This window comes from Podarcis cretensis, assembly GCF_951804945.1.
Source record: "Podarcis cretensis genome assembly, chromosome: Z".
In the NCBI taxonomy this organism is placed as follows: Eukaryota; Metazoa; Chordata; class Lepidosauria; order Squamata; family Lacertidae; genus Podarcis; species Podarcis cretensis.
In genome coordinates this window covers 48111482-48255332 of record NC_137184.1, presented here as the reverse complement: position 1 = coordinate 48255332, position 143851 = coordinate 48111482, and the positions used below count along the sequence as shown (strand labels likewise).

General features: G+C 45.6%; 4 protein-coding genes across 7 annotated transcripts; 1 reads left to right on the top strand and 3 right to left on the bottom strand.

The window, feature by feature from the left end:
* Positions 1–1314: 1314 nt before the first annotated feature.
* On the bottom strand, positions 1315–7392 carry LOC307208229 (uncharacterized protein). The gene is made up of 4 exons (XM_079962822.1): positions 7352–7392; positions 6104–6207; positions 5518–5584; positions 1315–4458 (listed from the first exon to the last, which is right to left on the bottom strand). Exons 3-4 carry the CDS (start codon positions 5532–5534, stop codon positions 2937–2939), a joined length of 1539 nt encoding a protein of 512 aa, XP_079818948.1. The 5' UTR covers positions 5535–5584; positions 6104–6207; positions 7352–7392; the 3' UTR covers positions 1315–2936.
* Positions 7393–23821: 16429 nt separating this feature from the next.
* AGTR2 (angiotensin II receptor type 2) lies at positions 23822–26707 on the bottom strand. Its single transcript, XM_079962880.1, has 2 exons — positions 26472–26707; positions 23822–25573 (listed from the first exon to the last, which is right to left on the bottom strand). Exon 2 carries the CDS (start codon positions 25486–25488, stop codon positions 24424–24426), a length of 1065 nt encoding a protein of 354 aa, XP_079819006.1. The 5' UTR covers positions 25489–25573; positions 26472–26707; the 3' UTR covers positions 23822–24423.
* Positions 26708–37212: 10505 nt separating this feature from the next.
* LOC307207390 (uncharacterized protein) lies at positions 37213–40534 on the top strand. The gene is made up of 2 exons (XM_079961163.1): positions 37213–38477; positions 39788–40534. The coding sequence occupies exons 1-2, from the start codon at positions 37631–37633 to the stop codon at positions 40252–40254; spliced, it is 1314 nt and encodes a 437-aa protein (XP_079817289.1). The 5' UTR covers positions 37213–37630; the 3' UTR covers positions 40255–40534.
* Positions 40535–44612: 4078 nt separating this feature from the next.
* Positions 44613–110010, bottom strand: PLS3 (plastin 3). 4 transcript variants are annotated; one of them, XM_079962798.1, is made up of 18 exons: positions 109874–109932; positions 87295–87395; positions 72145–72247; positions 66122–66210; positions 64294–64457; positions 63259–63388; positions 61495–61627; positions 58797–58878; positions 56803–56968; positions 55582–55724; positions 54476–54571; positions 53762–53957; positions 53242–53320; positions 51509–51623; positions 50586–50719; positions 49885–50008; positions 47912–48036; positions 44613–46755 (listed from the first exon to the last, which is right to left on the bottom strand). In XM_079962798.1, exons 4-18 carry the CDS (start codon positions 66192–66194, stop codon positions 46623–46625), a joined length of 1893 nt encoding a protein of 630 aa, XP_079818924.1. In that variant the 5' UTR covers positions 66195–66210; positions 72145–72247; positions 87295–87395; positions 109874–109932; the 3' UTR covers positions 44613–46622. The 4 variants fall into 4 exon arrangements, with proteins under 4 accessions (XP_079818924.1, XP_079818923.1, XP_079818926.1 ...); XM_079962797.1 differs by lacking the exon at positions 87295–87395 and having other exon boundaries at positions 109874–110010; XM_079962800.1 differs by lacking the exons at positions 87295–87395; positions 109874–109932 and adding an exon at positions 108535–108553.
* Between the last annotated feature and the right edge of the window lie 33841 nt (positions 110011–143851).

Below are 143851 nucleotides of genomic sequence, written 5' to 3'. Positions count from 1 at the left end.
TCCGCAGAGGTGCCTGAAAGATGTGACCACCTGGCCTCCTGCAACAGAGCTGTTTCCCTTCTGCTTCCTTCTAGGACTGGAAATGTGCCTCCTTCCTGTCCCACCCCCTCCCTGAGGCTCACCATGACTGCGTGCATCGGTTCATCCGCAGCGAGGATCTGTGGGAACACCTGATCTACCCTTTGGCCCTTGTTGTAGGTAATGTTGTGGATGTATCAGGCCAGGCTGCAGCCACTGCCCGTGAGGATGGCCAGAGCCAGAAAGTAGCCCCGCCACTTGTAGGTGTCAGCTCATGGCTTGCTGTAGTGGTGGTCCACAGGGCCTTTGGATGCCTGCAGCCCGCTGAGAGCTTGGGGAAGCCAGAAGGTGGAACAGGCAGGGAGGCAGTGGCTTTGCCTGGTGCTTCAAGCAAGCCAAAGTCTGCCCCTCTGAGCCACCCTCCCTCCTGCCCAGAGGAAAGCTAGACTCTTGATTTGATATCTGTATCAATCAATCCGCAGTAGATGTACTATCCTGCTAGCTAGCAGGTAAGACCTTGCCAGTTATTAAATCTGCCAATAGATGAGGACTCCAGTCCCTGCGGAGGTGATCTGACCCCATCCCCACTTCCACATAAATCAGACCCAACAGCATCAGACCCTCCAAGTTCCCCTTTTTTCCAGGGAGATTCTCAGATTTACAGAAGCCATTCGAGTTCTTGATTTGATTCTGGAAAGTCCCACTTTTCCTTAAAGGTAAAGGGAACCCTGACTGTTAGGTCCAGTTGTGACCGACTCTGGGGTTGTGGCACTCATCTCGCTTTATTGGCCGAGGGAGCCAGTGTACAGCTTCCAGGTCATGTGGCCAGCATGACTAAGGCGCTTCTGGCGAACCAGAGCAGTGCACAGAAACACCGTTTACCTTCCCCCTGGAGCAGGACCTATTTATCTACTTGCACTTTGACGTGCTTTCAAACTACTAGGTTGGCAGGAGCAGGTACCGAGCAACGGGAGCTCACCCCATTGCGGGGATTCGAACCGCTGACCTTCTGATCAGCAAGCCCTAGACTCGTGGTTTAGACCACAGTGACTATTTTCATCATAGAAACATTGGAGGGCATGGAGTTATGTGACCCCCAATCCAAAGAGATAAGTAGTCTTTAGAAGACATCTGTATAGGGAAGTTTTTAAATGTGTAATGTTTTATTATGTTTTTATGCATGTTGGAAGCTATGATAATAAATAATTATTTATATAATTAATAATAATTATTAATTAATTAATAATAATAATACATTGGTACCTTGGGTTACAGATGCTTCGGGTTACAGATGCTTCAGTTTACAGATGCTTCGGGTTACAGACTCCGCTAACCCAGAAATAGTACCTCAGGTTAAGAACTTTGCTTCAGGATGAGAACAGAAATTGTGCTCTGGCGGCGGGAGGCCCCATTAGCTAAAGTGGTACCTCAGGTTAAGAACAGTTTCAGGTTAAGAATGGACCTCCAAAATGAATTAAGTTCTTAACCCGAGGTACCACTGTAATAATTGTAGAATAGGACGTCCCTATTTTCATTGGAGAAATGTTGGAGAAGGTATGCAGCATTGTGACTAAGATCCAGGGAACTGGGTTCAAATGTCTCCTCTCTCCATGTTTTATTCTCAATACTGCCATTTTGGGATTGGCTCCTTCAGCGCAGAAGCCAATAAAGCTCCTTGGGGAAAATCATGGGATAGAAATGCAATAAATAAAATAAATAATAACATTTGAGTCCTCCTGGCTCCCCTTAGGCCATGTTGCTAAGCATGTCTGCCCATCTTTACTCAAGCTTTGATCTCCTGGCGCTTTCTCTTTAGACACATGAAGCCCCACAGCACTCCCCTCTGCACCCATATGTTCCCATGTACACCCATGTACACCCCCACATAACCCATGTACATGTACACTCACATGCACTCATGTATACACACATACACACATGCCCGTGTACACCCTGTGCACTCATGTACACCAATGTGCACCCCACCCCTTCTCCCCCCCTCTCCCCCCTCAACCTTATACTGTGTACAACACTAATGTCTCACACTGAACGTAACTGACCTGTAGAAAAGACTCTGGGACCTGAAAGAAGATAAAATGCACATACTTTTGTAAACGAAGAAAATCTTTATTGAATTTTTTTTTAAAGGTAAAAAATAATGGATAGAAACAAACACATTGATACAGAGGTTTTTGAATGTTAATATCCAACTAAAAGCAGAACTTCTTACTGGGACTAATGGATATACAATTAGAAAAAGAGTATAGAAAATTATTTCAATATATGATTACAGCAGCAAGATTGTTATATGCACAAAGACAGAAGAGCTTATCATTACTATGGAAGAATGGTTATTGAAATTAATAGATTTGCATGTTTAATTAGAGTAAAATTATTGCTGACATTTTTAAGGATTTAAACTACTTATGGACTATTTGCACAAAAAGAAAAATAAGCTTGTGATATCTGGGTTTGAAGGTTGATTTATAGAAAGTAGGATATTACTACAGAGCAAGGATTTTGCATAAATCAATAAAGTTGATAGAAAAGCAGAAGCATTTCTTTTCTTCTTTCTTTTGGTTTTCGTGTCATAAAGGCTTTGGAATTTGATGTTAACTGTTGTATATTGCTTTTTCTTTGCTCATTTCAAGGTTTAATAATAAAATACTTTTTTAAAAAAAGGCAGAAGCATATTGGAATTCTATAATAGGCATTTAAGAGTTGCAAGATCCTCTCTACTTTTTTTTAAGCTTATGCATAAGATTCTACCAAAAAACTCTGCAGGCACTGCCATCATTATTCTGAATACTTTCTCTTAGATTACACCCCCTCAGCAGGAGGATCAGCACGGGGGCGGCCTCTCCCCCATCTGAAGGCTGTGGGCCAGTCTCCCCTCTTGCTCTCTCTTCCTCTCTTTGTCATCTCTTTATTTTTGGCTTCACAACAGGAGGATCAACACTGGGGCCGGCTGCTCCCCAACCCAAAGGTTCCAGCCCAGTCTCCCCTCTTCCTCTCCCTTCCTCTTCTTGTTTTCTCTTCATTTGTGGCCTCCCAGCAGGAGGATCAGTGGCAAAGATTCCCAGCATGTAGTGGAAAACTGGAGCTCTTCTGAAGTACTTGACTGCTTCATGACGAAGTTTATTCCAAGGAATGCTAGGTAAAGCTCCACCACCAGCATTTTCTTCACGATCACGGTCTTCTCCTTCTGGTTGATTTAAGCCCATAAATGATGATACATTTTTGGCAAAATCATCTGCATCGAATTTGGTGCTCTCTGAGGGCAACTGGCTCACTTTCTCCTTTCCTGGACGTGATGCCAATGTTGGGGGCAGAGTTTCCATGTCAGCCTGGGACATGCCTGCAAGCTGTTCAACTGCATCTTCATAAGATTCTTCCATTTCTTCAAACATTGCCTGAGCTTTTTCTTCCAGAGATGAACTCTCTTCCTTATCTTGTGCCCTCTCAACAGGAGGCTCAGCACTTCGGCCAGCTGCTCCTGCATCCAAAGGCTGTGGGCCAGCCTCCCCTCTTCCTCTTCCTCCCTCTTCTTCTTGCCTCTCAACAGGAGGATCAGCGGCAAAAGTTTCCGACATACAGTGGGAAACTGCAGCTCTTTTGAAGTACTTCATTGCTTCCTGGCCACGTTTATTCCAAGCAGTGCTAGTTGAACATTCACCAGCAGCCTCCCCCTCTTCCCTATCATGTTCTTCATCTTCCAGTTGAGTTAAGTCCATAAATGATGATAAAGCATCAACAAATTCATCTGTGTCAAATTCGGTCTGCTCCTCTGGATCCTCTTGCCCCTCTGGATCCTCTTGCCCCTCTGGATCCTCTTGCCCCTCTTGCCCCTCCTGATCCTCTTGCCCCTCTGGTTCCTCTTGCCCCTCCGGATCCTCTTGCCCCTCTTGCCCCTCCTGATCCTCTTGCCCCTCTTGCCCCTCCGGATCCTCCTGATCCTCTTGCCCCTCCTGATCCTCCTGATCCTCTTGCCCCTCCTGATCCTCTTGCCCCTCCTGATCCTCCTGATCCTCTTGCCCCTCCTGATCCTCCTGATCCTCTTGCCCCTCCTGATCCTCTTGCCCCTCCTGATCCTCCTGATCCTCTTGCCCCTCCTGATCCTCCTGATCCTCTTGCCCCTCCTGATCCTCTTGCCCCTCCTGATCCTCCTGATCCTCTTGCCCCTCCTGATCCTCCTGATCCTCTTGCTCGCTTCCTAGAGTTGCTGCCAACATTGGGAACAGAGCATCCATATCATCCTCCCTTGCCAGGGATAGGTCTACAAACTGATCATCTCCATCTTCATACAATTCTTCAATTTCTTCAAGCACATCGAACACTGCCAGGGCTTCTTCTTCCCCCTCAACAGGAGAGTCAATACTGGTGCCAGCTGCTCCCCCATCCGAAGGCTGTGGGCCAGTCTCTGCTTTTCCTTCCTCTTTACTGTGAAATAAAAGTAATAGCAATAAGGATAATTATATTAATTAATAATAATAATTTATTATTTATACCCCATCCATCTGGTGCATCTGGTAATTAAGATATGTATGTAAAATAGAAGGCCCTCTAAAAGAACTGCTATAAGCATGGGGAGGGGGTAATTAAAAAGCAATTAAACATTGAGAAAATTAGAACTATATATAGAATCTCGTGGGTGCCAGTTAAAGTATTTCATTTTAATTGCTCAAACTATATAAAAAGGGGGCTAGCTGACAATTGAGAAGTGCTGAAACACTGATTATAGGAGAAGCCAATCTACTAAAATGACTATTTTCTATATGTTATAAAACATTAATCAACATTTTATTCACTTCTTTTAAGCAAACCCCTGTGGATGGTGGGAATCAAACTGGCAAATAGAGGAGGAAAGCTGGTCAAAGAGACCATACAAGTCTTCATTGGCTTTGACAAAGGAACGTCCTCTCAAGTCAGCCATGGCTGGTGCTTGACCCTCAGGCCGCTGTCCTTCAGAAAACCAACTCCTGTATGCTAGAGGGGCTGTGAAGGCCTTGGTATGTCCAAAAACAAGTGGTGGGACTACCCCAACAAAGCAACTTTTTGGAAACAGTGCTATTAGAAGAATTATCCCACAAACTGAAAGTTGCAAGAGGTCAAAGTAATCATGGCAATTTCTATGCAATTTGATATTTTTGCTTATTTATTTATTTTATTTATTTCATAAAATGAATATACTACTAGAGGGTGGGGTGGGGGGACTCAAAGCAGTTTACAAAAAAACATCAACCCCACAAAGTCATAAAAACATCATTAAACATTTTACAACCATAGTGTAAAACATACAGAAAGTTAATGAGGTTCAGGTAATGGGGTACATAACAAAGGAGTTATCTCAGTTTATAATATAATTGAGCTTTCATAAATAAATACTTATTTTCAGGCTGGCATACACACTATCCAAACTCTATAGCAAAGAAAGTAACATTTTTCCGAAATAAATAAATAACAGCTATTTTCAAAAAAAATGTGTGAATCATAACAAACCTGTTTTCATTCATCATGTTTTTGGTAATGTTAATAATTGTGATTCTTTTCTTCTCCTTTCTATTTTCTGTTGAAGATTCAATAAAAATAAAAATAAAAGATAAAATTAAAACATGTCCATTTAGGCAATCCTATCAAGATATGTAGAATATTGAAATGTTTTTTGGCTCATCATTGATTTTAATGATTATTCTTTGAATGTTTAAATACTTGTTTTTAGCAGTTTTCACATCTAAAGTCATTGTTTTATTCCACCCCGCCCCCCTGTAAATCGCTTTGAAATGATATTTTTATACAGTCAAGCAGTGCTTAAACTTTAAGGAAAATAAAATAAATAAAATAATTCTTGTGGAGTACCATACGGGGATGGTTTCTTTCAATGGTATTTAATGCATTCATTGGGAATATTTCTATACCGCCACTCCTGGTATCTGGTTCCCGAATGGTTTGCACAATTTCAACAGACAGGTTCCATCAATAGGAGCCTGAGCTAAGTGACTCTTGGGGTTCCCTCCAGCTCTGAGATTCAACCATTCACTTTTATCCTGCCTGGACGAGCCTAAGATTACAATAAGCAAAACTCTACCTCTGTTCTCGTCGCCAAACTGCACTGGTCCACAAAAACGAAACTTTTTGCCAATTTGCTGCCCGCTCCAGAGGCTTTGCAGAACAACTTTCACCAGCCTCCACCTAAAACATTTGGAGAACAAATGTTTTTCAGATTTGCAAATAAGGGATCAGCAGCCTCACCTGTTCCGGGGACAGTCTACGGGATATCTAACAATCCGGGATAGCAGCGGGAAACGGCGCTGGAATAAGGGAATTTCCCGCAAAAAAAAAGGGAAGGTTGACAACTATGAGGGGAATAAGGAGGCTCAACTACAGGCAAACGGCAACCGGGCAAACCACGCATAAGCGAAAGGCTGGTCCCCAAAACAAAAAGACTCCTATGAAGGGCAGCGGTTGCTGCCAGCTCATTTGCAGCACATTCGAGAAGCTAAGAAACTGCGAAGGACGCCCCAAACTTGCATGTATGCACACTCACCCTCCCCACGAAAATAAATATTTTGTGGCGCTTTTTCCGAGTTTAATTTGCTTTGCTGTGGCGTGGGGAGATGATCCGTGTTCAAGTCTCCTTGCAAGGAGAGAGGGGAAGACTCAACAGAAGGTTTCTTCTAAACCTAATTGGGGACAGCTGAGGATCGGAAAGTTAAATCTTCCAACACCAAACCACCACCACCCCAAAATCACCCCTTCCTTGTTGCAAAACAGAAGTCCTCTTCCAAGTCGCCATGCAAGCGCAGAGAGCGGGTGCTACGGGGACCAGGGCAGGCGACGCACAGCTAACTCGAATATTAGGGCACAAGGAAGCCCGACCCCAGCGTTTTGTTCCCGGTCCCCCATGCATGCGTATCCTTTCAAGTTCTTAGGCGCATAAACTTTTGCAATTGTTTAAGTTGGAGCAGGTGCCGATTCCCACCACAGTCGCTCCACGCGCGCACGCGTACATCCCTTCGGAACAGCATCCCGGCGCATACGCATCTTTGGATGCTCATCTTTAGGACCTGAAAAATTGGGGCTTCAGTTGAAATGCTATCCCTACCACATAGAAAAACCTATGTGTTTCCATGCCCCCCGGACCGTTTGCTCCGCTTCGATGACAAATGGTCTCGGAGTCTTCCGTTTGGCGCCAAGGGGCAGTGGGAGCAGCTGGGGCGCTTTCCTGCAAGGTGGGAGCCCCCCTCCAAATGCACTTCTGGAAGTCCCTGCGGAGGATTCTGAGCGCGAGTCAGCCCGGGTGAACCGAGGAGGCTCCTGGAGCTCTCAGTCTTACCTTTTTCTCTCCTCAAAATCCGAATCTCCGTCCGCAGAAGCTGCTTCTCCCGCTCGCTACCGAGTCAGTTCAGCTGCTGAACTGTCCTGGGCGAGGCTCCTCAAACCACCTGAAACAAAGCCTGTCTTGTCATTGGTCCAAAGGCTCCACCAATAGAAATTCAGCAGACACCTTCAGCGTTCACCTAAAAGAAAAACTTGCGGGAAACTTTATTGTATACCACTAGCTTCTGCCCGCAATTAAGGATACATCTTCCCAGAAGAGGGGTTTTCTTATTGCAACGTTCTTAGAATCATAGAGTTGGGCGGTACAACCAGAATCTATGACAGATAACAACCCAACCTCTGCTGAAAAACTTCCCAGGAAGTGGATTCTCTTTCTTTGGAGGTTTTTACGCAGAAGTTGGTCATCTGTCACGGATGCTTTAGTTTGGATTTCTGCATTGCGGGGGGTTGGGCTAGATGACCCTCGGGACCCTTTTCCAGCTCTACAGTTCTAGGACTCTAAGGGCGTGAGAAGCCTCCCCTCTCCCAACTAGCTAAACCAGTGGTTCTCAAACTGTTTTCTCTGGGCCACACTTTCAGAATAAAAATTTGCTCACGCCATACCATTTTTTTATTGATAAAAAAATACACTGAAAAACAAAAAGAAACAACGCTTAGCTGTGCTTAATTTATAACACAGAACACAGCTGCTATATAATATGATCACGAAGCATCCAGAAAGTGTGAAACAATGAAGCTACATAACAACATGAATTATTCCCAAAATAAAATTAAAAACAAGCCTCTTACATATGTACCTTAAGTATATATACAAACTGAATGGGAGGTGTGAAGTTGCTTTTGTCAGGTAATGTCATGTATAAGACAAAATTTGAGACAAACTCTCATCTCCCCAACAACACAATTCCCCCCCCCCTTCTGATCTTTCGTATTTGTCAGAGTTGAAAATCTCTGTTGACAACAATATGTAATGGAGAACTGTATAATAGCCTATGTTTTTGAAGAGAGGCGTGGACACTGTTTTTGGTTATGTACATGGGGGGATACTTTGCTATGCCATGCCATGCTGCACTGACATCTTTACATGTTACATGTTTACATGTTACTTTGAATCTTTATTATTATTATTATTATTATTATTATTAATTAAATTTGTATACCGCCCCATCCCGCAGGTCTCAGGACAGTTCACAACATAAAATTACCATTTAAAAAGCACAAAATACGTAATAACAATTAAAAACCTACAAAGACAACCCAATAATCCCCCTTCCTACAACACATTTTAAAATGGCAGGGGATATCAAACAGCCAAAGACCTGGTTTTTGTCTGCGCCCAAACCTCCCTGGGGAGAGCATTCCACAGACGGGGAGCCACTGCAGAAAAGACCCGTTCCCCTGTCGCCACCCTCCGCACCTCTCAAGGAGGAGGCGCACGAAGAAGGGCCTGATGAACGCAGGGCCCAGATTGGTTCATACGAAGAATCATAGAATCATAGAGTTGGAAGAGACCACAAGGGCCATCGAGTCCAACCCCCTGCCAAGCAGGAAGAGAGACGGTATTTGAGGAATTGCGGTCCTGAGCCATTTATAGGTCAAAACCAGCACTTCGAATTGGCCTGGAAGGCAGCTGAGTCTACAACGCTATGCACCCTTACTCGTGAGGAAACCCAACTGAAAATAGTGCGACTGAGTTCTGAGTAAGCATGGATAGGTACCTGCTGTGAATCTGAAAGACTGGCTGACGCAACGGAGCAGAGCAACCGTAGAAAGGAAAAATAAAAAATTAGTCCCAAGGAACCAGAAATATATATATATATTTATGAAATCAAAATGTCTATGCCGCAGTAACTCTCCCACGATTTCCCCTCTTCAAATTAAGGAAAACTGCTTGCGCCATCACCAGCATCAAGTACGAGGCACGAAAAAAAATAGAATAACGTACATTCATAGAGCTTTAACATACATTAGCTTAGAAATCCTGGTAGCAGTCGTACATAGGTTGGTATGGTGTTTATTATTCCCATACAAATTGGTGGACTGACTGCTTAGGGGTGAAAAGAGGGGAGGGAAAAGTTAGCAAGGAAAAGTTTCCTCCCTCATGCTATCGTTCCCTCCCCTCTTTCCCCCTTTAAACCCCCCCCCCCCAATATGGCATTTACTTTACTTGCACACTGCAGCACGTCATTGCCAAATTCTTGGTTGTGTGTCTCTGTGTTAGAATCAAAGAATCGTAGAGTTAGAAGCGATCGGGGACCTCGAGGGTCATCTAGTGCAACCTTCTTTCAACCAACATGGGACCCGAACCCGCTACCCTGCATCTCATGTTCTATGGAATGAGCCATGCCAGCCATGTTGCAGTGCAAGGCTATCCAGAAGTAATCGCCGCTGTGATCATCTAGGACTGCGGACAGTGCACATTTTAAAATGCATGCTTTTTACAGTACAGTGGTACCTCGGGTTAAGTACTTAATTCGTCCCAGAGGTCCGTTCTTAACCTGAAACTGTTCTTATCCTGAAGCACCACTTTAGCTAATGGGGCCTCCTGCTGCCGCCGTGCCACTGCTGCACAATTTCTGTTCTCATCCTGAAGCAAAGTTCTTAACCTGAAGCACTATTTCTGGGTTAGCGGAGTCTGTAACCGGAAGCGTATGTAACCTGAGGTACCACTGTAGTTTGTTTATTTTTTTTTACAGTTTTCACCTTTTTTACAGTTTTGCCTTTCTAAGCTAAAGAGCCAGATCGCTCCGCCCCAGCTTGCCAACCCCTTTTCTGCTCTTAGGCTGAACGGGGTTAATTCAGAGGGCTAATTCGGCGGAAGACAGGGATAAGTGAGGGGCATGGAGGAACACATTTTCCCTGGAGGAAGTCCCTTTGCAGTCGGTGGGGCCTACTTCAGTGCGTGAGCCTGAGTCGTTAGCTGTGCTTGTCAGTGAGGACCGCAAGATGGGCTTTCCTTCCTCCGCCAAGGAGAGAGAGCTTTTGTGAGGAACTGACGGACCCTGCCCCATGTGCTGTTCCCCCTTCTATGGGTAAAAGGTTTGCCAACTGGAAGGCACAGACAGCAGACCCGCCGGCTTCTGCTTCTGAAACTCCGGAGCAGCCCCAAGGTCTTCTTCCTCCTGCAAAGCTGCAGGGCGCTCAGAGCAAAGAACGCGCAGCGGGGCTGTTGGAGCGGATAGCAAGGCGAGACCTTGATGCTGATCACAGAAACGCGTTGCTAGCCAGGTGTTGATACGAAGCTTAATCGGAGTGCAGTGACGACCTAACGAGGCTGCCGAAAGTATATGAAAAAAAGAGAGAGAGAAAAGCAGAGCGCAGCTGTTCTCCTTATTTCTGCCAGAAACTGTAATAGAAGGGAGTGGCCGCGGTTTGACGGTCTGCTTATGAAAGGTCATGTAGGGTTTTAAAAATGTGCAACGTGACTCTAGATCTGAAATACAAACAGGCAATCAGAAATCAGGAAGACCAAAATTTTGATAAGGAATGGGGGAAATTTCTAATTTATCTTAAAAATAATTGTAAACAGTTAACATCGTTAGTAGGATTGGAATAACACTTGTAGTTTAATTTTGGATATAATGGAGGTGCAAAAGATTTGGATTATTAAAAAAGATGTAGGAGGAAATGACTAACAATAGGCCCCACAAAGGGGAGGAGGGAAGTTCAGGAGATTCTTTGGAATCTTGTTTTTATGATGTATGTTGGATATGTGATTGCAAAACTTTAATTTGGAAAACGGGGGGCCAACTTTAATAAAATATTGGGGGGGGCTGGTAAGCTCCACCCCAAATAATTGATCACAAGATGCAATGCTTGCACACTGTTTGAATGAGGACCCCCCTCAAATATTTTGTGGGGGGGGCCAAAGGGTGTGTTTTCTTGTAAGAGCCTTTTCTACTCACTAAAACTCCATGTGTTGCATTTTTAGTTTAAAATTTTCTTTTGCCTATAGAGGGCAACCAAGTCCTTATCGTTTTATCTCTGGGAGACTGATTACAACAGGTAGAATCCATAGCTTGATAACTTTAAAGCAAACTTATAAGAAATGTACATCTGAACTATTATTATTCTGAGTGGTTATCACAAACCATTGTTTCCTTGCCTTTGCCATAACCATACTCGTATGCATGACTCGTATGGTATCATTTACTCTGTTTGGTTCATCCACTACACTCTTTCCTGGAAACGCACTAATTTTTCACCTCTGAAATACTGGGGAAATTAATGCTCCCCATGCAGTAGCATCAAAAAACTAATAATGCAGAATAAATTCACCACAAATGTACTAAGATTATGTCAAGTGCAGAATACACCCACAATAAAATGCCAGTCTGGAGGGGCCTAAAGAATAAAACAAATACCCCTGACTAAAATTAACAACACCCCATTATTGAAACAATGAAATAAATCAAGCATAATTCAAGACTCTAAAAGTGTGTTTAACAAACACCAGGGCTCACATACCCATTGAGACTAGCAATTGATGAAGCAGCAAGAGAATCAAAGTCTTGCTTTAAAAAATGAAAACCTTCAAATGTCAGAACACAGATAAAGAGGAAGATGAGCTAACTTCTTTGGGCAGGAAGCTCCCCAGGTGAGGTGATGCCACAGACAAACCCCTCCCATACATTCCCTTGGACTGTAACCCTCCTGCATGTGAAGCAAGCGCTCTGTGCCTCTTTGTAACAACCTTCTGCAACCTGCTGCCCTTCAGATATTTTGGACTACAACTCCCATCAGACACTCCCCCCCCCATCCTAGATGATGTTTATGATATTAATTCTTTACCCCTAGAGGAGCCACAGGAACCCCCTATTTGCCACAAAACCAGAGCAAACAGCAATCCACAGAAAACCCATTGGCTCCAATTCAGTGGTAAAGGTGGAGTTTTCCTGGGGAAAGCAGGGGGGTGGGTGGGAATGCTCAGACACAGACCTGGGAAGCCAAGACCTGTGCCTAGAAAGGCAGAGCAAAGGTAAGTGTGAATGAGCCCTAAGACTCAAGGAGGAGGAATTCCAAAGAGGAGGTGTCATGACACTAACTGCTCAATTCCTCTATTGGGGTCCTCTATTGGTGACCTCCTCAAGGAATCCCCTTATAGGTTGGTACCTGCAGGTGGCCCTCACCTGCAGAGTGCAGTGGTCAATTTGGTATAGAAGGGGTGAGATGCTCTTTTAGGTTTCCTGGTCTCAACTGGTATACACAACCAAAATCAGGACATCAGCATTGACTGCTTACTCAGGTTGTCAGTTGAGGAGCATCCCAGACTGGCAGTGTTCACTGGGCTGTTTGAGGGATGAGATGCTCCCTTTCAGTCATTTGTCTTAATAATAATTTTTTAAAAGCATCCTCTGCAAACCATCTGCAAACCTTCTGATATTGCCCCACTGTTTTTCAAAAGCAACGTGATTATCAGTCTGGTTTTGGACTACAATTCCTATCAGCCTGAGATAACTGAGCATGACATTTCAGTTCAAAACCTCTGAAGCACACCAGGTTGGCAAAGGCTCATTTTTATGATAAAAGTATACCTATAAATTGGAAGTTCTTTTTTCAGTCGCTTAATATTGCTGTGTCTATTTTACCTTTTTTTTTTTATTGACCCGGATTTGGTGTAAGAAGAATCCTTTATATTTGCAGTGGCGTAGCGTGGGTTGTCAGCACCCGGGGCAAGGCAAGTAATTTGCACCCCCTAACCCGTAGATTTGCGCCCCCTAACCCTAACCCCCAGATGTTGTGCCCGGTGCGGCCGGCCCCCCCTGCACCCCCCCACGCTACGCCACTGTATATTTGTTTGCTTTTACAAAAGAAAAGAAAGCAAGGATTCCAGCATTAACAGGGCACCCATTTCTTCCTGCATTGCAGGGGGGCTGGACTTGATGAGCCTCAGGGTCCCTTCCAACTCTACTGTTCTATGATTCTGAGAGTTCCCACACAGTGCATAATTGGCTTAAATTCCCTTTGTCCCAGGCATTGCATTGTTTTGCGTTTTCAGAGATACCAGCAATATATAAAACCGCTTCTTATCTTCTTTGTCTTCTTTTTCACATGAAAGAGTAAAAAGTTTCAGAGTTTCGCTAATTAATTTCTCAGACTCCCACTCACTGTGCCTTCTTCAAACTCCTCAGCAAATTTCTTGATAGCAAACTGATCAAGACCTGAGCAAAATGGAAAGTTAAGTTTAATAAGCAAGTTTGCAGCTTACCTCACCATATGAAGTGCTTTGCTTAGCCAGCTCTCTCTCTCTTTCTCTCTCTTTCTCTCTCTCTCTCTCTTTCTTGCACCAGTCTTTGAAGTGTGTTTCAAACTTTCTCTTTCTCTCCCTCTCTTTCTTCGTATTTATTGTATCAGCATACTGTGCTGGCAGAGTAGCAGCTAGGAAGCCAAATCATGTGCAATTCTGATTCTTTTCTTGAAATTAAAGTGATAAAATATTCAAAACCTTTTACATGCAGAACATATAGCTAAAGAAGGATATATGCAAAGTATTTACATTCACATGTTAATCCAAGCATGGGCTTAGTTTTTCCTTAGGTGAAGATTACAGCGTCTTCCTTAAACATTCAAACAAATGTGTCTTTCTCTCTTTCCAGTCCTTGCACTCCGCCTTCTGTCCGTGACCCAGCCAGGCCACACATATCCTTCATGAGAGGTTTCCACTTTCTCCTTCCAGCAGATAAGACTTACCACCCCAAAGTTAACACGCACGCATGCACGCACGCACGCACGCACACACGCGCACACACACACACACACACACACACACACACACACACAAACTAAACTGATTGTAAGCCATTTGTGTTCTAGTAAGCAGCATGCAATTATCGTAAATGGCTTGGATATTTTTAATGATATAGCAGTACGTAAATGTTTTCTATGACTCAATAAGGCCTTGGGAAACAGAATGGTCCAGCTGGCCGGAAAGAACCTCAAGGATGGTGCTGGGAGCTTCTCTAGCAGGATATTGCACAGCTGGATTGTCGTTGGGAAAAGGCCCTTGCCCTGGTGGGCGCCGGCTTCCCTTCATTTCTGTGAGCACTCAGAGCAGGTATTGCAGGGGGTTGGACTAGATGGTCCTCAGAATCCCTTCCAACTCTGCAATTCTAGGATTCTGAGAGTTCCCATACTGTGCATAAATAGCTAACATCCCCTTTGTCCAAAGCGTTGCTTTTTTGGGTTTTCAAAGATCTTGGCAATGTATAAAACCCTGTCTTATCTTCCTTTTTAAACACAGGAATGAGCAAATCGCTTCAGAATGTCTCTGAATAAATTCCAAAACTCCCAGATAAGGTTTGTTGGAGAAACCACACACCGTACTCCTTCAAAGTGGGGTGTGGGGGTGGGGGTGGGAATCCAGAGACTATTTCCTGGTAGCACAGTTACAATGATTGTTTGCAAATGTCTTTTTGTCATCCTTTTTAAATATAAAAAATAACAACTATCCTCTTATTCCACCTATCATTGAAAGGTTTCCTCATACACAAAATCCAAAATCCTTATTAAGGAAATAAGGATTCCCTAATTCAGGGGTCGGCAACCTAAGGCCCACAGGTCACAAGCGGCTCGTGGGGGTCGTTTAACCAGCCAATGGGCACCCGGCGCCCGGTTGGTTGGCTCCCATATGCTGCACTAAGCCAGCATGGAGCAGAGTGGGGACAGCCTTCCGTGATGCTAGCCGGCATCCCACTGGCTGCAGGAAACTCCTGCAGCCAATGGGAAGCTGCGCACACCTCCTTTGTGCCCGAAGGAGTGCAAGAAATAGCGTTTGCACTCCGGCCCACTGCGGTGTCTGCGAGACCGTGAACTGGCCCAAGCCACAAAAACTTTGCCAACCCCTGCTCTAATTGATTAAGCCCATGGACATGTGAAAAAATAGATGCAACCTTTGGAACTAATGGAATATAGTGCATATTAAGCTCACATCTCCATGTTTTTTGATTCTCGAAAAGCCTTGTTTGCAGCTCCATTATCCCAAAAAGCATGTGAGTAAAGTTTTTTGTTTTTTAAATGGGGCAGTATACCAGCATACAGCTCTTTCCTACTGTTTTCACTGTCCAATAACATTATTTGATGTACCACACCACACCCACTGGGTTGAATGAGATTCATTGCATTATTATTATTATTATTATTATTATTATTATTATTATTATTATTAGAATTTATATACCGTCCTATACCTGGAGGTCTATTGCTGATCAAATGCTGATCAAAAAGGCACAATTCCAAAATGCAAGAGGTACTGCAGTGTGAAAGGAACATTAGAAAATGGGACAGAAGCACTCACATTAGAATCAGGAAAACTAGCACAAAATTCTCCACATCCAAATGTGCCTTTTGTTCATAGAAAATAACCTTGTTTCTCTTTATTCCAGTTTTCCACCTATAGTACCAGGAACCTGTCTGCTTTGCCTATGAATGCAAAGAGACCTGGGTAAGAGACAAGTTTTTTGCTTCCAGAGACAGGATATCCACCACTGTCATGCACCTGGTTCCCAGCCTGTTGGTGCAACCTGAGTCCTGCATAGCCCCTAAAAGGACCTCGTGGGAATGTCAGCTAACTCTCCTGACATTCATCTTGAGACTGGGACCAGATGCAGAATCCATGGCTTCAATATCTGGCAACAGCGTGTCAAGCAAATGTTATCTCGCTTTCCAATGCATCTCCCCAGCACTTTACTTATCCCGAAAAGTACAATTCTGGTGAAGCAGGTTTCTCATGCAAAAGTTTTGAATCAGGTTTAATTGTGCAACATGAATTTGCCAATGTGTGATTGGATCCCACCAAGAATAGAGACTGTCTGGAAGAAAAGTGCAGCCAAAAACAATCAAGGGACTGGAGCATCATACCTATGAGGGGAGAGCTTTTGAGTTTTTTAAAAAGGTTAGTGTGGGTGGGTGGGGGCAGATGTGGAAGCACTTCCCTCCCTCCCTCCCTCCCTCCATCTCTCTCTCCCCCTCCCTCTCTCTCTCTCATAATACCAGAACTCATGGACTTCAATGAAGCTGAATGCTGGAAGTTTCAGGACAGATAAAAGAAAGCACTTACTCCCACAGAGTATAGTTAAACTATTGCCCTCAGCTGTAAAAGAGGATTAGGCAAATTCATGATGAGGATGTCAATGGCAGTCTTCTCCCTCCACTTGCTGCCTCTGAATAACATTTGCTGGGAATCACAAGCGGGGAGAGTGCTTCTCTTGAACTCAGGTCCTGCTGGTGGGCTTCCCTTTGGGGCATCTGTTGAGCCAATGTGATAACAGGATGCTAGATGGGCCTCTGACCTAGAATCATAGAATCATAGAATCATAGAGTTGGAAGAGACCACAAGGGCCATCGAGTCCAACCCCCTGCCAAGCAGGAAACACCATCAGAGCACTCCTGACATATGGTTGTCAAGCCTCTGCTTAAAGACCTCCAAAGAAGGAGACTCCACCACACTCCTTGGCAGCAAATTCCACTGTCAAACAGCTCTTACTGTCAGGAAGTTCTTCCTAATGTTTAGGTGGAATCTTCTTTCTTGTAGTTTGGAGCCATTGCTCCGTGTCCGCTTCTCTGGAGCAGCAGAAAACAACCTTTCTCCCTCCTCTATGTGACATCCTTTTATATATTTGAACATGGCTATCATATCACCCCTTAACCTCCTCTTCTCCAGGCTAAACATGCCCAGCTCCCTTAGCCGTTCCTCATAAGGGATCGTTTCCAGGCCTTTGACCATTTTGGTTGCCCTCCTCTGGACACGTTCGAGTTTGTCAGTGTCCTTCTTGAACTGTGGTGCCCAGAACTGGACACAGTACTCCAGGTGAGGTCTGACCAGAGCAGAATACAGTGGCACTATTACTTCCCTTGATCTAGATGCTATACTCCTATTGATGCAGCCCAGAATTGCATTGGCTTTTTTAGCTGCCGCGTCACACTGTTGGCTCATGTCAAGTTTGTGGTCAACCAAGACTCCTAGATCCTTTTCACATGTACTGCTCTCAAGCCAGGTGTCACCCATCTTGTATTTGTGCCTCTCATTTTTTTTGCCCAAGTGCAATACTTTACATTTCTCCCTGTTAAAATTCATCTTGTTTGTTTTGGCCCAGTTCTCTAATCTGTCAATGTCGTTTTGAAGTGTGATCCTGTCCTCTGGGGTGTTAGCCACCCCTCCCAGTTTGGTGTCATCTGCAAATTTGATCAGGATGCCCTGATTCAGCAGTAACTTCATTGGTTCTTAAGCTCCCTCAGAGTTCAGATTCACTATTTTGAGTAGCAAGACTGAAGGGGGAAATCCTCATTGCAGCGTCTGCCTGGGCACCATCAGGACAACTGCAACACTGCAACTCCTTTCTTCAAAGAGCAACTGCCTTCCTGGTATGAGACCTGGCTGCAGAGTCCTAAGAAGGGGCCTTGCCCAGGATCAGCTGTTTTAGGCCTGCTGTTTCCAATCCATCCTGGGGGCAACAACTGGTGGGGATGAGCATCATTATCAGCCTTCATTATCAGGATGAAGACAAAAAAGAGAGATTCTCAAGGGATGCTCTTTTGGGACCCGAGTCCAAACATGATTCATCCCACACTGAAGACAAGACTATAAATGATTGCTTCCTTCACTCACACCCCATCAACCCCAGTTTGGACAGCTGGATGGGTAAAATTCCTGAGAAAGGCTCTACTTATGCCATGATAAAAACAGAACAAGGGGAGCCAAAGCCCACTACAAGTCCTTTAGCAATCACTAATAATGGTTCGCTGGAGCTGGGCTTGCAGGGCAGGTTTTGCATTTTGATCTCTTGTGGCACACAGCCTCTGTAACCTTCCTAGATGCCTCAGTATCTCAAAATGTGTCTGATGGAGGAAGGGCACCTGTGACTATTTTCAGCTTAGGGAAATGGAAAAAAGGCATTGCTGTAACGTGAGCAATGGGTTAAATGACACAGTGCTGTCATGGTCCATGTCTTGAGTTAGCACATCCCCAATGCCTATAATAAGAGAGCAGGGGAATTGGTTTATCATAGCAACAGAACAGAGGGCGGGTGTATGACTTGCTGGGTCATCCCCCCTCCCATTGGTTCAGGAATGTAGATAGAGGTAGAACAGACCCTTGGGCACGGCTTTTCTTTTCTTTTTTTAAATAATATTTATTAAGTTTTTACAAAAAGAAGTTTACAAAACAAAAAACACACAAACAGACAAAGAGAAAAAACAAAAAAAAATTAAAAGAAAAAGTTTAAAAATCACTCTTTCAAATGTCATACCCTTCATTAACTTATTTTCATGACTTCCTCACATCTCCCTTTTTTGTATTCCATTTACAAATTTGTTCAGCAAATTCATACCCTCTTATTTTGCCCTTAATTATTTATCCTCACATATTGTAATCTAATCATATTGCTAGAACCACTTCGTTTCATTCCAACATCATTCACATTCGAAAATTTTGCAGTATTTCTGTAAATAAATTTTAAATTTCTTCCAATCTTCTTCCACCAACTCTTCTCCCTGGTCTCGGATTCTGCCAGTCATTTCCGCCATCTCCATGTACTCCATTAGTTGCATCTGCCAGTCTTCCATGGTGGGTACATCTTGTGTCTTCCAATGCTTTGCGATGAGAATTCTTGCTGCTGCTGTTGCGTACATAAAGAACGTTCTATCCTTCTTTGGCACCAATTGGCCGACTATGCCCAGGAGAAAAGCCTCTGGTTTCTTAGGGAAAGTGTATTTAAGTACCTTTTTTGGTTCATAATATATCATCTCCCAGAAAGCCTTAATCTTTGGGCACGTCCACCAGAGGTGAAAGAATGTACCTACAGTTTCTTTACATTTCCAACATTTATTGTCAGGCAAATGATAGATTTTTGCAAGCTTGACTGGGGTCATGTACCACCTATACATCATTTTCATAATATTCTCTCTTAAGGCATTACATGCCGTAAATTTAATCCCGGTGGTCCACAACTTCTCCCAGTCAGCAAACATAATGTTATATCCTATATCTTGTGCCCATTTTATCATTGCAGATTTTACCGTTTCTTCCTCAGTATTCCATTTCAACAGCAAATTATACATTCTTGACAATATCTTAGCATTGGGTTTTAACAATTCTGTCTCTAACTTTGATTTTTCCGCCTGGAAGCCCACTTTTTTATCTTGGTTATAAGCCTCTCTTATTTGAAAATAATGTAGCCAGTCTCGCACCTTATCTTTGATCTTCTCATAACTCTGCAATTTCAATTTATCACCTTCCTCTTCCAAAATTTCCCAATACTTTAGCCATTTAGTCTCCATGTTAAGTTTTTTCAAAGCTTTCGCTTCCATAGGTGAGAGCCACCTTGGGGTTTTACTTTCCAAAAGATCTTTATATCTCGACCAGCAGCGTAGCGTGGGTTGTCAGCACCCGGGGCAAGGCAAGTAATTTGCGCCCCATAACCCGGGGCAAGGCAAGTAATTTGCGCCCCTAACCCGGGGCAAGGCAAGTAATTTGCGCCCCTAACCCCTAACCTGCCGCCGCTGCCAGCTTCTTGCTGCTGCCTGGGCTGGGGTATTCACAGTTCTACAAATCTTTGGCGCTGGCTTGCTCCATTAGTTTAACTTGGGGGGGGGGGTGAGAGAGAGATTGCAATCGTGCTATGTGCACCGAGGGGGGGGGCACGGTTGCAACGCAGTGGGGGGGGAGAGAAGAAGAGAAACTAGCAGGAGAACCTTGATTTCCCTCTGCAGCTCTGTGGGGAAGGAGGGCGCAGACTGGGCTCCTTCCTCGCCACAAGATCCTGGCTGCGGGGCACAATTCGGGAGGCTCGGCTGGCCGGGCCCAGGCCCCGCGGGGCTCCTCCGCGCTCCCCTCCCCCGGCCAGGCGGCGCCTGCAAAGGCTGCGGGTTCCGCTGCACCTCCGTCTCTCTTTCCACTGGTAGCGAGAGCGGGTGGGAGGAGGCCACCCGGGAGCCGGAACCGGGCGCCAAATAAGGAGAGCGGGGCGGGCCCGGATCCTGGCCTTGTTTGGCGCTTCCCCTCGGCCGGCGGCCCAGCCAAGCCCGCGGCGGCGGCAAGGCGATGCCCGCGCAGGGGGGCGCCCACCCCTCGGCCCCCGCCCGGCGCTGCCGCCCCAGCACCTGCCCGCTCCTCCCAAGGGGCCTCCTCTCCCTCCTGCCTCTTCGCAGCAGTCCTCGCGGGGGGGACAGACTCGACTCTCCCCTCCCTCTTGCGCCCCGTCCTGCGCGCGATCCTGGCCAGGATCCGGCTCCGGACCTCCTTGCTGGCACCTGCTGCTCCCCCTGGTCGCCCAGCCCGACCCCTCCTCCCAAAGGAGCTGAGCCCCGAGGCTCTTCGGCGACTCTGGAGGCGGCGAGTGCGCCCCCCCAGATGTTGCGCCCGGTGCAGCCGGCACCCCCTGCACCCCCCACGCTACGCCACTGATCTCGACCATACATTGAACAATGCTTTCCTTACAATATGGTTTTTAAAAGCCTTATGTACTTTAACCTTGCCATACCACAAATATGCATGCCATCCAAATACATTATCATAACCTTCAAGATCTAAGATGTCTGTGTTTTCAAGAAGTAGCCATTCCTTCAACCAGCAAAAGGCTGCTGATTCATAATAAAGTTTCAAGTCTGGCAGGGCGAATCCCCCTCTCTATCTTTAGTATCCGTAAGTATCTTAAATTTTATTCTGGGCTTTTTGCTTGGGCATGGCTTTTCTTCTGTCCTGGAGCTGTCCTGTTTGCTGTCAGGATCTGACTCTGGATCTGTGAGAGTCAGGGGAAGAGGCTGTGGGTTTTACGCAGCAGCATTATAGAATCATAGAATCATAGAGTTGGAAGAGACCACAAGGGCCATTGAGTCCAACCCCCTGCCAAACAGGAAACACCATCAGAGCACTCCTGACATATGGTTGTCAAGCCTCTGCTTAAAGACCTCCAAAGAAGGAGACTCCACCACACTCCTTGGCAGCAAATTCCACTGTCGAACAGCTCTTACTGTCAGGAAGTTCTTCATTAGCTAGAATGCTGATTGTGTTAGCAGTTGTTCTGTACATATGGGATGTGTTACTAGACATTTCAAGGAGTAGAGAGTGATCAGTGAAGAGGCAAAGAGAGGCAGCAATTCCTTGTCTCCTTTCACAGGAGGACTATAGCCCTCTGTGGAGAAGACGTCTACTTGCAAGAAGTCTGCTCTAACCAACATTTGCTTACTAAACGCTGCTCACTCTGCATATGAAAGGGTTTCAATAGGCAATTGACCCATTTACACTTTAATGAAGATATTGCAATGCCAGTTACCAGATCTTTTTAACTGGAGAAGCCAGGGATTGAACCAGGGATCTTCTGCGTGAAGAGAGCTATAGTCCTCCAACACAGCTTCACAGAGAGGTAACTGTCTTAATCTCGTTCAGCAAAAGCAACGTAGTTATTTTCTAGCACCCAATAGGTGTTATGTATTGCAGCATAAGCTTCTGTGGACCAGAGCCCACATCACCAGAAGTTTCTTGTCCACAAAAGCTCTGGCCACAATCACAGTGCAATCCTAGAATATACATCTACTCAGAAGTAGGCCCCATTCCATGTTCTCCCTCCACTATCAGGAACAGTTTTGCCTTGGAATGGCAATTTCTTGTATGCAAGCAGGGAGATGCCCTGTTTGTAGGCATCCCATTAGGGTTCACCACTTTGAGATGCTGGGCTAAATAGGCCTTTGGCCTGATCCAGGTGCAGGGTTCCTATTGTCTTCTTAATAGGACTTACTTCTGAGTAACCATGTTTAAGATTGTGTTGCTAGTGTGTTTAGGACAGTAACCTAAGTCTTCAAAGTGCCAGCACCATCTCAGCAATTGAAATCACTGAGCTTAAGTGCATGCTGGATCATGTCCAAAGATGATGATGCTATGTGTGGCTGGTGCTAGTCCTAATGTTGCAGAAAGGCCTTTTGTAATGATCAGAAGGCTCTGTGTGTGTGTGTGTGTGTGTAAGCAGAGAAGAAGGAGCCAAAAGAGAGATGTGTCCAACTGGCTGGAGACATGTGGCAACAAAGCTGTGCATTCCTCTACAGATGCAGTAATAAATCACGTCTGCATGGATGAGTAGCCTGGATGGAGCCAATACTTTGCTGCTGCAATGTGTTCAGTGAGGAGGGGAGAACATGCTGTCCTCAGTGGTGTTTACTAGTTGTGCACACAGTAGATAAACAAGCAACTTTTCTGACTGTTTTAGAAAAAACAACCTCCCTCCTCTGAATGCAGGTCGTTAGACTTTCTTCTCATTAAAAGGTGCCACAGATAAATGCAGAGGCTGACATCATAACAGCTGCTCATTATGCTCCTCAGAGCAACTTCTTGATTCTGAGTGACAAAATTAATTCTCAGGGTCCAAAGAAGACACATCATTAAACACATCTTTGCACTTAATGTGCATGCCTTTTTAAAAAAATACACAAATGGCAACATGGGCATAGCCAGGATTTTTAGTTTGCTATGTATTTTTATCGATATTTGTTGATGGGGGGGCAGCTTCCCCTCCCTGGGCCCCCTTGGCTACGCCCATGAATAGCAGGCTGCTAGCAGTAGGGGCGTAGATAAATAGGTACCGCTCCAGTGGGAAGGCAAATGGCATTTCTGTGCGCTGCTCTGGTTCGCCAGAAGCGGCTTAGTCATGCTGGCCACATGACCTGGAAGCTGTACGCCGGCTCCCTCGGCCAATAAAGCGAGATGAGCGCTGCAACCCCAGAGTCGGCCACGACTGGACCTAATGGTCAGGGGTCCCTTTATCTTTACCTAGCAGTAGGGGCAGGGAGGGGGCTGATGATAATTGGGATTGCAGCAGATGGGGTGAAGAGTTAAACTTTAGCACTTTCTTCCTCTACTGTGGTCCGTGTTGGTTGCAAGGTAAAATAAAATAGTTATAAAGGAAAATCTCTGGATGCCAAAATCTAGGTTTAGGGCAAGTCCTCTTTGGTGAGAGAATCCCAGCAGAGATTTAATATCACAAAATATACAACATTAATTTCAAAGGATGGCTGTGTTTCAGCTCTTGCATTTCCCTCCCCCCAGAAAGTGTGAATTAGGGAGGTTTGCTTTTAAATAAGAACTTAACTGAATTTCTCCTCCCATTCCCGGAAGGTATGTATATCTATAACTCAGGATAACACCTCAAGCATCTGATGAAGTGGACTATATTCAGGGCCAGCTCTACCATGAGGCAGAGTGAGGCAGCTGCTTCAGTTGGCAGATGGGAACAGGGATTGCAGGGGTGAGGCCTGGCATCCTCACACCCCCAACAAACTTGCTGCCCCCAGGAAATGGGGGAGACACTGCCCCATTGTCAATGTGGGTAGTAAGATTCAGCAGCCAGTCTAGCTGGCTTCTGTAAATGGAATGGGGTGAGATGGAGAGCCATTTTATCCCTTGCCTCAGGCAGCAAAATGTATTGGACCAGCCCTGACTGGTCCAGGTAAGCTGAGGCCATAGTAGACCCAGTAGTTAGTCTTTAAGATTCCACAAGACTCTTTATTGTTTTAGCACATCCAAAGCAAGAGGGCTGTCTGTGCACTTGCTCTACACACTATAGCTGCCATACGTCCGGATTTTCCCAGACATTACCGGAATTTCAAAGGCAGAAATGACTACATACTTCTCTCTCTCTCTCTCTCTCTCTCTCTCTCTCTCTCTCTTCCTCCCTCCCTCTGGCATTTCCTGTAAGCCAGCTTTCCCCCCCCCCCGATGGCATCTAGAAGCCAGAAGGGCTGCCCTTTCGTCACAAACAGCTACTAGGTTTGTAATGTCACCCAAATGTTTACTGACAGTAAGTCAAACCCTGTCCCATCCCCCCCCCGCCCACAATGTATAAAAACAAAACACAGAGCAAGTAAAATGCATTAAGAAGTCAAAATTAGTTCAAGAAATTGAAAGCACAGTCATTGCTGGACAGTTTGTTCCAGGAGATGTGTAAAAAGCAGGCGAGGAAACTGAGCAAGGACGCAGCCTCCTCCTCCTCCTCCTAAAAGTTTCCAGATGCTGCTCCCTCACTCAGGGCGCCCACGGTGGGTGTGTCTGTGGCTTCGCATAGACTCTGCTTTGGTCTGTCCCCATCAGGGACTCTGTGATTTTGGGGGAGCAAGTTTTGCTGGAGCAAAGGTTTTCCTCTTGAACTGATAGAGCCTCAGCTTGAACAAATGTTGGAGTTTCTCCTGGAACTGGCTGCTGATGACATAGTACAACAAAGGATTGATGCAGCTGTTAGCGAACCCCATGGAGAGCCCAAACGGTAGGGCTGCGTCGATGACAGAGGTGACCCAGCAATTGCTGATCACATCCATCCAGGAAAGGGCATCCAGGAAGGTGAGGATGTGGAAGGGGAGCCAGCAGACCAAGAAAGCCACCACCACAGTGGCCACCAGCTTCAGGACTCTATCCCTCATCTGCTGGTTCTTCCCAAACCCTTGAGCTCTCATCAGGTGCACCCTGATCCAAAGGTAGCACGTGATAATGATGATGAGGGGGACCAGGAACCCAAGGATGTTCTTCATCAAGGCTGTTCCAGCTGACCAGCTGGAGTATTTCTCTGATGGGTAGGCCATGATGCAGGCTGTCACACCTAGCTCCACAATGTATTTGGTGTTGCGGAAGTAGAAAGTTGGCAGGGAAGTTAGGGCCGCCAGTCCCCAGACCAGAAGCGCAGTCTTGGACGCTTGCTGCAGTGTCCCTTGCTGGGACTGGAATGGGTGGGCAACTGCCTGGTAGCGGTTCAGGCTTAGGCAGGTGATGAAGAAGATGCTGGCAAACATGGTCAGGCAAAGGACCGAGCTGGTGATTTTGCACATCACTGGGCCAAAGAGCCAGTTGTACCCATACGTATAGTATGCAGCCCAAAAAGGAAGTGTGGTCAGGGCCAGCAAGTCCGCCACAGCCAGGTTGACGATGTAAATGCTGGAGACTTTCCTCGGGCTCCGCTGCCAACACAGCACTGCTACCACCATGCTGTTCCCCACCAGTCCAAGGATGAAGATGATGCAGTAGAGGACTGGGATGAGGACAAACTGGTAACTGGAGACAAAGATAGGGCAGTGGGAGGAGACGTTGGCTGGAGAGGAGTAAAGATCTTGCAAAGGCTGCTCAGTGGGGCTGGGGGTGGAGTCGTTGTCCCTGGAATGCATGCTGGTGCCCAGGATGGAGATTTGGGGTGCAGTGAACTCTTCTTGGGAACCGGAGTCTTGTGTGTCACATCATCCAATAGCTAGCCTATTTTTATTTTTTTTAAGAAAGAGAAAACACAACAGAATTACAAGCTGCATACGTGCAAACTACATACTTGCCCTTCCCAGTTTACTCATGAAGGAGATGAAACCAGGAAATGGCATTCTATGGAGTCAGAGCATCGTTCCCTCTAACATGGTATGTTGTCTTCATTGACAGGCAGTGGCTTTCCAGGTTTCAGGTAGGGGACATTCTGGAGGTGCCAGGGATTGAACCTGGGACCTTCTGTGTGCAGAGCAAATGCTCTACCACTAAGCTACAGCACTCCCCCAGGATGCAGGTGCATTCCAGGTCTACTATTGCTTAAGATCTGATCTGCTGGAAGAGATCAAAAGTCAGTCGAGTCCAGCATGCTGTCCCCTGAAGCAACCAGCTTTGTGCTTCCAAGATTGGAGGGTCTGAAGGCAATGTCTGCCTTCAACTTTTGTCCCAGGACTCTAGGGTCACAGCTGTGAAGGCAAAAGCTTCATTCTCTCCCTAAACCAGGCACCATCAGCCTAGAGCCTTCCTTTTAGCTCTCTGCTATCAACACTGACAGGCTTCAGCTCCCCAGAGGTCCAGACAATGGTCACTTTCCCAGTTCTATGTGGAGATGTCATGGTTGAAACCTGGGACGCTCTGTAAGCAAGCAGACACTGAGCCACAGCCCTTCAATTGAAAGGCTGCAGAAGGATGTTTATTTTAAAACAGAAATCACGAAGGAACCATACTGAGCATGGATGCAAAAGGTTGTGTGTGTGTTAAATACCCTTTAAATCTTCACTGTTATTATTCAGACATTTCTATACAGCAAACCTCCCCTCCATGCAAAGCAGTTTCTTCACACATTGCTAGATAACATAAAGCCTTATGGGAAACACAAAGAAGACAGGTGGTTACTTACTCTGGGAGTGCTTGAACTCAGGCTGGCTACACACCAAGTTGTGTCCACCCTCAGGCAGGAGCAAAACCTTCCAGGCAAAACCTTCTTCCCTTCTTTCTCTGGCTGCTTCGTGAGAGTTGGTTTCACATCACTCCAAGACTGAAACATGAACACCATCGAGAAAGTCTTTGCATAGCTTCCCGCTTTGTATGAGAGGAGCACTGGGCTGGTAGAGAGCATACATGCATCTCTCAGCCTCTACAACCAATAAGAGGCACAAGACTGAAGGAGGGAGGGTGTTTAAGCAATCCATTCCCAGTGCAGTTGTTTGGAGAGAGAATGCTCCCCCTCCCAGCTTACCCTTCATAAAGTTTGGCTAGAAAGTGTGCAGCTATTTCTTCCTGCAATCTGAGAAGAATGTGTGCGAAAGAGGGATGGAAAATAAGCAAAATAAACTAGCATCTTCAGTAAGGTGTAGCTTCCAGGAAAGTGTGCATGGAATTGTACAGATAATGCTGAAAGAGAAAAAAGCTTCAGAGCAGAAGTTTCATCTACACTTACTGTTTGCCCTGCGCATTCTATGTGCAGCTCCACACTGAATCTCAACAAAAGGCAATTCAGGTTTTCTGAAGGTTGCTGTTTGCTCCAAATCAGCAGTAAAGAGCACATTTTCCTGGAGAAAGTGTATGTGGGGAAGCAGTTGGACACGGAGCTTTAAAGTGCAGACCTGTGTCTAGAAACTCAACACAAAATGAAGTTTGAATGAGCCAAGAATCTCTGAGCAATGTTCTTTCTGATAAGCAAGCAAGGACTCAGCAGGTAAATGCAACCAGCTCTGTGCCAAAGCAATTGGCTGCGGTTCTTAACTTTCCCCCTTCCCCCACCCAGCAAGAAAGATAAATGCATGGAATTTGGGCTGCATGGAATTTGGAAATGCTGTTGGAAAGGCTGGCTCCCATCAAACTCAGAGGTCCGATTAGCAACATGTTAGAGGTCAAATGGTCCGTGTGCATGAGACTGTTCACCTGTTTGCATGCACAGGGTTGGCTGGATTCTGTGACTGGAACTATGCAGGGGTAGGGAGCAGCAGCATCTTTTCCTTGGCCTCAGGTAGAAAGACATCTTGAGTGAGCCCTGGTAAGCTCGATTTTCACTGAAAATTGATCCAACTGCAAGCTGAAGGAGAAGCACAGAGTGTTTATTCTCCAGGATGCCAAGTTCCTGGCTGCTTAACTTTCAGTGTCAACAGAGCTTCCTCACACATTAGCTTTGCTTCTGCCCATGGGTGCCAACCTGCAATGTTTTTCCACCCATTAGTCAGACGGTGCTCCTCCCCAGGCTCACTACAATCCAGAAAACTGTGGAGTGCAATTTTCTTTTCTACAGAATTTTATTTTCTAAATGGTGGCATTTTGTTATCTGGGATCACAATGTTATTGTATTCCTAAGCTCTCTTTCATAGTCAAAAGAATAGTCATAAGAATATCACAAAAAGAAAGAATGCTAGTAATTATGCCTATTTTTAAAATTTATCTAATTTTTATATTTTGTGATGTTTTGTGTTTTGTATTGTTGCAGACCTCCTGTTACCCTTACCATTCAACATTTTGCTGGCACGACAGTTTACAGTTCTGAAGCTGCCTTCTGCTGAGTCAGACCATTGGTCCAGCTAGCTCAGTTCTGTTGACACTGACAGGAAGCAGTTCTTCAGGAATCTTTCCTAGACCTCCCTGGAGATGCTAGGGATTGGACCTGAGAACTTCTGCATGCAATTCAGGTGCTCTGCCACTAGGCCACATCAATTCCCCTCTCTTTTCTCTACATCCATGTGAGGCTTTGCTTGCTTAAAATCCAGTGAAGTTGGTTTTCCTCATTATGTTTCAAATCATGTTTGCATGGTGTCATACACATCAAAATGGCTAGATGTGTTTCCAAATCACCTTCGGTCTGTCTGTCCACCCCAGTGGACATAGAAGGTGTGTGAATCTCTTCATGTGGCTTATGTTTTCAGTTCAGATAATAGCTTGTTGGAGGGAATACATCAAAATGCAGTATCCAAACATAGATGAACATCTGCTCCTTGATCTCAGGACCCATCATGTGAAATTTGGAAAAAAATCAGTGCAGTTTTAAAAGACTCAGTCCTCCATCTTGATTCAAAACAATTGTATCCAACCATAGATGAAAATCCATTTTTCAGTTTTGGGAACACACACAGAAAAAATTGGTATGGTATCTTAAGAGGTGTGCAAATGTATAATGAACAAATAACTTTCCAAAATCGAGAGTCTATTACATTGTATTTATATTCCACCATTCCTTCAATGAGCTCAGTGGTTCTGCCAGTTTACCCTCACAACTCTGTGTGGTAGGTTAGGCTAAGAGATGGTGTCTAGTTCAAGGTCACCCAATGAGCTCCAGGACTGAGTGGGTCTCCTAAGGTCCAGGTCCAACACTCTAACCACTATACAACACAGACTGCTTCCTAGCTGTTCGTATTTTGTATGGGTGGGAAAATTCAGCTGCAAAAGGCAAATTCAAGTTCTGCAATTGAAATCGGTTTACTCTTAAAAAAACAAAAACAAAAAAAAACTCCAGAATTTTTGCTGTAAGGAAAGTTATGGGGAAATGCACTGGAAAGTGTGGGGTGGCAGTGTCTTAATGTGACACTACGTAACCTGCCCACAAACAAATCAAAAGGAATGTTCAGTAAATAGCAGGCATTGTAGCACCTCCTGCAAAGTCAGGCTAAATGCTCAATAACCAGTTCATCTGGAAGTATCCCCAGCTTGTTAGTCTTTTAATGAGTGTCACAAGACGCTATTGTTATAAACAAGCTCTGCTCTCCGAGAGCCATTTTAATACATGTGTCATAACATAAAGTCAGAATGAGAAAATCACGAGGCTGAAGATGATAAAGTATGGGATAAAGCAATTTCATTCCCAGAGTAAATGAGTGGCCTGGATTTAACCCAGCCAAGACTGAAGGGACTTGCCTTCACAATTTCTGGCACATATCCAAGCCTAGCTGTGCCTTCAGGATGTACAGACATGAAGTGTTCCACTGACCTACATTATGTGCCGTAACTTGGAGAGGGGGCTTTTAAATGATGTCCCCTCCCAATTTCCTTTAAAACATGAAGATTAAGCTTGTAAATGCGCCTTATGTTTAAATTCCACATCAAGGACTTGGCATATCAAGGAGCTTCTGAGCTCCAGAGCATGATTTGACAGTCTCTCTAGAACATTTTGAAACACTGCATGTTTGGAATATTCCATGAAAGAGGAGATTCCTGCAGAAGCTTGGCTCTGTCTTCCCTTTTCAAGCATTTCTTGCTGATTTAGAAGCATCCAAATGAACTCCAGTATTCAGAGAGAGTCCAGTTTTAGAAAGCCTCCTTGCAGTTATTATGAGTTGCAAGCGCCTTTCAAGTACGGTATGTCTTTCGTGTAAAATAAACAGCTTTCTTAATTTGCCTAAAGTCATATCCAGGGTAGAGTATTCTCCAACAAATACTCCAACAAAGTATTCAGCTTCCGTTGATACATTTGAACTCCAGATGTGATTACTCTCCATCCCCTTGCTATTAACTAGTACACTGTGCCCCCTCATGGGGTTGTTTTGTGTTTTTCCTCCATACCCTGCTTTTAGAGTTGTTAAAATTGTACCTTTGCAAACCTGGATTTCTTCCTAACCCTTCTGAAACTTTTGTCTTTTGTGTGGGACTCTGTGCCATTATCTATCTATCTATCTATCTATCTATTTATTTATTTTTAAGTCATTCCTACACCACTTAATTATTTGCATTTCTTTCTTTTTAAGAATAATTTTATTAGTTTTTTTAACATATCATTTTCAACAATTATTAAACATACTTTTATAACTTATACAATTTTTTTTACTTCCATCAATCACATCTGACAATTTTCCAATCTTTTCACTTATTTTACATTTCTTACTTTCACTATTACATTTAAATCTCATAACTAATATCTCTCTTCTTTCTCTTCTTTGCAATGTTTCATATATTTCTCCTTACAAAACTTCTTCTAGCGTAATTTGTTGATTACAGTTGCTCTTCAAACAATTCATATACTTCTTCCAATCTTCTGTAAATCTCTGGTCCCACAGGTTTCGAAGCCTTCCTGTCATTTTATCCAATTCTGCGTAGTCCATTAATTTTGTCTGCCATTTTTCTTTTGTCAGTATTTCCTCCATTTCTGGGCCAACAATACTCTTGCCGCTGTTGTTGCATATAAAAACAAGTTAACATCCTGTCTATTAATATCCTGACTTATAATGCCAAGTAAAAATACTTCTGTTTTTTAATATATATATATATATATATATATATATATATATATATCAACATTTTTTTCATTTCATTATATATCATTTCCCAATTTTTTTTTTACTAATTATTTGCATTTCTAAGTGTTGTGCATAAAAGCAATCAGCAGAAAAACACAACAATAAAACATTTTTTTAAAAGTGTCATAAAACTGAACACTACCTTAAGCAGCTTCCAGAATAAGAAAGTCTTAGCCATGTGCCTGAAATTTAGCAAGGAGGGTGCCTGTGATCTCATCTGGAAGGAAATCGCTGCAGGGTTCTGTCCTGGGCCCATTAGATGAAGGAATTGAGGAGATGCTCATCAAATTTTCAGATGACACCAAACTGGGAGGGGTAGCTAATGCCACAGAAGACAGAATCAGAATTCAAAATGACCTGAATAGATTGGAGAACTGGGCGCAAGCTAACAAAATGAATCTCAATAGGCCCAAATGTAAGGTTCTGCACTTAGGCAGGAAGAACCAGATGCCCAAATATAGGGCAGGGGACCCCTGGCTTGCCAGTAGTACATGTGAAAAGGATCTAGGGGTCTTGGTGGACCACAACCTTAACATGAGTCAACAGTGTGATGCAGCAGCAAAAAAAGCATTGCTATTCTAGGTTGCATCAAGAGAAGTATAGTGTCCAAATCAAGGGAAGTAACAGTACCCTTCTATTCTGCCTCAGTCAGATCATACTTGGAATACTGTACTGATTTCTGGGCACCACAATTTAAGAAGGATGTTGACAAGCTGGGACGTGTGCAGAGGAAGGTAACCAAGATGCTCAAGGGTCTGGAAACAAAGCCTTATGAGGAACAGTTGAGGGAGCTGGGTATGTTTAGCCTGGAAAAGAGAAGATTAAGAGGAGATATGAGAGCCATCTTCAGTGATCTCAAGGGCTGTCCTATGCAAGATGGAGCAAGCTTTTCTCCTGCTCCAGAAAGTGGGACTTGAACCAATGGCTTCAAGTTACAAGAAAAGAGATTCTGGTTAAACATCAGAAAGAACTTTCTGACAATAAGAGCTGCTTGGCAGTGGAACAGACTCCCTTGGGAGGTTGTGGACTTTCATTCCTTGGAGGTTTTTAAGCAGAGATTGGCTGGCCACCTGTGATGGATACTTTAGCTGAGATGCCTGCATTGCAAAGGGTTGGACTAGATGATCCCTTGGGTCCCTTCCAACCCTATGATTCTGTGATTCTATTACTTGGTTCCATGTCACTGAATGCAGAGTTCCAGTAGTTATGACCTGTGCATCTGATCCATGGGGGACCACCAAGAGAGACTCGGTGATCATGCTGAAATATAATAGATTAGGTGGTCATTGAGGTACCCTGGACCCAATATGTTAAGAGCCTTGCAAATTAAGACAAGAACCCTGACACAGGCTTGGTTGCGAATGGACAGCCAGTGCAAGCTTTTAAGCACTAGCATTGTGTGCTGGCAGTAGTCTGTCCCCATCCACAGTGCCACCACAGTGCTTTGAACCACCTGGAGCTTCTGTGCCAGGCACAAGGGCAGACACACTTAGAGCATATTGCAATGATCAAGTTTTGGAAGTTATCAGTGTATGAATCATTGCAGCCAGATCGATCCTATCTAGGATTGGCTGTAGTTTGCACATTAGCTATAGATGGTCAAAGGCACCCATAGCCATCGAGGCTACCTGAGCCTCAAGTGATAAGGAATAGTCCAAGAACAACCCCCCCACACACACACAAACCCCCCCCCCCATGCACCTGTTCTTTCAGAGGCAGATACATAATGATGGGCACTCGCAGCTTGAAAATCAGGAAGTCAAAATGAAGACTACTGATTTCTTCATCTAGCAGTGCACCCACACAAAATTTAGCTCCTAACATTATTGTTGTGGAAGAAATACCTCCCACTCTAGGTGCAGGGAGTGGGATGTGGGACTGAACCTGAGAGAAGATGGAGGGAGAGGGAAAGCAGGCAGCCAGAGAGATTGAATCAGCCAGGGAAGAGGCTCCCTGGCCAGGGAATGAACAAAATCTTAGTTAAGGTGCTCTTGGTAGGAGAGACTGAAAAATAAACTAGAGAAATTCCACTGCAGAGGCCATTAAAATCTGTGCAAAGGTTATGTCTGTCTAGCTCAGCATCTTAAGCCAAATGAGGGTAAGCATTTGTGCTAATCCTTAGTTTGCCAGATATCTAGTAATCCAGCCCTTGGGGCTTGTTGTGTTCTTGCCAGGGCTCAGAAAAATTACAAGATGTCTGGAGTCCAATCACAGAGCAGTCCTGCAGTGCTTGAACCTCCTTCTTGGGTCAGAAGCAAAGGGCTCTCACAGCAAGCAACAAAGTGGCTTCCAGGGGTGCCAACTTTAATAAAATACTGGGGAGGCCCAGGTAAGCCCCATCCCACATAATCAATCACATGACATAGTGCACACACCATCTGAATGGCAATGCCCATCAGCTTTGGGAGGGGCAGTTCCCTTAAATATTTTATTGAGGGGCGAAGGGACCTTGGCCCTTAGAAGTTGGCTCCTACGGGGCTGCAGTCAGAAGGGGCTCAGAAGGAGACAACCCATGGAATAATTAGGCTCCTTCCCTCCAAGTTAGGCCCCATGTCCATTTAGATGAAAATTTGCCCCCCAAATTCCATAGTTTTCCAAACTCTCAAGGGTTGAATTCGACACAGGGCCAGTTTACCTGTGAGGTCATATTACCCCATCCATGCATAGGCTCAAACACACATTCAGCTGCTCCAGTCTACAGGACTGGCACCATGGCAGATGCCACAAAGCACTTGCCCTACATTCATAGGAAATCAAACTTAGTGTGTTAGCAGCCACACGTCAGGCAGGCACCCTCACCCTTTATGGTGCTGCTTAAAACCTTCGGGGCTAGACAAGCCTGTCCCGGCATGTTAGCATGTATTTTAAACTGATTTTTAGCTTAGCGTGGATTTTCTGATTTTTTTTTTACTGATAATTTCATTTTAAAAATTCTTTTTGTCAACTACTCTGAGGAGTGTATATACATTTCAAGAAACAAATAAATATAAATAAATCTGTCACCCAAAGGTGATTTGCACAATTCATAGAATCATAGAGATGGAACTGCAATTTGCTGATATCCTGAGAGTTATTTAACTGTGTACTATTATATTTTAAATGGATTATTGAATATTACTTTATTTTATGCATCATTTTTTTTACAGTCTTTTTTTTATTATGACTTATTTGTATTGGATTGTTTTGTTACTAGATGTGTGATCTTTGCAGTATATTTTGATGCTTCTTTGGCTTGTATGCTGCCTTGTGTATAGCAATCCAGGAAGGTGGCGCACAAACTAAAGGTGAAATGAAATGAAATGGAATCATATCTGACCAGACAACTCATGTATGTAGTAGCACTGGGTCCATCTGCACATGGGTGTAGCCAAGATTTATGGAGGAGCGGGGCAGAAACTCAGTTAAGGTTTTTTTTTATTTACTGGGGGGCAGTTGCCCCCCTGTGCCTCCTTGGCTACAGCCGTACATCTGCACACAAACATAGTAAGATGCATTATACAGAACCAAATCCTTGGTCCATCTGACTCAGGTCTCTGGGTTTCAGACTGGGAATGTCACCAGCCCTACTTGGAAACTCCCACGATTAAATCTCAGATCTTCTGCCTGCAAAACAGATGTTCTGCTGCCAGACCAAGGCCCATTGCTACACAGTGAACAATGGATGCTATGTGGTCTGTCTGCAGGAGGGTGTCCAAAGAGCTACCCTCTGTGCTGCCCACCAGCAAACATCAGCCACTGCAAAGTTCTCTCTTTATTTGCAGAGCCTGGGGATTCAGAAGGAGAGGGCAGCTAGCAGATTAGGTGGAAGGTTCCCCGTGAGGAGTGGCAGCTTGTGAAGATGGGCTGCTGACCAATAGCTTTTAGCTGTGTTCAATCAATGGAACCTCCAGATTCAGCTGCAGTATACCTCTGGATACCTGAAGGACAATCAGGAGGGCTCTCGCCTTAGGGCCTTTTCTGGGATTCTAGAATTCATTTGTTTGAGCCGTTGTGGGAAACACAATGTTTAACGGGGATCTGATCTGTCAGAGATTGACTTATGGCTTCTCCGTGTTCTGGTCTTCTGGTCAGAGTGTGTGTGCTCGTGCCCACGCACGCTAATGATGTGTAAATATGCAAATCTGAGCTGAGCCTTACAGAATTAGCATCAGATTAGAGCACGAGAAAAGCTGTTTTCTCTTGAGTGGAATGGAAGCGATTAGGCGCCTGATCGTTAAGCGAGTTGCTGCTCCGGAGGTCTTAAAGCTGCGGCAGGAATCGCCGTTTGGAAGCTCATAACGGCTGCTTCTCCTGTCCTTCGGCGGCCTGTGTGCGTGTGACGCTTTGAGTCTTTACGATGCCTTCTAGGGAGTAATGCAGACTCGGGGTGTATTCTTGGTTACCAAGGCTGCTCCGGCCAACTTATTTCATTATTTATTATTTACGGGTCCCTGACCCTAAGATCCCAAGGCGGGCTACAACAATTAAAAACACAATGTTGAAAACAGCTTAAAACAACTTTCAGAAACAATTGTGTGAGTCCTAAAAGTATACATCTCTGATATACACATCTTACAGTATGAATTTTACTTCGAATTAAAACGAACAAACAACACACACCCCACCCCACTCTCGCTTACAACACACTTTTAGAGAGACCATGGAAGCTGCTTTGTGGAGAAGATTTCAACCAAAGCTGGGTATGCATTGTGTTCAAAACATAGAATTGTAGATATGTAAGGGTCCACAAGGAGGATCACATAGTCCAACTCCCAGCAGTGCAGGAACATTTTGCTCCAAGCAGAGCTCGAACCCATGACCTTGAGATTAATAGTCTCCTGCTCTACTGACTGAGCTGTCCCTCACCCATCTGCTTTGGTTGGAATTGTGTGTGCATGGAATTTAATGAGCAAAAGGGGCCCTCTCCAAGCCCATGGTTTTCATCCCTCCAGCCCCCACTCCAGCCATATAAAAAACAAAAAACAAAACAAGGGTATCATATTAGCCTAGACTCTGTAAGAAAAAAACAGCACCCTGAAGTCCTTAGCTGGGTCCTTGGGTGGTATTGCTGCTGGATGTTGCCATGACAGGGTCTTCTCACTGGTGGCTCCTCAGTTCTGGAATACCCTCCATGGTGAGCTGTGTATGTTATTAACATTTCAGCATAATGGTTTTGTTTGTTTGTTTTGTAGAAATAGTCTGTTTCTGGCGTCTTTGAAATTTTGAGGATATTTGAGTGTTTTAAAACATTTTCAAAATCTTTGCATTGCTTTGATAGTTTTGTTGTTTGCTGCCCTGGGCCCCTTTGGATGGAAATACATGATAAAAGTTGAATAAATCAAATAACAAACACGGTATGTTTATTAAAAGTATTCATCACACAATATGTTGCACAGAGCGGGTGGTGGTTGGACATCTTACCTTTCATGCCAGATGAAGAGTGCTGCATAACTCAGAAGCCTGCCACATTCCTTATGATAAATGGCAAGTAAGAAATCTAAAGAATAAAAATAAATCCACATCCATTCAAGGAGGAGGAAGAGGAGGAAGAGGAGGAGAAGCAGCCTGTCACATTTCCAGCAACTCACCATACTGTCCCTGCTTAGCCAGACCCTCTTCGGGTAATGGAGTCTAGTTGGGGAGAAAAGTGTTGCATGGGAGCCCCGACCCCACTTTCTATGGGATTGCAGTAGATCCGGGCTTAACCACACAGATCCACGGCTGTTGTGTAGAATGACAAGGGATGCCCTGGTTGAGGCAGAATCCTCAAGTCACAGAAGGCATCAGAACAGATTCACATACTGAACTAGAAAGTTAAAGGGAGCAACAGCTACAACAAAATTCTCAAAAAGGCAGATCATAGGTGAAGAGCATCTAAGGATGTCGGGGGCCAGCAGACAAGCAAGCTATTAAATGCTTTCTTCACATAGCTGTCAACTTTCAGATTTGAAAATAAGGTATCAGCAGCCTCACCTGTCCCGGGGACAGTCTACGGGATATCTAACAATGCGGGATAGCAGCGGGAAACGGCGCTGGAATAAGGGAATTTCCCGCAAAAAAAGGGAAGGTTGACAGCTATGTTTCTTCATCAGTCAAAACAAGTAGACTGCAGGCATCCTTGTTGTGGTTAATAACATGCTGTTCCAGTCTGGAGCAGAAATTGGATTCAGTTCACACTTGCTTTTTGGGAATAGTTCCTAAACTGTTTTAATTTATGTGTGTTTTTTATTTTAGTGTAATATTGTTGCAAACCACTTTGATTTTTGTTATAAAATTGTAGTATTCAAATATTTTTTATAAATATATACAGAAAGGCAAACCTGCCTAATTTGCTCTTTCCATGCAAACTTAAACACATATATTGGAATTTTCACTTTTCCTAATGTTTGCAATGTGGTTCTCCATCCTGGTTAATGTTTCTAAAACTGCAAATGCTAGGTTAAAGTGTGCATAAAAATGAAAACAGCATCTATATTGAGGAGACAGCTTTGCAAAACTGTCTGCATGGAGCAAAATTGCATACAAAAGTTATGGGTCAGGAGGAATTATCGCTAAAATGCAGATTAAATTTCATAAGGGTTGGTTTTGAAAACGGAGCTGTAACTTGATGTGGAAATGCAGAGAACTGAACTTAAGACAGATTCGTTCACTCTTTGGCCAGTCCTTCTTGTAAGCTCTCATTTGACTAAGAACTTTATCCCTCCTTGTTCATAGGAAGCTTAATCTCCCTTGGCTTCATTTCACTTCTCAAAAGCCACCTCATTCATCTCAGTCCCCTCTGCCATTTCTCTCTGCAAGGCAGTCCGCGTTCTTGATCCTATGCTGGGACATGCACCTCCTGCTTCTTCTTTTGATCTTCACCAGTTCATTGAGGCCTGGCTTGGGCCCCTCGACTTGCCCCTCCTCGTGCAATTGCTCCCCTGGTGCCACCATTTACTGCAACAGCGCTGGACTCCGCAGCCTCCCTAGGGAAATTGCTGCTTCCACCATCTCGCTGAACCTGTCCAATAACTTTCTGCGCTTGCTGACCACCGACGCCTTCAGCAACCTCACCTACCTGAACAGCCTCTGGCTGGATCGCAACAACCTCACTTTCCTGTACCCGGGAGCTTTTAAGTCACTCTGCAACCTGCGGGTCTTATATCTCAGCAGGAACCCCAGGCTGACCTACCTCCATGCCAACACCTTCCAAGGCCTTCATAACCTCATCAGTTTGGATTTATCCCACTGCAACCTCTTTGAAATCCACCCTTTTGTTTTCTCCCACCTCCCCTCTTTGGAAGCCCTCGACCTAACCTCCAACAACATGCGTTACATCCCACAAGCTTTCCGGAGCCTGACGAGCCTCACACAGCTGTCAATGGAGAGGAACCACATCGAAGCCATTGGTAGAGACTCCCTGAAGGACATGGGAGCCCTGAGAGAGCTGAACCTCCGGAAGAATCGCATCTGGACCATCCAAAAGGACGCCTTCCTCCAACTGGACAGGCTTGGCACGTTAAATTTAGGACACAACCGTCTCTCCAATTTGCCTAATCAGCTCTTCAGTGGATTGACGCAGCTCAAGAGCATCCACCTAGAGGCCAATCGGCTCACCAGAATCAGCTGCCCTTTCGACAGTCTCCAGAACTTGAGGAGGCTCTACCTCAACAACAACCGGATTTTGTCCATTGCAGGTAAGAATGGACAGGTCTTGGCCATTTCAGTTCCTCTTAGTTTATCATGCCTCCCCCCCCCCATCTTAAATTCTAAAAGCTCCCACATTTCTGTAGGAATTTGTGGCTTTAAAAGCAACAACAACAGCCTTGCGAAAATTCATCAGCATTTCCATGATAATTGTACAATTGTACCTAATAAACACATTTTTGTATACATTAAGCTAAGAAACAATGGACTGATATACATATGTCTAATGTACTGTCAGCACAAGTGATTTTTACTAATGTGAATTTTGCACACAAAATTTTCATCAATATTTATTAATTTATTATTTGATCTGCTGAATCTATTGACAGAGCATTCTGCAGAACTGTGCTGATAACACTAAAGTCTCTATTTCTTGCTGTTATCAAGTGAGCCTCACCAACTCAAAGAATGATCAATAACACTCCAGTGTTGATCTCACTGATCAAGCAAGGAGATAAGGGTTTAGGTGGTCCCTGAGCTGGCCTAGTCCAAGTTGTTCTGGGCTTTGTAAATTCATGCAAAGACCTTGAACCTTGTGTATATACAGTGGTACCTCCAGTTACAAACTTAATTCATTCCGGAGGTCCATTCTTATGCCAAAACCATTCATAACCTGAGGCGCGCTTTTGCTAATGGTGCCTCCTGTTACTGCTGTGCTGCCGGTGCACGACTTCCACTTGCATCCCAGGGCAAAGTTCACAACAAGATGCATCTACTTCCGGGTTAGCAGAGCTTGTAACCTCCTAGCGTTTGCAAGGAGGACGGTATGTAACATGAGGTTCCACTATATACAATATGATCACAGCTTATGTGTGGGTTCAGTTCCAAGGCTTCTGTGTACACTCAAAAATGTGTATGCTCAAACTGCCCCCTTGGAACTGCCGCTGCACAAGCATCCCCAGCCTTCTGGAGCCAGCATGCTAAGTGGGCCTTGCCCTCCAAGTGAGGCAGAGAGCTTAAAAGCTCTTTCCACACCTGGAAAATGCAGTGAAATTTTTTTCCCAAGTTCTCCATCTTACTTGCAGTGTTTCAACCAGACAACCTTCAACTGCACACGGTTGGAATCACGCCAGTTAAATGCATGTAAGTTGTGATTGTACTATGTATATACATATTTATGCACATTTCTGCCTAATCTGTGCTTTGGTTGTCTGTAGAACCACATCACAAAGTTCTGAGAAGGGCAGGTGTCAAAGGACCAGCTGCATTTCAGTCTGCCTATTGGTTTGAGAAGCGTGAATTTGACTGCTTGCCATCGAATGCAAATGAAATCCAGTTTCTCTCCCCTCCCTGACTGCAGGCCCTGCTTTCACACACTTGAAGGAACTGGACTTCCTCCACTTGAACAGGAACAACCTGAGCTACCTCTCCAGCCACCTCCTGGTAGAGCTCCCCAAGCTGAGATACGTCCTCCTGTCACACAACCCTTGGCAGTGTGACTGCGGAATGTTGTGGTTCGCCACTTGGATCCTCACCTACCAAGGGGTCATTGAGGGCTTGCACTGTGCCTTTCCCACCACTCACAACACATCTCAGCTTGGCCAGCATGCTCAGGGGGCCTTACCCAGCTGCTCGCCACAGTCTGGGGTCATGAAGGAAGAAGGCTGCGATGGGCCCTACCCAAGTGGGGCTTCTGACCTGGTTGTTGCTGCTGCTGCTGCTGAGAAATCGTTTTGCCTCCTCCTTGCCTGTTGGGCCTCGTACTCAGCTGTGTTCTCGTTACCTAAGCAACTAGGTATCCACAATCTCCTTGTCAAGGCTTTGTAACCCACCTTCATTTCAAGCTGCCTGCTATAAAGGGACAGATCATTTCTCTAATCCCTTTTTGGGAGGGGGGTTTGCTCCCTGTCCATTAATAAACTGTGCTTACAGTTTAGCCCCCGCCAAGCTATCAATTAGCAAAAGTGTGATTAATGCTGCAGGCAGTGGCATAGTGTGGGGGAGGGGCACAGGGACAGCTGCCCAGTGCGCAAAATCGTTAGGGGTGCAAAATTTCAACTGCCTCAATACAGCTGTGTGCTTCTGTCACTCCATGCAAACCAGGAAGTGACCTCTTCTTTTCAGATCTCTGTGGCTGTAATCTCCTGGGTGCTGTGGGTGCTGTTGGGCAGCTGAACGTGCATGTGTACTTGGTCCATTTCCCTCCCCTCCCCACCACTCCTTGTGGCCCTGGGCACTGGCAACCTACGCCACTGGCTGCAGACATGCTCATGAGAGGCTAATTTCATGGTGGTTTGGCTGGGCAAGGGCATATGGATACTTAAGAGAGCCAAAAGTTCAGTAGGACAGGTTAGCTGCCAGGGCTCTGGGCTTTTAATCTGGAATGCTGCTGCCTGTTCCAAGACAACTGCGAAAGGATGCTTTGGTGTGGGAACTGTGGGCTGTAGCTCAGCTTCCCCATACAGGTCTTATGCAGAGAGGGATCCTTCCAGGGACTTCCTATCTGTGCTTTCTGTCTGATGATGTCAGGGATTAAAGTTGAGTCTTTGTGTGCACAGTATAGGAACCACGGGTTGTAAAGTTGGCTTGTTTCAACAGACAGTAGTTAAGATTAACCAGTTTAGGGTTTGAACATGGGTCACTGTTTTTTCTTTGAATCATTGTAACAGCCTGCAGGCATAATTTCAGTGTTTCTGTTTTGGTAAAGTTCTACTGGGTTCCTATAGTATTTTGATACTCTGCTTTGTTTTCTTTTTTTTTTGTTTTTGCTTGTGGTATCATGATTGCAATCTGTCAAACTGTTTAAAGATGTTGTTATGTTAAGTGGATATTTAAGTTATTAAAATAATGATGAAGATTATAAACAAACAAACAAACCCTATGTTGCCTTATGCCGAGTCAAATCTAGCCCAGCAGTGTCTGCATTGACTGGCAGCAGCTCTCCAGGCTTCCCTGTCCTACCTGGAGATGCCAGGGGTTGAATCTGAAGGACCATCCGCTTTGCCACTGAGCTTATGGCCACTCCCCACTAGTGGCCAAAATTATGGGAACGTTTAGGAAAAGTTGTATTTCTGAGGCTTGGTGGCTTAAACATCAGTCTTTTTTGGAATAAGATTACAATGAAGAATATAATGCAACAATCTGGGATGAATTATCTTTATTCTATAAAAAAACTACTGTATAGCCAAATAAAATAAACACAAAAAAACATGATAAAGGGTATTTCATAACTTCTCACCATTTCTGTTTTAATACTTTGTATGGAAACCTTTGGCCACAATCACAGCCCTACATCGGCATCCCATGGAGTGAACCAAGGAGTTTAGGCCACCAGGTATTATAATGTGAAACCAAGATTGCATGATTGCTTCTAGCAATTGTGCTTTATTCCTTGATTGCCCCTGACTAAAATAGTTTCTTTCATTTGCTTCACATATTTTCTATTGGATTTAGGTCAGGGCTATGACACCATTTTCTAGGTGACTAGTCAACTCTTTACACTCCATTTGCCACTGGTTACTTTTGAGTTAAGGAAATCTAAACCACAGAGCCTAGGGACTTGCCGATCAGAAGGTCAATGGTTCGAATCCCTGCGATGGGGTGAGCTCCCGTTGCTCGGTTCCTGCTCCTGCCAACCTAGCAGTTCGAAAGCATGTCAAAGTGCAAGTAGATAAATAGGTACCTCTCTGGCGGGAAGGCGAACAGCGTTTCCGTGCACTGCTCTGTTTGCCAGAAGTGGCTTAGTCGTGCTGGCCACATGACCCAGAAGCTTTACGCTGGCTCCATTGGCAATAAAGCAAGATGAGCGCTGCAATTCCAGAGTTGGCCACAACTGGACCTAATGGTCAGGGGTCCCTTTAACTTTACTTCTTGCCACACAAGGCAGTTGTGCTTTCTTTTTCTGGTTATTTGGCTATACCTTTTGATACAATAAAGATGATTCAGCAAAATTTGTAGCATTATATTCCACATTAAATCATCTTTCTATTGCTATATGTTTTTATGGCATCAGTTTCTGGTATTATTCTAAAACAAGATTTAAGTTATGAGCTACCAAACCTTAGAAATACAACTTTCCCTAAATGTTACCACAATTCTGGCCACTAGAGTGTGTTCTTTGCCCCAAGTTACAGTACAGGAAGCCATCTCCCCAAGTCCTTTCAGATATTATTCAGTCCATCCTTTCTTCTTGCAGAATGTTCTGGTCCTGATGCCTTCACACACTCCACAAACTCCCTAACTTGCAACATCTTGGAAGCAGGTGGGTTTGGTCAGGGATGGAGAACCTGAGGTCCTGAAGATGTTGCTGGGACTACAACTCCCACCATTCCCTGAACATTGGCAAGGCTGGCTGGGGCAAAGGGAGTTGTAGTCTGGTAACATATGTAGGGCTACCAGTCTCCCATCCTTAGGGAAAGGGGAAGGAAAACCTAAGAACAGGCAGGGCAAACATAACAGTGACCTCTTCTAGGTTCTGAGTTTGTCAATAGATGCCCCCAAAAGGTTTTCATTTTGTTTCATCTAATAAGGACTAGAATCTTGGATAACCCTCCAAAGTGCAAAATGTCCTTTCATTGCAGAGAATAACTTCACTTTTTAGGATACTAGGAGCCTTCCTAAGATTTCCAGCAAGTTTGCAAGATATGGATACATATTATTTACAAGGTATGTTTTGAAAGATGCATGCTTCTCCAGCTAGTAGTAAAGAAATGCAACCGGTACAGAATGATCTATGATAGGCATGCCAGAGGGATGGAGAAGAAATGTACAAAGCAGCACCATTTGGGCTTCATTGCAACCAGTGACACAGGGCCAAACTACACATTACACCAAGTGATACATTATTGAGCTTCTGAATTCCGCACCCAAAATACAGCCATGAGGAGAGCTGCCAGTTTGTTTGCAACATGAGCACTGGGGTCATTTTTTAAAACCCCTTCCTCCGTGCTATTTCACAATCAAAATCCCAAACTGTTTGTTTGGGCTGGGAAGAGCAAACATAGCTACCTGCATTGCAAGTTTTCCGTCCCCAGAATCTCTTACATAGAATGTTGCTCAGTCATAGAATCATAGAATCCTAGAGTTGGAAGAGACCACAAGGGCCATCGAGTCCAACCCCCTGCCAAGCAGGAAACACCATCAGAGCACTCCTGACATATGGTTGTCAAGCCTCTGCTTAAAGACCTCCAAAGAAGGAGACTCCACCACACTCCTTGGCAGCAAATTCCACTGCCGAACAGCTCTTACTGTCAGGAAGTTCTTCCTAATGTTTAGGTGGAATCTTTTTTCTTGTAGTTTGGAACCATTGCTCCGTGTCCGCTTCTCTGGAGCAGCAGAAAACAACCTTTCTCCCTCCTCTATGTGACATCCTTTTATATATTTGAACATGGCTATCATATCACCCCTTAACCTCCTCTTCTCCAGGCTAAACATGCCCAGCTCCCTTAGCCGTTCCTCATAAGGCATCATAAGGAATCCTCTGTGCATTCCTGGGTGAGCTGGTTCAGCAAGCTGTTCCTACAGGAATGGTGAACACCTCCAATGATGGAGCCCACATCCTGATTTAGGGTCCCCTATCCCGTCATGTGAGTGGAAAGGAGTGTTCAGGCTTTGAACTGAGAAGTAGTGTTGCACCTGCTTACTGCATGCCCCCCCCCCCCCGTGCCAAAGCACCTCTTATGAGCCACGTGTTTGATGATGCAGGAAAGGGCTATTACATGCATTGAGCTGAATTTCACTAGGCATTCAATGAATCTGAATTTAGGGCAGAAAAAAGGCAGTAACTCCTTCACACAGTGTTACAGAGTTAAATTATGGAATTTACTCCCCTGGGAAGCAATGATGGCCCTCAACTTAGGCAGAGAGGGCTGTAAAATGGGATTGGGCAAATTCATGGAGGAGAAGGCTGCAAACAGCTACCGGTCATGATGGCTATTCTCTGCCTCCATGGTCAGAGGCAGTCATGCTTCTTAATACCAGCTGCTGGGAAAGGCAGCAGGGGAGAGCTGCTCTTGTGCTTGGATCCTGACTGTGGGCTTCCCACCGATCTCTGGTTGGCCACTGTGAGAACAGGATGCTGGACTGGCTGGGCCACTGGCCTACATCCAGCTGCAGGCTCTTCTGACATCCTTATATTGGGCTTGAACCAGGAGGTGCGAGAAACTGGCACGCTGACAGAAATCAGATTTGGTCTGTATTTTAAACAACTTTATTTCAACTTTAAACAACTTTTGCTTTGTCTCCATATTACATCATTTTGAATAGCTCAGGATAACAATATGACCTGAAGGGTAGCTAACAGCTCGCCAAAGCCAGAGTACACTTGCTCCTATGGATAGAATGCCTTCTCATTGCTGATAACATTTCCCTTTTTTATTTATATAAAAAAATATTTCTGAAATCTCAGCACATTCCGCAATTACTGGTCCCTGCTGTTTGTGGAATTGGTCTGGTCCCATCTGCCATGCTTTTCTACATACATACACACACACACACACACACACACACACACACGAAAAAGAGGTGCCAGAACTCATCATGAGCGCCTCCCTTGCTCCCTTATAATGGCAATTGTGCCCACCTGAGAGGGGCCAGAACTGAGTTCCAGTGAGTTCCGGCTGGGGGGGGGGGAGCCCTGTATATAGATAGATAGATGGGTGATAGATGGATAGGTGTGTGTGTGTGTGTGTGTGTGTGTGTGCGCGCGCGCATATTTAAAAACTTAAGATGTTTTGCATACATACTCTGGGGTTAAACAACAAAGATCTCTAGCAAAATACAAACTGAACCAAGATAATATTACACACACAAAAAAGGCATTCATTTGGTTCTTTTGGTTTACTGAAGCAGTTGGCAATGCAGTAGCCTTTGAAGGTGGTGCTTCTCAAAACAAAATAATTTGTTTTCTATATAAAGAGAAAACTTAGCCAAAAAAAGGGGGGGAGAACCCTGCTATGCTTGTGCCTGCGAAGGAATAAAAAGCATCGTTAGGCTGTACGGAAGAAAAATAAAGATAAGAGCAGCACCATGTTTTGAGAATACTGCTGGAAGACTCTTCTTTGGAAGTACCATTTCCACCCGGCCCCTTCCTGTCTCCTCCCTTGAGACCAGCTGTGTGCAGATTTCCATCCCACAGGACCCCTGGGAAAAGAACTGGGTGAGGTTAATTGGGCTTTTGTTTTCAAAAAACAAGTTTTTATCTTTACAGAGAGCATGTTTGAGGAAGTGTAGGCCATGCTAGTTGAAATTTTAGAAACCACTGGCATTTCACATTAAGATTTCCAGTGTGAAAGTGATAGGGAATAAGCACCTGGCTTTGCTCCTCCCTGTGACTGTCACTGCAATCCTAACCATACCCACCCAAATGTATTATTTACTTCAACGGGGCTTACCCCCTCGTAAGTGGGCTTAGGGTTGCGGCCCAAATCATGCAGAACAAATTAAACCTACCAGCCTATAGTTGCTGAGAAAATGCTGCAGAATTACAGAATGTGTACAACTTCACCCAGTTCTATAATTTACAACTAGCTGCAAAATGCAGCCTTTTATTAGCCAAGATGTAGAATCCTTTCTTTCATTCTTTTTGTGCCTGGGGTAACACACAGTTCTGGTTACTGCCTTTGCCTCAATGAAACTGCAGCAAAAATTCAATGGAAACTCAATGCTGTCACACATTCTAAGACCACCTGAAATAAAATAAAAACTAGACTCTCCCCCCCTTTGTTAAGACAGAAGAGTGAGATGCATCACTATTAAGGACTGATGCCAGCCAGCTCTGACAGCCCACTAAAGAACGGAGCATCTAAGCATGGAAGCCTCAGCTGCCAGCCCAGCAGTCTGCTCCACAAAAATATCCAAATGCTTTCTTGCAGGCACTTGAGAAAACAAACCTTTCTTTTTTTAAAAAAATATCTGGGGGAAGAGAGCTCTTGTGGCTGGTTAACGCTCCCCCCCCCCATCTCTTTCTCTGAGAATTCTCATCACATTTCTGTCTTTTGCAGGACAAAATGGAGAGTTCCCCTTTAAAAACAAAACAAAACAAAAACCACACCAAGAGTTCTTTTGTTGTTGCTGCTGCTGCTGCTGCTGTAGAAGCTGGCAGCCTTTCCCTCTGGAATCAGCTGCTCTCGCAAGACACAAACGGGTGGGGGTGGGGGTGGATTGGTCTGGGTGCTTTGGTTTTGGTGCTTGGACTCTTAAACTCTCTTCATTCCTCGGCCCATCAAGCAGGCAAACACTGTCATTACCATCTTGGGTTTCACCTCCACCAGGTCTTCGGGGAGAGCATACACACGGGCCCCGATTCTCCTAGCCATTGACACGGCATACCTAGGAGCAAATGAAGGGATGTCAGGTGTCTTGAACCCTTTTGCCACTTGACCACAATGGAGGAGGAGGAGGAAGAGATCTACACCCAAACATGTGGGGTCTGCAGTGCCAGATTTATGTATAAGCTAAACAAGCTATAGCTTAGGGCCCCATTCTCTTGGGGGCCACCCAAAAAAATTAAACAAAAAAACCCCTGGATGTACATTTCCAAAATATCAGATAAAAAATGAATAAAATAAAACCTACATACAGCAACAGTGTTTTGTGTTGTGTAGGCTCCTATTTGTTATGTGCAAATGGCTTTAGATACCTATTAGGTCCATCAATTACCATATAGCATATATTCAACACAAAAAACAGTGACAATTTGTTGTTGACAAAGGACAGCTGGACATATAAGGGGCTCCATTACCTTCAGTAGCTTAGGGCCTCATCAAACCTAAATCATCAAACCTAAATCATCAAACCTAAATCTGGCCCTGGGGGTCTGAGACTGTCAAAGAATAGTTTCCCCCATTTTACCAACTATGGGCAGATCCACAACATACATGAAAGCACATCCAGCACACATTTAAAGCACATGATTTCACCCTCCTAGGAATCCTTGGAATTGTAGTTTCCCCTTCACAGAGCTACAATTCCCAGTAACCACAACAAATTACAGAAGAAGACCCCTCGGGATCAGGCCAAAGGCCCTTCTAGTCGTGTGTCCTGTTCTTACAGTGGCTAACCAGGTACCCCGTTGGGAGGAAGAACACAAACAAGACCCGATCGCAAGAGCCCCTTCCCCTCCTGCTGCTTCCAGCAACTGCATTCAGAAGCACTGCTGCCCCCAAGTGGGAGACTGAGCACCACGGCTAGTAGCCACGGACAGCTCCAAATTTCTCTGTGAATTTGCCAAATCCCCTTTTTAAAGCCACCTAGTTGGCGACCCTCACTGCCTCCTGTGGGAGTGAGTTCCGCAGTTCAACTAGGATTCTTTGCAGGGAGTCATGTGCTTTAAATGTGGAATCCTGAAAGCAAAAATTCTGGGATCAGCATATGTTTTTGGACTATGAGGTCTGCACACTAGACCTGGAGCCAGAGTTTCAAATGAGAATACATTTGGTAGAATGCTAAAAAACTAGGACACTGAAGAAGAAGGAAAGAGGCTTACTTGGCATTACTGTGTTTATCTTCCTCTGACAGGTCTCCTGTCTTCACAAGATCATAATTTATACAGCCAGGTTGAATGGCATCAATTAAGTCCACAACGGCTAAGCTGCTGCTAATACTCTTGTCCTAGATGAGAGAAGGGGGTCAGTATGTTAACGTAATTTAAAATTTGAGGAAGCGGGTGACAGACAATTCATACACAGAACACACACAGTTGAATTGTATAATAATAATAATAATAATAATAATAATAATAATAATAATAATAATAAAATTATTTATACCCCACCCATCTGGCTGGGTTTCCCCAGCCACACTGGGCGGCTTCCAACAAAATATTAAAATACAATAATCTGTTAAACATTAAAAGCTTCCCTAAACAGGGCTGCCTTCAGATGTCTTCTAAAAATCTGGTAGTTGTTTTTCTCTTTGACATCTGGTGGGAGGGCGTTCCACAGGGTGGATGCCACTACCAAGAAGGCCCTCTGCCTGGTTTCCTGTAACTTTGCTTCTTGCAGGGAGGGAACCGCCAGAAGGCCCTCGGCACTGGACCTCAGTGTCCGGGCAGAACAATGGGGGTGGAGACGCTCCTTCAGGTATACTGGACCGAGGCCATTTAGGGCTTTAAAGGTCAGCACGAACACTTTGAATTGTGCTCGGAAACGTACTGGGAGCCAGTGTAGGTCTTTCAAGACTGGTGTTATGTGGTCTTGGTGGCTGCTCCCAGTCACCAGTCTAGCTGCCACATTCTGGATTAGTTGTAGTTTCCAGGTCACCTTCAAAGGTAGCTCCACATAGAGCGCATTGCAGTAGTCCAAGCGAGAGATAACCAGAGCATGCACCACTCTGGTGAGACACTCTGTGGGCAGGTAGGGTCTCATCCTGCGTACCAGATGGAGCTGGTAAACAGCTGCCAGGACACAGAATTGACCTGCGCCTCCATGGACAGCTGTGAGTCCAGAATGACTCCCAGGCTGCGCACCTGGTCCTTCAGGGGCACAGTTACCCCATTCAGGACCAGGGAGTGCTCCACACAAGGGAAAAACCAATGCAATGGAACAAACAGCAGCTCTTACACTTGGGAAGAATCAATATTTCTTTCTTGAGGTCTACAAAAATCTCTTGTGGGTGTTTAATCATCTCTAAGAATCTGCCATACAACCTGATATTCAGTGCTGTTTTTCTAGAAAAAGAGGTACCAGAACTCCCCATGAATATCTCCCTTGTTCTCTTAGAATGGCAATGGCACCCACCAGAAAGGAACCGGAGCTGAGATCTGGTGAGTTCTGGCTGAAAGGAAGCCCTGCTGATATTCAGTATCTACAGGCTGCATCCAGCTAAGTCCAGCTACTCACTCAAGTGCAGTTCCAGTGAAATTAAACCATCTCGGTTACCCACACCCATTAATTTCAATCAGTTTACCCTGAGTTAGGATCAGCACTAGTGCAGCCCTGTAGCATTGAGAACCGTGCGGAACTATGTCTTGGGTGAACCAGACTGCAGATGGTGGCCACTCAATTGGTGGACTGCACCTCCATAAATAAATAAAGAGCAGTAGCATGTCACAGAGGATAGTTTGAGCGTAGCCTCCTTATCTACAAGCAGGGATATGTTTAAATGGAGGAACAAGAACTCACGGCAGCAGCTCACACCCAGATACTAATGACAGCCTGAAGTCTCACAGACTTCAGTTAGAACAAGGCCTAAGTTATTTGTGGATAATGGAAGATTTAGAAGAAGCTAGCAAACTGCTCACTGTCAGAGGTGTCTGCATGGGGAAAATTATTCCACAAGAGAAGCCTCCTGTTTTTCCCTGTCAGGATGGCTACTTATGCAGGCCTCAGGCCCAGAATGTGGCTATAGACACACCCACCTAAAAATACCAGGCTGCACCATTTCAGGAATATTTATGCTAGAATAAAGGCAAGAAATCCAATACCCATTTTAAAAGAAAGAGAGACGAATGCTTTGCACCTTAAAGCTCTGGATAGAGCTCGATTTCCCAGCTTCTGCCAAGGTCTTGTTTACCCAGCTTACGATAATGTCATCATTTGCCTTCTGACCATCTCCAAGATCCTCTAGGACGTTCAGAGTATATCTAGGAGCAGGAAAAGGGAGATATCATTGTTCATCACAAAAGACAGAGGAGAACTTCCAAATAAAATAACCTGCTTGGGGTTTAGCAGTGAAAAGGTGGCTAATGAGCAAGAAAAAACTTCTCAGAAGTCTTCCTAGGATAACCAGGGACAAGAGTTGCAGGCCTTGGGCTAAATCAGGAGGGGGCGCCCTCAATATGCTGTGGGGTTGTCAACTCTTGATTTGTCATTTTTTCCTAATTCAAGACATTTCCATAGTCATTGCCTTATAGCTGGGGCTTCAAATTCTTTCCAGACCCAAATTTTCCACATGAATAAGCAAACCATTTTTTATTTCCCTTTTTCTTAAAAAAAAAAGGGGGGGAGAGAAAGAAGCTGCACCAGTGGACCTTCTTTGTTTTTCCGTGTGAGAGCAGAAGCTGGGTTAACAACAGCAAAAGCAACCACACCAGACACAAAAGGCCCCAAGCCTTTTCTGAAACGTTTGCCCACAGTGGAAGGCCTGTGGGCAGCCCACACCAAGGCCTTCGTCCTGCAAGGAAGCATTTGCACACGTCAAAAACTAAAGCTCAATGATACCTTCTCATCAGCTGCCACACTACAGCCAGCGTGAGAGTTGGGTTGCCGTCATTGAGGTCTTGCCCGCCAATGCCAACCAGGGAGAACTTTGCCGGATGCTTCCCTAGGTCGACGGCATAATTGCAATTTTCCAGCTGCTCGTGGGGAAAGGGGGAAATTGTGGAGAGGGAGAGAGAAAGGTTAGATTGTGTGATGTGCCTTATACTGATGCAATCCAGCTAGCCTACTATGGTGCAGTCCCACCTGGGCAGAAATGGAGTTGTATTGCAGTTAAGTGTGTCAGGCTAGGACCTGGGAGACCAGGGTTCTAATCCCCACTCAGCCATGAAGCTCTCACATGGTGATTTTGGGGGCCAGTCACTGCCTCTCAGCCCAATCTACCGCACAGGGTTGCTGTGGGGGTTAAAACAAGGAGGAGGAGAACAATGTATGACACTTTGAGCTCCTTGGAGAAAAAGGAGGGATACAGATTCCATGAATAAACAGAAAAATCTTGGGGTTACTTGGAACAATATTCCCCAGCTCCCAAATGCCTGAGTAAGAAAGAAAGTTTTTTAATTCCTCCTGAATGTTAAGAATAATGGAGACAGGTGCACCTCACTAGCGAAGGCATTCCACAAATTGGGGAACCACCACTGAAAAAGCAGATGCTCTTCTGCTGAGTTACAGCCCTTCCCTTCCCTTCCTCCATGGAAACAGCAATTATGGGCAAACCTTCCTGGGAAGAATCTTTGTTGTGATGCTTGCTCTACTCCTGCCACGCACAGCTGCCAGGTGTTCTGTGTGCTGTAGAACACAATTATGCAAGCTGGGGAGGTGGGGGAGGCAGCAGGCTCTGTCCGTCTGTGATGTGAACTGAATCTGAACCCTGAATTTGTACAAAACCGTTTCTAAGCAGCAGCGCCTCCAGCAGGCATCATTACCTTTTTCATGTTTGCTCCAAGCTTTGGGTACGGGGGCTTGTTGACCTTACTCCAGTCAACAGGAACTTTTATCTTTTCATAGAGCTGCAAGATGACCAATGCGTCCTGCAGATCACTGGAAACAGAGAACATCAATTAATAGTTGATGTGTTTTTGCCACATGGGACATTTTCTTTTTAAAGCAAAACCAGCTCAATATTTAAAATACAGACACAACCCCCGCCGGAGTTATATGCATTCGACTCACACACAACTGGGCATACACGCAGTGCCAGGAAATAATTAAATAGTTCAATTCAAACCCAGAAAAGGTGGACGAGAGCTGGTGTCTTCGTGGCTCATGAAGAGACCCTCCCCAGAGCGCAAAAAGGACATGTGAGGAAGGAGGAAGCCCCGAAGAGACTGGAGGCACTGAGGCTTTGTTTATACTGCTCGACCTCTCCGCCTAACAACCGGTGTGTGGGGCAGCACAGCAGCAGCAGCAGCGGCTTTCTCCCTAGAGCTTCAATTCTAGTTGTGGATATTTTTGGATACAGTATTTTTGGTAAGGATTGAAGAGGAAGTGGCAGAGAGGGCGTTGAAAGGGCATTTAGAGGGTGCTCCCCATTTTACACGATTTCATGCACAGGGCCCCAGAACATAACCCCCACATGTGTAGAGTCACCTGTAGGTTCCAGCAGGGATCATAGAATCATAGAATCATAGAGTTGGAAGAGACCACAAGGGCCATCGAGTCCAACCCCCTGCCAAGCAGGAAACACCATCAGAGCACTCCTGACATATGGTTGTCAAGCCTCTGCTTAAAGACCTCCAAAGAAGGAGACTCCACCACACTCCTTGGCAGCAAATTCCACTGTCAAACAGCTCTTACTGTCAGGAAGTTCTTCCTAATGTTTAGGTGGAATCTTCTTTCTTGTAGTTTGGAACCATTGCTCCGTGTCCACTTCTCTGGAGCAGCAGAAAACAACCTTTCTCCCTCCTCTATGTGACATCCTTTTATATATTTGAACATGGCTATCATATCACCCCTTAACCTCCTCTTCTCCAGGCTAAACATGCCCAGCTCCCTTAGCCTTTCCTCATAAGGCATCGTTTCCAGGCCTTTGACCATTTTGGTTGCCCTCCTCTGGACACGTTCCAGTTTGTCAGTGTCCTTCTTGAACTGTGGTGCCCAGAACTGGACACAGTACTCCAGGTGAGGTCTGACCAGAGCAGAATACAGTGGCACTATTACTTCCCTTGATCTAGATGCTATACTCCTATTGATGCAGCCCAGAATTGCATTGGCTTTTTTAGCTGCCGCGACACACTGTTGGCTCACGTCAAGTTTGCGGTCAACCAAGACTCCTAGATCCTTTTCACATGTACTGCTCTCAAGCCAGGTGTCACCCATCTTGTATTTGTGCCTGTCATTTTTTTGCCCAAGTGCAATACTTTACATTTCTCCCTGTTAAAATTCATCTTGTTTGTTTTGGCCCAGTTCTCTAATCTGTCAAGGTCGTTTTGAAGTGTGATCCTGTCCTCTGGGGTGTTAGCCACCCCTCCCAGTTTGGTGTCATCTGCAAATTTGATCAGGATGCCCTTGAGTGAAAACCCTCTGTGGCTCCCCAGATGCAGAAGGACTTCATCACCACCAGCCAGCAAGCCCAATGGTCAGGGACAATGGGCGCTCCCCTTCTATGTATCAGAAACCGTTTGCTCCAAACAAGGCAGGCAGTGAGCCTGCTACTTACCCGTAGAGATGGTTCACATGGGGGTTCACGCCAAGAGAGTTCATCCAGTTGCGAAATGTTCTTTCTTCTCGGGTCTCACCTAAGTTAAGGGGGGGGGAGACAGACAGGAAATTAGGATCCCCCTTTTACAAAACAACAACAACAACACTGAAGGCAGCTTAAAAAGTTAAATATCAGGAAACTTTTAATGCAACCACAGCGAAAATTAAAGTTATCCAAGTATACGAGAAAAAATCCATTTAATCCTTAAAAATCTGCAAAGCTTGGGCAGAACAGGGCAGCATGGTTTCTGAGAGAGAGAGAGTTGTGAACACACCATGTGAGTCTCCAGGAAATGTCTTCTTCCCAGTTGCCCCCTGCATAACTTCTGAACATAAGGAAATGTGCATGGCTAATTCTTTGAGTGCAGGAGAGAGAAAAGCACCTGCAGCTGTCCACCTCTGCAACACACACACACACACACACACTACCCTCTTCCCTCCAACAAGAACCCTGGAGAAGAAATGCAGCCCTGCCTTACCTTCCAGCAGTGTCCAGTCAATGTCCTGGTTTTCAGGCTTGGTGAGTGCCGGGTACTTGTTGAACAAGTTGGCCACGAAAGCCAAGTTCAGTTTGGGGTTGCCACTTACAACGTCCGCTGGGGTGACAAACTGCCGGCAGCCCAGTCTGTCTGCCTGCTGAAGCATGCACTCAGCCCTCTTCAAGTCGTCTCTCTCCTGGAAAAGCAGGGATAGCACCATGAACTATCAAGAGGACCTTCTTCAACCGCATCACTGGGCAGTGATGATTAGCAGACTGATTGCCCAATCCCACATGTTCAGGGCTCGCCCTCCTCACCACCCACCACCAACAAAACAAGCTGCGGTGGGGGAGGTCCACAGCTCAGTGTTAGGACACTTGCCTTGCATGAAGGTTCAGTCCCCAGCATCTCCAGGTAGTGCTGCAAAGCCTAAAACTCTGGAGACTGCAAATCAGTATAGGCAATAGTGAGCCAGATGGACCAACAGTCTGAATCAGTAGAAGGCAGCTTTGTATGGTAGGGGAAGGGCTATAAAGCAACTGCTATGCATGGAGAAGACCTGGGTTCTACATGGGGCTGCCCATGCAAAATTCAGTGGGAAGGTGCCACTTTCTTTCAACAGCATCTGCTGTTTTAAATTAACCAAAAGCCAGGCAACTATAATGTCCCGATGCTAAAGAGATTTGTAGCAGCCCAAGAAGCGGGATGACTTACACTGAAGCCAGACATGTTGATATCAATTTGCGGCTCCCCTTCCTTCTGTCCCTTGGGTGCAATTTGGTTGAGGAGATGGTAGTATGCTCTGGAGTCCTGGAGCAGACCAAAAACGAGGAAGAAGAGAGTCAGCCATTGGTTTGCCTACTGCAAGGCAGAAGACACATACAAGACTGGGCACCATTAAATTAGTTAAAACACTGAAGAGGTACAACATTGCTTTGATACCTTAACAGAGTTACTGAAGTCAGTGAGCTTGCAAAAATAAAAGCAAGGGGAGGGGGAGAGAAAGGAAGGCAAGAGAGCGAAAGAAGGACAGCAGAAATCCAGGAAGCATGAGAGAAAGAGAGAAGAGAAGTAAGGTGGTTAGATGGGAACCAGTGGAAAATAGTTTCAATTCCAAAAACCAGGGAATATTCCCCAGTAGATAATCCAGCTTTTTGGGAGGGGGGTGTCTCCCACTCCCAAAGCTACAGCAAGATCTGTAGGAATAATTCATTATCCTCACCCTCAGTAATATTTATATACCACTTAATGTGCAAAATCCTCAAGTGGCTTACATAAAGCACAGTAAGGTGGTTTTTAAAAATAAAAATAAAAATGTATGAAAATTTAAAACCAAAATTACAAAGAAATACATTGGTAAAAGCAGAGAAGCTACTGATTAAATATTATGTTGAATATCAATAAATGCATCTGTTGAGTCTGGGAATGCCTGCTTCAATAGATGGGTCTTTAGGCAATGTTTAAATCTTGCCAATGTTTCTGCCTCATGAACAGCACACAGAAGGCCGTTTGGCCATTGGCCATGTTGGTTGGGGAAGGCGAGAGCCCCATAAAAGCTAGAGCATCACAGGTATGCTCCTCCCTAGTTGAAAAGTTAACATGATTTCAAGAGCCCTCAGACCAGGCAGTCTCGGCAAAACCCCTCAACCCGGAAGAGATGGGCGTGAAATTCTCCCCCACTGTTCTCTGTACAAAGCGAGAACTATGCCTGTAGCCAGATGTTTAAGGTGGGATCATTGCAAGGCAGTCAGAACATCAGTTGTAGCCCATTTCTTTATTGCTTAGACAAGGCACCCCACTGTCTCCAGCCCCACGGATACCTTGATCTCTGAGCTGAAGTTGTTGATCTTGTGCCACCCAGCATTTTCCAGGTGGAAGTTGGCCCACCTCAAGAGCAGCTCCTCTGGAGACAACTTCATCAGGTCTTCCAAAGTCTCCCCATCTCGGAGCAAGGCAGCCAAGGCTGAAACAAAAGGACGGGGTCATGGATGTTGGAGGGCACCATTGGGAGAGGCTAGGTTTGCATTTCGTTCCTCCCAAACGAAGCTATCTTAATTTAAAAGGGGCATAATCACATTTGACTAAGGGAGGAAGTAAGTTGTCTTAATACTTAATACTTGATCCATCTAGCTCAGTACTGCCTACACTGACTGGCAGAGGCTCTCCAGAGTTTCAAGCAGGGAGCCATTGCCAGCCCTACCTGGAGATGCCATTGGAGATGGAATCTGAGATCTGCTGCATGCAAATCAGGTGCTCTGCCACTGAGCTATGGCCCTTCTCTGGCACTGTTGAGCTATGCTTTCTGTCCCCAACTACAGAATCCAGAGTTCTCCACCTGGATATGTGATAGACTGAATCTGGGACTTTCTGCAGGAAACACAACTTTGACCCTCCACTTATCATAGGGAACTGCCTTATATAGAATCGGTCTATATTAGCTCAGTCTCCCTCAAGAGGCTGTGGACTTTCCTTCTTGGAGATTGTTAAGCAGAGGTTGAATGGCTATCAGCCATGGATGATTTAGTGGTGATCCTTGTGTTGCAGGGAATTGGACTAGAGGACCCTTGGAGTCCCCACCAATTCTACAATGCTATGATTCTGTGAACTACAACTTCCATCAGCCTCAACAAGCACAGCCCAGGATGATGAGAGCTGTCCTTCAACGACATCTAGAGGGTGAAAGGGTCTCCACACCTAGTCTACACTGACTGACAGAGGACCTCCAGGGTTTCAAGCAGGAGGATTTCTCAGTCCCACCTGGGAAGTTTTGGGGACTGCACCTGGATAGCTTAAAACATCTTAGGGATACCCTAACCGTGGCAAAAACCCCAGCGTTCTAACCATGGCATCCTACTGGCTTGCTCACTCCCACAAATAGGGGCCAGCCACTTTCCAAAACAGCAGCAGCAGTGATGACAACGAAATGCAAAACTTGGCCTGCTCAAAGGAAAATAAGAGGGTGGCTGGGTCCAGCAGTGACTTTTGCTGGGTAGTTCTTAGTCTGTCATCCGGATGGGAAGAGAGTGCAGCCTTTGGCTTACCTTCATTTCTGCTGAGTTCTATGTCTGCAAACAAGCCAATCTTGATGATCTGCCACAGAAGCCCTAGAACCAGATGTGGCTTCCCTTCCCTCAAATCTTCTGCTCCAATGTTGACCACATGACACCCAATGGCAGAGGCCGAGTTCAAGGCCAAGTTCAGGTTTTCCTGAAGACAGAAGGGGCTCAAGTCATAAGGGATCCCCCTTTCATACCGTTATCTCTTGCCTAAGAGCTGTCCCCTCTATGGGTGGTCAGATGAACTGTATCTAAATTAGTAAAGGGATCCCTGACCATTAGGTCCAGTCACGAATGACTCTGGGGTTGCGGCACTCATCTCACTTTATTGGCCGAGGGAGCCAGCGTACAGCTTCCGGGTCATGTGGACAGCATGACTAAGCAGCTTCTGGTGAACCAGAGCAGCGCACAGGAACGCCGTTTACCTTCCAGCCGGAGCGGTACCTATTTATCTACTTACACTTTGACTTGCTTTCAAACTGCTAGGTTGGGAGGAACTGGGAATGAGCAATGGGAGCTCACCCCATTGCGGGGATTTGAACCGCCAACCTTCTGATTGGCAAGCCCAAGGCTCTGTGGTTTAACCCACAGTGCCCCCCGCATCCCTTGTAGCTAAATTACTGAAGCCCAAAATTGCCTGGCTGTTCCTTTACCCACTGCCTTCCCCCACAAAGGGGTTATTTGCGCAGTGGTTCAAATGAAAATGCTAGACCATTGTTGTTGTTGTTTTTAAAAATCCTGTCTTGTTGATCTTGAACCCTATGCTAGCAAACTGCAGGAGCACAGGAAGCTGCCTTATACAGAGTCAAGCCATTGAGTCCATTTAACTCAGTGTTGTCTACACTGACTGGCAGAAGCTCTCTGAGGAGTCCTTCTGAGTGTTACCTTGAAGATGCTAGGGACCAAACCTGGGTAACTTCTGTGTGCAAAACAGATGTTCCAGAACTGAGCTTTATAGCGTTCCTTAACATTTAATGTTGTTTCATTGAAAGCAACATTAAATACTGCAGTTAAAGCTTTTTTCTGCCTGTTGAATTAGGTTTTGAGGCGCTGATAGGGAAAAAACAGAAACAAATCCAACAGGTGTTGGGGTTTGGGGGGGGGGTTGGCTCAAAGCAAAAATTGTTCCCCAAATGCTGTTGCTACAATGCATTTCCATTTAATAAGCTTCGAACCCAGTGGTGGTTCTTTCACCTGTTCTTTAACCTATATTAATATTTACAGGCGGGTGGCGCTTTGGGTAAAAGCCTCAGCGCCTAGGACTTGCCGATCGAAAGGTCGGCGGTTCGAATCCCCGCGGCGGGATGCGCTCCCGTCGCTCGGTCCTAGTGCCTGCCAACCTAGCAGTTCGAAAGCACCCCTGGTGCTTAGATAAATAGGGACCGCTTACCAGCGGGAAGGTAAATGGCGTTCCGTGTGCTGCGCTGGCTTGCCAGATGCAGCTTGTCACGCTGGCCACGTGACCTGGAAGTGTCTGTGGAGAGCACTGGCTCCCGGCCTCTAGAGTGAGATGAGTGCACAACCCTAGAGTCTGTCAAGACTGGCCCGTACGGGCAGGGGTAGCTTTACCTTTACCTTTACTTCGAACCTAGCAGTTTGAAAGCACATCAAAGTGCAAGTAGATAAATAGGTACCACTCGGGCGGGAAGGTAAATGGCGTCTCTGTGCGCTGCTCTGGTTTACCTGAAGCAGCTTAGTCATGCTGGCCACATGACCCGGAAGCTGTATGCCTGCTCCCTTGGCCAATAAAGCGAGATGAGTGCCGCAACCCCAGAGTCGTCCACGACTGGACTTAATAGTCAGGGGTCCCTTTACCTTTACCTTTTTACTTTTTGATATAAAACAAAAGCACAGAACAAGAGGCCCCTTCAATAATTAAAAGCAAAAAGCCCCTCATCCCCCTTGGGTCAATGAACAACCCCAGCATTATTTTAACCCACTGGGGAAGTGAGGAAGCCAGTTGGAGGAGGATTCCCTACCTGAATTATGAATGGTGTTAGCTTTTTCTTGTTGATCGCTCTTTCATCAATTGTGTCAGGAACAGAAAGGTTGATCATTTTACTGGTGGAAAGAAGCAGGGGAGAACAAACTGAAATTAGTCAGGGTCTATGCACTCATGTGAGAGGAGGGGGGAATTCAGTGAAAAGGTGCAGGGCATGATTAAATGACGTTTGCAGAATAACTTCTCCAAATAATATTAGTGCTATATTACTGCAATGTTGCTCAAAGAAGCAAGGAATTTAAAAAAACGAATTCTTCATTAATATATGTGAACTTATAAGCAACTGTTTTTCTGCCCAAAGCAGATCAGTGCAGAGGTTTTATTTTCTTAAAAAAAGTTTTCCCCTCCTGTGATCTAGATTATTTTTAGCAAAGTTACCCTTAAAAGCAGGGGTGCAGAGACTTTTTTGCTCCATGTCCTGGATTCTTACCAGGACTGGCCTTGCAAACCCAACTGGGCAGGTGGATGGGGCCACACAACCAGCAACCACACATCTTTATGATGCTACATGACTGACAGGTGGCTTGTCAAAATCGCTTGCATGAGGCCTGTGAAATGCGTGAGAGAGAAGCCTGGAATTTAAAATGCTGGCTTCTTTCTTGTGCTTCCCATTGATGGCTGCAGGTAGAGGCTGGACAGAGGGGAACACAGTATTAGAATTAGAATTAGTATTTATATCCTGCTTTTCTCCTAAGTTGGGATTCAAGGCAGCTTCCAACAATTGTTAAACGACTTTATAAATACTAAGTTATAAAACAAACCAGTTAAAAACCACTTTTTTTAAAAAAACAAAAAACTCAACAGGATGAATTCAGAACCAGCGATTAAAATGCAGTTTGCCCTGACAGCATCCCAGAGATCAGAATAGTCTGCACTTCCATTTCAAAAGGTCTCTTTGAATAGGAAGGTCATATGGAGGAGGGAGCCAGGCCAGCCTCTCTTGGGAGGGAATTGCACAATATGGCAGCGACCACCCAAAAGGCTCTCTCGCATCACCACCAGCGGGACCAAGATGTGGGAGACCCTATTCAGACATGAAGCTCCCTGGGTGACCTTAGGCCAGTCGCTGCCTCTCAGCCTAACCTACCTCACAGGGCTGTTGTGTAGATGAAAAGAAGAGCAGGGAGAACTAGGTACGCCACCTTGGGCTCTTTGGAGGAAAGGTAAGGTACAAATGTAATGAAGAAATAATGAATAAGCTGCTGCTCTGAAGTTGATGGGATGAAGAGAGGGCCATCAACAAAGGATCTTGGAATCCATGTAGATTCGTATACGAAGAAAGGATCTTTCGGGTGGACTGGACCCAAGCCATATATACTTAAGGCTTAAATCATGTACTTTTAACCAGGGAATAAGGAAAGTGTTAAGGAAACTGGGGGGGGGGGGGAGAGAGAACCATGAGGTTTGCTCTCCATGAGTTGGCAGAAATGTTATTTTGCCCATGTGCAGCTGAGGCATCTTGTGACTGTCACGTCTCTGTTGCTGGGCCAACTATCACTAGGCACAGAGCAGAAAAGGGCTCAAGCTGCAGTGCTGGGGAGTGAAGGAGAATCTGTGGGAAATGTGGAGATTGTTGGAACAAGCCTGTGAAAATGTGGAAGACGTTCTAAAGGGTTCGTCTGACAGACGTCGGACAACATGCAAGACCTCTAGACTCAGAACTTCTGGACTCTGAGAACTCTGGAAGTTGCAGAACTTTGTTAGCAACTAGATTTTGCATTTGCCTTGTGGTCTCTGCAAGGAATTGGCAAGCAAAGAACCCCTCTGGGCTCAGAAAGAGAAAATTTACTGTAGCAGCTTTAAATAGTGTGTGCATATTTTGTGCATGTGTTTGTGTAGGCCAAGTAAAAGCAATCTCTGCTACACAGTTTTTTTCTTCCTGTGGTGAGCTTAGCCACTTGGCTGAACTTCTATAGCACATACACAATACCCAACAGGACACCCTAAACCATACACTGTGAACTTTAGACAGGAGGGAAGAGCTGACATACAGAGTTACAAGAACTGGTTTCAACATTGCCACTGGTGCTATATGCTAAGTCAATATGGAGCAGTCAGTGCTGCAGATGTAGATGAGGGAGACTCAGGTTCAAATCCCCAATTAGCTGTGTCAATCAGTCTTTCTCAGCCTAACCTCCTTTTTTAAAGAATAAAATCGTGTGTGCTTTAGTATGTGAGAGTCCACACTTCCACTGGAACAACTGACCTCTCCTTGAGCTTTTCCATCCCAGCTGGTAACTAAGAACTTGTACCTGAGTTTCCTTATTTCCATCTCCCTCCAAATTCACTTTCCTTTTGTGCCATTAAATTATACAGACTGATTTTTTGGTTCATTTTGCTATTTAAAGTTGCAATTGATAAGCTGCTCTGGGGGAGTTTTTTGACTGAAGAGTGGGATAAAAAATCCTTTAAACGAATGGTTAATAATATGTACATCACCCTGAGCTCTCTGAAAACATAATGGAATAAAGACTAAAGAGCAAAAATAAAATAAAATTATTGGAGGGAAGTGTGATATCAAATGAACCCATGTGAAGTGTGACAATCTAAAACATTGACAGCAAAGCTAATATAGGAATGTCACTTAACTGGAGATTACTATTTTCCCCTTTCTGCACCTTTCTAATTGCATCCATAACTCCAGAGAACAAAAGCCCTCCAAAGAAAAAACTCACCACAGCACAATCCCATCTGCAACGGCTTTGAAGAGATCGTCTGTATTTGGGTTCATTGGAATGACATGCTTACAGTCCGGGTCGTTTTCCAAAGCCTTGTTTATCCAGTTCACAAAGGCATATTTTTCTTCCTCTGAAGAAGAAGGAGACTGTCAAGTTCATTGTATGTTTAGGGCTCACACAGGTGGCAAGCAAAAACAAGAGGACTCAGTGCCTCATCAGGCACCAGAAAACCCTGGGGACAGGCTCCCCCCACCCACATCTAATCACTTTAGATACTGCAGAAGGTGGGGGCTGACCCATAGGAAGTTCATGGCTTTGGTGTATGTGTGTTCCACAATGAAACACCAAACAACACCTGCGCCTCAAGCAATTAACTATAGGCCTCCCACAAATCTGCACAACTTTTAACTGTGTGACATACGCAGAGACCATCTGAACTGTTCAGATAAAACTCCTCCCCAGTGCACCCTACCTTTGATAATTATTCACAAAGCAGCTTCCAAGACCCACTAAGGCCGTGGTGATAAATTAAAAACAGTAACGCTTAATTGCACATTGACTTGGAATACAATTAAATTGATTCATTTAATTAATTCCACGAAACTGAACTTTGATCCAGTGGCATCTGGGGTCAAATCCCCCATAGTACACCTCCAGCTGATCTTACTGCCCACCAGGGAGCGCTACCAATCACTTTGGGAACCATGACTGCAAATTGAATTCTTGAGTTTTGATCCATCCACCCTCTGTTTGTTTATTTAGTCTTCACGTTTCTACCACAGATCACTGATGGGATGGCTCTCTCTTTCATCCTCACAAAAACACAGGAAGGCAAGCTGGGTTAGGCCGAGAGAGCATGACTGGGTGAAGAAGGCCCAGTGAGATCCCTGGCTCCACGAGGCCTCCTTGGAATCTCACACCCAACAGAGAGTGCATTCCAGTAATAGCTTATGGCAAAGCTGGGGAACCAGGTGGTGTTGGACTCCAACTCCCATCAGTCCCAGCCAGCTTGGCCAAGGGTCAGAAGGACAGGAGCTACAGGGCACCACACTGGTTACACCCAACACAGCTGAATGTTGGAAGATTCAGGACAGACAAAAGGAAGTCCTTCTTCACACAGTGCCTTGTTAAACTATGGAACTCCCTCCCACAGGAGGCAGTGATGGCCACCAATCTAGATAGCTTTAAAAGAGGACCACTCACCATGACAGCGATGATCCGCCTCCACAGTAGGTAGCAATAGCACCCCAAAGTATCTGTTGCCGGGCAACTGTTTAATTGTTGCACTTAGATCCTAGTTTCTCCCCCCAAGGAGCTCAGGGTGGGATACATGGTTCTTCCCCTCCTTATTTAATCGCCACAACCACCCTGCAAGGTAGGTTAGGCTGAGAGGCAGGGCCTGGCCCCCTGGGTCACCCAGTGAGCTGCATGGCTGAGTGGGGATTTGAACCCTGGTCTCCAATGTACTAGTCCCAACATGCTAACCGCTACACCACACTGCTATGGTGTGTGACTCCGTGCATCATTTCAGCCACAGCACATGGGTCCCAGGATGCAGCTGGAGCTAGGGATTTGCATCACCGGCATGGAGGGAATTGAGGGGGTGCCTGAAAATAACTGATGGGGTCTTCCTAGAAGTGCCGTCTCTGCACCCAGTTTACACCTCAAGGGCACAAAAAAGAGGCAGAGAAAATATACCTCAGTAGCATAGGATGCAGGAATGTATTTCAACTTAGTCCAAAAGATTACTTCAGGGACTACCTGAGTAGGAGTGCTGGGTGCCTTCGCTGGAGAGCTCAGATGTCCCACCGATAGCGCAGATGCCTTCTTTTCTATTGATGGCTTTTCTGAAAGTCTTGGCGATGTCACTGCTTTTCACCTCTTGGAAGATCTGCACAAATAAAAACACGAGCAGTCAGTGATAGGCCTGGCTCTTAGCGACATATTAAGCCTATACCTGAGGTGCACCATGTCAGACTTGAAGCTTGGAGGCTGATTGTGGTTGTGCGCTTTGCCAAACCCAACCTCAATAATACGGAGTTTCAGCAGGTAGGAAATGGGGATCCAGGTGTATGTGGACCAGAATGCTCAGCATGAAGGAGACCCAATCCTGGAAAACCCTTAATAGACGTTTCAAACGCTGCAACCACAACCTGGGTTTGCCACCTCAGTGAGAACCAGCTCACAAGACAAAACATTTTTGCAGTGTCTTTTCTGTTCAGGATTCCAGCTACATTGGTACCTCTGGATATGAACGGGATCCGTTCTGGAGCCCTTTTCGCATCCTGAAGTAAACGTAAGACACGACTGCATGTCTACAGGTTGTGTTTTGCCGCTTCCGTACATGCGCGTGATGTCACTTTGAGCATCTGCACATGAGCGAGCGGCGAAACCCAGAAGTAACGCGCTCCGTCACTTCCAGGTCGCCATGGAGCGCAACCCGAAGCTACTTCAACCCAAGGTGTACTCCATTCTAGTGCACTTGGCACATGGTTTATGATACCCCATCCATCCATCCATCCATCCATCCAACCAACCAACAAACAAACAAACAAACAAACAGTGAGCATTTCAAATGACCACTGAACAAAGTCTGCATTGGGCTGTTTTTTTTAGTCTCCCCACCCCCCACCCACAAGGGTCCCACCCCTAAATATTTCATGGTACTTCTACAAACTTTGGAGCTTCCACAAACTAGCGCAGTCGGTAGAGAATGAGACTCGTAATCTGGGGTCAAGTCCCACAACAGGCAAAATATTCCTACATTGCAGGGGATAGACTAGATGACCCACTTACGTAAACAAACTCTTCAAAGCTGATCTTCCCATCTTTGTTCTTGTCCCCGTCTATCATCAGTTTCTGGATGATCTCCCTCACTTTGTATCCAGGAAGGGGAAGGTTGGCTTCTTTGAAAAGTTCATGCAACTCATAATCACAGATGAATCCATTGCTGTTGAGATCTTTAATGCAAAAGAAAAAAACCACAAGGCTTGTGAGAAAAATTTTGTGGAGTTTTATTGTTTGATATTAGGTTGTTCTAAGCTGCTTCTATGGGACGCAGGTGGCGCATGGGACGCAGGTGGCGCTGTGGGTTAAAGCCTCAGTGCCTAGGACTTGCCGATCGAAAGGTCGGCGGTTCAAATCCCTGCGGCGGGGTGCGCTCCCGCTGCTCGGTCCCAGCGCCTGCCAACCTAGCAGTTCGAAAGCACCTCCGGGTGCAAGTAGATAAATAGGGACCGCTTACCAGCGGGAAGGTAAACGGCGTTTCCGTGTGCGGCTCTGGCTCGCCAGAGCAGCGATGTCACGCTGGCCACGTGACCCGGAAGTGTCTCCGGACAGCGCTGGCCCCTGGCCTCTTAAGTGAGATGGGCGCACAACCCCAGAGTCTGTCAAGACTGGCCCATACGGGCAGGGGTACCTTTACCTTTACCTTAAGCTGCTTCTAAGTCACAAAATATAGATTTATTCATTCATTCATTTTCTTGCTTGCTTGCTTGCTTACTGAATTTGTATTCTGCCCTTGCTCTCAAATGAGCCCACAACACCCACATTTATTTAATTAGGTATTTACTTAAAAAACATTCTTAAACAGTTAAAACATTCTAAAAATAGTTATCATCCAGTGATCTTGGGGTTGCCAGGAACTGCATTTCTTAGCCATCAAATGCCTGGGTAAACAGGAAAGTTTTCAAATGACTCCTGGGAGTTCATAATGATGGAGACAGGTGCGTCCCACTAAGGAGTGCATCCCATAAAATGGGGAAAGCAGGTGTACATACTCATACATAAGCATGCATTTGTAGCCTGTGCTTCACCATGTGGTCCCAGGGTGAGGCTACATACGGCTCAACGCAGAAAGGAAACCAAGTAATACATAAACACTATGAAACTGAATAAACAGCAAACAGAAACCAAAGCAACATTGCAATGGGAGGGACAGCCTGATCTTATCTTCCATCTCCCCAAAAGGTGCTTCTTGACCTGACTTCCAAAGCACATCCCATGCTGAGGCCGCAGGCTCCTTAGGAAAGGAAGGCAATTTGCAGCTTGGGGAGTGCCGCAGAGAAGCCCCTCTCATGCTTCCACCCCCATGAATCTCACGAGGGCGGCATTAAAGCAGTAGCAAGGCTTCCATTGCAGATCTCAAGACCAACCCAGGTCTACTTGGAAGGAAACACTGCTTCTGCTATGTTGGGTTAATGTTGCGGGGAAAATACAGGACGATGCTGGATCACAACCTCATGTGCTTTTAATTCTGTTGGGAGCCGCCCAGATCGGGGGGGGGGGCGTTTAAATAACAAATTATTATTATTATTATTATTATTATTATTATTATTATCATCATCATTATTATTAAATACATTTTCAATAAATATATCCATCTTTTTATGATCATTTAAATAGCACTGGTTCCTTTCAGTTCAGACTTTAGGCTCTGTTCTGTATATTATCTGGCTGCTTGGCTAAGATCACCCACTAGGGGGCAGCACGAACAAACCTGGCACATAAAGACACCACGGTAGAGAGTGTTTGGGATCCAGTTTGCTGCTCCCAGAGCAGAGGCACCCACTCCTGACACCCGGATGCATAATTCATGGTGCTGTAAGCCATAATAGACACTCACCGACTTTGGCAAAGGCCTCCCTGAGTTCCTCTAGCTCATCTTTGGATATCTGTGTAGTGCTGGCCATTTTCATGCATTAAAACAAGCACCTGCAGGGGAAAGGGAGAGGGGAGGTGGAAGAGAAGCAGGAACACTGAATAAAATCAGGAGCACCAGTCTAGTTTTGAAATCCCTCCTTTCCCAACAGACTGCAACAGAAAATGGGCTGCTGTGTCTGCTACTCCTCCAGTGGGATTTCTCCAGGCATGAGAGAGCAGTGTTCTAGCTAAGCCATTAATGCTATCAATATCTAACCATCCCCCTGTTTACTTTTGAGAACAGGGCACACTGTGGCTGCCTGTTAAACCGAAGAATTCGCTCCCGCCAGAAGAAGCGCCGAAGGCCATCAACTTGGATGGCTCTAAAAGACTTATAGACAAATTCTCCTGCTCTGGAAGGCAGGACTCGAACCACTGGCTTCAAGTTACAAGAAAGGAGATTCCAGGAAGAACTCTCTGACAGTAAGAGCTGTTAGACCATGGAAGAGACTCCCTCGGAGGGTGACCTGAAACAAGCAGACCTGAAATCTCCTAATTTGGCTTGGAGAAGATCTCACAAGCTCACGGGTTTTGCAAAAGAACGATGCTGTACCCTGAATAGTATCAAGGAGGAAGCTCTTTGGGTGCCTCCAAGCCTCAATGTATTGCATTAATACTGCCAGCCAGGGTGCTTCCATGTGTGATTTATTCACAGTCTGGTTTTGGGGAGAACGTTTCCTCAAGGCTCACACAGAACCAAAGTTTTGGCTTATTATCACTGACTGCATGCCAGGTAGCTTCTTTACTCTTAACTGGTTTAGGTGTCATGGCTTCTGGTCACCCAGGACAGAAATGTTTAAAACAAAACTTGCAAATCAATGGTTCTCAAACTTTTTTACGCCACCACATCCTTGGTTCCATAAACTCCTCCCCAAGTGCTATAAAAAGCATTATTCAAAACAGCGCTTTCCACTAAGGCCATGATAATAACACAGTAAAATTCCAAGTGATGGCAATTAACTGTGCAGTGCTCAGTGGGGTTATAATTCTTTGATTATGGTGCAGAACACATTATACACAGTGTGCATATTCTTGGAAATGTAACAAATAAATAAGTAAATTGGGGTGGGGAACCCTCTTCAGCTGAATGGCTGCATTTCCTTTGGGGCAACTTCCCAAAGGTCACAGGACAATGGTGGGAGGGGCTAGAGGGAAAAATTGGCAGATTTTACCTGTGCACAGGAGGGTACTTTCTACACAGCCGGGTGAGCAAGAGGCATGATCAGAGTTCAAGGCCATATTTCCAACCAGGCAAAAGCACTCAAGGAGAGTACATAGCAAAGGGCAATGAAGGGCTGTGGTAGAATCCCAAGGGCCAAAGAGAGGGTCACATTTGTGCCCTGGCCCTGAGGCTCCCCACTCCTCAATTTAATAATAATAATAAAGGATTGTGTGTTTTCAGGGGAATATGGGCTGCCTGGTACCACTCAGAAAAGAGCGTGCTGTGAAATGAATCAAAGCAGAGTGTTTTGTTGTGTGGCTAAAGGTGGCCTGCCAGAATCCTTTGTTTGAACTGGCACCAATGAACATTCCCCCTGCCTGTTTGCAAAGTGTCTCAATAGGCCCCACTTGCTGTTCCAAGCTAGAGGCTTCAGAATGTGCTTCCAGGCGATGGAGATGTCTGGAGGCCCTGTTTGTCTGGGGTTGCAAACATTTGCTGAGGTTTGGTGCTTTGTTGTTGTTTTTTATTCTGTGTGCTTAAGAATCCATTTTCACAAGGGTTGTGGGGGAGAAGGCAGAAAACAAGAAAAGGTTAAATAAACACGGCACGCTCAGTGCCCCTTTCCAGCCCAATAATTATATATGCCCTGTCCTGTGTCACACATGGCACCAGGTGTGGCAGAGGTAAAACCCTGTCTGAGCCCCAAGGAGGTTGCCTACCACTGCCAATCTGCTGGTCAGCGATGCCTTCAAAACCCCAAGAAAAACACTCTGTGAGCTTGAAAGCAGCTTCTGAAGACCCAAAATACTGGCTAATGGTGGGATCTGGAGAAGCAGCATCTTGAGCAGCGCTGCGCTACTGGCAGGTGGGTGGCTCCAACCACCTGCCAGACTTGGCCCACAAGTGGTGGAGGGTGGAAATGTCCTGGTCCACTGGTCAGATGCAGCTTCCCGACCTCTGATATTTGGGGCGACCTTTCTTTACTTCCTGCCCAGAGTCTGGCTGCTGCCATTGAGCGCCAGGAAGCAATTCTCTACTCCATCCAGCCCCAGATCACTGCAGGTGACCAGGGTAGGTAAAACATGGTGGGCATGGCATGAAGCTTGGCTCATGTGCTTCAGGGATCCATCACTGTGAGGCACCGTGGCCTGAATGCAGTCTGCAATCTCTCCTGCTCTCAGTTTGTGCCAAACACATGGCATGAGATGGTGATAGGGAGACCTGCCTTGGTGCTGAGGTGGTAGAAGCAGCCTTGAATTTATTAACCTTCTGACCCAGGGCTTGCCCATCTTTTATGGCCAGGTGGCACATCTGCAAATCAAAAAACCTCTGAAGGGCACAGAAAACACAGGGCCCAGGCAGGTCACCTCTGGGCACCACGCTAGCAATCCTCATTCCAGCCCTTACTATCCCTATATATATATATATATTCCACCATGCTCAGTTTAGGATCTGTCAAGAAAGAAGGAGTGGAACAAAACACTCCCTCTTCCCCCTGTTTGCTGAACGAAAGCTTTTATTCTGCTAAGCTTTGCAGTTTTCACCTTTTGCAGTCAAGACACACTGAGCTCTGCACTGGGAACACACAGAGGTCAGCTGCCTGCCTGTCCATCACCGTAATTCCATAAAAGCAAAGGGGAGGGAGCATAAGGCTACTAGTGACTACTAGCCACAATGGCTGTGTTCCACTCCCGCTGCTGAAGGCACTATGCCTCTGAGTTCCAGCTGCTCAGAAACAGAAGTTGGGGAGGGGGCTGGTGCACTGGGGTCCTGCTTCCCACAGGCACCTGGGTGGCCACTGTCAGAAAGGGTGCCAGACTGGGTGGACTCTTCTTAAGTTCTCACCTCCCACCAAGCGGGCAATGGCCTTCCAAATGATCTTGGGCAGGGTTTCCCAAACTTGGGTCTTGGTTGGACTACAACTCCCATCACCCCTAGCTAGCAGGATCAGTGGTCAGGGATGATGTGAACTGTAGTCCAAAAACAGCAAGTTTGGGAGACACTGGTCTCCACTGATTGGCAGCAGCTCTCCAGGGTTTCAGGCAGGGTTCTCTTCCAGCCCTACCTGGAGATGCCATTGGAGACTGAATGTGGGACCTTCTGCATGCAAGGCAGGCCCTCTGCCCCTGAGCTGCAGCCCTTCCCCAGCTCCAGCTTATGCGGTTTACGAGGAAAGGCATTTGGGGTTTTTTACTTAAGAGAAAAGGCAAGTTTAAGAGGGGACGTGATAGCAGCACATAAAAATTATGCATGGAACGGAGATAGTGGATAGAGAAAAGTTGTTCTCCCTCTCTCTCCCTTATACTAGGACTTGTTGACATCCAAGGAAGCTGCATATTTGAAGATTCAGGACAGATGTGAAAAGGGTACTTTTCCATGCTGTTCAAAGTTAGACTGTGGAACTCACACCCACAAGAGACTGCTATGGCCACCACCTTGAATAGTTCTAAAAGAGGATTAGTCCAATTCATAGAGGATAAAGCTCTCAATGGCTAATAACCCTGACATATACGGTCCATCTCCATGCTTCTGAATACCAGTTGCTGGGAATCACAAGTGAGGAGGGCACTGATGCATTCATGTCCTTCTTGTCAGCTTCCAAAGGCAACTGAGAACAGAGTGCTGGACAAGGCGGGCCATTGGCCTGATCCAGCAGGTTCTTCTACAGTTCCTTTCTCCTCCAATGATGACTGGAACAGACAGCTGCTTCTGTGCAATCACACACACAAAAGTTGTCTCAGTTCTTCCAGCTCAAGCCAAAACCCAGTCAGAAAGGGATTTTTCCCATGCATACAGAATCTTTGGGGATTTCCTGGCATCGATGGAGAAGTGGTTCAAAATATACATACATACATACATACATACATATATATATATATATATATAATACACAGGACGCGGGTGGCGCTGTGATCTAAACCACTGAGCCTAGGGCTTGCTGATCAGAAGGTCAGCGGTTCGAATCCCCGCAACGGGGTGAGCTCCTGTTGTTCAGTCCCAGCTCCTTGCTCACCAAGCAGTTCAAAAGCACGTCAAGTGCAAGTACAGTGGTGCCTCGCAAGACGAAAAGAATCCGTTCCGCAAGTCTCTTCGTCTTGCGGTTTTTTCGTCTTGCGAAGCAAGCCCATTAGCGGCTTAGCGGATTAGCGCTATTAGCGGCTTAGGGGCTTAGCGGATCAGCTGATAAGCGGCTTAGTGGATCAGCTGTTAAGCGGCTTAGTGGATCAGCTGATAAGCGGCTTAGCGGATCAGCTGATAAGCGGCTTAGCGGCTTAGAAAAAGGGGGGGGGAACCCCGCAGGAACTCGCAAGACATTTTCGTCTTGCGAAGCAAGCCCATAGGAAATTCGTTTTGCAAAGCACCTCCAAAACGGAAAACCCTTTCATCTAGCGGGTTTTCCGTCTTGCGAGGCATTCGTCTGGCGGGGCAACACTGTAGATAAATAGGTACCACTGTGGCGGGAAGGTAAACAGAGTTTCCATGTGCTGCTGTGGTTCGCCAGAAGCGGCTTAGTCATGCTGGCTGCATGACCCGGAAGCTGCCTGCGGACAAACGTTGGCTCCCTCAGCCAGTAAAGCGAGATGAGCACCGTGACCCCAGAGTCGTCCACGACCGGACTTAACTGTCAGGAGTCCCTTTACCTTTATATAATACACACATACACAGTGATGTAGTGTAGGCAAATCACTACACAATAGTTGCAAGAGGAAAAGAAAAAGGGAATAAGAAAGTGTTTTCCATATTCTGCCACTCCTCACTCTCCAGCACTGTGCAAAGGCTGAGAGCACCTGCCTACATGCAACAGAATAGCCATGCAACAACAGCAACAACAACAAAACCTGAACATCAGTCAACCTTGGCTGGCTCTAATTCAGATGCGTAACAGTCCTGACCAAGTGTCTGCTGGTCTGGATGCATCAATTCACCTCGGGGACTGGCTGTTTTAAGTCCACACACCATTTAAACTGAGTAATGGAAGTGAATGAGTCAATAGCTGAGGTTTTATTTCGCCAGCTGCTAAAAACCTGAGGAACACACCCACAGTTTAAACACAGGTTAAGGAGCAGCACCCAGGGGGAGGGGCTGGAGAAGGTGGGGAGAAACTGCAGGTGAGCAGAGCACAGGAAGACTTCAGCCGCAACTGGAACCGGCGTTCCCATTTGCTGGTGTGAAGAGATTGTTGTGAGCAAGCCTCACTGGCTGATGCAGCTCTCATGTCTCAACAGGCCAACCACACAATGCTACTAGTGTGAGCTAGAGTTACTTCTGGTGCACCCTTGTTTACACCCATGTTGGGAAATGAAAGCAACCTTTATCAGGGAAAAGCAAGAGGGGGAAAACTGGAAAGGCAAGCCCCAGCACGTGGTTCAGTTAGAATGTCAAGACTAAGAAAGAAAAAAGGGCCCTGCTGGATTCAAGTCAATGGCCCATCTAGTCCAGCACCCTGTTCTCACAGGGGCCAACCAGATGCCCCAATGGGAAAAAGCCCACAAGCAGGTGCCTCTCCTCACCTGTGTTTTCCGGCAACTGGTGTTCAGAAGCATGGCTGCCTCCAACAGTGAAGGCAGAGCATCAGTCCTCATGCCTAATTCATAGCCCCATTTTCCATGAATTTGAACCCAGCCATACAGTTTCTGAGTTTCTCTAAGCAGGATTTGTTGTGAGGATGCAGAATGTGAGGTGGGAGGAAGAAAAGCAGGCATTGCCATGGCCTCTTCCTCCTCCTTGGAGAACCGCTGTGATAAATATACAAATAAGTTAAAGCACCACATGGTTCGCCTTACCTATATATTGTCTTGCGTGGGGGGCGGTTGCCCTCTGAGCCAGGAACACAGTAAAATCACAGCAGACACCAAGTGGAAATCACTGCTGTTGGCTTTTCAAGTCCTGTTCGGGGACAGAAAGAGGGGCAGGGTGGAGAGAAAGATGCATGCAATGGTTAGTAATGCTTCGTTGACTCTATTAAACACGGAGAGAGCGAGGTCAGCTCCTGTTTCTGAAAGCAGAGAGCACTAATAACACCACTTCTGCTGTTTTAAATGGAAGAAAAGAGGCTCTGGAGGAGTCGTCCCCCCACCCAGAGGCGCCACAGAAGCCTGCTTAGAGGATGCAGCAATTGGGATGTGGGTTCAAGGGTCAGTTTTCAGCTCTAGGCAGAGCAGAATAGAGTTTTATGAGCCACCGAGCCCTTTTCTGAAGCCTGTTTGAGAGAGAAACTCAACTTCCACATAGTAGAGGATTACTATGCAGGAAGCAGCAGCAAAGTCAATAGGGGAGAGCCCCTAGCATCCTGTATTCATCCATCACATGCAGACCACAGAGAGTATCATTGGTGCAACGAAGCATTGGCTCCTCTCAGTTGCAAGTCCCACAAATCTTGTGTCACAGGGAAGCTCCCAGTTGATGCAGGGGCTCTTCATTTACATGTGAGCACAGGAAAGTACCCAAATTTTTCTGGTTGTGATGGAATCATTCCAACTTCCCTTTCCGCTACTTTATTGGCTTATTTCTCAAAATTTACATATACTGCTCAGTTGTAACCTCAAAACATTTTGTGAAAGGTAAAACACCATATATATATATATATATAAAGGTAAAAAGGTAAAGGTACCCCTGCCCGTACGGGCCAGTCTTGACAGACTCTGGGGTTGTGCGCCCATCTCACTCAAGAGGCCGGGGGCCAGCGCTGTCCGGAGACACTTCCAGGTCACGTGGCCAGCATGACATCGCTGCTCTGGCGAGCCAGAGCCGCACACGGAAATGCCGTTTACCTTCCCGCTGGTAAGCGGTCCCTATTTATCTACTTGCACCCGGAGGTGCTTTCGAACTGCTAGGTTGGCAGGCGCTGGGACCGAGCAGCGGGAGCGCACCCCACCGCAGGGATTCGAACCGCCGACCTTTCGATCGGCAAGTCCTAGGCGCTGAGGCTTTAACCCACAGCGCCACCTGCGTATATATATATATATACCTACCTCCATTAAGGAAACATTTTAAAACAACATTTTGCAACATTCAAAAATAATTAAAATAAAAGCCAAAAACCAGCTTAAAACAAATGTCTGATTTCTACATGACTTGATGGGCTCGCCTAAATTCTCAGAGTGGTTTAACAACCAACCCTTCTTCACAGGAAACTTTGGAAACCGTGGCTCTAGAAGGGGAATAGAAGTCTCCTAACAATTCTCAGTACCCTTCACAAACTGGACTTCCCAGGATTCTCTGGGGGAAGCCATATTCATTTAAACTAGAGTGACAGGGTGTTGCTTTAAATGTTTGGTGGGAATGCAGCTGAATATTTCCTCTTGGGAAGTAAAAGTTAATGTGTGAAGGAGACATCAGATGGGAAAGATCCTCTATTCATGGGGCTGGCTCCCATCACCCATCCCAATAAGATCAGTAAGAGGAGAGGAGGGTGTTTTCAGATTAAATATCTCCTCCTCTTTTTTTGCCATCGTCCCTTCAAAGCCTGAAGGTGGAGTCTCCTTCTTTGGAGGTCTTTAAGCAGAGGCTTGACAACCATATCTCAAGAGTGCTCTGATGGTGTTTCCTGCTTGGCAGGGGGTTGGACTCGATGGCCCTTGTGGTCTCTTCCAACTCTATGATTCTATGATTCTAATTTACTTCCTTGTTTATCAAATTCCTTCCGTGCCAGAGGCTCTGTTTGTTGCTGAAAGATAATTCTGAAGTTAACTGGCTACAGTGTTCCTTAAAACTTATTTAAAGAGAGAAAAGATCTTGCAGGGCAAGATTGAAGGGGTGGAGAGCAGATGAAAGGGTCCTTCAACCTTCTAACTTAGTGGTTCCCAAAGCAATGCCCCCCAGGGGGAGCAGGAAGGGGGAATTACCTAGGGGAGGCAAGTGGGCAGCAGAGGGAGGCTGGAGGTGTCAATGACTATCAGATTTTGAAAAGCTGGTGTCACTGGATCATATCTGCTGAATTAATTAAATGAAATAGTTTTGATTGGATTCTGAATCAATGTGCAATTAACTGTTACTGTTTTGGCTTTTCTGTTTTCCTCTTGCACTTAGCAGGTTGTACAAACTGCTATTCTGAATAATGCTTTTTACAGGGTAGGGTAGGGGGCACTGGGGATGAGTTTATGGATTCAGGTTTATGGGGAAAGGTTTGGGAATCACTGTGTTAACTGGTTGAGCTGCTATTTTCGGGGGCTCTTTGTGCACACCTGGTCCTGCAAGAGACACATATGCAGGTTTGGATTCTGCTTCTCCCTTCAGTTCCCTTCAGGTCAAAACATTTCCCAAGTGCTGCAGCACTATTAGCCCCAGGTGGTACAATGGGTCAGTGTTAAGCAGAAGGTTTGTAGTTCAAGCTCTCCCAGGGATAGCTGTGGGAAGGATTCCTGCACCGCAGGAAACTGAACTACAAGATGACCCTCTGGGTCCCTTCCAACTTGCAATTCTGTGATTCCCATCATTTTGGATGGTGATGGACAGGCACTCTGGAAGCTGCGAATGGTCCATGTAGCTCAGTAGTGTCTGCACTGACAGACGGCAGTTCTCCAAGGATTCAGAGAGGGGTCTCCCCCAGCCTCACCCAGAGATGGGACCTTCTGCTTGCAAGAAATGGGCTCTGCAACTGAGCTATGGCTCAGTTCCACAGCTCAAGAGCATCTCTCCTTCTGCATTTTTTCATCCACACCCTCCGTGTTTTATTCCATTATCTTTGCACTTCCTTTTCCCTGTTCAACACTTCCATTCTCTGCTCTAGCCAAACTCCCTTAAATGAATAGCCGCTTAGACATTCTTCTTGCTTTCTAACACTTGTTAGATTATGGCAAATGAACGGCATGCAGACTCAGCAGCACAGTCAGAGCCATAGTCAATTAATTAATCTACTGCATTTTCTACAAATAGGTCTGTGCTCAAAGTGGTACACAAAAACTCAGGAGTGGCTCCCAGAGCCAGAGATCCCCCACCCCTGGGATAGCTCAGTGGGTAAAGAAAACTCTTAATCTCAGGGTTGTGGGTTTGAGCCCCACGTTGGGCAAAAAGATTCCTTCAATGCAGGGAGTTGGGACTAGATGACCCTCGTGGTCCCTTCCAACTCTACAGTTCTATGATTCCTTTGACTGGCAGCTGTTCTCTGGCTGGTCACTATAACATGATGATGGACTAGATGAGCCTGTGACTGATTCTGCAGCACACTTCTTATGTTCTGCCCGAGTCCCTGGAGAAGGCTCTTGCCCATCACCTGACAATGGAGCCTTTGAACTTTCTGAATGCAGAGTAAGTGCTCCAGCCAACCGGCTGCAATTCCTCCCCAATACTTATATTAGAACAGACTAGAAAACATACCAGAGCCTGCTGTCTTAGCATTAAGAACCTCCATTGTGGGCTACTTTACTCTGAGTAGCCTAGAGGTTTAGCTACTGCTAACAAAACACCTTTCCAACATCCATGAAATCTGGTGCAGTCTGAGAAACTATGAAATCAGCATCCTAGCAGCTGTGGCAAAACCTGCAACTATCGGATTTTAAAAAGCCACACAATTATAAGGACTCGGAACTTGCTTCCAAGCGTGCTTACAGGGAACCCACCCAAAAGACTGCTGACATTGTCTCGATGACAATGTTGCTATTTGTTCACTCAAGGGAGGCATTAATCACAAATTAGTTAAGCGTTGGCTTTTGCTTTCTGAATGCAATCGGATGCCATGACAAGGGAGTAAACCAGGAGGCCAGGGAGAGGCCAGGGAACGCCCAGCTGGCAGGGCAATCCTGTGGGAGAAGCCGGCACAATTAGATCATGCTGACTAAGGCCAGACTCGCAGCCCTGCCTAGGAGACAAGGGAGCAGCGAAAAGGCAGCAGCTGCCTGGTCTAGAGCATGATCCGCTTCATGTGATGAATGGGCTGCCACCAATGTTTCAGCTACTGTCAAATGCTTTGTGTGTGTGTGTGTGTGTGTGTGTGCGCGCGCGCGCCATTTGCAGGTCATACTTAAGAGCCCTGGCACTTTCATTTCCACATGAACTAGCTACTAATATTCACAGGCATGCTCCCACTTTGCTCCTTCACATGCTGTGGCCGACCCTCTTAAAGCCACTTCTGTTCACATCCTGTGGCAGCTATGTGGAGACGTTTTCATCCAGTGGGCCAGGGGCAGAAGCAGGCAGAGCAACAACTGCAAGACTGCCTGTATTACTGCATTTCTATCCTGCTTCCCCCACCCAACCAAGGAGATCATGGTGCCCTATGTGGCTCTCCTCCTACTTGTTCAATCTCCACAACAACCCTCTGAGGCAGGCTAGGCTGAGAGGCAGTGACTGCCTGAAGATCATCCAGTGAGCTTCAAGGCCGAGTGAGGATTTGAACCCTAGTCTTCCAGGTTCCAGACACTCTAGCCCAGAGTCAGCAAGGTTTATCTTGCCTGGGCCAGACCACGCGTGTGCATGAGCGTGCACACCCATGATTTTCAGTGTCTGCGCAGACGTGCATTTTCGGCATCTGCGCATGCACAGACATGATTTTCAGTGCCGCAGAAGTGAGTTCCCATACCACGCTGCACCGGTTTAGCACAGCGCGTCAGCGGGCAGCTCAGCGGTGGCTCGTGGACCGGTCAAACTACGTCTGCAGGCCGCTTCCAGCCCATGGGCCTTAGGTTGCTGACCCCTGCTCTAGCCATTAGTAGGCTAGTTTCTTCCTTCTCTCTCTCTCCCCCTCAGGCAAGCAAGAGGCATTATCAGAAGTCAACAGCACATTTCCTGCAGGGCAGAAGCCCTCAAGCATCGAGTGTGGGGCAAAGCAGGGCTAGACAGTAAGTACTGGAGGATCACATTTGAGGGTCCAAAGTCCTGCATTCCTGTAGTACAGGAAGGGGAGAGGTGACGATGGAGATGTGCTCAAGAGAGGGGTGTTGGGTGTTGCCCATCCTATGCTCAGTGCTTGGGGCGGGGGGACCCTCACAACATCTGGTTTAAACTCATGTTTATTTATTTTTCCTTTGGGTAGCCACCACTGGATTGTATATTAGGTGACTTCTTGTAGACAAGCCAGCCCATGACCCGTGGATATTTCAAGCTGTGCCAGAGGTACAAGAAACAGCAAGCAGGGAGGAAGAGTCTGTCTACACAGGGTGAGCCTCTCTCTTTAGGCCAGAACATTTGACACTAGCATACAGAATTATGAGTATTTTACGAAGTTCTAGCTAGTTCTTAAACATTTGAACCTGGCTCACAAAAAGGGCCAGGTATGGCACCAAGGAATCAGAATTAATTTTCCCACCTGTGCCTGCCCAGCTGGTTTCATACAGACAATAGACATGAACCATTAATGGAGAAATAGGCTATTAATTATGCTGTGGGTGTCCTTTCCTCTAACCAGAAGCAAAGCATAATGGAAATTCTCCTATGTTGATCACAACAGCTAGTGCAAAAGGAGCTTCCCTTCTTTCACATTGCAAATACACTTCAGCAATCTGCTTGGTTCTGGACTACAGCTCCCAGAAGCCTCAGTCCGGGATGATGGGAGTTGTAGTCCAAAACATTTGGGGATGAAACTATGGAACTCAAGTCCCACAGGAGGCAGTAATGACCACCAGCTTAGATGGGGGAGACAACTATTGATGGCAACTATCCACAATGGCTATGCTCCACCTTCACAGCTGGAGGCAGCAGCGCCTCTTGAGTACCAGTTGCTGGAGGCTGCAGGAGGGAAGAGGTAATATGCTCAAGTCCCACTTGGGGGATTTCCATTACCATTGGCATCTGCTTGGCTGCTGTGAGAACAGGATGGATGCTGGACCGGGTGGGCCACTGGCCTGGTTTTATGTTCTTATCTATAATAATTAATTAAATTATTATTATTGTTGTTATTATTATTATTATTATTATTATTATTATTAATATTTATACCCCGCCCATCTGGATGGGTTTCCCCAGGCACTCTTGGCGGCTTCCAACAAAATATTAAAATACAATAATCTGTTAAACACTAAAAGCTTCCCCAAACAGGGCTGCCTTCAGATGTCTTCTAAAAGTCTGGTAGTTGTTTTTCTCTTTGACATCTGGTGGGAGGGCGTTCCACAGGGCGGGTGCCACTACCGAGAAGGCCCTCTGCCTGGTTTCCTGTAAACTGGCTTCTCACAGCGAGGGAACCACTAGAAGGCCCTTGGCGCTGGACCTCAGTGTCCGGGCTGAACGATGAGGGTGGAGACGCTCCTTCAGGTATACTGGATCTAGAAATTAGTTCATCTAGGGGGTCATTAAACTGAAACATCCCTGGGCTTGTATCCAACATAGTGCTAAGTTAGCATCCAGTTGTCAGTGCAAGGATTCCCTTATGCACAATGAGATTTTCCTCCTCTCCCCCCTCCATGCTCAAACATGCACCCTGTACTCTCCCCAAATATGATCTAGGAGATTGGGGAAAAGCCTCAGAACAGTTTGGGGGGGGGGAGGCAAGCAGGAGGAATCGTAGAGTTGGAAGGGACCCTGAGGATTATTTGGTGAAACCCCCTGCAGCGCAGGAATATGCAGCTGCCCCAAACGAGGATGAAACCTGCAACCTTGGCATCCTTAGTACCACACTCTAACCAACTGTGCTGGCCATGCCATGGGGGCAAGTCCCACTGGCCATGCCATGGGGGCAAGTCCCACTGCACATGAAGAAATCCTTGTGCCGATGGGATGCTTAATTAGCACTGAACTGGATGCAAGTCTTCGTTGACAGCAACTCTCAAAGATCTCAGGAACTTTTAATTTCCTTCTGCATGCCAAATATGTGCTGTGACCTCCTCCTACACTTCAGTCTGAATGCTCACTAGGCAGCTATAGGTGTTCTTTCTGAGATCTTATCTCTCCATCTCCGATACACACATCTGTAATATGGGGATATTAATGGTCAACACCTTTCTCATGAAGACTATTGAGAAGCACTTTGAACAGATAAGGCCCTATGCAAATATCAGAGTTCTGCAAATTTTGGTGGGAAACCAATATCCTGCCCTCACCCTTAAACACAGCCCCATGTATGTCCACTTGGAAGTAAGTCCCAATGGGTTTTGGTCCCACGAAACCATGCTTGCTGCCATCCCATGAACATGGGGGCAAGCCCCATTGAGCTTTGCAGGACCAGCTTATGACTAGATATGCACAGAAATGGGGTGCTGGTCCCTGACACCAGGTTATGTCTCCCAGTGAGCACAGGGCCAATCCTGTGCCCCCTTCCCCACAACCCCAAGTCTGGAGGTGTAGATATAATCTAGGAGTCCCCCACAGCTGCACTTCCCTCTGGAGTCCTTCAAAGCACAGTGCACGTGCAGGAAGGATGACTACCACTCCATAGTTAAAACAATGGAGGCAGCGATGGCCAGCAACCCATCAAGGGTGATATATGTCTCTGAATATTCATTGCTGGGATACAGCATTTGAAATTCAGCAAGTGAAGTTTGCACCTGACTAGTAGCCACTTTCAACCAAGTGAAGATGCCTGGACACCAGGATTGGCACCTGACGTCTCTACCATTTGGAGGTACATGCCTGTGTAACCTGTTTTCACACACTAGCAAGACATTCTGTAGAATTCTATCTGTTATATTTTATCTGCACATTCGGAATGAATTTCAGGAACTGAAAAGTCCTATTGAAAAATACAACTTTTGAGCCGTCTGGCCCCAAAATGGCAACTAGGCATTCTGTTTGGGCTTAAGGAGCCATCCTGGTTTAAGAAGCCATTTGGTGCCTGGCTTATATATATCTGAATTTCTAACACTGGCTGGGAATCATGAGTTGCACTTGGGTCCTGCTTGGGTGCTTCCAATTAGGGCATGCTCTTGACCACTGTCAGAACATAGTGCTGGACTAGATGAGCCATTGGTCATTGTTGTTAAAAACAATTTAAAACATTCAAAAATGATTAAAATCAATGCTAAGGTAAAAACCAGATTAAAACACATGTCAAATTCCTACATGTCTGGATAGGCTTGGTAAGACACATATTTTCACTGAAAAGAGCACAGCGAAGGTGTTTGCCTGATGCCAACGATAAGGAGTCCCAAAGAGTGAGTGCTGCCACACTAAAATATACATTTCTAAAAATGTGAAGGCTAATACCTTTCACATCTACCCAATGTATCTTTTAAGAGACCTCTGGCCCTCCTGATGTTGCTGTATTAATACTACTACCATTATTACTACTCATAGTACTAGTACTATTAGTTGCTGTTGTACCCTTACAGTAGCTTTGCTTTAGGATGGTTTTGTTTCCTCTGCGTTTGCACGGGCCTTTTTCAGGGTGGGGTTTTATTTTTCTGTCCCGAAGCCCTTTCCACACATGCTGTGGAAGTTATACAAACAAAAATTTGAAGAAAAGAAATCCAGTCACTTTCTGTTCCAAGTGACCTACACTCAGAAGAATCCAGGTTCAAAAAGGTTAAGCTCTCATATCATCTAACTGTTTAGCAGCAGCAACAAGCAGAGATTACAAAAAAATAGAATAAAGAACTCTTGGAGCCGGCAGAGCAGAGTACTTGCTCAATCTCCTTAAAGGTATGAGGAGTGAAACCTTTCCACATTCCTCTACCTGAAAGCCAGCAGCTTTTAGCATCTTTCAACAGTTCTTTTACTGGGTCCACCACCTCCCAAGGCAACAAAACAAATAAAACTCAGCAAGGTCACCACAGCTCTCAAGCAGTCAGGCAGAGGCTGCCATTAGGCCACAAAGATTAGGACCGAGATGGCACAAACACTGCAGATCATAAACAATACATTCTAACAGGAATGAAATAAAATAAATTTCAAACTGCCAGCGAAGGCATTCCTAGCAAGAAAAAAGAAACACGCCCACACCAAGCCATTAGTGTTTCTAATGGATTTTCTAATGCCCCAGGCAGCGTTTCCCATGTTTGGGTCTCCAGCTGTTTTGGGACTACAGTTCACATCATCCCTGACCACTGGTCCTGCTAGCTAGGGATGCTGGTAGTCCAAAAAAACAGCTGGGGGGACCTAGGTTTGGGAAACACTGAACTAGAGCAAGGGGGAGGAAGCTTCTTTAGACTGGGGCCTCATTTCATCTGGGGCAAAAGTGAGCCAAGTGTCAGATTCCAGGCATGCAAAAGACCCCTACACACACACACACACACACACACACACACACACGTTCCACACATCTCTCTCCACTCAGGCGAGCAAAAGTGGTTAACACTGATCATTATGCACCCCAGCCAGGCAAAAACCCTGGGAAGCCCCAGGGCAGCAAGTGTGAGAGGAGTGGCTTGAGGAGGCCAGCCCAAAATGACTACATGTGGCTCCCAGGCCTCAGGTTCCCCACCCCTGCCCATAGATCAGCTGTTTTGGACTACAACTCCAATGAGCTATGCTGGCTGATAGGAGCTGTAGTCCCAAAAAACAGCACCAGGTTGGGGAACAATGGAATAAATGCTTGAACGTGAGAAGTCTTCAAAGAGAGAGGCTGGCAGGCACGCAAGCAGTGGAGCTGGGGCTTTCTGGGCCATTAAAATTTAGTAGGAGGAGAACTCCTAAAACTAATCAGAATAATTTAAATATATATATAAAATATTTATTAACTTGGCAACAGATTAAAGGTGCCAGTCCTCAATGTGGGATGGGAGACAGAGGCTATCAGCTGTTTTCCTTGCTACTTATGTCCTGAAATGGTTTGGAACTAGAGCCGTGAGCCGGCCCCTCCCTGGCCAAGCCCAACATTATCTGAACTGAGCTGCAATTCAGGCCTCACAAGCTATTCTGAAATCTTCCTTTGTCTTCAGAGAGAGTGAGTGAAATGGAATTGAGATTTTATTATAGGCAAACTTGTGAAAATCCCACATTACTATTATTATTATTATTAAGATGGAGTCACTGCCAAGATGTTTGTGTGTTGTTGTTTGAAGAAAACAACAACACAGCTAACAGTTACCCTCTTTTGTTAAAATGTTTTCTAATATTGTTTTAGTGAACCTTGTTAATAATACGACAAAGAAATTACTTACAAAACTTGAAGGTTTAGAGTAGGCTCTCATTTTACCCTGCAATTTCACATATCCTGCTTTGCAAGACAGATTAAGTGGGAGGCAGTGAAATACTAAACCCATTTTGGCTAAGTAGCCATCTGAACCACACCTAACACTCCCCCACCACCACCACCAATCAAGCTGGCTTGGAAAGAGAAATTTTTTTTAGGTTATCGCATGATATAAGTAAGGAGTTCTCCAACTTTTTGTACCAGTGGGCACATTTTGAATTTTGAGAGAACACAGGGGGCACCAGTCCCCAAAGAACTGTTGTGCGGGGGCATAGGACAAAGTGGCTGCTGTGGGGAGTGCAGCAAAACACAAAATTAGAGAGACAGTCACCTCCACAAACCTTACCATGGGAAGTCATAGAATCAATAGAATTGTAGAGCTGGAAGGGACCCCGAGGGTCATCTAGTCCAGCCCCCTGCAATGCAGGAATCTCTGCTCAAGCATCCATGACAGATGGCCACCCAACCTCTGCTTTGAAACCTGCAAGGAAGGAGAGTCCACCACCTCCCGAGGGAGACCGTTCCATTATGTCCTACTGGTCCCAATTGTGGAGATCACAAGGTATTGATTTCACTCAGAGAGAAGGGCGGGGGAGGTGCTACTTCTGTCTGATAGCAACAGGGTGCATTCCTCAGCACCAATAAAAATATACAACGTGGCTACACCACACCCTCATTTCACAGAAATCACTCAAGAAGTACCTGTGTATTTTGACTCATAAAGTTCTATGAGAGCTAGAGACTTGCTCTTTCTTGGGGGGGGGGGATAAAGCTCAGAGTGTGGAGCACATGCCTAGAGGCACCAATGAAATCCTATGGCCCTGCTGACCAGGGATGGTGAGAATCGTAGTCTAGAACTGGGTGATGGGCTGGGCGATGGGCTTCGTGGGATGGTGAATGCTTCCCTCTGTGAGGGAGCCTTCCCAGGCCCACTGAAAGAGGCGGTCATTAAACCGCTTCTTAAAAAACATCCTTAGACCCGGCCATCATGGCCAACTATCACCCAGTCTCAAATCTTCCATTCTTGGGCAAGCTGTTTGAGCGAGTGGTTGCTGAACAACTCCAGGCACGCCTGGAAGAAGCAGACCATTTGGATCCCTTCCAATCGGGATTCAGGCCTCATCATAGGACTGAAATTGCCTTGGTCAATGATCTCCAGCAGGCTAGGGACAAAAGTGAGAGCTGTTTCCTAGTTCTGCTGGATCTCTCAGCGGCCTTTGATACCATCGACCATAACATCCTTGTGGACCGTCTAGAGGGGCTAGGAGCTGGGGCACTGTTATACAATGGTTCCATTCCTTTCTCCTGGGCCGTGTTCAGAAAGTGGTGTTGGGGGATGAGTGTTCAGACCCCTGGGCTCTCACTTATGGGGTGCCTCAGGGTTCCCTCCTCTCCCCCATGCTTTTCAACATCTACATGCAGCTGCTGGGAGAGATCAGGTGGTTGGGGCTGGGTGTTCATTAATATGCGGATGATACCCAGCTCTACCTCTCTTTTAAATCAGAACCAGTGAAGGCGGTGAAGGTCCTGTGTGAGTGTCTGGAGGCGGTTGAAGGATGGATGGCTGCTAACAGATTGAGGTTGAATCCTGACAAGACAGAAGTACTGTTTGGGGGGGACAGGAGGTGGGCAGGTGTAGAGGTCCTGAATGGGGTAACTGTGCCCCTGAAGGACCAGGTGCACACCCTGGGAGTCATTCTGGACTCACAGCTGTCCATGGAGGCGCAGGTAAATTCTGTGTCCTGGCAGCTGTTTATCAGCTCCATCTGATAGGCAGGATGAGACCCTACCAGCCCAGAGTGGTGCATGCTCTAGTTATCTCTCACTTGGACTACTGCAATGCGCTCTATGTGGGGTACCTTTGAAGCTGACTTGGAAACTATAACTAATCCAGAATGAGGCAGCTAGACTGGTGACAAGAGTGGCCACCGAGACCACATAACATCGGTCTTGAAAGACCTACATTGACTCCCAGTACATTTCCAAGCACAATTCAAAGTGTTGGTGCTGGCCTTTAAAGCCCTAAATGACCTCGGTCCAGTATACCTGAAGGAGCGTCTCCACCACCATTGTTCTGCCTGGACATTGAGGTCCAGCGCCAAGGGCCTTCTGGCAGTTCCCTCCCTGCGAGAAACCAAGTTACAGGGAACCAGGCAGAGGGCCTTCTCTGTTGTGGCACCCGCCCTGTGGAACGCCCTCCCACCAGATGTCAAAGAGAAAAACAACTAGCAGACTTTTAGAAGAAATCTGAGGGCAGCCCTGTTTAGGGAAGCTTTTAGTGTTTAACAGACTATTTTAATATTCTGTTGGAAGTCGCCCAGAGTGGGAAACCCAGCCAGATGGGAGGGGTAAAAAGGTAAAGGTACCGCTGCCCGTACGGGCCAGTCTTGTCAGACTCTGGGGTTGTGCGCCCATCTCACTTAAGAGGCCAGGGGCCAGCGCTGTCCGGAGACACTTCCGGGTGACGTGGCCAGCATGACATCGCTGCTCTGGCGAGCCAGAGCCGCACACGGAAACGCCGTTTACCTTCCCGCTGGTAAGCGGTCCCTATTTATCTACTTGCACCCGGAGGTGCTTTCGAACTGCTAGGTTGGCAGGCGCTGGGACCGAGCAGCGGGAGCGCACCCCGCCGCAGGGATTCGAACTGCCGACCTTTCGATCGGCAAGTCCTAGGCGCTGAGGCTTTAACCCACAGCGCCACCTGCGTCCCATGGGAGGGGTATAAATAATAAATTATTATTATTAATTATTATTATTATTATTATTATTATTATTAATTATTATTATTAATTATTATTATTATTATAGATAATAACATAAAACCAGGCCAATGGCCCACCCGGCTTCTGAATGCTGGCTCCTGGAAACCGCAAGAGTAAAGAGTGCTCTTGTGCTTGGATCCTGATTGTGGGCTTCCCATAACCATCTGGTTGGCCGCTGGAAGAACAGAATGCTGGGCTAGGTGGGCCATTGGTCTGATCCAGCAGGCTCTTCTGATGCTCTTGTCAATGCTGGGTGGGGCTGGTTTGGAGTTGCAATCCAAAACAACTGGAGGTCCCTAGAGCTGTTGGGCAGCCCATTTATTCCATTTCTAATGGGACAGTTATGGGACTCAGGTGGCGCTGTGGGTTAAAGCCTCAGCGCCTAGGGCTTGCCGATCGAAATGTCGGCGGTTCGAATCCCTGCGGCGGGGTGCGCTCCCGCTGCTCGGTCCCAGCGCCTGCCAACCTAGCAGTTCGAAAGCACCTCCGGGTGCAAGTAGATAAATAGGGACCGCTTACCAGCGGGAAGGTAAACGGCGTTTCCGTGTGCGGCTCTGGCTCTGGCCAGAGCAGCGATGTCACGCTGGCCACGTGACCCGGAAGTGTCTCCGGACAGCGCTGGCCCCTGGCCTCTTAAGTGAGATGGGCCCACAACCCCAGAGTCTGTCAAGACTGGCCCGTATGGGCAGGGGTACCTTTACCTTTACCTTTAATGGGACAGTTTATGTTTAGTTTAACCTACTGCTGCCTGTTCTAAGGCTAAATGGACAAGTTAAGAAATCGTTGCAGTATTTTTGATTCTCTAATGAAAGAAGAGGTCAACCCGGCAGTATACAGGCTGCAAAATCCCATAGGTGCTTGGCATCCCTGAAGTCAAGGGATTTTAAGTGCTCTTCTCTGTGCAGGATTGCAACCACAGAGCCCTGCCTAAACAGCCCCACAACAAGGAGCCAGGGGGGTTGTAGATGGCAGGAACTTCCCTTCCAGAATCCTGCTCAGTTCTCACACACACCCCAACCCCAATTCTCACTCTAGAGCAAATGAAGTTTTACATAAAGATCCAAAGCCCATTTTGCAATAGCTTCATGGACCATGTATCACATTACAAGTGTCAAAATGAAGACAACAAGAAAGTTTGTTTTCAATACTGGAGCTTGCAGCATCTCATTATTAGATAACTTAATTCTTGACTTAAAACATCAACACACTCCTGTCTAGAGCAACCTAGAAAATACCTCCCATTACCTAAATTGTAGCTTCACATATCAAATGAGCAAAAAATATTTACTTAGAATGCTCTGCAAAGAAGTGTCCCACCCCATGAAAGCCTCCCCCCCCACAAAAAAATCGCTTCTCCTAGTTCACAAAAATCAACTGTCAGATCTAAAAGCAGAAGTGTGTGCAGAAGAATCACTGAGAGAAGTAAAAAAAGAAACCTCGCTATTTTGATTGGCTCTGTTATAATAGCATACTGTGAGTTTTGGAATCATATTTAAGGGCACAGTTTCTTTGCTTATATCTAGAAAAAATGACTTGGGGTGGAGAATGACAGACCAGCATTGCTCTCATTATACTCATTGCTTTATTGGAGAAGCAAACCAGAACTACAGAGCTATTAGTCCGCCATCGTAGCCTGTCCAAAAACATAAGACACTGCTCAAATCTGCTCTTATTTTTTCACAAGAAAAACTCTAATCTTAAGGTTTGTCTCGACTGAATTCCATCTCCTGTACGCTTCTATCAAAAGGACTGCTTAACACACCAGTGGTAAAGAGGAAGTTAAATGTAAAAAGAGAGGGGAATCTTGCAAGTCAGCGTAGCCTCAAGAATTCATTTTGCCACACTGCAGCAACACTGAGCCAAGACTTCCCGCTTTGGATCCCCGAAATTGTTTCAGTCTCCTTACCTCGCCCCGTCCAGATTTCAGAGGATAGCAGATCTGTTTCTTCACTTAGCCCCACAGCAAAATATGGAACATTCTTCCACGCCCAGAAAGTTAATTCTGGAAGCCCAGCATTCCTCTTAGAATTGTAATTCTAAGCAGCAAGTCACAACACTTCCTGCCAGCAAATGAGAGCATGCTGACAGAAGCCTGAGCTGTTTAAAAGCCCCCTCCCCACTGTCTAGAAACTTTGCATTACACAGCAAAACTCCCAGCAAGTAGCTCTCCTCACCTGCCTCTAAGCTCCAGGGCAGACAGATCACAGATCCAGCCCAGCGGGTGGGGCAGCGGCTTCTCTGAAATTTGATTTGTGAATCAAACAGAAGCTTTCAGCTGCAAGCAGAGAGCAAACCAAGGATCATTCACAGCTTCCCTGCACATTGTTCCAAAACTTCAGTACAAGAAAAAGGTACATCTTCAGGCATAAACTACTTCTAAGCAATGTGTTAGAACTTCTGTTTCACAGATTAAAATTGTGGGTTTTTTCTCCATCCCAGAAAAGGAAGACAGTTCCTTTGTTCTGCCAGGGCTAATGGCATGCAGCTTTACTAAGGAAAGATTTCACATTGCTAAAAGAGTACAGTAGTCCTGACCAAGGAGAGATTTAGCCAAAATGTTTCCCTGCTGCTTTTTTTCTCAGGAGGGAAGAAAGAGTGTCCTCCTTGAGCCAGGAAAGTGAGTCACTCTCCTCACTCTCCTTCCTTAGCCATGACCTAGAAATTTAGCTGCTAGTAGCTAATTCTCCAGAGAGGTAAACACTTGCCAAGGTTCTAAGTGTGTCTGTGTGTTTTAAAGATTTTTGCAGAGACTGCGTTACAGAGATTGCATTGGGGAGTTCCTGTCTCCTTTCCTACTGCAGATCACCCCCCCCCAAATGCCATTATTGGGGTGGGAGGATCCTGAGAACAGCAGGTGATATGGAAGGGGGCTACAGCTGGAGAAGGAGAAACTGGAGAAGGCTAATGCCTTCTTTGTAGAAGGAGCCCCATGGGACTAAGTACAGTGGTACCTCAGGTTAAGTACTTAATTCATTCCGGAGTCCGTACTTAACCTGAAACTGTTCTTAACTTGAAGCACCACTTTAGCTAATGGGGCCTCCTGCTGCCGCCGTGCCACTGCTGCACAATTTCTGTTCTCATCCTGAAGCAAAGTTCTTAACCTGAAGCACTATTTCTGGGCTAGCGGAGTCTGTAACCTGAAGCGTATGTAACCTGAAGCGTATGTAACCTGAGGTACCACTGTATCAAGAAGGAATTCTGTTATCAGGCCTTTGGCTGCAAAGGAGAAGGAATCTGCTGGTCACATCACAGACTCACAGAATTGCAGACTTGGAAGGGAGCCAAAGAGTCCAACCTCTGCAATACAGGGGATCAAATCAGTTGAGCTTCTCTGTTTTATATGCCTGGACACTGTTAGTTTGGCTGTACTTGGCTCCACCTGTACTTGGCTCCAGCCCCATCAGAAAGGCAGAGGTGGCAAGGAACTGTACATTTAAAACATTGTGATGTCATCTCAACACCTAACAGGCTCTTTCATGATGGGAGTTTTGGACTACTGGCTTTTGCATTTTTCTTGCCACTTTGCATCAGGCCTAGTCCCTTCAGTGAAAAAGCACAACATATGGTAGGCTGGTTAAATAGCCTTGAGGGACTAATTGCACCCTTACAACCTGAAAGGCAGGGACGCAGGTTGCTTGTGAAAGAGACAAGCAACATGCGTACCAGATAAGCTAAGAGAGAGCTTACAAAGCCCATATCAATCTCCTCACAGTGCAACATGCGCATGCAACTGTCATTTTATGGCCACCTAATAGACACAAGGGCCTTGTTCACACATAACTTTTAGTCACGCATTTGGTCAGGCCAAACCTCAAATTAACCACGAGTTGCCCCACAGATGTCTAACAAGCCATGGTTTGTTTCTGCAAAGCTCCGTTTGCTTTTCAGAAGCTCTTGCTTTGTGCTTTTATAGCTTAGGGAGCTTCCGGACAGGGTGGCCAAAAAAACCATGGTCAAGGAAGGATGCCAGGTTCACACACCCAATACCTAACTAGGCTCAAAGCAAACCAAGGTTCATAAACCAGTGCTGCTTTTCTTTGAGGCTGAATTAAAGCATAAGAATCCAGAAATAATTCTTGTTTTTTTTGTTTTGAGAAAGATCAAGGCATGTAAGGAAATCAAAACCATGGCTCTTTTGCATTATGCACTGTTCAGCCCTGAGAGAGGAGCTGGGTGTGTGGGGGTGTCTTTTGCAAAAAAACACACCAGTTTTCAAATAATCCAGAGTTGTGAATGTTAGGTTTGAACATTCCAGCTTTAAACTAGGAAACTTTTTTGAAATGAAATATAAGCTTAAGAGAAATGTGGAAGCCTCTTAGATTGCAAGAACCCCCTTTAGCAACGCACATTACTCCCCAATGCCTGTTTGGCTTTTCCAGAATAAAAATAATTATTCAGAATTGTTGGGAGTCAAGCATCAACTAGGGGGCTTAGAGGAATGGAGTGTTTTATTACCTGGTGAGCAAGGCTTCATCATCACCCTTCATAATATTCCCATGTTGAGGAACACCTGCTTTTAAAAAGCTGCGTGGTCAGGCCCATTGCAATCACGCAGTGGAAGAAAAAGGAACTGTGGATGCACATCAGCATGTTGAAACAGTACAGAAAACCTTTAGAAGCGCCTCCACAGGCAACAGAAGAGGCCCTGAAGCACAGGAAATGACATCAGGGTTCCTAGGAAGGTGCCAGCTTCCATTTCCCTCATCATTTCCCCAGCCACACCCTGAGCAGAGAGAACTGGAAGAAGATTTTCGCAGACATTTCACGTTCTGGAGCACAACAGGGCAAACTTAGCTGGGCAAACATAGAGGAACCACTCTTGCTTGCCTCCTTGCCTTCCTGAAAAATCTTGCACAATATTGCTAGGGATATAAGAGAATTCGAATGAAAGCAAAAACACGAGTGGAAACTGCCAGTGTTCAGTTATTCATCCCATGTCCAGAACGGAAATCAATTAATACAAGCGGTATTCATGGTTGTGGATTCCACAAACAAAGTGGAATAACATAACAAGATCAAAATGCATGTAATGACTTTAGCGAGTTATGTAACTCTGCCGCAGCAGACAGCGAGACCAATAATGCAATATTTGGTGGAAGATGAAAAGCAGCAGAAAAGAAACAGTGTTGCATGAAATAGAGTGTGGAATAAAAAAACCCCACTGCCTTCTCAACATCCCTAGCTATTGCTAAGGGAGATAAGAGACCCATGACACTCCAGCTCTAACCAGTGTGCAGAAAACTGAATTCTGCATGCAGCAATTGGTGCCTTCATAAAGTACCCAGCATATGCTACGAGCTTTGCAAAAACAGAATGAACAGATCTCTGACTGCAGGCACACAGGAGGATAAAGCTAAAAGAAAGCAACGAAGCGCATTAGAAGTGCAATAATTAACCTCCGAGTAGGGAAAAGATCAAAGAAACCACACAGAACATGAAGAAGAAAAAGGAAGTTTTTAATCATTTCTCAAAAGTGGGACAAAGATGCCAAAGAACATCACAAGAAGGATGCTTATTCCCACAACCACTTTCTCATGGGCTGGGGAGCTGCAGGGAGCAGGCTTTCCCTCGCAGTGACCCAGGAACCGATGATCATGCAAAGAGGACGTCTGCACCCGACAAGCTGCTCAGAGTGGGCCACGGAAGTAATTATGGCTGCCAACCTGGCATGCAATTTAGACTGCGCAAATCTCACTGAAGCCAATGCCCAGCTTCATCCTGACAGATCCCTTCTCCCCCAACTGCCCAACAGTAATACAGAAGCAAAATGCTTATGAGGAGAGACTGTCCAGCAAACCTGCAACAGATGTATATTTGGCTTTCATTACAGGGAATCTGCCTATACACTTACCCAGAGTTCTGAGATGCAGGAAAGCCAGTGACTCAGAGCTAAATTTAAAACATGCCTCCTTCTTTGTTCAGCTTGTCAGCATCAGGAAATGAATGGGTAGAAGCTTATTAGAGGCTCCAAGAGAGACATTTGTCTGCATTGTGCTCAGATTATGCTTTTAGCCTACAATTCTGCATCTCTCTGTGGCAGGAAAAGCAAGGAGAATGCACACACTTCTTGTTTTTAAGTGGTGCCAGTAGCTCCTCTCTTTTGCCTCAGAGACTGCTACAGAAGACACCCACAGCAGCAGGGTGACAACAGAGAAGAGACAAAAGGACAGGTCACATAATTGGGATATTTGCATGCAAAAGTTACTATACTCCTCATCCTTAACTGGCATGAAATCGCCTCTTAAAGAAACCTGCTAAAGACAAGGACATGGGACCAAGTGACAGAGCATCTACAATTCTGTGATTCATCTAGGAATCATCCACATTTAAAGTCTAAGCTGTTTGGGACACAACTATTCTGATCAGGAAGTCTTCAGAGACTGACTCCACGTCAACCACTAAGATTCTGTTAAAAGCCTCTGAGGAATGTAAACTGTTCAAGTCATACCATTGGTCCACCTAGCCCAAAATGGTCTATACTGACTGGCAGAGGCTCTCCAGGGTTTCAGACAGGAGGTCTCCCCCCACCCTGGAGATGCTGGGGACTGAACCAGGGTCCTTCCACATGCAAAACCAATGCTCTACCGCTGAACTTTGGCCCTTTCCACAGATGTTGATCGGGGAAATAGTAGGGATCCAGATATACAAAGGGTTTAGCTCAGTGGTGGAGTGCATGCATGGTCTGAAGGTGTCCTCACAGTCTCTCACATCCACACTTTGAAACAATGAAAAGCCAGGTGGGAGGTGATGGGAAGGCCCTCCACTGGGAAGCCACTGCCAGTCAGAGTACACAATGCTGGATTAGATGAGCAAATAGATGACCCATTACAAGACAGCTTCCCATGGAATACCTGAGTGGTGATTTCAACCCAGACTTGTCAGGGCCAATATTTTATCACATGGGGCTAGGCATGCTCTTCCCATGCACTCTTTTCATCTTACGTCTTCATTAACCTACCTCACAGGGTTTTCGTGGGGAAGGGGAGAACCTTGTTCACCACCTTGAGCTCCTTGGAGGAAAAAAGGCAGGACATATATAAGCAAAGGAGTGAAATACTGTGCAGAAGACTTCACCAACCGAGCAGACTTCAGACTTTTGGATTACAACTCTCATCTGCCCCAGCCAGCGCAGGGAGTTGTAGTCCAAAATGTCTGGAAGCCACAGAATAGGCAAAGGCTTTTGCAAAGCATCCCTACAGTGGGAAGATATTGAGCAGCACCCCTCCTTTCCACTGGTCGTTGGCACACACATCTCAAGATTACATTGCAAGAGCCGGGACAGGAGCAGTGCCAACCATGGCACCAAACAGAATGAAATAATCTCCCAACCATAACTGAAAGAGGGGACATTCTAGCTGAAATCACAGGTGGGATTAAAGCCCCCAAACTTGTTGGTTCTCCCCACCAAAGCACCAAATTGGAAAACATCTAAGTGAAGAGTCACACACAGTCAACACATCTCAATAAGGGTTTGAAGAAGGAAAATGACCTGATGGCAAAAAGCCTCATTAAGTTGCTAAGCAGAAAGCAAATTACTATAATCATCTTGAGCAAGAGAACCATGGGCAGTAGCTATGCCTTTGGATGAGTCAGGACAGTTGCCACAGGAGGGCAACTATGCAACAAAGGAGGGAGTTGGGAAATGCATTAACAGACTCTTTCTGTAACAGGCTATGCAGAAGGCAGATTTTGTGCTCTTGCTTTGAGTGTTTACCTTTCTAAAGGCAGACAAGAGGCTACCTGCCTGAGCAGGTACCCACCACTTGCTTGCAGAAGTGTGTGTGTGTGCCTCTCTCTCTCTCCAAAGTAAGATCTCCCAAGCAAAGAAAAACAAGGTAGAAAAATAAACAGTTGACTCTTCCAGAGTGAGCTGGCATAGGAATGACCTTTGGAGCACTACAGTATACATTTGCAGGCTGTTTCCTTCCATTCTTATATCCAGTCACAACAGTGAAACCATATCAGAAATCATATCTCCCTTATCTTTGTAGGACAAACGATGTCTGCATCTCATGCAGGAAGAAGTTTATATTGCAAAAGTTGACCAAATGCAGTTCCCACATAACATGTTTGAAAGGGGGCATTTCCTGCTTTTCAATACATCCAGTAATTTTATTTTTTTAAACCTTAAGAGTGAAATTGACAAGTTTAGACAGTTCCATCAATCAAGTGAATGATCAGGGAGAAGGAAAGCAGCTGGGACTAGGAAATCAGAAACAGTAAAACAAAAGCCCAGTTCTCATAAACATAATATGAGGTGGAAAACCTCTGTCTGGTCTGGATTGCTTCACTCTGGAGCAAATATATATACTGCATGAGAGCTATTAGGGTGCTAAATCTATCCTTCTCCTGACATGCTACTTTTTGACATCTAGAAATTCCCCTCTCCCAAAATATGGGAGCCAGCCTTCACCCTCAGTCTAAACTGGCAGGGTACAAAGAAGATCACCACCTCATTGGTCGGTCTCTGAGAAGCAGGTGATAAAAATGAACAGGTTTTTTATCCCTGTGGGCAAGCTTCCACTGAGACACATCCCACCTGTGGCACATGAGTAAAGACAGTAGTTCAGGGCTTGAGCACAGGTCCGACCCTTGGCATCTTCAGGCTAGAAAAGGATCAGGCGGCAGTAGATGTGAAAAGATCCCTCTGCCCAAAACTCCGGAGAGAAGCTGCCAGTCAGAGCAGACAACACTGGACTCAATGGACAAATGGTATAAACAAGTTCTAATTTCCTTAACCATTATTGCAGCATCATCAACTTTAATAATAAGAAGCTGACTTCTTTGGAAGCAGAGGCTAACTGATGTATGCATCAGTTTCTGAATATATGATGGGCAGGATTCCTGCATTCCAGGGGGGTTGGACTAGATGACCCTCGGTGTCCCTTCCAGCTCTACAATTCTATGACTCTACATGCATGCGTGGAACTTTCTCATTGGATTTCCCACCACCACCAAGTATTCAGAGTAGCCTATTCTAAGAGGAAACGGTCTGAAACATTTCCAGTTCCTTTTCCTGAAATTGTTTATAAAATGATCCACTAGCCCCTTTTAAAGCTACTGTTTGTTTTGAACCTGGTTTTCTTCTCCTGGGTATCTCCCAGAAGGAAAGCAATGAATTCCAAGAAGTGTCTCATCATGGTTAAGAGACTCAGCCTCCAGAAGAGAGCACTAAACATAAATTATCAGTCTGAATAGTGAGGATTGCTGCTGCACTGCTGGATTTTATTCCAGATTTTTTTCCAAGAAAAAGAACAGAAGATTTCACTCTCTACTCATCATTTTGTCTCTGCTTGGGATCTGGATGTAAGTTCCAGTTTTTAATCCTCCCATCCTCTGGCAACTCAGGAACAAAATCAGGGTGCCTCTGGAAGCCCATGGAACACTTGGAATATTGGAACTTAAAAGAAACAAGAAATATGACTGGGGCTTCCTCTTTGAGCATGGGAGATCAGTTGGCTTGTTGCAGCAGTTGTTACCAAGTATTTTGGATGGAAGAAAATTTGATGAGACTGTGCCAGAGCTCCTTCGAGAACTGAGGACCAACAAAGAGGGCTACCAACAAAACCGGCAGAGAGAGACTGACAGAGACTTGAAGGCCTCTGATGTGAGGAATCCAGGCTAAGAACTGTTTTGTGGACACTTATTTGGGAAGGGACAGAATCCGGGGTAGGGAGGGAGGGGAGAACAGAATTTCAAAACTTTTATGACTTTTGTGTTTGGCTATTATGACCTACATTTAATATAAAAAGGGGGAAATTCGTGGAAGGGAATTTGGGTCGACCTTAGAAAAGGACTTAATATTTATAAGAAAATTGGACAAGTAAAATTTGGCCAAGTAATAAGAATTAATTTTAAAAATAACAATAATATGTTAAAGAAGAGAGATAAGAACCTGCTGAGCTAATTATTGGATTTGGGATGTATGAAGGGGGGGTGGGGGGAAGTCAGGGAGTGGGGTTAAGAAAGTAAGGTTATGAAATTATACATGTTTTATTTTTGTTTTTATCTGTGTGTCTTTTTAAAATGTGAAAACCCAATAAAAAATATTTTTTTAAAAAAACAAAATCAGGGTGCCTCTGATTGCCAGATGCTGAGGACACAGACAGAACAGGAGGATATGCCTTGCTTGCCAGTTTCCAAAGTCATCTCTGGTTGACCACAGCTGGGAAAAGCATGCAGGACTACAGTCTATCCAAGATGGCTCTTCTGGGATGTTTTGGCCATTCAGCTTCCTGGTGAATCTAATGCAAAGTCCTTAGGACCCACCTTATCAATTCAGGGATCACTTTGTTGGGGGTTAAACTTCCCATTTATACATGCCCTCTTCCAAAAATATAAAAAAGGAAAAATACATCAGAGCAGAGAACACCTGCTGATAACTAGCTGGCCAAAATTACCTGGAAGCTTGCTTGGAAACAGCTAATGTTTAACATGGCTCCTTGAGTTACCTCAGTCTAGAAGCTCCATATGTTCTTCAGTTTTTTTTAAAAAAAAGTTAAAATCCATGCTCCTCAGAATCCTCTGCAGATATGGCGGCACAGTGTAAATGGCTACTTACTTTATGGGGAAAGGGTTGCAATAACGCAAATCTGGGTGTGCCTCAGACTCTAGCAGAGGCCAAAATAACTATTATGTTCTCAGAAGACCAATGTCTGGCAACCTTTATTTATAGATCTACATCTTCTGTTATTTAGGGAAAGTGACCTCACTTCTTTGAGGTTTTTAAATATACAATCACATCTGCAGGATAATCAACTGGGAGGAAAATCCATTCGCCCTCTGTATTTGTTGGCTAAAGGAAGGTGGGCAGTGCAGGAGTTGAGAATGAGCATGGTGGGTTGTTGTTTTTTCTTGGGATCCTGTACTTTCTTTTCAAACACTCACCCACACATGCCACTCCTCCAGAAGAGAAACAAAAAGAAAAATCTGCATTTAATTTTATTTAAAACCAGGCAAACAATGTTCCCATGCATTTATACAGGAGGCTTGCAAATAGTAACTCATCTGGTCTCCTGTGGACATCAGAGTGAGCCTAAACAAAACAGCTTCTATAAATTGTTTGATTCTTTTCTCGCTCTTTTTGCCCTCCCTTCCAAGCTACTGATATGCCCAGCTAATTCACATACTCAGACAACAGAAAAGAGCACAGCTTCCTCATACTTGTATAAAGCCCCTGCCACATGTACCAGATTTTATATACTGCATCTCTGGGATGATGCTATTTCCTCTACCAAGCTCCAAACAGAAAGAGATTGAAACAAACTTACTGTCATCCACAATCCAATAGTACATAGTTCTGTGCATACAATACCTGGGTGCATTAACCACCTGGCATAATTAAGGAAAGAACTTGCATGCAAACAAGTCAGACAAACAAGCAGGTTCAATTTAGGGTTTGTGCTTAACTGAATACATGGCTCAGGAGTTCAGTATTCTGCCCACCGTGCAACATATTGAAGCTGCATGTCACAAATTAACCAAATCTGACAGGTGCACCTGCAGAGTCACATTTTCCATGTGTTGACAGGAGAAATCTGTACATAAGGTTTCTCTCAGAGGCAGCAGTCACAAATGCAAATGGAATCATCCTTGTTTACTCAAGAGTCTGATGTTTCTCCGTCCTGGAGAAATGAAACACAGGGACAGCCAACAGCTGATGCTAAATGGACAGGGGAAGGGAAAACTACATCCGCTTAAGAAAAGCAATCCTGACATGTGGAAAGCTTAAATTGTCACTCCTACATTGCCGTGAGAAATCACCACCCCTTTTTATTGTTATTTTAAAATGTATTTCTTGCTTGATCCCAAAAGGCTTAGCACAATTCATGTGCACAATATATGAATTAATTTTGAAAACCAATCCCCCCACTGCTCCTGAGTTTCTTCAATACTGGATTGTTAACTGTGTGATTTTGTTTTATTTTGCATTTTGTTTTACTGCCATATCTAAAATTATGACCTGCAGTTCTGTTCTTACATACTTCTTTATAACCAGTATACTGTTAAGTGCTATACCAGGGGCTCCCAAACTGTGGTCTGTGAGTTTCACTCAGGCAGTCCACCACATGTCTGCATTAAAAATTCATACTGATTTTTAATTGTATTTTGAATGATAGAACAGTAGGGTTGGAAGCAACCCAAATAGCCATCTACTCTAACCCCCTGCAACGCAGAAATTGCAGGTAACGAATGCAGGAGTTGTAATCCAGTGGTGAAGGCTCAGCTTGTAAGCCATGATGCTGCCCCACCCCCTTACCTGTTGGTGGGGTCGATCAGCCCCACCCAGTTCACAAGCAGCAGGACCTCACTGGTCAAGTATGTCCCATGGAACATGCCAAACTTGCCCACGTGGCAGTAGTGCTGCTGGAAGAGGGCAGGAGGAAAGGAAGGCTGGGGGCAAAGGGCAGAAAAGGCTTTACCACGCAGGGTGCCGAAGCCCCCAGAACAAGACATTTCTCTCCCGACCTCACCCCCCCCCAAAAAAATCTTTTATTTCTTCTATCGTGTTTTATTGCATTACCATCTGAATTCTGTGGAATCATTTGGCATCCAGCAAAACATGCTGCAATTGGCAGAGCAGGGAGAAAAGTGGTCCACCATGACCATCAGCAATCTTCAAGTGGTAAAGGTCGAGGATTCAACCCAGGAAGGACAGAGAATGGGAAGAGCCCAAGCCTGAAACCCTGGAAAGCCACTGCCAGTAGACAAGCCAATGGTCTGAACATGGTACACAGCAGCTTCCTCTGCTCCAATGACCTCACTATCCACACATAAGAAAGCGAGGAAGGCTATCAGGAAGCCAGGTCACCAGACAGCAATGCTCATGACTGAGACACAGCAAGTGACACATGGGATTTAAGCCATTTAAAGCAATTCCTGGTTATGCAAATGTGCCTTGAACAGGGGAGGACTGCACCCAGCAGCTATGAGTAAGCTTTTCAAAAAGCCCATAAAAGCAACTGGCCCACCAGAATTCTCACTGGCTACATCCCAGACCAACTCATTTTTTTAAAAGTATTCAGCAGCAGCACCTGAACGGTGTGCAAACCTTCAACAAGACAGGAAGTTGTTGCAGAGTTCTCCATTCCTGAACATTTTTCATCTTAAGCATGTTAGGTGGAATGATTCCTGTTCTGACAGCTGAATTACTCCTGTGAAGCACATTCAAATGAAGCCTGACTCCACAGAGACAAGTAAGCACTAGGCCTGGGCGATGTATTGATACATCTTCCAGGATCAGATTGAGGGCCGGATCGTGATAGCGTTTGACCCAGATATTGCAGGTACCTCGCTTGCCAGTCAGCTGGCGCCTTGACTTGCTTCTCCAGCCAAGCGGGCAGATTGCCTACTTCCTCCTGCTCTGCCCCTGCTCTTGTGGGGCCAGTGCCCCTTCTTCCTCCCTCCGCATGCTGGCAGCAGCAGGGGTGGTAGCAGTTTCACCCTGGTGCCTCGCAGACGAGGACCAGTGCTTCTTCCTTTTCAACATCATCATGATGCTCAGCTGGTGATACATCACAATGTTGAGAACCTAGTATCGCCCATCCCTAGTTAGAATGTAAGAGTAGCCCTGCTGAATCAGACCAAAGGCCCCTCTACTGCAGCACCCTGTTCTCACAGTGGCCAAGCAGATGTCCTTTATGGGAAGCCTGCAAGCAGGACCAGAGCTCCCCTCCTGTGGTTTCCAGAAACTGGTATTGGGAATCATGTTACCTCGAACCATGGAGACAGAGCATAGCCATCGTGGCCAGAAGCCACTGATTTAGCTTTCACTTCTCAAGGATGTGAAGGCTAAAGGTAAAGTGAAACAAGACTCATTCGCAGGCTCACTGGATAGGGGCCTTTACATCTTTTTAAGTCTGCCGTCTCCAATGTTCCTGGAGTTCTGCAGCATTCCGAGTTACTAATTCAGAGCCTCATGTCTTCCAGATTAATCATTTGCGAACACTACTGCAGAGATGGTGTAGAAAGAATGCAAGCTAGCATATGCTGCTGGGTAGCGTGTGTTGCGGGTTCTTGACACATGTATATCACAAAGCAGCTGTCTGCAACATTTGCTGAGGGGAGGGGAAAGAGGATAACTTCTGGGACCATTTGCTCGAAAGGGACGCATGGGAAGAGAACTCCTCATGTAGGGTTAAGCCAGGGAGCTAGCTCACGCTGTGGAGCTGAGGATTTATGAAACATATGGGCAGACAACTGCTACGCATACTGAGCATCATCCCGCAATGTGTGCTAGGGATTTCAGAGCTGGGCAAAAGTTACATCTGAACAGGTGCCCCTCAGCCCTCCAAGACCCACTGAGCAAAGCAGTTCTCAGAAGATTCATTTATTACATCTGTTCACCCTGCATCAGTTTTAGATACTCTGGTATATAATCTAATTGCCAAATAGTACAGTTGCGACAATGGAATGCGCAGGTGCTTTTCTGCAGTGGGGTATTATTATTATTATTATTATTATTATTATTATTGCTCATCTCACTTCTATGCCACTTTATATTTTGAAGAACAAATCTCAAAGTGGTTTGCAGCACGTTTAAACATCAAATAAAACAATCCATTACAGTGGTACCTCAGGTTACATATGCTTCAGGTTACAGACTCCGCTAACCCAGAAATAGTAGCTCGGGTTAAAAACTTTGCTTTAGGATGAGAACAGAAATCGTGCCCTGGCGGCACAGTGGCAGCGGCAGGCCCCATTAGCTAAAGTGGAGCTTCAGGTTACGAACAGTTTCAGGTTAAGAATGGACCTCCAGAATGAATTAAGTACGTAACCAGAGGTACCACTGTATAAAACAAACTCAAGCTCCAAGGAAAATATTTCAGATCCTTCTCTAAGTGGCATTTGGCTTTCCCAGTTGCCATCCTGGCATCCAGAGAGCTCCATGTTGTCACAACTGGACCGCACCAGTTGCAGAATGGCTATTTTCTAACACTACCCTGGAGATCCCACTGAAATGAACATACAGTGGTATCTCGGGTTACATACGCTTCAGGTTACATACACTTCAGGTTACAGGCTCAACTTACCCAGAAATAGTGCTTCAGGTTAAGAACTTTGCTTCAGGATGAGAACAGAAATTTTGCTCCAGTGGCACGGCAGCAGCAGGAGGCCCCATTAGCTAAAGTGGTGCTTCAGGTTAAGAACAGTTTCAGGTTAAGTACAGACCTCCGGAACGAATTAAGTACTTAACCCGAGGTACCACTGTACATTGGAAAGAAAGCAGAAAACTGCAAGCTGCAACATTGTGAGAATTGCTTATTTTCCTTTAAGAACTGGTGCTTGGGGTTGCTTGCCAACCTTTCTCTCCCCATCCCTTTTCCCTTTTGTGCCATGTCTTTTGCCACGGTCAATAACATGCACCCTTAAGATGCCCTCCTTGATATTTGAAGGGCCGCCTCCCCTCTGTGAAATTAGGCTTGGAAGAAGCATTATATCATACTCAACAAAACTGGCCACGATTTGTTGACAGCTTTGTAAATGCGTCCATCTGCCCAAAGGGACTCTTCTACAAAAAAAAGGCTGTCTTATTTTAATTTGCTGCTGTATGAACAGTTTTGGCAGATGAGCAGGGTTAAAAAATGCTCTAAATAAATAAATAAGAGGCTTTGGTGCCAATTAATTGGCTGAATTTGCACTACAACCTCGCAGTGACATTATAGCCTCACAACAACCCTTTGAAGCTGGTCAAGCCAAGTTACTGCCTTTCCCAAAGCATGTGAGCTTTAAAGTTTGGGGCAGCAGTGGCGGTGGTAAGATTTGAACCAACATTCCTCTTAACACTACAGTGTAGTCATTCTTGTGTGGCCTGAAGTTCCAGATTCTTTATACAGCTGTTTGCAATGTGAACACTCACACAAACACACATGTGCAAACGCAGACACAGAGCTTCTGGAAGCTGCCACAGTAGCAGACAGATCCTTTCAGAGGCGACAGGAAGGGAGGTTGAAAGAAATGTAGCATAACCCCCTTTCATATGAGCACCTCGGCTCCTGTAAAGGAAATTAAATGCTCAGTTGAATCAACAGCCAGAATGCAGCAAAATGAAAACTCTGCACTTCCTGCACCTTGGCTTACAGCTACATTCACAATTCCAGAGAGAGGGAGCGAGGAAGAGAGAGAGGAGGAGGAGGAGCAGCAGTGGGGGGGGAGGACTGGGAGGTTCTACAGTTCTGCAACTCTAGCGCCCAACTTACCCCAGGTGCAAATGAGGTCACATCGACACCAAACATTTAAAACACATGGCTTTCCCCAAAGAATCCTGGGACCTGTAATTTGTTGGAAACTGTGGCTCTGTGGGGGTAAACTCAAGTTCCCAGCCATAAGCTCTAAAATATATGGTGTGCGTCTGAGCAGAAAACACAACATTTTTGCAAGGGGGTATTTCATGTTGAAGTCAGGTGGTTGTGTCCTCCAAAGTGAAGTCAGTGGCCCTTTTAAAGCCCGCTCATTGACAGATAACTGACTAATGGGACAATTTGACTCTTCTTTATAATTACAAGTTTTCCATAGGCTCTCTTAAAAACACCAAGAAGACAGGAATATGTTTTCAGCCTTAGCTGCATTTTACAGTATCCTCTGATATTCCACATCTGATTTTTGTCAATAAGGAATGAGGAACTGCATAGGACCACTATTTTTTGCCACAAGGACCATCTCTCCCAATATTAACCGTCCCAGACTCTGTTCATCATCTGAGGGCCTTCTTCATGTGCCTCCTCGTGAGCTCCAGAGGGTGGCAGCATGAGAACGGGCCTTCTCTGCGGTGGCTCCCCAGGGAAGTTCGACTGGCATCTTTATTATATATATTTTAGGTGCCAGGCAAAAACATTCCTCTTCAACCATGCCTTGGGCTTATTAATATTCTACAGCTTTTCAAATATGTCTGTGGGAAGTGGGGGTTATTGTTTTGCTGTTTTGCTTTTAATTATTTACTTGCTTTTATTCTCTGCTTTATTCTGTCAACCACCATGAGATCTTATGACAAAGGGTGGTATATAAAGCTAATAAATAAATAAAAACTACCTGAGATGGTATATTTCAAATGCTATGTTCAGCTCCCAGTCTTCATACATGGGGCTCCCATGCAGCCTGCCTGCCCTCCAACCCATACCTCAGTTACGGATCACTGGTTAGCTGAACTTTAAAGAAGCATCCCACTTTAAACAGCCATGGCTTTTCCCCACCCAAAGAATCCTGGGAGTTGTAGTTTATTAAGTGCGCTGAGAGTTGTTAGGAGACTCCTATTCCCCTCACAAAGCTACAATTCCTTGAGTTCCCTGGGAAAAAGGATTGATCATTAAAATTATCTGGAAACTGTAGCTCTGCGAGAGGAATAGGAGCCTCAGCACCCTCAATGAACTACAGCTCCCAGAATTCTTTGTGGGACGCCATGATACTGCTTTAACGGTATAGTGCAGAGGGGGCTATAGAACTGCTGTAGGAATCTGACAAGCATCCTTGGAATTATGCACATCATTCACTATGCACAATCATTCCTAAACCAATGCTTCAATGCAGTAATGGCTCCTCCATCTGTTAACAGCAAAGCAGTATTGGGCGGAATCCTGTCAGCGTTCATTTGCAAGTTTAATTTATACATGAGAATGGAGAACAAGATTTCAGCCTACAGACTTAATCTAAAAGCTTTGTTACAAGTAGCAGCATCCCTGGCTCCCTTCTAAAAGATCCATCTGAGATCCAAAAGTCCCATGCTGTACCGACTAAGCCTCTCCACTGAGTAAATGGAGTAATCCCCTAAGCACAGAGAGGAAACCGGTTATGTCTTGACATACAGAGAGCTATAGAAGCCCCAAGATCAGGGATAGAGGAATCTTTGGCCCTCCAGATGTTACTGGACTCCAACACCCAACTGCCTCAGACAGTATGTCCAATGGACTCAAGGATTATTGGAACTGTAATCCCAACATCTGAAGAGCCACAGGTTCCACATCCTTGCCCACGATTATAGGCTTGAGTTTCTCTGATGTTGTTTTCCTTGAGGCAAAGTCTCTGTACTGAAACTTTTAAGTTTCTCTGCACTGAATTCTCTGCAGTCCTAATATCTATGGTGACCTTTGCTTTTATACTGACAATTCTCTTGGTGTGTTATTTCAAATGCGAGAAAACACATCTGATTCTTGCCTCCAAAATGTTAAAAACCTGTGACATCTGTTGCACTTAATAGCCTTTATCTGCAGAAAAGAGGAAGAAAAGCCCACAAAAAAACAACAGGAAGCTGAGTTTGGGTTGCACATCCACATTCCACTGGGATTATGCAAGATATAACAGCAACTTGATATTGTAATTCAGTGGTGTTTGCTTGGGGATATATAAATAATACTCTGGGGTTGGGGAGAGTAAAGAATGAAAGTTCTAAAACACAGGTAGTAAATTTCCCAGAGGACTTTTCAACCTGCTGTAAAGAATGCTTAATTTCATATTTCAATGTTTTGATATACAACCCCATCAACTCAGGACCCGAAACGAACTAGTTTTTATCTTCATCACAAGCTCAGCATCTAACCTTAAGTGTATAATGTCTCTGAAACTGTGCCAGTTTTGGCATTTGACAGGAAAGCCAGAGATGCTTTCAATGCCTTGAAACTGGGGGACGGGGTGGAGAGATAGAGACGCCAGTCTGAGAAATTGTCTAGCGCACAGATCTGTCTTTGCTAATAGAACAGTCATCTTGGAGCTAGGGTGTGGCTGCCCATTCTCTCCAATAAAAAAGCACTACTACCGTTCTCAAAAGATAATAATGAATCAATGATGCTTCTGAGCTGCTAAGTGAAAATCAGAAGGGTCACCACCACATGGATGCCCAGGAGTGCTTCCCTTTGCAGCAGTAAAGGCTCAACAAAGCAAGTATCTATTGGAGTCACTGCCCCAGGGAGCCTTGAGCAGCCAGACCCACTGCAAGCCAATTCATCTTAATGAATCAGCCCATTCAGAGAAGACTTTATCTGGCAGAAGTGCAGTTATCTCCAAATGAGGGGCCCCATGGCAGGAGCAGAAACCCCCAGTTTGAGGAAGAAGTTGAGACAAAGCATGCTGGGGTGAGGGCTTCTCAAATTTTTTTAAAAGTGTGCTTTAGTTTAATAAGAGCCACATGTGCTTTGAGAGGAAAGGGATTCAAGGAGGCTTCCCGGGATGTGCATCTTCATTGCAGCCAAGCTTCAGCCTGGAGGCTAAACCTTCCTTTCCTCTCCTCCTGCTGTGTCAGTTCAGTGGGAGGTTATTTGTCAGAGGGAATATATACCCCCTCCTCCTATTACTGGTGGAGAAGGCATGGTTGGCTTGGGGGGGGGCGTCCTTCGGTTATGCCACAAACTGCCCCCCAGCAACCCCCCAAAAAAGGTTGATGAGATGTGTGGTGCCTTCCAGCAAGGAATGTGGATATCAGGGCGTGATAGTAAAATAGGACCCTGTGAAGGAATGGATGGGGGGAAAGGAGGGGGAAAGAGCAACAAAGAAAATCAAGTTGAGGTTCGTGCAAATGAAGAAGTTTTCCTCCCCCACTCATAGCATTAGGACTTGTGGACATCCCATGAAGCTGAATGTTGGAAGGTTCAGGACAGGTGAAAGGAAGTCCTTCTCCATGCAGTGCGTGGCAGAACTGTGGAACTCCCTCCCACAGGAAGCAGTGAGGGCCACCAACTTGGGTGGCTTTAAGGGGGGGATTTAAATAAATTCACAGAGGAGAAGACTATTAATGGCTACTTGCTTAGTGGCTTTGTTCTCCCTCCGCTGTTGTTTGAACTGCTGTTGCGCGGAGGTCCTCCATGTTTGCTTTCCATAGGGATCTGGCTGGCCACTATGAGAACAGGACGCCGGACTAGTTTGGATGGATCCAGCAAGACATTTATGTTCTAATGGATTTGCTATATACACACACACAAAAAAAGGCAATAGGTTTAAGATTTGACTTTACAAAAAACTGTTATAGTCGCAAGTATTAACACAAAGAGGAGAGGCATGATGTTAAAAGAGAGGTGGCAGCAGTTTCATGTCCACACTCCTGCAGGGGCAGAGGCAGCACTTTTGGAGTTGCAGGGGAGGCAAGGAAGGAGGGGGGCAAGAAGGTAGACAGAGGGTATTTCAGGTTTATGGTACAGCAACCACTAAGTCATATTGCAGCACAAGTACCAGAGTTGTTTGTGTTATCTGCATGCCACCTTTTGCCCTGACTGGAACGCAAGAAGGTTTACACCAATTAATTAATTAATTAAAAAAAATTAAAACTTACTAGTTAAAAAAACTAATCTATTAAAATCCTGATAATAAAAACAGCATGGCACTGTTAAAAGCCCTTTCCTTTTTTTAAAAAAATGCAGTCAGTTCCCAAGAGCCTGACAGAATGAAACAGGCTTTACCTGTCAGCAGAAGGACAACAAGGAGGGAGCCAGTCTAGCTTCTCTAGAAAGGGAGTTGCGAAGTCTGGGAGCAGCCACCAAGAAGGCCCTCTCTCACGTCCTTACCAAGTGGGTCTCTGAGGGTGGTGGGACTGAGAGATGGTTCTTCCCTGAAGATCCCAGAGCCTGGGCAGATTTGTATGGGAGAAAATGGTCCTTCAGACAGCCTGCACGTAATGGCTTTATAGGTACAGTGGTGCCTCGCAAGACGAAAATAATCCGTTCCGCGAGTCTCTTCGTCTAGCGGTTTTTTCGTCTTGCGAAGCATCCCTATTAGCGGCTTAGCAGATTAGCGCTATTAGCGGTTTAGCAGCTATTAGCGGCTTAGAAAAAGGGGGGGAGGGAAAAAACTCGCAAGACTCGCAAGACGTTTTCATCTTACGAAGCAAGCCCATAGGGAAATTCGTCTTGCAAAGCGCCTCAAAAAACGGAAAACCCTTTCGTCTAGCGGGCTTTTCGTCTTGCGAGGCATTCGTCTTGCGGGGCACCACTGTATTAACCAGCAGTTAGAATTGCACTTGGAAACAGGCTGGGAGCCGGTGGATCTGCTGTAACAAGGGAGCTCCCTGTCACCAATTTGGCAGCAGCTGTTTGAGCCGGCTGGAGTTTCTAAGCTCTTTTCCAAAGGCAGCCCCATGCAGAATCCATTACAGTAATCCAAACCGGATGCAAGGAAGGCGTGTGCCACTGTGTCAAGAGTTTTTGCAAACGCTGCCAAGTTCTTTTGTCAGTGACTTGCTCCCAATAATACAAACAGCCTTTTAAAAAGAAGATGACCAGCAAACCAAACTTGGGGATCCAGATGAAATGTCTCAATCAGCATTGGTCACATCTGTTGTGATCAACACATTCACAAGGCATTGTTACACCACTTTAACAGTTACAAGACTTCCTCCAAGTCTCTCGGGAACTGTAGCGTGTTAATGGTGCTAAGCATAGGTAGCTGCATAAGGGGTCTCCTAACAACTCTTGGCGCCCCTCAAGGTACTACAGTTCTCAGGATTCTTTCGGGAGCAGCCATGACTGTTAGTGGAATAAATGGTGTTTCTGTCTGCTCTGGCACTTGTCATGGTGTCCTGTTGCACCAGAAGCAGTTTAGTCCTGCTGGCCACATGACCCAGAAAGCTGTCTGCGGACAAACACCACCTTTTTCAGCCTGAAGCGATATGAGTGCCACAACCCCATAGTCACCTTTGACTGGACTTAACCGTCCAGTGGTCCTTTACCTTTTACCTAAAGTGAAATATGAGGTTTTTTAAAGGTATGCTGTGGGTGAGACCATTATCACAAAGAACTCAGGAGTGATGCTGAAATTAGCTCCTTAATACCACAGAAATTCAAAACACAACACAATTAGAAACTTGTTTGTTTGTTTCTAAAGTGAAGTCTTATATGTCCCTAAGCCCCAAAGCAAGTTTCTGTGTGCCTCCATGGCCTGCCCCCTTTGAAATCCACAACATTCCCCCCCCCCACAACCCAGTTCACAACAGTCATAAATGTGTGCTAACCTCAGATAACAACAGCAACGAACTTGGGGTGACACCAACAAATTAGAAACTTCAGCATAGTAAGACTACACCTGTTTTCACACCACATTTGAGGCACATTATTTCCCCAACAGAATCCTGTGAACTGTAGGTGGTTTTTCTTTTAAGGTAAAGGTAAAGGGACCCCTGACCATTAGGTCCAGTCGTGACCGACTGGGGTTGCGGTGCTCATCTCGCTTTATTGGCCGAGGGAGCCGGCGTACAGCTTCCAGGTCATGTGGCCAGCATGACTAAGCTGCTTCTGGCGAACCAGAGCAGCGCACAGAAACGCCATTTACCTTCCCGCCGGAGCGCTACCTATTTATCTACTTGCACTTTGACGTGCTGTTGAACTGCTAGGTTGGCAGGAGCAGGGACCGAGCAAAGGGAGCTCACTCCGTCACGGGGATTCGAACCGCCGACCTTCCGATCGGCAAGTCCTAGGCTCTGTGGTTTCACCCACAGCACCACCTGCGTATCGGCAAGCACTAGGCTCTGTGATTTAACCCACAGCGCCACCCGCATCCCTGGTTTTTCTTTTAAAGGCTGCTGCAAAATGCAGTTCCACAATGGTTAAATTGCGGTTCCCAGGATCGGGGGGGAGGGGAAGTTTGCATCAAATATGCTTTAAGTCTATGGTGTGTACATGGCCAAAGCATGGAACAAGGCGTGTTGAAAATACCTGATGTCCACTTGAGGATTACAGCAGCACGTGTTTTGATGCCAAGGCACACACGAGGGCAGGGCTTTCAGAAATGATAGGTAAGTCAAGTCAAGAGAAAGTACATCCATTTCTCTGGGGGACATACCTGCCTATTCGTGTGGGGGGGCCTTTGATCAAGTGTGGCACACGAAGGGAAGCGAAGGGGAGATCCCAAGAATCAAACCAGGCATTTGAAACTCAAAGGGTGCTCTGGCTGAAGCTGAAGAAGGGAAGAGGAAGGCGAGGAGGCTCCTGACAGACACTCTGCCTCTCTCTGCACAGCCTGGAAATGGAGCAGCTGCGAATTGCAATACTCTTCCCCATTCAGCACTTCCCCCAGGGAATATGGAGCCACTTGCAAGTTGAGATGGGGGAAGAAGCAGAAGAAAGGCGAGTTTTGGAATGTGTCTCTCACACACAAAGATTGGTGAACATAGGAAAAGTCAATGAGTCACACAGCTCAGTCCAGTTAGTCACTGGGACATGCGAAAGGTCTGCAATTCACTCAAAAAGGTCTGCAGCTCACACCCACCCCCTTGAATGGCAGCAGGTGGAAGGCCACATGCAGCCAGGCAGTTTAGCGTGCCCACGTGCAAACTGTTACCAGCTGCTTTTATGTCCGTTGAACAGAGGGCCCCAAAATTAACCTTGCAGCCAGCATTTGCCCTGTGCACTACATTTCTCAGTGGCAGAACCAAGCAGGTTGGAAAGGCAGAGGCACCATCTGCCTGTGGCTGGAAGCAGGGCAGCTTGTAACTTTCCACTCACCTGAGAATCAGCAGCAAGCGAATCAGAAGCAAGAGTCCAGTGTGCTAAGCTATGTGATGCTACAAGAGGCTCTCTCTCCCACTCCCTCTCTGTCTAGTGTAGCCTCCACTGGGCTGCTGTAAGAGTGAGATGAGTAGCCACCCATGCAGGTCTTACAAAGGGTGGGGCCAAGGAGCCAGCTGCAGAAGAAAGGGGGAGGGCAAGAGCAGGCGCGCTCACATCTGCACCAGTTCTTTAAAGCACATTCTTCCACCTCCCCCAAAGAACCTGCAATGCTAAGAGCTCTGTCTGGTAGCCTGTCACGGATAGTGGAAATGTGTGCTGTGGGAGTGCCCATAAAGAACAGCAGATAACCTGGGGGGAAATGAGGGGCCAGGGCGAGTGAGCTCCTCTCCCAACACACTTCATGCTGCTTTACATGCACTTAGTACTGAACATGCAACCCACATGGAAGTGGTCAGGAGCAATGAGCATCCACACTAGTTTTCCATTTTATAGGTGGGAACTAGGAAACAACGCCCCCCCCCCTTTTCTCAAGCACGTGCGACAAGTTTGGTAGTCTGAAAGGCCCTTTTGGAAAGGGACGTACAGACCCTCCCGGCATGTTCCCAGAGCCCTTGCAAACGGCAGTCTTGCAGAGGAAACGCGTTAGGACACAGGAAGCGCTGACTTGGTCTACGGGCCCATCTGGTCAAAGTATCCAGAGGTAGACTGCCCCTGAACATGGAAGCCCCGCGCAGCCACCGCAAATAATTGCCGGCGACTGACCAACCACCCGCTTCCGGCACTAATTTCTCTTACTCCCACGCGCCCTTTCAAAGCCATCGAGCTTAGAGGCCCCGTTGCATATTACAGCAGTCCTGGTCAGTCCGTCTCTCTCTCTCTCTCGCTGAGGAGCATTTTTCCCTTCTGGGGAAAGCATGACCGCCGCCGCCCCAACCAACCCAAGGATCAAGAGTGCTTTGGCGGCATTACCTTGGAGAATTTCTCTTTGGAGCAAGCGCGCTTGGCGCCCCAAGCCCCCTGCCCTGCAGCAGCCCCCTGGAAGAGTCCGGAGAGCACCCCACCCCCGCCTACAGCAGGCCATCCTCCCAGCTGGCCTCGCTCTTGCTGCCCAGCCCGGCCTCCTGGCCAGTGGCCCGAAGGAAGCAGGGCGGGCGAAGCCCCCACAAGCTGAGGCAGGCGCCACTAATAAAGGCACGTGCGCTTCGCTTGCGGGAGGTGGGGCGGAAAGGCTCCCCAAGTTCTGCCAGAATCGGCCGGCGGGAAAGTTGCAGCGCCAAAGGAGCCCCCGAGCGCGACCACACCCCCGGCCTGGCTCGCTGGCGGGGACACTCACAGTTGTGCGTTACGCTCTCCGACTGCCTCTCTCGCTCGCGCTCTGCTCTCCGACTGGCACCGCGGGCGCCTCTCAGCTCCCTAGACACCTCCCCAGCCCAGGAGCATCGCTCGGCCCTCCCGCTCCCCCACCCGCTCTTCAAGCGCCGGGGTCCGCCCCTCAGCCGAGGAAGGATTGGGCCGAGCGCCCGCACATCAAGGCCGATCCGGGAGGCGATTCGGTGGCAAGGAATGTCTGTTACTCTCCAGAGGCGGGGATTGGAGGGAGGCTTGCCCGCCCAGGTAAAATTAGTGGTTGCTCAACTCTTAGCGGTGACTCCGAAGCTGAGGGAGCCGAGCCCGGATGAGTTAGTTTCACGGACTGACCCCTTGGGAATCATCAGGCGCTGCAAACAATATATGCTAAATGCAATTGCATGTTAAAATGAGGCATGATTTTAAAATGAAACACACTTTAAGTATTTCTGTCACAAGGAAGTTTTCCCTGTATGTCTCCTGTATCTATGTTCTCATGCATATGGAGATCATGTGAGTGTGCATATTTGCCGTTTGCAGCTGTTTATAGGGGTCTGTGTGGTGTGTGAAACAAACATGGGATATGTGTGCATGAGATGCACATGACTGCTAAACTGGATTTTTTATTTAATCCCACTGCACATGGGATGTCAGCACTATGGGCTTTTCTGGGGTAGTACAGGGCCTTTTACAGTCTGGCCTGAAAGAACAGAACCAACAGCAGCTCGCTGTGACTTGTTTGCAAAGCATTTTGAGGACAAAGTCATTTGCATCCCCCTGGAACTTGACCCTGCTGTTACAGCAGATGAATATCAAGGGCGTCCAGAGCACAGGACTAGTTATGTTAGATGAGTTTCCTTTAGTAAGGCTCAAGGATGTGGACAAGGTGCTCGGATCAGTCAGGGTGACCACTTGTACCCTGGAAACTACATTCCATAACCTCTCCCACGCTGCCATTTCAATATTATAACACCAAACAAAACAAAAGGTTGGTACCAAAGCAAGGTAGAAGCATGACGTCTTGAACTGAGGTAATTCTATTACAGCAGGGAGGTTTCATATGGCATAGACCTGCCCATACACATAGGGTTCAGAAACTAAACCGGAAGCAAAAAATGCTTTGGTATGACATTGGACCAGCAGAGTTGGGACACCCATGAGGCAAGGTGAAGCAGCCACCTCAGGCAGTTCCCCCACAGGTGTCCTGCCTGCCACACCACAGAGTGGAACAGCATTGTTTGTTGGTCTCCCCTGTCTTGCAGAACTATCAGTAGTTTGTGGGTTAAAGCTTTAGTAAAGGTAAAGGTACCCCTGCCCGTAGGGGCCAGTCTTGACAGACTCTGGGGTTGTGCGCCCATCTCACTCAAGAGGCCGGGGGCCAGCGCTGTCCGGAGACACTTCCGGGTCACGTGGCCAGCGTGACATCGCTGCTCTGGCGAGCCAGAGCCGCACACGGAAACGCCGTTTACCTTCCCGCTGGTAAGCGGTCCCTATTTATCTACTTGCACCCGGAGGTGCTTTCGAACTGCTAGGTTGGCAGGCGCTGGGACCGAGCAGCGGGAGCGCACCCCGCCGCAGGGATTCGAACCGCCGACCTTTCGATCGGCAAGTCCTAGGCGCTGAGGCTTTAACCCACAGCGCCACCTGCATCCTTAGGTTAAAGCTTTAGGTTTATGCAATTAGATTAGATGAGTGGGGAGTGCCTGGTGTTGCCTGGGGAATCTGTAGAAACCAAAAAATATTGCGATTTTCAAATGGCCAGTGCAATTTGTGAGTTTGGGCCCATCATGCTGAAAGCATGAAGTCATGCCAAGGTCTCATTTTGGTTCACCATTTTGAACCAAATGGCACCTGGCACCCTAATGTCAGTGGAGACTACCACCCCCACTTTGGGAACCTTCATAACAAGTTTTGTGATTATACCTTGGGAGGCAGCCAAACCTATGCCACAAAATGGGCAAAGTCACACCAAAGTGATGTTTTGGTACACCATCTTGATTCAAAATGGTGCCTGGCACCCAAATGGCAAACAAAGACAGCTACCACCACCTCAGGGACCCTCATGGCAAGTTTGGTGACAATATCTCAAGAGGCGTCCAAACCCATAAGGAACAGAGGGACAGGCAGACAGACAGACAATCCATTTTCCAAAATATAGAATAGATTAAAGCACACTCCCCTTCATGGATCACTGCCTTGCCGTGGCGAAGGGGCTTGAAGAACTCAGAGAAGCTATGAACTATGCCGAGCAGGGCACCCAAGATGAACAGGTCATAGTGGAGACCAAATGTGATCCACTTGGAGGAGGAACCGGCAAGCCACTCCAGTATCCCTGCCAAGAAAATTCCATGGACAGACAACAGGCATATAAAAGTTATGACGCTGGAAGATGAGCCCCTCAGGTCAGAAGGCATCCAACATGCTACTGGGGAAGAGTGGAGGGCAAGTACAAGTAGATCCAGAGCTGATGAAGCGGCTGGGCCAAAGCCGAAAGGACGCTCAGTTGCGGATATGCCTGGAAGCGAAAGGAAAGTCCAATGCTGTAAAGAAAAATATTGCATAGGAACCTGGAATGTAAGAACCATGAACCTGGGTAAGTTGGATGTGGTCGAAAATGAGATGGCAAGAATAAATATTGACATCCTGGGCATCAGTGAACTAAAATAGACAGGAATGGGTGAATTCAGTTCGGATGACCATCATATCTAGTACTGTGGGCAAGAAACCCGTAAAAGAAATGGAGTGGCCCTCATAGTCAACAAAAGAGTGGCGAAAGCTATACTGGGATGCAATCTCAAAAATGATAGAATGATCTCGATACGAATCCAAGGCAGACCTTTTAACATCACAGTAATCCAAGTTTATGCACCAACTACTGGTGCTGAAGAAACTGAAATTGACCAATTCTATGAAGACTTACAACACCTTATAGAAGTGACACCAAAGAAGGATGTTCTTCTCATTATAGGGGATTGGAATGCTAAAGTAGGGAATCAAGAGATAAAAGGAACAACTGGCAAGTTTGGCCTTGGAGATCAAAACGAAGCAGGGCAAAGGCTAATAGAGTTCTGTCAAGAGAACAAGCTGGTCATCACAAACACGCTTTTCCAACAACACAAGAGACAACACTACACATGGACATCACCAGATGGGCAGCATCAAAATCAGGTTGATTATATTCTCTGCAGCCAAAGATGGAGAAGCTCTATACAGTCAGCAAAAACAAGACCTGGAGCTGACTGTGGCTCAGATCATCAGCTTCTTATAGCAAAATTCAAGCTTAAACTGAAGAAAGTAGGAAAAACCTCTGGGCCGATAAGATACAATCTAAACCAAATCACTTATGAATACACAGTGGAAGTGAGGAACAGGTTTAAGGATTTAGATTTGCTGGACAGAGTGCCTGAAGAACTATGGATGGAGGCTCGCAACATTATACAGGAGGCAGCAACGAAAACCATCCCAATGAAAAGGAAATGCAAGAAAGCAAAGTGGCTGTCCAATGAGGCCTTACAAATAGCGGGCGGGGGGGGGGGGGAGGCAAGCAAAATGCGAGGGAGATAGTGAAAGATACAGGAAATTGAATGCAGATTTCCAAAGAATAGCAAGGAGAGACAAGAAGGCCTTCTTAAATGAGCAATGCAAAGAAATAGAGGAAAGCAATAGAATGGGAAGAACCAGAGATCTGTTCAAGAAAATTGGAGATATGAAAGGAACATTTCATACAAAGATTACCATAATAAAGGACAAAAGTGGAAAGGACCTAACAGAAGCAGAGGACATCAAGAAGAGGTGGCAAGAATACACAGAGGAACTATACCAGAAAGATATAGATGTCTCATATACCCCAGGTAGTGTGGTTGCTGATCTTGAGCCAGACATCCTGGAGAGTGAAGTCAAATGGGCCTTAGAAAGCACTGCAAATAACAAGGCCAGTGGAAGTGATGGTATTCCAGCTGAACTATTTAAAATTTTAAAAGATGATGCTGTTAAGGTGCTACACTCAATATGCCAGCAAGTTTGGAAAACTCAGCAGTGGCCAGAAGATTGGAGAAGATCAGTCTACATCCCAATCCCAAAGAAGGGCAGTGCCAAAGAATGCTCCAACTACCACACAATTGCACTCATTTCACACGCTAGCAAGGTTATGCTTAAAATCTACAAGGAAGGCTCAAGCAGTATGTGGACTGAGAACTCCCAGAAGTGCAAGCTGGATTTAGAAAGGGCAGAGGAACCAGAGACCAAATTGCAAACATGCGCTGGATTATGGAGAAAGCTAGAGAGTTCCAGAAAGACATCTACTTCTGCTTCATTGACTATGCAAAAGCCTTTGACTGTGTTGACCATGGCAAACTATGGCAAATTCTTAAAGAAATGGGAGTGCCTGATCACCTCATCTGTCTCCTGAGAAATCTCTATGTGGGACAAGAAGCTACAGTTAGAACTGGATATGGAACAACTGATTGGTTCAAAATTGGGAAAGGAGTACGACAAGGCTGTATTTTGTCTCCCTGCTTATTTAACTTATATGCAGAACTCATCATGCGAAAGGCTGGGCTGGATGAATCCCAAGCCGGAATTAAGATTGCCGGAAGAAATATCAACAACCTCAGATATGCGGATGACACAACCTTGATGGCAGAAAGTGAGGAGGAATTAAAGAACCTTTTAATGAGGGTGAAAGAGGAGAGCGCAAAATATGGTCTGAAGCTCAACGTCAAAAAAACGAAGCTCATGGCCACTGGTCCCATCACCTCCTGGCAAATAGAAGGGGAAGAAATGGAGGCAGTGAGAGATTTTACTTTCTTGGGCTCCATGATCACTGCAGATGGTGACAGCAGTCACGAAATTAAAAGACGCCTGCTTCTTGGGAGAAGGGCAATGACAGGCCTAGACAGCATCTTGAGAAGTAGAGATGTCTTAGAATTGAAAAAGGAACACGACAAGGTTGCCCTATATCCCCTTTGTTATTTATATCGGTCCTAGAAGTGCTCTTGAATATGATCAGAGGAGACCGGTTGGTGCAAGGTATCCAGGTCGGAGCGAAACAATATAAACTGAAAGCATTTGCAGATGACCTAGTTTTGACCCTACAGGAGCCAGAGCCTAGTACTAAAAGGGTATTGCAACTGATTTATGAGTTTGGTCGAGTGGCGGGATTTAAACTTAATAAGCAAAAAACCAAGGTTTTAGAAAAAAAATTGACTTCTTCAGAATCAGAAAGGTTTCAGAAAGAGACAGAATTAAATGTGGTTAAAAAAGTAAGATACCCAGGGGTAAACATAACAGCGAAGAACAGGAACTTATTTAAAGACAATTATGAAAAATGTTGGTCTGAAATTAAAAGGGATCTAGATGTTTGGTCAAGATTGAAACTTTCCTTGACAGGACGTATTGCTGCTATTAAGATGAATGTATTGCCAAAAATGTTGTTTTTGTTTCAAACTTTGCAGATTGTGGACAAAATGGAGTGTTTTGGGAGGTGGCAGAGAGATATTTCAAGATTTGTCTGGCAGGGCAAAAAGCCCAGAATTAAGTTTAAGATATTAACTGATGCTAAAGAAAGAGGGGGCTTTGCCCTGCCAGACCTAAAGTTGTATTATGAATCAGCAGCTTTCTGCTGGTTGAAAGACTGGCTACTTCTTGAGAACACTGATGTTTTAGATTTGGAAGGATTCAACAATGCGTTTGGGTGGCATGCATATCTGTGGTATGACAAGGCTAAAATACATAAGAATTTCAAGAACCATGTTGTCAGAAAAGCAGTATTTAATGTCTGGTTGAAATATAAAGACTTATTGGAAAACAAGACCCCAAGGTGGTTATCACCAATGGAGGCTAAGGCCCTGAAAAAACTCAATATGGAGGCCAAATGGCCGAAATATTGGGAAATAATAGAAAAAGATGGAGATAACTGGAGGTTGCAGAGTATGGAGAAAATAAAAGATAAAGTGCGAGATTGGCTACATTATGCTCAGATTAAAGAAGTTTTTAAGTTGGACAAAAAGATAGGATTCCAGGTGGAAAAATCAAAGTTAGAAACAGAACTGTTAGAACCCAGCTGTAAGATACTTTCAAGAATGTATAACTTGCTGTTAAAATGGAATACACAGGATGAAACGGTCAAATCAGCCATGATAAAATGGGCACAGGACATAGGGTACAACATCATGTTTGCTGACTGGGAAAAGTTATGGACCACAGGTTTGAGATTTACGGCATGTAATGCCTTGAAAGAAAACATTATGAAAATGATATACAGGTGGTACATGACTCCAGTCAAGCTTGCAAAGATATACCATGTGTCTGATAATAAATGTTGGAAGTGTAAAGAAGCTGAAGGAACATTCTTTCACCTCTGGGGGACTTGCCCTAGAGTGAAGGTTTTCTGGGAAATGATTTATAATGAACTGAAAAAGGTATTTAAGTATACCTTCCTTAAGAAACCAGAGGCAGGCCTTTCTCTTGGGCATTGTTTGTCAGAGCGTGCAAAAGAAGGATCAAACCTTTTTTATGTCTGCTACAACAGCAGCAAGGATACTCATCGCTAAAAGCTGGAAAACTCAAGAATTACCCACACTGGAAAAATGGCAGATGCAACTGATAGACTATATGGAACTGGCGGAGATGACTGGCAGAATCCGAGACCTGGGAGAAGAACTGGTGGAGGAAGACTGGAAGAAATTTAAGGACTATCTACAAAAATATTGTAAATTGTATGAATGTTAAGAAAGATGTAAGATTAGCAAAAACATGGCTTCAACAAACTAGTTATAAAGAATATAAATTTAAATTTAATTGGAAGACGAAAAGATAAATTTTGGATAAGTAACATTTTATGATTAAGTTTCAATAAGAGTATGTTAAATCCCAAAATTTGAGATATTAATATTGGAAAATTATATTATATGAATTAAACCAAGTTAATAATTTGCTGGTAAAATTTATGAGTTTAGAAAGCAAGAACAAGGGTTGTGAGGAAGTCCAAAGATGAATATGAAATGTGGATATTGGAAAAGATTGTGTTATTATCTATGTATTTTATTGTTAAACTAAAATTTAATAAATATTATATAAAAAAAAAGAGAAGTAGAGACGTCACCTTGCCAGCATAGGTTCGTATAGTTAAAGCTATGGTTTTCCCAGTAGTGATGTATGGAAGTGAGAGCTGGACCATAAAGAAGGCTGATCGCCGAAGAATTGATGCTTTTGAATTCTGGTGCTGGAGGAGACTCTTGAGAGTCCCATGGACTGCAAGAAGATCAAACCTATCCATTCTTAAGGAAATCAGCCCTGAGTGCTCACTGGAATGACAGATCGTGAAACTGAGGCTCCAGTACTTTGGCCACCTCATGAGAAGAGAAGACTCCCTGGAGAAGACCCTGATGCTGGGAACGATGGAGGGCACAAGGAGAAGGGGGCGACAGAGGACGAGATGGTTGGATAGTGTTTTCGAAGTTACCAGCATGAGTTTGACCAAACTGCGGGAGGCAGTGGAGGACAGAGGTGCCTGGCGTGCTCTGGTCCATGGGGTCACGAAGAGTCGGACACGACTAAACAACTAAACAACAACAACAAAAGCACACTCTCACTCCTGGCACAACAAGTTGACTATGTGTGTGCTTTTTGCAGTTTGGAAAGCGTTGAAGAAATGCACTGGGAACTGTGGGATGAATGAATAATGGAAAGATGTTTAAACACCACACAAGAAAATCAGGATGAGCATAGGATGAATACTCACTGTCATAAAACTGCCTTGTAAACGAATCAGAAGAAATGACATCACATCAACTTTGTGCAAGCAAATCACAATGAATGCAGAATAAAATTTTAACAGACTGTGGTGATGTTGTTTGCTGTTTCTGCTGCTCTTAGGCAGTACAGTGGTACCTCGGGTTACAGAAGCTTCAGGTTACGGATGCTTCAGGTTACATACTCCGCTAACCCAGAAATAGTGCTTCAGGTTAAGAACTTTGCTTTGAGAACAGAAATCGTGCTCCGGCGGCACAGCAGCAGCAGGAGGCCCCATTAGCTAAAGTGGTGCTTCAAGTTAAGAACAGTTTCAGGTTAAGAACGGACCTCCGGAACGAATTAAGTTCTTAACCTGAGGTACCACTGTGGATGGATACTGCAAAAAGAACTGCAAGTGTTTTTGTGGGAGTGTGCTTATATTAGAATGTATTTTTTACTTATGCTTATGATTTAAATACATTGTAACTCACTGGGATACCTTTTATGGAGCAAGTAGTTAACACGTTTAATGAATTAGTTCATCATGGTACCATTTGTGATGACTGCCCATCAATTGCAGGACTCTTTTCCATTGCAGACATACAACACACAGCGCTTTTTTTCTGGGTGGACGCAGGGAAATGCATACCTCTAAATATTTTGTGAATCTAAGTATGGCCTTATTGAGGGGCAGTATTTCAATATGAGTAGGGAAATGAGAGTACCCCTAAATATTTTTTTAGGAAAAAAAGCACTGCCAACACATCTTATTTTGCAATGCTTATTTCAGAAAGCCAGGTTCAGAGTTTTCTGAGGGCACAGTTTTAATATTATAAGGGTTCCAGCTAATTTACTTTAATTAATTGGTTTCATTTTATTTTATGTGTTTACATATCAGGTTCATTCCAACCCCAGGCAAGCAGTTTCACACATCCCCAGTTTCAGTGGGGAGCTAAGTGTATGCTTAACTCTTTCCCGTTGAAACCAGTGGGACTTCACAGTGTCGCATACAGTGCCTAGATTGTGACCATTTTTACCTGTATCAAAACTTTGGAATGGCAGGTGCACATCAAAGGTACCCATAACTCACTAGCTGATGACTGAGAACGTTATTTCTCAGCTTCAAAAACTCTGATGCTTCGATGCAAGGAAATTCAAGACTCTGCTCTGGGCTCATGCCATTTTTCAACATCTTACAACTTCCTCCATTTGTTAAATATTTCACTGTTGTTTTGCAAATTGTTCCTTTCACTTCCTGTTTCTTAACCAAACACATACTATATATCCTCTCAAAGCAATTGTTACTGGTGTTACTGGTCTGGTAGGGTGGAAGGCAGTGAGGCAGCCTAACATGGCATGTACATGCCCTGCAGTGTGCCCAACACCCTCTGCCACCCTCTGCTTAGCCCCTTAATGGGAAAATCTGTGGGTGCTTGGGCACCCAGGGCCCCAGGGAGAGGTCACCTATGTATGCTGGCAATATCTTGCACTTATGAGCAACTGAGCTGCCAAATTTTGCACCAGCTGCAACTCCCAGACCAACCTCAAGGGCAGCCCCCTGTAAAGCACATTATAGTGATCCAGCCAGTGGTTACCAGTGCATGCACAACAGTGGTCAGGCTATCCTGATCGAGAAACAGCTGTAGCTGAAGCTGGTAGAAGTTAGTCCCAGCCACTGTGGCCACGTGGGCCTCTGGCGACAAAGATAAAATCCTGTAGCACCCCCATAGCAGTTTCCCTCTCACAGAGCTAAAATTCCCAGCACACTCAACAAACTAGAGTTCCCAGTATTCTTTTGAGGAATCCATGTGCTCTAAATGCAAGGTGTGTATACAGCCCCATTTATCAACTTGCTATTGCTATCTGTGTGGGACATCTTCAGGAGAAGAGAAGACTAAGGAGTGAACCCTACACAAGAGTGGAGACCCTAAGACAGTTGGGTGGCGCCTTGTATGCCTCCTTCTCAAAACTCCTGCAGCCAAGCTGGTGCCAAATGTCTTGCTCTGCTTTCCTTTGGACCACACTAGAGAGGCTGAAAGGAGGGGGGTCTTGTCCTCTGGGCAGTCCAGGACCTCTAGACACACTTCCCAGGCTTGTTCCCCAGGAAGGTCACTTCGGTGCTGCTCCCACAGCAAAGACAATGCAGGAGGCAGAAGTTAGGGGTTACTGGTCTCTGCAGGCACTGTGATTCTCCAGCAGTTGACTTTGCCCCCGGAGGCACACTCCATTGTTTTGCAAGACAGACGGATGCCAACAATGGCAGTCCTGTGTGTGTACAAATGTTGCAATGCTGTGATAAGATACCTCCCACCCCCCACAAGCTGCAATTGTGTGCTTTTCTGCTGTACAGGAATTGAGGACCAATCAAATCCCATCCCACCCAGCTGAGCTGAGTTGTAGACAAGACTGTGCTTTTAGCTCCTTTTTCTAAAATAAAATATTCACAGTAATTTATGGCAAAACAAACTTGATCTGCAAAGCAAACAGAGGCCAGAGGCTGTCACAGGCAGGTTGGGGCTGGGTGATTCATATCATCCCTTTCATAGATACAAAACCTCAGATGCAAATGTTCATTCCAGCTCAAGTGTGACTTGTTTCCTTCCTGCCTAACAGTCAGTGGCTGCAACATGATTTTGAAGAGTTTTGACAGGCAGGCACAATTTTTCTCTGCTGTGACATAAAATAATTGTAACAAATGTATCGGGAGTGGGGGAAATCTTTTATAAAAATTATCCAAATAAAGATTTCTATATAACAGCAGCCAGATTTATGTTACATGAAAAGAAAAGAAAAGAAAAGAAAAGAAAAGAAAAGAAAAGAAAAGAAAAGAAAAGGACCTGTGGCCTAGGACTCCGCTAGCATCCAACTCCCTCCCTACTTGCTTTTTCTCACCCTTTCCCCTTTCTATGCACCCTTATTTCAGCAAAAATACAAGTATTGATGAACTGGAAAAATAAAAATGCACCTCCCTTCATGCTCACTACATGTGAACAAGTTGCATACAGATGTAGACTTGCTGTGGACAAATTCAATGATAGCTGGAATTCATTTTTATAGCTACTGTATTGGGATAAGATCTGGTTAACTACAATAACATTTTTTTGGTAATGTGTGCCTCCTCCTCGAGAGGTCCGTAGAGCGGCAACACGAGAGCGGGGCCTTCTCTGCAGTGGCTCCCCGTCTGTGGAATGCTCTCCCCAGGGAAGTTCGCCTGGCACCTTCATTACATACCTTTAGGCGCCAGGCAAAAATGTTCCTTTTAAACCAGGCCTTTGGTTGACCTGATCAACATCCTGTACCGTTTTAAAATGTGACTCTTGGGGGGGGGGGGTTGTTATTGGATTATTGTTTATTGTGTTATAGAGTGGTATATAAATTCAATTTTTAAAAAAGTCTACAATTTTTTGTTGTTCTGGCTCCCCCCCCATACACTGGTACTATTTCTTCTTCTTTTTTGTGTTTTCTTACTCTGTGCACTTGTAATTAGGTATTTTCAATCTATCATCTATCTATCTATCATCTATCCACCATCTATCTATATCAGGGTCAGCAACCTTTTTCAGCAGGGGGCCGGTCCACTGTCCCTCAGACCTTGTGGGGGGCGGACTATATTTTTTTTGGCGGGGATGAATTAATTCCTATGCCCCACAAATAACCCAGAGATGCATTTTAAATTAAAGCACACATTCTCCTCATGTAAAAACAAGCTGATTTCCAGACTGTCCGTGGGCCGGATTGAGCAGGTAATTGGGCCAGATCCGGCCCCCGGGCCTTAGTTTGCCTACCCATGAATGAACATGGGAAGTTACCTTATACAGAGCATAGCTGTCAACGTTTCCCTTTTTTTAAGGGAAATTTCCTTATTCTGAATAGGATTTCTCACAAGAAAAGGGAAAAGTTGACAGCTATGATACAGAGTCAGACCTTTGGCCCATCTACCTCATAAAAACATAAGAAGAGCTTGTTGGATCAGGCCAATGGCCTGCCTAGTTCAGTTCTGTGTGAATAAGCACTCCCCCCACCCCAATCTGTCCTGAATCTTCCAACATTCAGCTTCATTGGGTGTTCACTAGATCCAATGTTATAAGAGAAGGAGACAAACCTTTCACTTTCTCCATGCCACGCATAGTTCCATAAACTTCTATCATGTCGCCTCGACCTGGTCTATACCACTGTTTTCCAAACTGGGGTCTCCAGCTGTTTTTGGACTACAACTCCCATCATCCCTAGCTAGCAGGACCAGCGGTCAGGGATGATGTGAACTGTAGTCCAAAAACCAAGCAGTTTGTAAAACACTGGTCTACCCTGACTGGCAGCCAATCTGCAAGCTTTCAGGCAGGGTTCTCTTCCAGCCCTACCTGGAGATGCCATTGGAGATGGAACCTGGGACCCTCTGCCACTGAGTTGCAGCCCTTCCCCACCTTCAGCTTATGTGGTGTATAGTTGCAGCCAATCCCAATTTTCAGAGGCAGCTTTTCCTTCTCTATGCATCCAGTCCATGGTCCTGCAGAGCCATTGTGCTCGCATGAGTGTTTGGACAAAAGTTGCAGCAGCCAATTACTTTTGTCAAGATTCAAGAAACAGCTTAGCAGTGTGTGCTGCTGGGGCAAGTGTTGATGCTTTGCGAAACAAGATATAGAACTCATATGTGACAAAAGTTTGTGGAGTTGGGGGAGGTAGTTGCAGTTACGCTTTGTAGCATTCCCCCCCCCCTTGTTTATCTGTGCAGTTGGCTCTGTCCAGGCACCTCTGCAGTTGCTGCAATGTAGTGGTTGTTGCTGTTGGATGTTTGGAGTGTGTCTGGCGTTCTGCGGTGTGGCAAGGCACCTGTTCAGATTCAAAGTAGAGAAACATTCAGCCATGTGCTAAAGTCCTTCCTGAGTGTTCTGGGAACAAACAGCTTTGTGCAAAGTTTCACTTGTGCCCCAGATATTAGCAGCTGATGATTTCACACACACCCTCCCAGATGCTGAGAGGAATGAGCTGCCTTGTCAGCAGCTGCTTTGAGAACATAAAACCTTAGCACAGAAATGGCAGAAGGGGAAGGATGCAATTAAGAGGAACAAGTGGCCGCAGCTGATTCCGTCCCCCCCCCCCAAGTGCTTCCAAGCCTAGGTGCAGGAGCAGCAGCTGTCATAGGAACCCAGGGAAAGCCCTGTTGGGTCAAGCCAAACTGCCCACCTAGACCAGCATGCTGCTCTCATGGTGGCCAACTATGTCTAATGGGGGACGCCAGAAAGTAGGACCTGAGCCCTGTGGAGAGAAAACCTGGCCATCGTGGCCAGGAACCATCGATCACCTAGTTCTCCTTGAATTTGTCTAAACCTCTTTTAAATTCCTCACACTCCAGCAGCAGCATCTAGCTGTCAAGGAAATATCTGGCAATGCCTCAGAGCCACCCCTCTAGGGCTGGTACTCGGAAAAGAAAGCTAGAGATCAAATCTGGCCTTCATCTTTCTCTGCATGTGTTTTAAAGTCCTGGGGTGGGGTTGGGAGCTGTATACTGAAGACAGTTGCTGATGGTTAGTTTTAGTACTACAGTTTTAGTATAGCAGTGGTACCTCGGGTTACAGATGCTTCAGGTTACAGACACTTTAGGTTACAGACTCCACTAACCCAGAAATAGTACATTGGGTTAAGAACTTTGCTTCAGGATGAGAACAGAAATCGTGTGGCGGCAGCGCAGGAGCAGCGGGAGGCCCCATTTGCTAAAGTGGTACCTCAGGTTAAGAACAGACCTCCAGAATGAATTAAGTTCTTAACCCGAGGTACCACTGTAATTTTAAGCAGCCTTGCATGCAGAATATAAATATGAATGAGAAATAAGAACCCTATCAAAAATAGTGGCCCAACCACCTTATCCCCTCACCTTGTAGGACTGTCCTTGGAAAATAGGGACACCTGGAGGGCCTGCACTAATTCAGCTACCCTTAGACCTGTTTGAGGAGATGGGGGGGTCATGCAGATCCAGAGGTATCTGGTTATCTACTATGGGAAACAGAAAGCTGAACTAAGTAGGCCTGGTTAACTAGGTGTAAACAAATCTGAGGAAATTTGGCTTTGAACCCAGGGTGCTGGTATTCAGTGATACAGAGAGCAAGTGGAAAGAGGAATTACCAGAGTTCAAGAACACATTCCAGACAGGCAAAATATACTGGGGGTGGGGAGCAAAGCCAGTGAGAGGTGTGGCCTGTGTAGAGTTCTGAGTGCCAGACCGGGATGGGGGGGGGACACAACGACACACATGTCCTCCCCCCAACCCTGAGATTCCCTGCCCCTACTCCAAAGGCAGCCATCCAAAAGCATTTTTTAGAGGCTTCCCTCAAAATGTCTTAGTCCCAACATGCTTCTTTTGTTTTCGCACTCAAGGCTAGCTTGCCTCCTCTTTCTCTTGCCGCAGGGGAGCAGGTAGATGGAGATGAGTAACTTTGCCACAATATTCCAGTGCGCAAGACCTCAGTCATGCTCACTCGTAGCTATGGTGTTTCTGGCTCATATTATCAGATGAATAAACCTTTAATGCATAGTGTTGGTGCATATTTTCCCATCGCAAACAAGCCAGCAACATTTGCTGCGAAATATAAACGCAGGAAGGAAGTGATTCTGAGAGGAGCTTGCATACAAAGTACTAGAGGCGAGATGGGAATGTGCAGAAGTTGCTTGTTGTTGCGCTTCACTGAGAGGCATAGAGAAACGAGCCCACAACAGTGAGAAGAATTGGTACAGTCATACCTTGTGTTATGAGGTATGATGGCTAACAAATTGAGGTTGAATCCTGATGAGACAGAAGCACTGTTTTGGGGGGACAGGAGACGGGCGGGTGTGGAGGACTCCCTGGTCGTGAATGGGGTAACTGTGCCCCTGAAGGACCAGGTGTGCAGCCTGGGAGTCGTTCTGGACTCACAGCTGTCCATGGAGGCGCAGGGCAATTCTGTGTCCTGGCAGCTGTTTACCAGCTCCATCTGGTACGCAGGCTGACACCCAACCTGCCCACAGACTGTCTCGCCAGAGTGGTGCATGCTCTAGTTATTTTCCGTTTGGACTACTGCAATGCGCTCTATGTGGGGCTACTTTTGAAGGTGACCTGGAAACTACAACTAATCCAGAATGCAGCAGCTAGAATGGTGACTGGGAGCGGCTGCCGAGACCATATAACACTGGTCTTGAAAGACCTACATTGGCTCCCAGTACGTTTCCAAGCACAATTCAAAGTGTTGGAGTTTAAAGTCCGAAACGGCCACGGTCCAGTATACCTGAAGGAACGTCTCCACCCCCATCATTCTGCCCGGACACTGAGGTCCAGCTCCAAGGGCCTTCTGGCAGTTCCCTCACTGCGAGAAGTGAGGTTACAGGGAACCAGGCAGAGGGCCTTCTCGATAGTGGCGCCCGCCCTGTGAAACGCCTTCCCACCAGATGTCACAGAGAAAAACAACTACCAGACTTTTAGAAGACATCTGAAGGCAGCCCTGTTTAGGGAAGCTTTTAATGTTTAATAGGTTATTGTATTTTAATATTTTGTTGGAAGCTGCACAGAATGGCTGGGGAAACCCAGCCAGATTGGCGGGGTATAAATAAATTAGTAGTAGTAGTAGCAGTAGCAGTAGCAGTAGTAGTAGTAGTAGTAGTAGTAGTTTTAGTATTATTATACGTTTGCTTCATGATGTGGCTTTTCAGGTTACGAACATGGCTTACTTCTGGGTTAACTGTGCAGAAACAGTATGTGTGCTTCACACACACGCAGAAGCACTCTATCGCACTTTGCACATGTGCAGTAGTGACACTCTACTTACGGACATTTTGGGGTGCAAACAGCACCCTGAAACGGATTGCGTTCATAAGTAGAGGTACCACTGTATTTGCATGGTGATTGCTTAAACTGGGATCCATGCTACACATTTAAAGAACATTTAACACACATCTAAAGCACATGGCTTCCCCAAAAGAATCCCCATGGAAATACAGTTCCCAGCACCTATAGCATGTGATTGTTCCCAGGTTTCTTTTGAGGCATTGAATTCCCTTCCACACATGCAAACGAATCTCAATGCAGTCCATCAAAGGCAAACAACAAGGCCCTGGGGCCCCTCAACCTTCTCTCATTGCCATGTAAACCAACAAATGTATAGAAAGAGAACCTACCCAAATGATGCTGACATAAAAACGTCACACGTATGCCAAGTTGGAAAAATGAAAAAAATATGGATACCATATTGTCTGACATTGAACATCACCAAAAATTTTGGCTGATTAACATCCAATATCCTTTTAAATGTGTTGTGGGAGGTGGGGGTTCTTGGTTTGTTTCTGTTTCTATTATGTCTGTGGGGGGGGGGGGGGTAATCTTGAATTACTATGTTGTGAAGCGCCCTGGGATCTATGGATGAAGGGCTGTATGCAGATTTAATAAGTAATAATGATGGTGCATGTGCCCTTTGTGCAGGGTTGTGGAACTTCAGATCCAGGGGCTGAATACACATTCATTTTTATTTATTATCTGGTCCCAGGACTCTTCTCAGGCCTCACTACTCACTGGCCCTGCTTTGAACCCACCTTCAGTGTTTTGGCCTGGCTGGACTGGACTCTGAGGATGCCTCTTGCTTCACCTAGAGGGAGGATAGAGAGCAGGTGAAAGAATGTGTGTGGAAACTTGAGTGTTGCCGGGAACGGGATGTGGCTCTCAAGTTGAAAAGGGTTCCCCACTTCTGCATTAGTGATTTCAGTACTTGAAAGCACTGCACAGGTAATAATGTTTTTCAGCATTTTTTTGTTTGGGGAATGAACAAACCCTGGCTGCTCAGGAAACATGTCATTCAGGTTTTGAATTTTAAAAAGAAAAGAAAAGACAGCACTGGCTGCATTGTTCAGAAATCACAGTTAATGGTTGTCCTCAGCTGAGCACTTTCCCCATCTTTTGTTCCTGGGAAAGCCATGCTTCCTATGCAGAGGTTGATAAGACTGTTGCAGCTGTATCTGGAACTGAGGATGGATGGATGGGTGATCCTTGAACCCATTTGATCCCTCCCACTGGATAAGAGTGACTTGTGATTAAGAGAGGCTGATAAGGCTGTGGTGACTGTCAGACCACACTCTTATACATGGCTTGCCCCTCCCTCCCTCCTTCCTGCAGGGCCTCAAGAAATGTACTTAAAAGGTGATTAAAGAGAGATGAGGAAAGGAAACTGCAGGATGTGGCTTTTGCAGCTGAGGTTGCACTGCTCTCAGACGGCATTGCTTAAGCTGAGCTTTAGATGCTTGAAAAGGAGTTGTGAAGGAAACAAAGATTAAGGCACTTTTCAGCAGATGGACACACACACACACACACACACACACACACATTTCCAGCCAAAAGGGTCTTGCTAGATAAAAGAAGAAGAAACCTGTTCTGGAAATGAGCTGGACCTTGCCTCTTACAATTTTCATTGGCATATGATAATTAGCCAAGCTTAGTCCCCATCTTCAAAAAGGAGAAAAAAAATAGGATGCAGGCAATTTCCAAATGGTCAGCTTGACTTCAATATCAGGAAACTGCAGACCCTCCAAAAGCCCCTATTTTCCAGTGATGTTTCTGATTTAGAGAAGCGGTCCCGGTTTCTGATTTGATCCCAGCATATCCCACTTTTCCTTAGGATGTCCTGATTTTCATCAAAGAAATGTTGGAGGATACAGAGTTATGTTGGAAGCTGCCCAGAGTGGCTGTGGCAACCCAGTAAGATGTGTGGCGTATAAGCAGTAAAATTATCATTATGGAATGGGACATCCCTATTTTCATCAGAGAAATGTCGGAGGGTATGAAGGAACTGGGTTGGTAAAGGCTGACCTAGGCTGTAAGATTTCAGATATGGCTGATTTATGGCTCGGTACACATACTATATCTTTAAAGCACATTCTTCCCCTCAAAGAATTCTGGGCACTGCAGTTTGTTACAGTTTGGCACAGTGACTCTGCGAGGAGCGAAACTGCAGGTTATTACAATAATCCTGCCAAAGTTTCTATCTGTTTACAGTTTGTTTGTAAATACGCAACAAACCATTTCCATTCTTTTATAAAAAGTTATCTTTGATTTCTTATTTTTTCAGTAAGTTTTGCCATTTCTGCATATTCCATAAGTTTTTGTTTCCATTCTTCTTTTGCTGGGACTTCTGCTTTTTTCCATTTTGGGGCAAGTAACATTATTGCCACTGTAGTTGCATACATGAATAAATTTCTGTACAGTCTGGGTAGTTCTGATCATATAATTCCCAAAAGAAAAGCTTCTGGTTTTTTTTTTACAAATATTATTTTAAACATCCTTTTCAATTCATTATAATTTCCCAGTAAGCTTTAACCTTACTACAAGACCACCACATACGATAAAAAGAACCTTCTTTCTATTTGCATTGCCAATACTTCATTGATTTTGATTTATACATTTTTGCCAGTTTACTCGGTGTTAGATACTAACGATATATCATTTTCATATAATTTTCTCTTAAACCATAACATGCTGTAAATTTTATATCCATATTCCACAATTGTTCCCATGCTTCCATGTCTATATTATGACCAATATCTATTGCCCAATGTATTATTGAGGATTTTACTTGCTCATCCTTTGCCTCCCATTCCAATAATATCTTATATATTTTAGACAACACTTTTACATTGCATTCCAACAGATCTCTCTCCTGTTGTGATATTTGTTCCCCAAACCCTCGTATCCTATCTTTCTTAAATACTTCATTCAAATGATGATATTGTATCCATGTTGTTAATTTTCCTGATAATTCATTAAATTCTTTTAATTGATACTCTTCCCCCATCTAAGGCTGAAGACAATGTTGGTTTACAGAAAGTAGCTGTACTGGGTGTTATATTGGAGCGGATGAGTTGAAGAATTTTATATATAGTTGATAGACGAAGAATCGGAAGTTCAGTCATTTTTAACTCTATTTTTCTCTCTTAATTCCCCTCCTCTCTCTCTCTCTCTCTCTCTCCCTCCCTCCCTCCCTCCCTCCCCTCCCTTTTTCTTTCTTTTCCTTTGGATCTTTTAAATTTATTTTATCAAGATTAATTTTTCAGTCTGGACAAAAAAGATAATAAGATTTGTATCTCTCTTTTTAAAATCCAGTAAAATATATTCCAAAAAAAGAGATCAGGGTAGGGAATAAAGATACACATTGGGATCTGCCACCCCTGTGGATCCTGCCACCTGAGCCTGTTGTCTCACTTTGCCTCATGGGTGAGCCGGCCCTGGTGTGTCCACAGCTTATATAACTGAGCAATAAAAAGCGAGAGATTTTACATTTTTAATTCTTTTTGGAGGGGGTGGAGCATATTTCTTACTGTAGACAAATGGATTAAGGAAACCTGGTCTATAGTAACGATGATTAAGTTAACTTATTACAAAAGAATACATATAAACCAGCATAACAGATTAATGTAGGACGCAGGTGGCGCTGTGGGTTAAAGCCTCAGTGCCTAGGACTTGCCGATCGAAAGGTCGGCGGTTCGAATCCCTGCGGCGGGGTGCGCTCCCGCTGCTCGGTCCCAGCGCCTGCCAACCTAGCAGTTTGAAAGCACCTCCGGGTGCAAGTAGATAAATAGGGACCGCTTACCAGCGGGAAGGTAAACGGCGTTTCCGTGTGCGGCTCTGGCTCGCCAGAGCAGCGATGTCACGCTGGCCACGTGACCCGGAAGTGTCTCCGGACAGCGCTGGCCCCTGGCCTCTTAAGTGAGATGGGCGCACAACCCCAGAGTCTGTCAAGACTGGCCCGTACGGGCAGGGGTACCTTTACCTTTACCTTTAACAGATTAATGTAAAATTTGGGGCAGGGTAGGAGGTTAGTGATGTTTTGGAGCAATAAGTTTAATGATAATGTTCAATATACCCTCCAACATTTCTCTGATGAAAATAGGGACATCAATAATAATAATAATAATAATAATAATAATGTTATTATTTATACCTTGACCATTTTACTGGGTTGCCCCAGTCACTCTGGGTAGCTTCCAACATATATAAAAAGATAATTAAACATTACATATATTAGTTTTTTTCCTATATGGGGCTGCCTTCAGATGGCTTGGGGGTCAGATAACTCCATACCCTCTAACATTTCTCCAAGGAAAATAGGGACACCCTAAGGAAAAGCAGGACATTCTAGGATCAAATCAGAAATGGGGACAACTTCTGTAAATCCAGTCCTGGCCCTGGAAAATAGGGACACTTGGAGGGTCTGCATTCAACCTTATGCTGCTTTCAACCTGCTATAACATTGTGAGTATTTCTTTATGCTTCACCCCATATTGTGTTTATTTTACTTAATCTAAATGAAGTAATTTTAGAAAATCACACACGCACGTGCACACACACACACACACACAAAAGAGAGAGCTTGTACATAATTAGCTACTCATTGTGTCTTAATAATAATAATAATTTTATTATTTGTACTCCACTCATCTGGCTGGGTTGCAGCCATCCTTCTTGCCATTAATCTTCAGAATTGCCTTGACTTTTCGCAAACCTTGCCAAGGCAAAACCGGGAAATTTTCCTTAACCTCTTGTCTATGATGTCTACACTGGGACCGCACTGTTTTCTGCCCTGGATTCATAACCAAACAGCTGCCAATGAGGATTCTTCTGGACAGTCCCCCTTCCTCACCCACAGCTTCCCTGGCCTGATAAGGAAGTTGGTTGAGTCATATCAGCCCACAGGGAAGTCCCTCGAGCGTAGAGAGAACTAACCCAGAGAGCTGGGGTTGGGGGAGACTGTAAGCTTCTCCATTTTATTGATTCTCTCAGGAGACGTTTAATAAATCCCATGAATACTGATGTGCCCAATTGTGAACGAACTTGGAAATGTTTGCTTTAATACATGATGTTGTCAGGTAACTCCATGGATTAAAGGAAGTCACAGGGAAATGGAAGCTCTAAAATCAAAGCTTTCCACATTTTTCATGTTGGTGATACACTTTTTGGACATGCATCATTTCGTGACACAGTAATTCAGTTTTACTAGCAAACTGGAGGTTAAACTAAACCCTTTCCAGCTTCAGGAGAAGCGTGGGGAGCATTTGCACAACACACCTACACATTGCAGCTGACGTGCTAACGTGTCGTGACACGCAGTTTGGAAACCTTTGCTCTCGAACAACCTTGTGTCCTCCAGATGTTTTGAACTACAACTCCCATCAGCCCCAGACAGCACAGCCATTTTGGATCATCACTTCCATCAGTCCCCACCTTTGATGCCATTTTGGACTGCTAGTTCAATTAGCTCCAGCCAGTACAGTCATACCTCGGGATGAATACGCTTCGGGTTAGGCAAATACGAGTTGCGCTCCGCCGCGACCTGGAAGTAACAGAGTGCGTTATACTTCCGGGTTTCGCTGCGCATGCATGTGCAGACCATCAAAATGACATCACGCGCATGCACAGAAGTGCTGAAACATGACCCGCGCATACACAGACGTGCGGTCACAGGTTACGTTCACTTTGGGATGCGAATGGGGCTCCAGAACGGATCCCGTTCACATCCCAAGGTACCACTGTACTAGCTAATGGGAACTGTACTCCAAAATATCTGGAGGGCACCAGGTTTGTGAAGACTGGGTTTCAGCAACTGAGAAACATGCCTGCTTCCCCCTTTTAAAATATACAAACTAGGACTGTGCACTGGGTCCAAAATCATATCCTCCAACACAGAGGTCAGCAACGTTTTTCAGCCGTGGGCCGGTCCACCGTCCCTCAGACCATGTGGTGGGCTGGACTATATTTTTTTGGGGGGGATGAATGAATTCCTATGCCCCACAAGTAACCCAGAGATGCATTTTAAATAAAAGGACACATTCTACTCATGTAAAAACACGCGGATTCCCGGACCATCCATGGACCAGATTGAGAAGGTGAATGGGCCGCCTCCGGCCCACGGGCCTTAGGTTGCCTACCCCTGCTCCAACACATAGATGTCATATATACATCTGTCACCTTGAGCCAACTACAACCTCTCAGCCTGGCCTACCACACCTCACAGGATTGTTGTAAAGAAAAAATGTGTGAGGGGAGGGATTGTGTGCAACACCCTCAACAGATAAATGGTATGAAATAAAATTTTAGCTGTAAGCTGCCTTGAGTCCCTGTCAGGGATAAAGGTGGAAAATAATAGTAATAGTAATAGTAATAATAGTAATAGTAGTAGTAATGGAAACTGTGATGTTGAACAGTTACATACCAGAGAGTAAATCCTGTTATCCCGTTTAACTCAGTGGGACTCAGTTCTGAGTAAAATGCCTAGGATTGCAGTGTAAGGCTGCAGAGTCTTTGCCCCGTTACCTGGGAGTAAGCTCCATTGAATTCAATGGGACTTACTTCTCGGCACAGTGTAAAGCTCCATTTACAATAAAACATTTCACATATTTCCCTAAAAATGGCTGGCTTCTGAAGCATTGCAATTAAAGAATTAAAAGTGGATTGGTGGCATTTTCCTTCAAAATTATAGGAAAGGCTTCATATGCTGGCTTCACCATTTCCTTCACACCATCTCCTTCATTTGGTACTGGAATTTTATTTTCAGTATAAACAGGACTCTGTTTTTGCGTGTGTCTGTGCACACACACACACACTACTTTTAATTGTTCTCCAAGAAGTGGAGGGGAGGGAAAAGGGAAAACTGAGACATTCTGGGATCAAATCAGAAACTTGGACGGCTTCTGTAATTCCGTCCCTGGAAAACAGGGACATTTGGAGGGTATGCAAGCTGATTTTGGGGAAAACTTGGCTTTGCCCAAGCTGGGTATAAGCAGCCCCAGATTGCTGCAGACCAGGCCACCCAGAGTGATCTCAGTACAGCAAAGATGCCTGTCTGATATCAAAAGGCAAGGAGTTCCAAAGTGTAAGTGCCACCACATTAAAAGATAAATTTATTGCAACTGCAGGACGAGTATTATGTGGCACTTGTAATAGTACCAGTTCTGCAGATTGAAGTGGTTGAGTGGGTATATATGGGGAAAGATGATTGGTTCGAAGTCATTAATGGCTCTGTATAGTAACAGTAACAAATTGGCAGCCAGATCTCTGAGCACAGGTGTTATATATGCTGACAGTGTCTCCCTCCTGCAGCATTCTGCCCTAGCAGGGCCTTAGCTTAGGAGATCCTATGCATGCTTATTTGGTGGTTTTGATTTAGTCCCCCAGTCAGTGGGCAGAATCCAGGGCTGCCCAACTGGGCTTCTGCTTATGCAATGGAATTTCACTTTCCTCTCCTGCTGCCCACCCCCCCACACCAGCAGATTTTGAGGCTGTGCTTACAGTGGGTGGGAGAGGAAAGTGAAGCCCTGCTACACAAGCGGAACTCCATTCTGCCCTGTGCATTGAAGTCTGTGGCCTTTGCCAAGCTGGGAAGACTTATTTTTAGACTTGGCGGGGGGCCAAGACAGGAACTGGCTATGAGGTGGAAAACCAAAATTGGAACTCAGTATCTTAGTTCCATGTTTTAGTTCCATATTTCAGACCTGCTTCCTTATTTCTTATCCTTGATAATTTCTTGATTTAATATTCTCTTACATATCTCTGCAGTTATAGGACTAACAAGAAGAGAGGGAGAGAGAGGGAACACTGTGTTCACTGAGAAACAGAAAGCTGAACTAGTTGGATCCCTGGTTTGACCCAACAAAGCTGTTCTTATGTTCTCTCGCTTTAAAAAAAAGTAAGTTTCAAGGAGGGACAGGTGCAAGTATTGTAATGAGACCACGGAGCCTTGGAAAAACATTCCCCACAGCCCTGGTTGCAATCTGTGACTGTCAGTATTTTGCAAGAGGGATTAAAGCATGAGCGTAGCCAGGATTTTTGTGGGGGGGACAGAACCTCGATTTGTATCGATTTTTTTATTGATTGGGGGGCAGCTGCCCCCCCCCCCTTGGCCAAGCCCATGCATACTGGAAATTTGGGTTTCCTGTAGGAGCGCCTCTCCTATTATCCCACCCTAGGAAAACCTCCTTCATGATCAAGGTGTCTCCCCTGCTGTGCTCACTAGGCTTGGCCTCCTGTTTTCTTGAATAAAGAGTTAACTTCACTGATGATGTGTGATTTATTGCTGACCTGTTCCTGACCCTCTCCTGACATCTGACCACACTGAAAAGTATATGAAGGTGAATGTTGGAAGATTCAGGAGAGATAAAGGAAAGTTGGTGGGTGTATGTGTGATCAAAAATATTTCAAAGCATTTATCATCATATACATTTTTTAAAAAAGCATAAAAAGTTTCTTCTTGACTTCCCACCCCTTCTTTCCTGATGTTTGTTTGTCCCACCTTCATATTTCTTTGGTTTTCATTGGCATAAGCCGCTTTAAGACTCTAATATTCTAAAGTTCTTACATCAAATCCAGCTGAAATCTTGCAGTCAAATATCACATTCGTTTGAACTTGTTTTGATATGTGTGTGTGTGTGTGTGTGTGTGAGAGAGAGAGAGAGAGAGAGAGAGAGAGAGAAAGAGAGACTGCTTCCCTCAGAGAAGCAAAGTTACAAAATTAAGGAGTAGGAAATACTGTCTACCATGTCATTTTTTAATTAAAAACCCTTTTACGGTTTTCAGCATCCCTCTGCTGTGTCTGCCGCTCTCTGGCAGCTGCATTAAATGAAGGGATGGATGAAAATATGTGTTTGGGTCCCAGGCAGGGGCTTAATATTGCAAGTAGTCCATTCAGATATGGAGTAGCATTTAATGCTAGTCCTACTCGGGGGGGGGGGTCACACTTCTTGTTATGCACTCACTGCATTCCCAGTGCTGGGTTTTGTAAATCCGTGTTCACATGATGTACAGTGTGTCTCCTGAACTTTGTTATAAAACACTACTGTTTGATGTGTTGTTTCTCAGACCAGCTTTGCTCCAGTTGGAGCACTTAAGCTGTTCCTAATTTGTTTGTTGTGGGGGGACGACTTCATTGCACTCTAAGGCGGTGACGCAAACAAATCAAGATGAATGCTCATCAGATAGCCACTGTTAGCTGGGTACACACCATCACACTTGAAGCAACCCCTAAAAAATGAAAGAATTATGGGAACTGTAACTTGCCCCACACACAGAGCTACAAATCCCAGCACCCTTAACAAACTACAGTTCCCAGGATTCAGGGTTTTTTTGGGGGGGGGTAATGGCTTTAAATGTATGGTGGGCATGCAGCTGTCGCTGAATCTCTTTGCAAAGTAGTCAGGATGGATGCTTGTAAAATAGCCAATGTTAGCTGCTTGCACACCATATACTTAAAGCATCTGGCCTCAAAAGAACCCTACAAATCCCAGCCTCCTTAACAAGCTGCAGTTCCCATGGTTCTTTTTTTGGGTGGGGGAGAGGTGAGTGAGCTTTAAATGTATGATTAGTGGTGTGTATCCATCATCTGATCTGTATGCAAACAAGTCAAGATTAATGCTCAGGTTGTCTGGATGCATGCTCAGGAGGAGATTGTGCAGTGATGCTCTGCTCACAGAGGTCTTGTGGGGAGGGGGGAGCATGCTTCTTCAGTTCCAGTACCCATGTAAAGCAGAAGGTCACACAGACTAAAGGACACGCACACAAAGAGAGACATACACCTCCCTTCAGTGACCAGAATTACTACCCAACCCACCAAGCCTTACTCCTCCTCTGTTTCAGCCATGGGGTTGCATTCCTGTGGTTTCTCTAGCTGTGGGGCAGCTCTTGCTGCTGGCCGTGCCCCCTTCCACAGGTGGCCTAGGAGATAGTGATCCAAGAAGTCTGAGGTGATAGCAATAATCTAGAATCTAGATCAGTGAGAAGGCTGATCTATAATGAAATACTGACTTTCAGGCATCTCTTGAGTACCTTTTTTATGCCAACAGGTCTCAACTATCATTTAAACATTTTTGAGCACCCAGACATTTTAATTATTTTTACTGATTTTAATGTCCATTGTTCACCTGCTTTTATACATTGCTGTATTTTATTACATGCCCTAGCTTCTGAGAAGCCTTTCACTCAAACCAGTTAGACATAACATTAATTAGTACAGTGGTACCTCGGGTTAAGTACTTAATTCGTTCCGGAGGTCCGTTCTTAACCTGAAACTCTTCTTAACCTGAAGCACCACTTTAGCTAATGGGGTCTCCTGCTGCCACTGCACGATTTCTGTTCTCATCCTGAAGTAAAGTTCTTAACGCAAGGTACTATTTCTGGGTTAGCGGAGTCTGTAACCTGAAGTGTCTGTAACCTGAAGCTTATGTAACCCGAGGTACCACTGTAGTTTTATCCTTGCAGCTGCCCCAGTTTTTCTCATTCTGCAGAACTAGGGGGGTTATTTGATGAACTGCCCCTTAACTACTTGGTCTCTGTTCTCCATGCACACAGAGCTGCTTTAATGTTTGTTTTTCCCCCATTATCTGCCCCCTTCCCCCCCAACAGCTCACAAAAAACCCCCAGTAATTGACACTTATTTCTCCACCCTGCATGTATGGAACAGACCCTGACAAATCAAGTGACAGAGCATAATTAATCCCTAGCTGAACTGAACAGGGAGCAGCATCAGGGATAGAACATGCAAACAAGAAATTATTAGTTCAAGGTACAGAAGCCCCAGAACACCCCAGCCACACTTTACCAGTCCATGCTGGGCAGGATGACATGGCATTTGGCTTTTGTTGCCAAAATGAAAAATAAAACACCACAAATCAGGCATGGAGAAACACAGGAATACAGTGCAACACTGGGTAATGAATGATATTACATGGAGTTAAGAATAGCAATTATGGATAAAAGAGCTAGCATTTGAAACATTTGTCCCTTCCCTTTTTCCCAAGACAGGTGATGTTCCTACAAATACAATGGAAATTTTGAAAGGACCGTGGTTTTTTTTTCTCTTCAACTGAATATTCAGAGCTATCTGAAGAGGGGAACATACCAGGTCTTGCTCAGCTGGAGATGTCTTATTTCCTCTGAAGATATAATCTGATGAGAATTTTAGGCTGCTGGGGGGTGGGGCAAAATTTGAGGATGGGAAAATGATATCACTGGCAGTCACATGGGAGGCTGCTGAAAATGCACACGGAGAAACAATGGGTCCTTGTACTGAGGGGACTGTTTGGCCTGCAGGAGGAAGCCAGTTGTTGAAAGGGAACATGGATCTGAGAAGGAACTTAGAGGGCGATTTCAACATCCAGCTGCAGCCATCAATAGCAGTCACTAGTTTGGAGTTGGGGATCTTTTTCAGTCTTAAGGGCCACATTCTCCTCTGGAAAGCCTTCCAGGGGCCGTGTGCCTGTGGTGGGAGGGGCCACAGGTGAATGTGGTTGGAGTGATGAATGTAAACTTTGCTTTCCTAAGGGAGGCTGGTTTCTACACACGTTCATCTCTCCACTCTCTGTCCTTCATGACTCAAGGGTGCGAGGGGAGGGGTAGTACCTCTGGTGGGGGGCATGTCGTGCTCCTTCTGGGGTAGTTTGTCTGCCTTTGGTCACTACAGCTCTCACCTGCAGCTCTTAGAAACTGTCAGCCTGCAGCAGCAGCCACACCCCAGGAACAGCTTCAACTGGAGGGCTAAACCAGGTGAGGGGAGTTGATGGGTCTCAAACCTTCAGTGAGTTAGGGGCTTCCCCTGCATGCAAAGACAGTGTCAGGTACTGGCTAGAGGAGAAGGAACGGTGGGAGGCTACAGCCAGGGAACCCCCCAGGGAAGCATCAAAGTGGGAAGGCTCCAAGCCAGGAGACTGCTGGTGGGATGCAGGAGACAGGTCAGAAGAAGAAGAAGGGGGAGCAGATGAGTTGGAGGCTAAACAAGCAACAGGTTTAAGTGAGACTGAGGCAGCTGAGGAGGAGGTGGAAGCTGAGGCTGCAACAGATCCCCAGTCACCTGCCATGTCCACTGTTCACTTCTCCCCTCCTCCTCTGTCCCCAGGAACAAGGGAGGCATTACATGTAGCAGAACAAAAGGCACAGAGAGCCCCTCCACGGCTGTTGGGAAGTCAGCCGACTGGGGAGGAGCCTTAGGCTAGGGATGCCATATTTCTAAAAGTAGAAACCAAGACACCCCGGAAGCTGTGGAGCTATTTTTAGGAAGACCCCAAAATTGTTGAGCTTCTTAAAGGACAACCCAGAAGTTGTTGGTGTATGATAGCCCTACCTTAGGAGGAGGCTAAAATCCTCCGTTCTGGCAACTGGGGCTAGTCCTGCCTGTGGAGTTTCTCTGTTGGGTTTTGTCTCTCTGAATAAAGAGTCCACCTTACTGCTCATCTCTGAGTTTTGGTGCTGAACTGCAGCTGAATCAGCCCTGACAGCCAGGCTCCGGCCAATTGAGCAGATGAGAACACTAGGAGGCCCAACAGTCAAGAAGGTGGTTTCTGCCTGTGCTGTAGAGGGAAGTGACGAGCAGTGGGAAGGGAGCTCATTTAAGAGAAGGAGGTCCCTGATCCTAAACCTCATTGATCCCACTTCCACCCTGAGTGGCAGAAGCTCTCCAAGGTCTGGAGCAGAGAAAGGCCTTTCACATTAGCTCCTACCTACATTGAGCTTCTAACTGCAGGTGCTAGGGACTGCACCTGGGACCTTCTGCATGCAATGCAGGTGCTGACACACTGAGGTTATGGCGCCTCCACAAAGCCTTCAGGTATGGGCAGGAGGCACAACTCGGCATCATTATATCCCACCCTTCCTGCCGAAAGAGTCCAGGGCAGCAAACACACAACAGTTAAACAACCAAAAATCTCTACTTAGAAGGCTTCTTGAAAGAGGAAGAGGAAGTAGGCATTGAAAAGACAGCAGAGAATGGACCCCCCATAAGATGGTACCTGCAGGAAGCCATCATCTGCAGAGCAGAGTGATCAATTGGGTATATAAGGGGTGATAGGATTTTTCAGATAAATTGGCCTCAACCAATACCTTGAACTATCAATCAACATCCCCAGTCTCCTTTATGCGTCTGATGGAATAGGCTATGCCTGCATAAGTTTTTGTTATGTTGTCCTAAAATGCCACTACAGTGGTACCTCGGGTTACAGACGCTTCAGGTTACAGATGCTTCAGGTTACAGACTCCGCTAACCCAGAAATAGTACCTGGGTTAAGAACTTTGCTTCAGGATGAGAACAGCGGTGGCAGCAGGAGGCCCCATTAGCTAAAGTGGTACCTCAGGTTAAGAACAGTTTCAGGTTAAGAACAGACCTCCAGAATGAATTAAGTACTTAACCCCAGGTACCACTGCACTCTTTTGTCTCTTCCTTCTGAAGGATCCCGATGAACAAGCAAAAAGACCTTGAAAAACACACACACACAAGAGCATAAGACAAGACAGGGCTGTGCACCACAAATCATCCCAAAATAAGTCTCCATTCCCCATTGATCAATATTGGGCTAAAAGCTATAGAACACAAAGCTAAATGCACCTAAAAATTGGTTTTGAAATAGCCTTGGTGGAGAAATCCTTTCCTGTCCTTAACCACAACATTTCTCATTTCCTCCCTTTCCATGAGGTCAGGTTGTTACAAAGTCAGCCATGTTGCATTAGCATCCTGTTCTGGGGTGGGGGGAGTGCTGGATGAATGGGATGTTGGTACCAAGGACCAGCCTGAAACTGAATGCTGAACAGCTGCCTTGTCCCTATTCCCTCTTCCATCACTCATCTTCACTTTTCCACCTGCTACAGAGATGCTCTACTTCCCATTCTTGGATGGTGGAAATCATATTGTTATAAGTTTGGGGGGGTCAGTCTGGATTGTATCCATGGGTCCCTTCCAGGCCTGTGGTTCTGTATCCAGTGATGTTTAGAATCTAGTAGAAGATGCTGTTGAACCAGACAAGCTTCTTTGTAAGATAATGGCCTTAGCTGGCCATTTACAGTTAAGTACTTCCATTTACATCTCCGAAGAATTTGCTAAAGAGACAAAGGGACCTTTCCCCACTTAACCTGGTTGGATGCCACATCATTCTAGGATGAAGAACAACAGATGGGGGTGGGGGGGTGGATTGGCTGGTGCTGGAGACTAGAGACACAGGCACTTGTCTTGCTCTATGCTGGACATAATGCATAGCATGGGAACCTAAAAAGATCTGTTGAAGTATTAATGCTGCATGCTCCTCCAGCCTATGCTCAGGTTGCATATAAACGTGTAAATAAAACCATTTATCTGAAAGACCTCACCGTCTCCATTGAACTTCGCTCCAAAGAAACTGAACCTAGGGGAAGCACAGACCACCCAGAGATTAGGCTGCACTCAACAACTTGTCTAAAAGTGGCTCTACAGCAGCCCTAGCAAACTATCTTCAGTCCTGGTTCTACTTTCACTTTTAAAGCTATACCATATAAGGCATTGTCAGTCTCTCCAGGATCATTTTTCAGCACATTTCCTCTCCTTTGAATTCTCATCTATCCTGAATACAAACAACTGTGTCCCAGTTAGACAGAGGTGCTGCTCACAGGTTAGGCAGTGCTCTGGCAGTTAAGTATGTCTTCCCTAGTCCCTCAGCCTTGTGAGTTTGGGAGCTAGTCTGCAAGGGTGAAAATCTAATGGAGGATTCCATTGTTGAATTAACCAAGCAAGGGTCATAGTTGCCACCTATGTACCCTGAGGTTGCTCTGCGCCAGAGGGCAAATGAGGGTGGGCCTCCTCCCTCGCCTGGTTGGGAATGAGAAAGGAAAAGGTCAGAGTTGTGTGAGAGAGCTGGGCTGGAAGTTGGCAGAAGTCACACAGAGAGAGCCATGCCTGCTTTCTTCTTGATTCGAAGGCTGTAACTGGAAGAAGCAAGACCTTCTGGGGCGTTAATGCTGTGAGCCTCTCCGCCTTAGGCTCAGGTTGTATATGTGTGTGAATAAACCATATATCATAAAGACACCACAATCTCTGCTGAGCCTCATTCCAAGGAAACTGAGTCCTGGGTAAGTGCCTGGGACCCCTGGTATCTTGCACTGCTCAGAGATTGTGTTGGCATGCAACAATAGGGCAGCACTGGGGCAGCATCACAGCACCAAATAAAGCAGAATAAATCCACTTCTGCTGAAATTGCAGCAGGAACGTGTAGGATACACACACAATAAAACACCCATTTTGGAGAACCCCTAACTCTTAACGTCTAAAAGTGCTTATGCAAACAGCTCTAACAACCTCACTAATGCAGCCCCTTCAGTCCTTTATTCTAGTTCCCCTTTCCATGCTGTACCATACAAGGCTTTGCTAGTATTTTCAGGATCATCTTTCACCACAATTTAGGATTGCCATATGTCTGGGGAAACCTGGACATGTCCTCTTTTTGGGGACCAACATGCCTATCTGGGTGATTTTTTACATTTTAAAGGAAATGTCCAGGTTGAGGGGGAGGTGTTGGGGGGCTTGGGCTCAGGTGGCTCGGGATTGGGATTGGGCTGCTCTGTCCGCCATCACCCCTGCCAGCCCGAGCTGGGGTAAGGGGCATGGCAGTGGCAACCCCGCACACCTCTATTCCCAGCTCAGGCTGGCAGCGCCTCAGGCTGTCCTCTTTTTTTGCTTTTCAATATATTATTTCATTATTTATTATTTATTGAATCTATATACCACCCTATACCCACAAGTCTCAGGGCGGTTCACAGAGAAAAATGAGAATATAAAACCATAAAATAAATACAGTCGTACCTTGGTTTTTGAACAGCTTATTTCCCAACATTTTGGCTCCAGAACGTCGCAAACCCGTAAGTGAGTGTTCTGGTTTGCAAACTATTTTTGGAAGCCGAATGTCTGACGGGACTTCCATGGCTTCTGATCGGCTGCAGGAGTTTCCTGCATCTAATCAGAAGCTGTGTTTTGGTTTCTGGCCATTTTGGAAGTCAAACGGACTCCCAGAACGGATTCCGTTCGACTTCCAAGGTACACCTGTATTCAAAATAAAAACAACAACCCAGTAACCCACAATTGGATGGCACCATTGGGTTCTAGAATTATGGAGGGATGAAAAACTCCTTACATTCCACTTTCTCTACACTATGCATGTACCCTGACTGTGTCCTCTGTTACTCATTTCCCCCCTAAACTAGAAAGCCCAAAATGTTTCAGCTTCTCCTCTTCTGGGAGTTGCTCCAGCCCCTTGATAATTTTGGTTGCCCTCTGCTGAACCTTCCTGCCCCCTCCAACCCCCCCCCCAGCTCTGCCTTCAACTGCAAATGTGGCAGACAATGCCTTCCCAGCCAAAAAAGTTCAGTTTTACTTTTAAGGACAGGAAGTTCTCCTGCAGGCCATCTGTGCTAAAGAGAGGGTGCAGATATAACCCTCCTTGTTTTGGATCACCCAATTTGCATAAAAATAAGATTAAAAGTGTTGGGTTTTCCCCACCCCATGGAAAAGAATCAAATTAAAAATCCTCTCCTGAGCTGTGGCTGCTACTTCCTGAGCATGAGAGATGAAAAGGGCCTGTATGGATTTTACAAATTCAGCATTCAGAGTTCGAGAATCACACTTGGCTCATGACCAAGGGTGTCAAAAAATAGCAAAAGCCAAACTTTTGGCTCAGAGTTGAAATGCTGACGTTCCTCTTCTCTATGACCTGCTGGTCAGCAAATGCCTTGACAAAGACCTGGTTGTCTAACTTTAGACCTTTCGCCTACACCTGCTATTCTAGGCTATGAAACAACAGCAGCAGTTCAGCCTTTGGCTCACTGCAAATCATGTGTGCAAATATAGAACCTGGCTTTTGGCTGCTTTGCCTCTGACTTACTTTGCAACTTCCTCTCCCCCCAGAAGAACCTTGCTTTGAACAAAAGTAACCCACAGTCAGTGGCGGAGCTTCATGCTCTGGCACTGGGGGGTGGACAGCAGACGGAAACAGGGCTGGTGCGCGTCCTGGGTGCAGGGCGCACCATCTGCGGGACACCCAGCACAGGGGAGGGGGGGCAGCCACCATGGCACCCTGCTGGGATTGCGCTGCCAGGAACGGTGCGCTCCCCCCGCACTCCTCTTCCTCCACCAGTGCCCACAGTGGAGGATCAACTTCACTTTATAAGCCCTGCCCCCCCCCCACTCCACCCCACATATGGGGAAAATAATACAGTGGTACCTCGGGTTAATAACTTAATTCGTTCTGGAGGTCCGTTCTTAGCCTGAAACTGTTCTTAACCTGAAGCACCACTTTAGCTAATGGGGCCTCCCGCTGCTGCCACACAATTTCTGTTATCATCCTGGAGCAAAGTTCTTAACCCGAGGTAACATTTATGGGTTAGCGGAGTCTGTAACCTGAAGCGTATGTAACCTGAAGCGTATGTAACCCGAGGTACCACTGTACTGTTATAACTGAACTCTCCTGAGGATCCCTTGCTGTTATTCTGTGAGGTCCAAAGCTTTTTGTGACTCCACCAAGCCCCAAACAATGTGGTCGTTAAAAAAAAAAGCCTGTACTTTTACACTTCAGTGGCACTTACTCTGACATGTGCCCCCCCCCCGAATGTTGACCATGAATCAGTGTGGCCCTCATCCTGAACTAGGGTTAGCTATCACTGGTCTGCCCCTTAACTTGGGAGTTGCTGGATCCACATTTCAAAGCCTGCCTGAAGACAGCGAAGCTTATTTTTCTACAGCTGAGGTGGGGGATCTGTCCCCCTTCAGATTTTGCTGGCCTCCAGTGCCCATCACCATCATGACCTGGACCATCGGCTGGGTGAGGACTGCAGGGCCTGCTCCCTTCCAGGGCCTTTTCCACCTGGCCCAGGGGGCGTGGCCCAGGCACTTATTTGGAACAAACTTTTTGGGAAGGGTGGGAAGTGTTCTGCAATTCTTCCCTGTTCCAGGTGGTTAATGTGCTTTAAAATGTCCTCAAGCAGTCGGTGGCAATTTAAATTTAAATTTAAATTTAAATTTTTATTTTTTCCTTTTTTCCATTGTTGGGGGTGGGTGGGATGGATATTTAGTTGGGGATTAATTTTAGTATAATTGTTCTGTTTCTTTTTGTTGTTGTTGTTTTATTGGTTCTGTATAGTTTGTGTTTTGTTTTTAAGGGGCGGGATCAGAGCTGCCTGGGAGTGGGGCCCCAGCCAACACGATGGCTGGGACAAGTTCCACAGGGGGGGAAGCACTGGGACATCCGATCTCGGTGATCATGGGCAGGAGGCGGAGTTATGCTAAGACCAGACCATGTCATTACCGAGGAGGCAGGTTTAGTCGTTGTTTGAAGACTATCCCTGCCTCCGGGTCTGGCCTTGACCAGATGGATACTGGAATCAACAGGGGAAACCTACATGACCTGAAGGTGTTGCTGTGTAATGCCAGGTCAATGATGAATAAAACCACTGCCATCC

Bases quoted from the DNA above. Each gene is read 5' to 3' on its own strand.
- PLS3 (XM_079962797.1), bottom strand. From the start codon at position 66,194: ATGAAAATGGCCAGCACTACACAGATATCCAAAGATGAGCTAGAGGAA. The intron at 51,624-53,241 runs GTAAGTAGCAGG...CTCTGTTTCCAG, and splicing joins CATGTGAACCATCTCTACGG to TGATCTGCAGGACGCATTGG. The intron at 46,756-47,911 runs GTAAGCCTCTTT...ATTTGCTCCTAG, and splicing joins GATAAACACAGTAATGCCAA to GTATGCCGTGTCAATGGCTA.
- AGTR2 (XM_079962880.1), bottom strand. From the start codon at position 25,488: ATGCATTCCAGGGACAACGACTCCACCCCCAGCCCCACTGAGCAGCCT.
- LOC307207390 (XM_079961163.1), top strand. From the start codon at position 37,631: ATGCACCTCCTGCTTCTTCTTTTGATCTTCACCAGTTCATTGAGGCCT. The intron at 38,478-39,787 runs GTAAGAATGGAC...CCCTGACTGCAG, and splicing joins CCGGATTTTGTCCATTGCAG to GCCCTGCTTTCACACACTTG.